We start from the raw sequence: 140054 nt of genomic DNA on the forward strand, positions 1-140054 counted from the left end.
ACATAAAATGTGATTAGTCAGTCTGAGACTCGCTAAATGCTGTACCCTTAATAAGCATTGTTCAGCTCATTTGTGCCTCACCTGGGAGAGAGTGCAGGGCTTGGTGGGGCAAAGCCAGACATGGAAAACAGCAAACGCCCTCGACACTGGGGAAAAGGTGATGGGAGGGAGCAATTGAGAAATGTCATGTGTAAGAATTGTTCTGGTCACAGAAAGTTGTAAAGGACTTGCAAGTTTTATTATTAAGTGGGACTTGCACCCAGTTAAGGTTTCAGGTGGAATATGTGTAACAATGCAATCAAAATTGTCATGGGCAGCCTGCTAAGAAAGGCTGCAGGGCTTACCACTCCTCCTGTCCTCAAGCCCCAGGCTGCTTACCTCCTCCCACTGAGCAAAGTCTGGAGGAATTGCACTGTCTGTGAATGGCCATAACATTTCCAGAAGCACTGACAATGCTGGATTGTGTTCTCTGGCTCATTTCCTCCTGCTAACCAATCCCTCTGGGTGAACAGAATGGAGAAAAATTGTCATTTTTCTTGTAATTTCTCTTGTAATTTACTTTATTTTTCTACCAGGTTAAACACCTGATGTTTTAAAAGCACTGACTGCTGTGATTTCTGCCTAGAAATAACTTGTGATGCCCTGTGAGCCCTCTCTTCCCTAGGGAAGCTGCAGCCAGGAATGCTGCAGGAGAGCTGAGGTTGCCAGGCGCTTCCAGCAGTACAAACCAGAGTGATGCCAAGAGAGCTGGAAAGCAGGGAGTGTGCCAACCACAAAATTAATCTCTGAGTTAATAAAAGCCTGCATGGTTTGAGGTTTGTGAAGCAATAAACGAGTTCAAATTTGCCAGTGACTGAAAAAGAAAAGCAATTAGGTGTTAAGGGAAACCTTCTAATGGGGATAAAGATATTACATTAGAATATACAATGGGTTGAAAAACGCGATGAGAAATTAATCTGTAATTGAAAATTACTGAAGGAATTTTGATGAAGAACATAGAAATGCATATATCAAAGCAAACCTTTTAACTCCTTTTACTAATAGTCAATGATAGAGTCAGAGCTTCTGTTTAATAGCACTAATAATTTCATAATATTTTTCCTCTGAGTCATATGATAGGCTCTTCTTACTAGTCAGTACTTCATTAAAAAAAAAAAATCTCCTTGGCTTCTCCTCATCATAGTAGTTTCTAGGTCTGTATGACCTAGAAAGCTATTTGTACTAATGTGTTTTACCTCTGTTTTTCCAACACTCAGGCAGAAGGGTACCCCTTCCAATCTCCCCACATTCCTATGACTCTGCTGGAGACACTGCTAGCAAGTTTGCAAGGCTAAAAGAGGTTATGAGAAAAAGTGAGCCTGAGGAAATACCTCAGTGTGATCCAAATGGAGCCTGGGGGAGTCCTTCATCAACGTGTTGTTAGGTGACTGCAATGTGCACAAATTCAGTGGCATCAAAGGAGGCTTTTCTGGTTTTAAAACAAAACATCTTGCTCAAAAGGGAAGAATAGGCAACAATAAAGACATACATAGATGGGAATTTTGCAAGCTGATAGCAATGGGTAGTTTAGCAGTTTGCAAAAGGGGTAACTAGCTAGGGAAATTCACTGAAAATATATTGGCCAGTACCATTGATCACTGTGCATTTCCTTGAGGCACAAATAAAATCTTAGCAGTGATTTAGGTTGGATGTTGGACAACAAAAATTGCGATTCAATGAAAAAATCCCAAAGTTACTCAGTAATGTTTCTGTTCGTTGTTTAAAAAATTGACAGATTAGTGTCACCATATTGGAGGTATTTCACATGGTCTTTCACATGTAAAGAGTAACAGGAGTGAATGAAAACCGCTGGTTTATACCCATCTTTAAAACTTTCATGAAAAAGTGTTTTAAGAATTGCCTGAGGAGATCTCCAAACTCTTAGTATTGATTTCTCAGTGAATACTCTACCACTGAATTTCCAGAGAACCAGGGGAAGTAGCTGCTGAGTCATTACACAAAACCCAGTACCTGGTGTGTCCCGGGTGAGCAGGGACAGAAGCGTGGCCAGGCTGACACCAGCCTTGGCAGGAGCGGTGAGGTGTGCAGTCAACAGAGAATCAAACTGTGACAGTACAGTCAGCACATGAACAGAAAATAGATGTTTTCAGGGTTCTTTCGAGTAGAGGAAGGCGTCCATCTGATTTGAGTCAGAGCAGCTCAGCGGTATGTGTGGGTGGCTGCCAGAAGGGGCAGTTTTCTCATTTTGTTTTCCTCTCATTCCCTTAAACAGTGGTCATGAGTGAATCAACTCACCGGGCCAACGAAAAACTGTCTTTTCTTTCTATCGCTGTCAGAATTTCCTGCTGGATTCCCGTGCTGGGCTGACTCACCCCAGAGCTGTGGGGTCACTGGAGCTGTCACAGGAAGCCCAGAGTGGTGCTGGGGTGATGTGATGCTCTGCCAGATGGATGTAACCCCTGTTCAGTCACTGCTGGGGTTGCATGCAATGAGATTAACAGTCAATGTCTCCCTTCATCTGCAATGGAGAAGAACTATTGGGAAAAAATAGGGTGTGAAAATAAATATAGATCCTATTGTGGCTTACAAATCATCTAAATAGTTTGCAGTGCTCTTCAAAATTGAGCAGTTGACAGAAGCAGGGATGGGTTATTAAAAGCAGGTGTAGATAGGATAATAGGAAAGATCCCTGATCACTTCTGTCAGGCTGAGAGGAAGAGCTGAGTGAGTGACCCACTGTGGGGCTGGGCTTGTGACCAGCACCTGAGCTGGGGTCTGCACTCACACCTTACAGGGATTTCCCTGAGCTGATCCCCACCTCTGTCACCTCTGCCTAACATACCCTGTGGTCACACTGGGTGGGATGTGCAGAGCTGCTCATCTGGTGCCTGTCAGTGTTCACCACTGCTGGATGGAGCCAAATCCCCAACAGCAGCTGTAGAGCTCTTGGCCTGGCGTTGTTCCCCATCCCGCTACAACGGAGAACTGGAGGTAACGCCGGAGGGTAACTGGCAGAGCTGGACCCGACTCCCTGGAGACGTTTGCTGTGTAGGTTTTAGGGGCAGCACCCAGCCCCCAGTGCCTGCAGGACACCCCACGGCCAGCACACGTGGCCTGGGGGACCCCAGCTCCCACCCTGAGGTGGGATCCTGCAGCCCAACACCCACTGCCATCCTTGTCCTGCCCCGCAGAGCCCTGCACAGCCATGTCCCTCACATCCATGTCCCCATATCCACATCCCCCTATATCGATGTCCCCCCATATCCATGTCCCCATATCCATGTCCCCCATCTATGTCCCCCACCCGTCTCCCCACGTGCTCCCCGGCCCTTGCCCCGCCCCTGCCCCGCCCCGCCCCACCCTCTGAAGCCCCGCCCCTCCGGCCCCGCCCCCGGGCGACACCCGCTCTTCCGGCGCCGAGCGGCGCTGGCGCGTGCCGCGCCGCCGTCACTTCCGCGCCCTCCCTGCCCCGCCCCGCTCAGCGCGGCCGGCGCGTGCAGCCGGTTGGCGGCCGATCCGCTCGCGCCTCGCGAGGCAGCCGCGCGCGGCGGGCGGGGTGGGGGGGGGAGCGCCGGTCCCGCGCCGGTCCCGCGCCCGCCCCGCCGGCGATGGGGCTGCGCTGAGGCCGCCGGTGAGTGGGGCCGCGGGGCCGCGGGCACGGCACGGCCCGGCCCGGCCCGGCAGGTGAGGGAGGGTCCGCGGGCCTCCGGTGGCGCCCGCAATCTCCGGCGCGCCGGGCGCGGCACGGCCGCCCGCAGCGCCCTTCAGCCGCGCCGGCCGCTCCTCCGCCCGCGGCAGCCCCCGCGGGGCGGCCCGGCGCGGGCGCGGGGGTTGTGGCGGGGCCGGTACCGTGGAGCGGGTCCCGGGGCTAGGGCGCGCGTGGCCGGGAGCGCGGGCGCCCGGCGTGTCGCGGCCGCCGGTGTCCGGACACGTGCGGCGCCGGCCCAGAGGCCAGGCCGCCCCCCCGCCTTGCCCGGGGGCCAGCCCGGGCTGTCGGGCCCCCCTCGGCAGCTCGGGCAGCACTCCCGTGCCGCTTCCTCCGTCCTCTCAGCCCGGGCCGCAGTTGTGCCGGCGGTCCCGGTTACCGAGGAGCGCGCGTTCCGCCGCCTGGGCACACGTCAGCGTGTTCTGCAGTGGCGGGGTCGGTGGGGAGTGCTGGTGATCGTGTACCAAAGAGAAACTTTCGCAGCCCGAGATGAGGACTCTTTTTCAGCACATGAGTCAGTGCATTCTGCTGCTGCTGCTGCTGACAAAGGTTACAGAGCCTTCTCCATCAGCCGAGCTATGGAGCCGGGGATCTCGCACTGCGAGCACCTCTGACAGCCACTGCGTCATCCCTAAGAGGAGGCCTGTTTATGCCTGTTCAGGGATAAACAGCTGCTAGGTGAATTAAACGCTGAGAATCTTAACAGAATTGACATTGAAGGTGAAGTTAAACTTGAGTATCTACAGTACTGGCTCTGAAAGCTTGCTGCTACCATCAGTGCTCTGGCTTGCCTGCTGGGATCAGTGTATCCCTGCAGGTGCTGTGGGTGGAAGAGACTTTTGGAGCCCTTCAGAAAGCTGAGATAGCATAGCCTCCAGCAGTGGGAGATGGTTAACTCAAGTGCTCTAACATGAGTGCTGATGTTGTCTGGCCACGCTGGCTGTTTCCTCCTCTGAGGTTGCTGAGTTAGAATTCGTTAATGTGTTTTCTTTGTGGTATGCACTCACTGCAATTGTATGGTGTTTTCTTAGCAGGGGCAATCAAGATTATGTTTCATTTAATCTATTCATTGCTCTGACTGGGTTTTTTTGTTTTTTGTTGTAGGTGACTCAGCTGTTGTATGTATGAGATTTGTCCACCCACTGGCTCTTCAGACAGGTTAGCAATATTTTTCAGCCATCAGTTCCATCATGTTTGAAAGAATTCCTACTTTTACCTTTTCTTAACGTTTTGTACCCTGTTACATCCTGTAGAATATTGATTTTCTTGTGAGAAACAGTTTTTTTGGCATTATTTAAATTTACTCTTTGGTGTAAGTGTGGTCCTCATAAACTTAATGTCCTTGTATCAGTGTTATGAATGACAGCAGTGTATCTTTATTACACGTATACTGAGGAAATGTTTGTCTTGGTATTTGGCATGACACTGATGGCCACATACTGCTGCTTTTGTTAGCTGCTTTTTCTTGTTCGCTAATTACAAGTACAGTTTCACAAGGTTTAAAGAAAATATGCTGTGTAAACTTTGAACTGTACAATTGACTTGGAAATTGGTTGGTACTGATCTAACCCTCCTGACTTCTATGAAGCATATCATTGACATGATTTAGTGAAACAAAAATGTCATCTCTTGTTGGTGTAGTCACCTGTGGGAAAGAACACTGGCTTCTGACTACATCAAGTGTTCGGTGTGAGCACCTAGGTCAGCTGTGAAAAACTGGTGTGCTCCAAGGTTATCAGTTTTTAAAGTGCTTCAGAAAATGAGCGAGAGAGATCTTTTTGTTTACTGGTTTTGGCCAAGGCTGACTGACTGTGACACAAGGAGGTGTAAGTAGTGAAAGTGGTCTGAGCAGTTCTGCAGACTCCAGCAGAGCTGCTGGACAGCAGCTGCTGCTTTCCCAAAAACCTCCCAGGAGCAGTGGGGCTGTTCCAAACTCTGCTTGGTGTCTTCCTGTAGTGCTCCTAGACTTTGAGCTTGTTTTGCTCTCACCACTTAATTTTTTTGTTAGTTATCTTGTAGTATCAGGCATCTGTTCCTGTATTTGTTTTTCGTTTCTTGCTAGTCTGTGGAGGACCCCATGGCATTGGTAGGCACTAATTCATCCCTAACCTGAAGAGAGGGGGGTGAAAGGTCCCAGCTGCCTGGTCAGGAAGCTTGCAGTGCCTCCAAGGGAGCGTGGGGGCTGCCTAGCAGGAAGAGAAATTGCATCATGATGTCTGAGTGATTGAGAAACTTTGTGATTCAGTTCTCTTCTGCTGCTTTGCCATGTGACAGGCATGGTGCATCAGACAAGCTATTTTGCTGTGTTCCTAATAAATTATTTAAAAAGAAGGAAATAAATTTCTGTGTTGACATAGAACCCTAAGATTATATTTTCTCATTTGCCTTGAGGAGGTACTATCCTACTGTTTTCTGTGGGGAGTATAAAACAACCAACAGGACATGGATTTTTGGTGGGATGAAGACAAATTCCATTTATTCTGTAGAAGTAAAATGCCTTTATGTTGTTAAAGCCAGGTTCAAGTGGAGTGTCCAGGTCATAGAGGAAATCAGTAGTAGAACTGAGAGCTGACATGGAAAGGTCAGGTTTTTATCAAGTATTTTGACCATTGCACCCTTGTTCCTTTTTCTGGAAACATTCAGAAAGCATTTGCTTTATTTCTGTGAACAACAGAAATCTGCAGCAGGGGATTACTTTGATTTAGCTTGTCCCAGGTCTGTTGCAGAAATTATTATTTCTGTTGTGATAAATGTCTCTATTGAGTGCTGTGCTGAGGCATCTTCAACTGCAGACCAGGGAGCATGGTTGTAACACCTTCCTTATTTACTGTCTGTGTGGTAGACAGACGATGGATGCCAACATCATAAAGTCACCCCAGGACAGAACCTGATGGCAGCTGGCATGGAGAGAGGGTGTGTCATTCCTTTATTGCCTTGTGAAACAAAGTCCTTTAGTTAAATCTTCTAAAACTCTTGAGTTTGGAAATTAGAAAAAAAGGGTTTCCTTAAATTTAATTTACTCAGTGCCCAAACCTTATCAATGTAATGTGAACATAAGTGTTCTGCCATTTGTGTACAGGCTCATCTCATGAATGTCTGCAAGAATTGCCTTGGAGAACAGAGTTTGTATTTTAGTGCAGGTTTTTTTGGACAGGGATTACTGATCTCCACAGCATGGCATCTACTATGGTCAGACCTGCTTTGGGTCTGGAGTCATGTTGTTGTGCAGATAAGTAGTTTTTGTGAGCTTTCAGTGGCGAAAAACCTCCCAACATTCTGATTGGTGCTTGGATATGGCTTTGATTAGCATGAGAAAGTTCATACAAGACAAATCCTAGTTCAAAAATCCTTATTTTACAAGAAAACATTGAAAAAAGTGTTTTAAATTACAGTAATGCTAAAATGTTTCCCTTTCACTGTTACACAATGAGCTAAAAATAGTTTTCATTCATAAAAAAGCTGCTTCCTTTGTTAAATAATCTGCATAGCAGAGAACAAAAGTTCATTTTATAGTAGACTGTAGCTGTATTGTAGCTCCAAGTCTGACACCTTTATTCCTGATTGAAATAAGATGGTAAACTTTAATTTTTGGTAGCTGAAAAGCGGGCTTAAATATAAAAGGATGGGTGATTCACAATTTCTGTTCAGGAGCTATGGATGTGGTCTGCACAAAGAGCTGAAGTTGTGTGTCTTGCAGCTCCTTTTCTAAAATGTATAATTTCTGCACCATCTTCATGGGGCGCTGTGCAGGGGTGGGGGTTGGGAAGGGGTCTCCCTGGCTGTGGAATCTTGCTGCTTGCTCTGAAGTGGTGCAGTGTCAATCACATTTATAATCCTGTCAAACTTAGCAGAATTAGCTGCATTTGCATTCTTTCTGTATTTTCATTTTTTCATTGTGTGTTTTTCATTTGAAAGAACTTAGCCCTTTTTTTAATGGTTCTGCTTTATTAGAATTGTGACCTTACATTGTCATCTTAAAGCAGCTCTTTGGATGTTGTAGTAGAACTGGTAGCAAGTCCATTACTTTTTAGTTGGATTGAGATTTTTTTATGTGGTATTTAAGTCTAAAAGATCATCCTTCAAAATCAAAATACACAACTCTTTTTTTGACCTTTAGCAAAGTTATATGGCAGTGCATGCAGTAACAAAAATGGCAGCTCCTTCAGATTTTATTCTAGCTAGAAGATGTCAGAATGAAGGGTGATAAATGGCAATGGCTGTGAAATTACAGCTGATTCTTTTAAAGGATAGGAGAACAGTGTAATGAGAAGGCTTTTGAGAAACAGTAAGAGCAGCTTAACTGGCTTGGGATGCAAGAAGAAAATACATGTAAAGTGTGCAATTGACAGATATCACAAAGGCTACAGTGCAAATGTAAGAGAGCAAGAGACATAAAAGTCTGAAGCTACCTGTAAAAGTATCTTGGTACTAGTAGGAAGATTGGGAAATGCTCACTTTATTTGGTGGGGAGAGCACATGTCTGCAGGAGGTGCAGAACATCTGAAGGGCTTAGTGCCTATTTTGCTTGTCTTTCACATAGTGTCATGCAGGTGCTTAATCTTATGGATATTTTTGACAAGGTAATACTTTACACTACAGCATACTTCGACTAGGTGTTTCTGTGTCAACTGGCCCTGATGAGTTGCACTGTACAATTCTTAGAACTGCTCAAAAATATTATCTAGAACTACTCAGAAGTACTAGCAGGCTGGCAAAGGATGAGTCTTCAAAGGAGAAGAGCCGAGGAAGATGAGTTACAATCTGACAGTTCAGTTTGTCCCAGTTTTTTCCATCAGCTGAGATTAATAAGCAAACATTCTATTTTCAAGTACTTGGAAGATACAGCAGCATGAACTGATTTGTGGGAAAAGTAATTGTGTCTGAAGTCTTGATACCTTTTTACTGCAGAGCAGGAGGTTCAGTCGCTATAGCAGAAGCAGTGGAGGTTTAGTCTCCTGAATTGATTGATTTAAAAAGGTTTTCCTCTTTTTAATGGCCTCATAAGTAAATGGAGGCATGATCTGGGGGTAGATGATCCTATCTGGAGAACTGTAATTAACAATTCTGTGTTAAAATGAGAAGTTATGTTGAAGGATTCTGTCCTGGGTCCTGGCCTTTAATGAAAATATTAGTCAGCTGGCTGATTAAATGTGCTTATTAAATTCTCAGGGACTGTGTTGGAGGACATGATGAGAGTTCAAAATAACCTGAAAAAATCACACAACATTCAATAGGAACAAATGCAGGTACTGCACTTAGGCAGGAATTGCCAGCTGTTGAAATGCAGGGTGAAGAATAACTGGTTAGCTACTAGAAAAAGGACCTGGGGGTGTGCTGGATCACAAGTTGAACATGAGTCAGTGTCATGCTGTTTTGCAGAAAAGGCAAATATCTTACTGGGATGTTTAAACAGGAGTATTGTCTGAGAGACGTAAAGTTTGAATCCATTTGCTTTATTTGCTATTGATGTACAGTCTGTGCAGACAGCATCTGTTTTGGGTGCCAAGATTCAAGAAGAATTTGGACCACTTGGAAGGAGTTCAGAGTAGAGAAATGAGAGTAATCAGAGTTCGAGGAAACAACTTCATAAATGTGGAAGAAAATCCAAGTTATTTTGGCAAGAGATGAGGAGTTTAGGGGGAATGTAAGAGATTTCAAGTATTTAAAAGATTTGTAGGAAGGAAATGCTATTTTCAGTGGCCATGATGGGCAGGTTGAAGTGGGATTAACTTTCATTACAGAAAACACCAATTACGTTTTCAGCATTTCTCACAGTTAACGTATCTTTACTTGTGGTCATGAGGAGCAAGTTTGTGTGTTTAGAAGGAATGGTATATGGTTTAGGTTGGAGAATAGACTAAACTCACAATAATGTCCCTTTCATTTAATTTCGTAAGATTCTAGTTTTAATTGATGTTAAGTTTGAGCCAGTGAGGGAGAAATAGACAGGATTCTTTTTTGTCAATCTCTTGGTCATATCATGTGGGTGTAGATCTTGTACAGGTTCAAATGGTTAGAGTTGTGGTGCTTGTATTGGTTTGGAAACATGGGGTGTTTGGGATTGCTTTCTTCCCTTGGATGCTGCCTCCTGCAAATGGAGTGGGTTTTCTTGTGCTGTCAGGATGTTCTAAACCTCCATGGTGGAGGTACTGCATGTTAGCAAAGTCTGTGTGAGTTAAACCTAGCAGAGCACTGATGAATTTCCATTCGTTTTAGTAGTTTTGGTAGCTTTCAGATTACTGCTTTTTCTTCAGGTGATAATCTTATAATGTTTTTCATCCATAGTTACAAAGGTTCACCTTTGGTTTTGAGGATCTCTTTGCATTTTCCATACTGTGGTAAATTCACCACTGCAGGGATCCTCACTAAGTGAGGATGGACCCATTGCAAAGTGGAAGGTCCAACTGTGAGTATAGCCATGCTGTTTTATATATCATTGTTTTTATGCACTGTTATCATTGCTTTTGATTGTCTGCAGTAGACTGCGTGGCAAAACAAAGGATCCAGCTAATCCTTCTATTTCAGCAATTGATTTGTAATGTAACTTCAATGTATGAAAACACTTCAATTAATCCTGTGCATTTTGCTGCCATATCATGTCTCCAAATCATTGAAGAAAAGTACAGTTACCCTTGTGAACTCTGTAGTTAAGGTCTGCTATGGTGTTTCACAACAATGAAAAGAGCTTACTTTCTGGAGGCTGCATTTAGTGCAGCAGCAGATAGCAGTAGCTGAAAGGTCAATGACAGGGATAATGGTTTGCCTCTGGTGGGGAGATTGTACAGTTGAGTAGCATTACCTGCCTGACTTTACCTTTACCCTGTAATAATATTTATTGGACTGTTTAACTTCTGGGTACAGGTTAATTTCCTGAAAAGTCCTATTACAGTTGGCTAGAGATTTTTTTTTCTCTGAGCAGAGGGATAATTTTTCTTACCTCTGTTTCTCAAACAGGGGATCTATTTTTATCATACAGGAAGGTTCTTAACATATCTGCTGTTGTCACTAAATTGTGAAAGCTGGATCCAACGTCCAGCAAATTCAAAGAGTTGTTCCACTGGCTTGAGTGGTCTTTGGCTGAGGATGCTGCTGTCTGAAAGTGGTGCCTCTGTCACTAGAGCAGTACTCCAGATCTGACAAGCCAGCAAAAAGTTCTTTTCAGACCAACTGGTAATTCAAACGGAAACATAAAAGGGCTGTCAAATGTGCAGTCTTGCAGAGTGCATTCTTTAGATTAACCCTATCTTCAGTTCATCCATTTAGTGAGGACCACAAAACCTTATGTAGTGCTTTGAGAGAGGCTCTTGACGTTATTTTCCTGCATCATACCCATGCTTTATTGCTAGAGGCAGCCTACTGAGCCTTAATACTGGCAATATTGAAGACTTGTGTTGGGGGTAATGGTTTTGAGTCCAATTCAGACAGCCAGACTTTAAATGCCAGCAGTGTATGGATGAAACACAGCTTCTACTGTGTTGCAGTTTTACTGTTGTGATGGCCTTCAACTGCTTGGGTGAGATCAACCTGTAGTGAAGGGCATGTGTCTGGAGCAGAGGCAGATGTAATGTGTCTGAGTGAACTGGAGCACTTGGAAAACCATTGTTGTGCAGTCTAAGTTGGTTGAAAGTCTACTTGTGCTCCTAGCTTCTTAATTTTCCTTAGTTTATTTACAAATTTTAATTTTTGTTAGCAATATAATTGGCATTTTTTTATGAACTTGTCTTCTCCAGCAGAAATAATTTTAGTAATGAACAGGCAAAAATAAGAACACGCAAATTTCACCGCACAAATTGCGTGCCTTTTGTAGGGTGAGAGCACATTGGAAAGTAACTTATGGTCTTGTCAGCCTGACAGAGTCCATACTCAGTAGTGTGCAGATGGAGTTGTCCTCATAGCACTCTTCATTCTGCCAGCAAAATCCCTTCCCCAGAATGATACAGGTTTTTTAAGTAGGGAGACTGTTGGCATGATTGCATTCTGAGTGTGTATTATGGAAGACTTTTATGCCTTAAGCTGGTACTGGTATGCTGGTAGCATTTGTAACCCCAGTTCTTATCCTGTGCTCATTTCAGTAGTGACTGTCTGGTGTGTAAGTAGTGGCTGTCTCTGCTTGAAGTGCTGTTCCACATAAGTCCATTGCTGGAACAGGTCATAGAAGTCCTTGGCTCTCTGGTTTCAGAGCAGAGTATTTTGAATTAGTGCAGTCTGCACCTTGCATTTGGAACAAAGGTATAGTCTCAGTTTCCTGCTTGCTGTCATCCTCTGCTGGCATAAATGTCCGTGAAGAAATAGTATCTCAAATGCCAGAATTGTGTGTGTAGCTGAAGTCGGATAACACTTGTATGTACCATTGATGGGTGTGGTGGCAGAACTCATGCAGCCTCATAGTCAAGTCAGTGTTGCTGGTTGATGAGGTACTCTCAATGGAAGAATGTATTGGGCTGAGAATATTTTGGTGTGTACTCTCAGAAAATACTTTTTGCTGGCCTAGCTTAATGGAAGTAGTTCACCTTTTGTAAAGCTCATTTATTTTGGAGGCTAATTTTTGGTAGTGCAGACATTGTGCTATATGCAGACAGTTTGCTAAGTTTGATGGGCAGTATTTTATGGTGAATCATCTGTGTGGTGTTTTGCTCTATCCTCCCATCTTACCTTTGCTGGATTCCTGAAGAGTGTGTTTTATATCTGTGTGTCCCTCTATCAGAGAACATCCTCATTATTTGGTTACTAATTTTGATTTTGGCTAGGTTAGCGTTTTTCCATTTTGAAAATGTGGTGCTATATACAGCTATGAAAAAGAGCTTGGTACCTATAACATCAGCCTAAAAGACAGTAAAAACATAGTAACTGGTGATTGATTCCTTTCCTGATGTCCCATAGAAAGGAGGTATGTTCAGAGCTTCAGTCTTTTTCAAAGATTTTTGGTTATTTTGCTTATATTCAGATAAAGTAGTTTGGCAGTTTACTTTTCTGAATGCTGTAGGCAAGGAGAAACCAGAGTGCATGTTCATAAAGCTAATAGATTGAGGGTCAAAATAAGGGCAAAATGAATCCTCTGTGAATTCAGGAATTCTTTGCAGGATGATGGCAAGCTTAAAATGTGCCACAAAATAATTTTTAAAACCCCAGGAAAAATCCACTTAGTAATAAATAAGATGATAGGGTATTTGGCTTATGAAACTCTTGAACTGCAAGTCCCTGGGACTCTCTCTGTGCTGTCTCCTTGACTGCAGGGGAAATGCACATTTGATCTGACCTTTCTGGCCCATTGTTTTGTTGCTCTATTAGCCTTTCTGTTCTTCCATGCCACTGATACAAAGAGTATGGAGTTAAAGTCACTTGGGCATTTAGTATAAGTGAAATTTTGGCAGTCCTCAGCAGTACTTTAGTAAGCTGACCCCAGTTTTTCCCTAACATTTATGAAAAAGCAAGGCTGAAGTGGGAAAGCTGGGTCGAGCATCTGGACTAGAGCTCTCTGGGAAGAGGCTACTTCTGAATATTTGGCTAGACAGTGGTGATATTTCAGTTAGTGAGGTCAATGCTTGAGGAAAAAGTACTCCTTGGTACACTTCACATACTCGAAACATTTCGGTCTTACTTTTAAGGAAACTTTCCTCCTCAGGGCAGAGAAGATGGATACAGTTACACTTCTTAATACTGTTATAAAATTTTTTATAGCTAGGAAAGAAAGAAAAGTTCTAAAAAAGGTGTTTCCATCAGAGATAAAAATGTTGCTCTAGACAAGATATGTTATGGCAGAATTTCTCCTTTAAGGTAAGTGTGCAGGATAAAAGTTAACTATAAATGGACTGATAAGCAAAAGCTATTACTTATGGGAGAAGCAAGATTCAAGACATTTACTGATGATCATTAGGACTGAGAAGATTGCAGCAGTTGAAGGGATATCCCTTGTCAGATTTTTGCAGTCTGTTTCCATTATACAGGAGATGTCTCCCACGGCTGATGCTGTGGAGGTCATTCCCAAGGGCACAGAAGCACTGAATAGTGTCATTTAAACAGAGCTATTTAAGGCAATGATGAAATGTATTGTAGTAGGATGTGGGGAGTTAATTTAATTTCATGGATTGTCGAAGCCCTTCTCTGAAATACAACTGTTTACTAAATCTCTGAAGCTCTTCTGGGTTTGTAGGACTGTTCTGAATGACTGGGACATAGTAGCTAGGTGGATGTGGGCCAGGGTTTACATTACAGGCATGGAGGCATGGAGTTAAATGTTACAGTCCTGTATGTCTGTTCTCTTCTTGTCTTTGTCAACCTTCTTTTCATGGAAACAGAGACTGCAACTTTTCCCCCTTGATTTCTTTGTCTTGCCTCATATGGTAGTTCTGAGCGTAAATTAATCAATTTCAGGAGTTAAACTGTCAGGTTCTATAAATTTATGTGCATAAAAAATTGTCCTGTACAGCAGTTCAATCTTGGAATGAAACTTGTTTGCAGATTTTTGTGTTAATTATTTCAGTTACTTTAATTTGAGATCAAAACAAATTGTCATATGTGATGTCTTAAATTGAATCTATACAGTCTTTTAACATTAATATTTAGTGTTGTTATATGATAGAGTTTTAACAGTTTCTGTCATGCACAGTATTTCTGTTGATGGACAAGTTTGCACACAAGAGCTTTTTCCTTGAAGTGTTTCTGATCTAAGTTTAGTGAATGTACCACATACTTCAAACTTTGTGTCAATTTATTATGACTATTTTAAAAAATTGTGCTTTCAGTAAACAGTAGAACCCCCTGGTTTAATGTATAGATTTTCTTACAGAATACATTTTTAAAAATTAGTACAATTTGGTGTATAATTAGTACAGTCTGTTATTCAGGAATATACTCTTGTTTTGTGTACTTCTAGTAGTTACATAGTTAAACTTTAGAATATCTGAGTTTTGCATTTTGACTTCAGGAAACTGAAGAAATACTGCTGCTTTGTCTGAGAATGCTTTGCTGAAAGCAGTGAAAGGTATTAAGTCATAATTAGGATGGGAAAGGAAGATGTGAAAGCCAATTGCTTGCTTACAATGAGTGTGACTGCTGTAGTCATAGCTGTATGCCACAATATGTGCTTCTGAGAAAAAAAAGGTAAATGTCTAAACTTCAGAGGAACGTTCATCTCTTGTGATTAGTCTAGTTGTGCTTGATGATCTCCTTGCAGACAAAGAGAAATTTGATTCAAATGTTCTTATGTTAACCTCAAAAATATTTTCCAAGAATTTAAAAGGAAGAGGAAAAAAAGTCATTGCCTCCTTTTATTGAGCATCCATACTACAAAAGCAAATATATCCCAGGAAGCAGATACTCTACATTGCACAATAAGGCGGCAGCCACACAGGAAAGGCTGGGCTCTTGGCACAGCCCCTAAGGGGAAATGCTTCCTTGAAAGGACCCATTGTTGCTGGGTCTGGGTCTTCAGACTCCCAGTTCTCCACTAGAATGGCTGGGGACTCTTGGTGCTGGGATGGGGCATCTTTGCCATCCCCATTAGCTACCCAAAATAGTCTTGGTTATTTAATCACATAGAAGGGCTGAGTAAAGTTCACACCTCATGTGAGAAAATGTTTCTTTGGAAGCAGCCTCAGTGCTCAGCTTGAGAGCTCATGCTGGGTGTAATGGCGCCATGCCTTACCCAAGATATTTGGAACAGTTTAACTTTCTCTTCCAAGAACAAACAAAACAGTCTGTGAATTCTAACCCAAATGTCTGATATACTCTTCCAAGAGACAGAAGAGCTAATAAGCATCCAAAATAAATGGATGCTTTGTTGGATTCCCTGACTGTGGGACAGGTCTTCTTTCTCTCATGTCAGTTAGATAAGAGATCCAGAAATCTGAAAAGAAATGGGTAAAGACTGTTTGTGTGAGCCTGAGAGCGGGAACAAGCTTTGGGTGATTGTGAATTTTGGTGCTTGGTTTCCAGTTGAAAATTTTCATTAATGTGAATAGCTGCTGCTTGAAGTAAGATAAATGAGATGGTGGGAAGGTTAGGTGGTAAAATGCTTGACTAATTGTCCTTGAGATGACCAACAGCTTTCCTAAATTCTCTTCCAACATATCTTCAACTTCTTCATTGCTGCCATATTAATAACAAATTTCTAAGTGGTCTGAAAATAATGATCTGAAGACTGGTTAGAAAGTAAGTTTTGAGTGTAGTATTGGCTATAGTACTTCGTTATCATGATGAATTGACATACTGAGTTTATTGTTAGATGTAGAATTATCTTTCCTTAATGTAGCCTGTACTCTACTATAAACATTGCAATTGCTCTTACAGCCTGCAAAAAGTATACTTTACAAAGAATACACTCTACAAATGTAAATACAATTTTGGTTTGGGGATTGTTGGATACAATGGTCTTCCTTAAGCCTAAACACAGAAACAAAAGCTTGTATTATAACAGAAAGCCTAAGATGGGAAGTGATAAAATAGGTATTGAGTGGAGGGCTTTGTTAAAATTTAGCTCGTGTACTTGTAAAATTTCCATGTATTCATTAAACTATTATGTCATTCTTATTGTTAGAGCTTGGTTAGTTGACTAAAGTGTTAAGCTTTGTTTGTAATACAAATTATAACCTTAACTCCTTTCAAAATGCAGTTGAAGGATTTTTGATCTTCCACAGTTATTTTAGTTTGTATGTCTTACCCGAGCATCTGTTGTACATTATGTGGATAAGTTAGTATTTAAGGGTTCAGCTGCAAAGTTCTGGAGAACTGTAAATGCATCAGCTCCCATTTCTGTAAGGTGCATTTCTTCTGTGAGGCTGCCTCTCAAGTAGAGCATCTCTTGTGTTTGTAAACCTCATGCTTGTAAAAATAGAGATATGTTCAAATAATACTGAAAGCTTTACACAAGTGCGTTACATGTGTAAGCTCATGGTAATGCATATTGAACCAAAAGTCATAACCTTTTGGTTTTTAAAGTCACAAAAATGTGATAGCCCCAGGCCTTTGAGTGACACGGGTTTTATGTTTTAGGGACAGGCAAAGAGGCTCTCTCATGTGGGGTCAGGCTTACCAGGTGGTGTGAGACGTCTCTGGCATTGTGCTGCTGCTCAGACATGGATCTTTCCAAGTCCAGGGTGTAGTAAAATCCATCTGACACACACCATGGCTCTGGTCCTGGCGACCTGCGACAGTGAGGCAGAATCAGAGAAGCAAAAATGTAGAGTGCAGGCATACCTGTGTACAGAAGCTCCTTGGAGACTGAGAATCCAAAAAGAACAACTCAGAAACTCTTTCCTTAAAGGGCATACAGACACTACTGATGAATCCTGATTACAGACTGTTTGGTGATAAGAGGTCATCAGGTGCATTTTAGCAGGACTTTCTTATAGCTGTTTGAATAGATTTCAAGATTTTTAATTGCAAATGTATTAAAGTGGTCCTTCTTTCATTCTCAGTGGCTGCAGATTCTGCCTGTCTTGTTTCAAAAGCTGCCAGTAGAGAAATTTTAGGAAAGAATACATTATTTTTATAGATACTAAAGTAGGATATCTTATGTAAAAGAGAAGGACTGGAAAGTAAATACAAGGACGTATGTCCAAGACACTGTGGGCAGAAATGTTGATTCCATCCCTTGCAAGCTGGAAATGTGTCCAAATCTGCTTTTTTGGGGATTGATTTTTAGCATGTGCAGCATATTATGAAATTTGTTTTGAGAAGAACGTGCTTGCAAGCATTTTATAATATTTTTTCTTAGCCTTGTGTCAAGGAAAATATTGCCTTGTGTCAAGGAAAATGAACTGCCATCCCTTTCTCATAATAATCAACTGTCGCCCAGGCTGAGTTTTCATCTTTCCTAAGAAGTTGGATGTATTTTCAGGTGGAATATTTTTGTAGAGGATGTATTCATTCCTCTTCCTGGCCCGTTACAGCTCTTCCAGTTTAAGTCTTTCTTCAGTTTTAATTTCATTGCTGCCAGTAGGGTAGAGATTGAGCATTAGCTGATGTTTTGTGTCTGTGTAGCAATACTTCTACCTCCATTTTGGGCCCATTGCATGAATCCCAAAAACTTTCACTATAATGTTTGGAAAAAATGGACAGTTTGGTAAATCATCTCAGTGTGTGTGAATCTCATGTTGCCGTAAAAGAGTAAGCCCTCATGGTAAACATTGCCTTTGTAAGGTCTATTCCCTTGTAGGGTTGATTTCTTCTTGGGGTAAATTGTTGAAAGTATGGCTCTAAAGTGTAGAAATTCTGAATTTCTGAGTGACTAAATAATGTTTGGCTTTCAAGTTGCAAAAAAACCCCTTTTTTTTTCCGTGTGTTTTGGCAGCTAGTTGGGATACAGCTGAAGATGATGACTCTCAAGGTGTTTTTTATTCAGAAATATGAAAGGCTTTTCATGACATTGAGCTATTTAGAAACTTAATTTTTAATAACAGAGGTGTAAGGTGGCTCTTAGTGGAGGATGTACTTGTTGTAAATAAGTTCTGTAAGAGGAGTTTTAGTCCTTTAGTGGCCTGTTTGGACCCAGGAGAGCCCAGTGAGTCACTAGGACAGTAGCTCAGATGTCAGGAATAGGAATTGTGTTCAATTGTTTTCTAGACAGGTCAGTCAGGTTTTTTTTGTTATTAATTTTCTTCCTGTATTAGTTTACTTTGTTTGATTTATTTATTGAGAGTAATTACTTAGGGTGTTGAGGAAGATTTACTTGTATTAATCTTTGCTCAGAGGTGAATTTGAAGTTTGGCCTGTCTTATATCTCTCTTGCTTTTTCTTTCTGCCTTGCTACGTCTCTTGGTTTGCCTTTTGTGTTCTTACCAAAGCAGAGCTGGTTGAGCCTTGCCTTGTACAGAAAGGTACTTTGTGTCTGTGATGTTCAGGTAATGACAAAGTTCACTTTCTTAGCTTTACAGCACTCAGTCTCTAAAGGTCGTCTGATCTGGTGTGTGTGATTGCTTCATTATGCTGTGTGATAAACTGCAAAATGCTGAGAGTGAGAAATGCGTGCATTTCTGACCTGCTGCCTTTAGCTCCTCCAAATGAATGTTGTTGTCTTCACTCACAAGCGCTGTAAATACAAGGAAGGGTTTGGTCAGAAGCATAGATGCTTTTAGCTGGGCAGATAGTATCAGGGCTTGTGCACAGCCCTGCGAGTGTCTGCAGGCTCCTGGGGAGGCATTTGTTGTTTGAATAGAAGGAGCTGGACCGGGCGGCTGATGCCTGGAAGCGCAGCCTCCGCGCCAGCCCGGCCACAGTCTTGCAATTGTTCGGCCACTCTGGAGGGAAGAGGAAAAAAAAAAGCATTCCAAGCAGTGCCAAATTTTCTTTGATATGTTAATCTTTTGATAACAGTTTGAAAAGCCCTTGGAGACTTTTTTTAGATTTTAGACAAAATAGTTCATTTGTCAGGACTTCCCTTGTAGATAGGGTCTCCGTTATTAAGAACTGCCTCGCTAACTCATGGTAACAAAAGCAAGTGCAGAGGACAGCTGCTGGACTGCTCGTTGGTAAGAGAAACTATTAGTTATCACAGGACTTTTTACAAAAATCTGAAAAGAATAAAGTAGGGAGTGTTTAAGATACAAATGTGTAAATTTACTTGCATATTTTAACTGGACAGATGATGAGAGCACAAGCAAAATTAATAACTCAGAAATTTATATGTGTGTCCATACATGGATTTTATTAAAGACTTCAGCTTTAAAAATATTTTTTAATCTGAGAAATCTGGGGTTTAAATTGTCCCGTGGTTGCAGGAGATATCAAAAGTTTCTTCTTTTGGAGCTGTAATTTGTCCAGACTTTAAAAATTTTCTCTTGAAGCTATGAAACTGCCACTTAGATTGAAAAACTGGAAGAATAAACAGATGGCAACAACGTGTGTATTATCTAGTTTTTAAGGGTTGAGGAATTGGGACAAATGTTGAAGGCAACAGGGGGAAGATTGTCTTTGCTTCCTACCCCAAAAATCAAACTCTAAGGGTAAAATTTGCACTGAAGTAGTTTACTAATTATGCTGTTAGAAAACTGACTTGAGATAAGCGCATAGTCCTTTGAAAGTGTGGCTTGCACAAATCTTCAGGTGTATTGATGGAGGCTTGCTCTGGTACTTTTAGAACAATTTCCTTAATAAATACTCCATAACTTCACTTGCACCTCTTACACTGTTGCTACAAATGTTTGTTACTTTCAAATATATTGGTGCAATTGCTTGGTATCCTGGTTTAGTCAGGATAGATGAACAAATATGGAGTGGTGTAGTAATTGAGAAAAAGTGCAGCATTTTCTTCATTGTGAGGGATGCATATAGTTTTAAGCTCTGTCCATTACTGTAATTTCTTTAATGATCCAATTTGTGATTTGTTTTAGCTCCAAAATAAGTATCTTATTTGGACTTAAGTATCAGCTTAGGTCTGAGGCTGCAGGTGCTGCTGTCCTGCTCACAGCTGCACACTCTTCAGGACAGTAACAAATTGGAAATGCTGTTCAACTTAATTTTTATATACTGTGTTTTGCAGAGTTGCAGATTTACTGTTTAAGCTTGTGACTCAAATGTATGCTCTTAGAAGTACTTAGCGTTCAGACACTGTTCAGCTGATCTCTAGGCCATTTGTTAAATTTATACCTACATTGTTACAAAATGTTGCAAGAGATTTCATTCTCTTAATCTCAGTGGCAAGCCGCCTTTTCTTTTACAGACATTTTTGATATTTCCTATTACTCTGACTCTAGAATATGCTTAGCTATATGATAGCAATGCAATAAGTAAAAATTATGAGTGGAGTGATAGTAACTTTCAGCATTTCCATTGGTTATAAGTCTTCTTTCTTGAAAAGGTTGCTATTTTTAATTTGTTAAAAGGGGCAGAGGATTTCTCTGGCTATTCACTCCTAGGCCAGAGAGAGGCTGAGTGGCAGCCTGTAATGTGCATCAGAGGCACATTATATTTGGATATTCCCATGTTCATATTGCTTATTGCAAGTGGATTTCCACTTCACTTTGAGTACTAGTAAAATGTCATACTCTCTTGGTCTGGAAAGACCAAGGTTTATATTTAAATCTTTAATTAAAGGTGTAAAGTAGTGACATGTTTAATTCCCTGTCATATTATAGAAGGAAGGAATAAAACTCAAATCAGATGGCTAAAGTCTCTTCTGAATTGGTAAGGTTTTTCAGTCTGACCCAGCAGCCTGAAGTCACCCAAAGAGGCAGCACCATGTGGTGGTGTTCAGTCCCAGCTTTCAGCAGGGCAGTGGGACACAAACCAAAGAACTTACCCTTTTGAACTCGTGGTGACATGCTTGGGCTGATGGTGTGCCGGAGGAGATATGATGGGAGGGAGAGTGCACTTCTTTCTTGTGGAATAGGAATAATTTTCATGGCCCATCAATGAAGAAAATAGTTCTATAATGCTTTTTAAGTTTAGAGATTTGAATTGGACTTTAATATGGAAAATTACCAGCAGTATGTGCCGTGTTGAGAACATGTATTAGTTGAAGGTTGTTCAGTAAATGAGTCTGTATAAAGTAATGCAGAAGGAGCTAATGATGTGAATCAGAAGTAGCCTCCTAATTCTCCTCATGTATTCCCTGTCTGGTTCTACCCAGCTGTTCAAAGAGCTTACTGAATCACAGGAATTATTGCTAGTGCTGAGATTTCCTTTCATACTTCTTCAGACCCACAGCTTGATGTTCCTTCCCATTGCCTAAATGAAGGCAATTGCACTTCTCTCTCACACTCCCCTGGTGTCCCATAAGGTCCCATATTGGCCATATGGAAATCTCAGTTGAGATCTGGAAGCTATGTGCATTTAATTTTCTGCCTAGTGCTTTCCTGTATCAAGCTCCTTCTTGATATGTCCATCAAGGTTGGAGATTTGCCTACAGGACCCTTTTTGACATTACTGTTCATCATAGTGGGGAAGTGTGTGTTTGTTTAAGAACAGACTAGCTCAAGTATGATTAACCTAATAATTCTTTCCTGGACCTGTAAACTTTATTAGGAGTATAACTGTAAATACACAGAATGTTTTTTGGCTGCATGACTTCTTGGTTGAAAATGTGATTTGTATGGTGCACATAAAGTTGTTTGATGTAATTAATTCAAAGATTATCCTCAGGAGCTTCTTAGCAGTCCTGTGTAGATTTAGGACAGATTTTAACTGGTTCTGTGTTATCTACATCTTTCCCAGGATAGAAAGCTCCTTAGTTAAGAAAAGTGGCAATTTAAATGAAAGTGTGGTTTAGAACTTTAATGACTTGTGTGGCTTAATTTCCAAATAAATCTGCAGTAAAATTATAGTATAGCAATAGAAAATTTTCAACTTAACAAGTCAAGGGAAGTGTGAGCTGATGTTCCAATCAAAGGAGGCAGTTGTTGGCAAGTTCCCTCCATTCAGAACAGAATGCCAACTCAATTGGCATTTATCAATTTATGATATATGGTATCAATTTATGAAGTACTGAGCTTCTTCTCACCTGAGACTCAGCTTTGTGCTGTGATGCAGTTCTCTCCTTTGAGTGTGTGTTTCTTCTACTAGGACCCTATTCAGCAGTGGAAATAGATTTCTGAGGAGATCCAGTTTTGGGTAGCAAAAGAAACCTTTCCTGTTGAGTTCCTGCTTCATTTATTGGGTTAAGTGGGAAGGAGATGGTAGGTGGCAGAAAACACGTGTGGACGTGATGCTGTAGATAAGCTGCAGGAGATGGGAGGAGGGACCCTTTGAAGCTGGCATTGCTGGTGAATGTAAGTGCATGGATCCAGGGGCTGGCTTTGAGAGGATCTGACTTGTAGTCTGGTGATTTGGTTTGTGAAAATGTTGGGGAGTTAATGGCAGAGAAGTTGGTAGTGATTGTACTTATTAACATTACTTATTAATTATATGTACTTAATAATAACAGCCTGGAAAAGGACAATTAGTGTAGCTGCTTGTGCTGTGACTTAATACTTGAGAACTGGTTGTAAGCTGTGGTAGTAAGTGCTGTCTTCTGAGAGATTTATGTATGTGCAGTTAATAAAATTGAAAGCTGTACCATGTCAGTGCAGAGAATTATAGTTAGTCTATGTCTTGGCAGGTGAGCGCTGGCTATTTAGTGATTTTAATTGTGGTAGTTTTTTGTTCCTGTGCATTAATTATAAATTGTATACAATTAACATGTACAGGGGTGCCCAAATGAAGGGTAGATGCAGTTTTAATTTCAAAAATTTGGCGGTTTGACATGGTATTTTTGATTTTTCGTGTTTATGCAATAAGGAAAATTCCGATAAGCTTCCCTGTATTTAGCCTTAGTTTGTAGCTCTCCCCTTTTGGAGTAGGGATCTGTGTGCACTACATTCATCTTGTAGACAGTGCCATATTTTTTCCATGCCTTCTCTTATTAATGAAAATTGTGATCATAATCTATCCTCAAAGCACCTCTCAAGATTAGCAACTGTGAGAGATTTTGATGCAAATTGAATAGTAGGGGAATTGGAAAGAAGGGGAAAGACTGACCAAAAAGCATGTCTTGATTTAGAAATGAAGAACTGGGGACTAAATGTTTTTGAGCAAGTATTTATTCTGCTCAGATGAGAAGTGTAGATCTCCAGGGTACTGTGTATTTTCTCTTGAAGGATAGCCTGACTTGTGAAAGCATCTGATTGGAGCTATTACATATAGAGTGATACAAATGCATAATATTTATCTACTTCTTTTAAGCTTTTTTTTTTTTCAGGATTAATTTACATTTTCATCATGAAGCTTGTAGAACATACCAAAAACTGCTTGCTGCATGTAAAATGTAGCCAAGTTAAATTGGTACAAGCTTCTTCCTCCTCTGTTAAAGCCTGCTGTTTATGCGGGATTTCACTTGTATTCATCTGATGTTCAGTCATAAAGCTTTTATAGACCTCCTTGGATAGTTACTTGTAGAAACTAGTCACAGTGCAAATTGAAGATAAATATTAATATTTGTTCAGTGTTGTGTTTTATATGTGTACTGGCTGAAAGTCACTTGAAACAACATAAAACTTACATATAAAATCAGTAATGTTGCTTCCATTTTTAATTCTTGTCTTGTCGAAGGTCTTCCATATCTCAAGTTGAGAAGTTCCATATCATACTAAACATGGAGAAAGAAGAAAAGAAATATGTCAATAAAGCAGAGGAAGATGAGATGGTATGAATTCTGTTAATCTTTTTTTTTTTATACAATGGAAGAAACACATTTTCAGGGTTTTCTGCTTAAAGGGGGCATATTACATTGGGAAGTGGATTGTCTCAGTTTAAATCAATTTAGCAATTTTATAAGATTATCCTTGGCAATATTATTTGGTATTAAGAAATTAGTCTTGGGATAGAAAAGGTTTTTGTCAAGGTCAGTAGTCCAATAGACAACACATTCTGGTGCTTAACATTTCTACTTTCACACATGAAAATGGAAACAAAGTGCGTTGTGTTTTGGTTTTTCTACTATTATTATTATTATTATTATTATTATTATTATTATTATTATTATTATTATTTTATTGTTCTTTGGTTGTTCTTTGGTTTGGTTTGAAGAAACTTTGGAGTTTCTTCTCTCCAAATCTTGGAGATCTTTTGTTGTATTTTAAAACAGGTTTTAAAACATTTTTCATAATGTGATTCAAAGCAGTAAGCTTTGACAGGAGAGTACTAGCAGCTAATCTTTCAATTTCTTGCCCACTTGGGGTTCATAGGGGCTTTTCTAGTCCATTTGGTATATATAGGGATTTTGGTTTCCAAAAATGATAGGTTTCTGTGAGCTGAAGTTCTTGTTCTGTCCTTGTTCACCCTGCTCGGAAAAGTTCTTCACTAGACAGCTCTAATATAGAAAATAAGCAAATGCATCTTAGAACAGAAGGTGCTTATGGCCTGATCACTGAAGTTAATATTGTTTTGAGGAAATAATTTTATTTTCTGCTAAAAAGATGCATTAACTTCTCTCACTATCTTTCACTCTCCTATTTTTATTGCTGAAGAGTGTTTTTGAGGTAAGAGAGAATGGGCTTTATTTCTGCTTTTTGTCATCAGCGAAGGTGGCAAACCAAACTTTCAAAAAGCCTTTTCTTAGGAAAGGAGTTTAAACAATTTCTAACGCTGTTTAATGAAAAGTTAAAAAAAAAATCCAAGAAGTTCATGTCAGTATGAACAATGGGTGGGACTCAATGGGAAACTTCATTACCCTTTTACAGCAGGAAATATAATCTAATGATGTAATGTGAAACTCAGGAATGTAACACAGTGTCCAGTAAATCACTAAATTATTTTCTGTTCCTGGCTGTCATTAAGTTAACTTGGTGCTTGCACACTTAATACTTGGGGTTTTTTCATGGGAGAAGGATTTTTCTAACTGGTGCAAGTTACAGAACCTTAAAGTGTGGCTTGGAGTTTGTAAAGTAGCATTTCTTGTTAAATGGCAGGCAAACTAAGCAAAATTTTCTACTAGAAAGGGGTGTTTGATATATTTAGGGGCTTTTTTAGAATGTATAAAATTCAGCCTGCAGTAGTAATTTAAAACTGTGAATGCTAGCTAATTAAATGCTATGTGATAAAATCAGCATTTGACAAAACCACACACTTTTGCTCTTAAATGTTCAGCTGACTTGTGTTGTGTCATGGTCAAAAATGTTGCTCACTGAGAGTTAAGGCAGGTTGTGTTGCACCCTCAGTCCTTAGGGGAGTAGTGCAGAGAGGAGACTGTCTTGCAGCAAAATGTTTTACACAGTGTGGATGATCTGCCTCTGTCAGGCTTTTATTGATGTTTATATTTCTGACTAAGTGAAACAGTTCCTTTTTGCTACCACTCCACCATGTATTAAGTGTTCCAAATCTTTCCTTCCCCCACAAAAGAAAAAAGAGGAAATGGCTTTGAAATTTGATTTGCTTTTAAATACTGCACATTATGAAAAATTAATGTTGGCATCCCAGGCACAGTAATTAAGAGAGTCATCAATGCTTGTTTTACTGCCGTGCAGGAGATCTATGGCTATGATCTGTGTCGCTGGAAGTTGGTGCTAGTTACTGTGGGAGTGATCTGTTCTGGTGGCTTTCTTCTCCTCCTCCTCTACTGGATGCCCCAGTGGCGTGTGAAAGCAACGTGCAGAAGGACTGCTCTGAAGGACTGTCAGGTGGTTCTGCTGAGAACGACTGTAAGTGTGCAGGGGATGTGCTTCTCCCTGTTTGCAGTTCCTTCTGTGCACTGGAGTACGCCAGTCCCTGCCTTGCAGTGTAGACATGACTGTGCTTTACAGTGCAGAACGGTGCTCTGGGGACTGACTGTGTGTAGCTGTGTGCCTCTGTGGGAAGGCTGACAGCTGTTTGCAGTGGGCATAGGGAGTAGTCTGTCTTTCAGTTAAGGAATCAAATACAGGAATGCTGTTGTCGTCAACAGTTACAAACAAATACCTTTTCCTGTAAGCTGAAACATGGTTTCCCCTCCCTTGTTCAGCAAAGATAGATTTGTTGGAGTAAGATGTAACTGCTGACCCAAGTGCAGAAATGTGCTTTTAGAATTGTGGAGAGAAAATTATTCTTAAGGTAGCTGATATTAACATGGATTTATGTTGTGTAATTCTCTATTGGCTCTGCTAATCTATGAGCTGTGATTTTGCTACTGCTGTTGTAGTAAAATGCTGTTCAAATGCTCTTTCAGCTAACTCCTTTTCCCCCCTCTTTCTAAGGATGAATTCAAGATATGGTTTTGTGCAAAGGTTCGCATTATGCCTTCCTTGGGAGCCAATCCTTTACAGAATCCTAACCCTATCGTGCACAAGGTTTCAAATGGCCATGCTGTTCATTTCTCTGAATCTGCTGCAGAAGAGAATAAAAACGATTCGAGGAAACATTTGCCTGTAAGTAAACTTGCAATACCATGTACTATTGAGAATAAACACACACAGTACAGTACGTGTGAGCTGTTACTTTTGTTTGAAAGGCTAACTCATTTTTGAGTGGAACAGAAATGTCCTCAATAACCTGTTACTGAAAATTGTGGAAAGCTTGAAAGATTATGTTGAAAGAAAAGCATTAATTTTTCAGTGAAGCTTTTCTAAATTCAGTTTCTGTCACCTCTCAGAATAAAGTCAGTCAAAAGAGAGGTGTTAAGTGGTACCAGTTTGACATCTCTGTTTTATTGCCCTTACAGATTCGTTACTTCACGCATCACAGTGTGAAGTATTTTTGGAATGATTCAGTTCAAAGTTTTGATGTTGTACGGTAAGAATACTTTTTTCTTGTGTTGTGCTTCAAACTGTATTTAAAAAAAAAAATAGCATGCCTAAGAACATGCTGAAAATTGGTGTTATTTTCTGACCAGCTGTTTTAGCTCATAGTCTTTGTTTGAACCATAGTGAGGACAGGGAGATTTTAACTCAGTGTGAATTTGGAAGGAAGGTGTTTGTTTAATCTGCCTTTATCAAGTGTGATTTGTGTAGGGTGACAGGCTGCATGCTTCTGCAGGCTTTTTTGCCTGTTCTTGGAATGTTACTTCAGAATCAAAGCACCTGTTCATAGACAGTAGTACTTCTATAAACACTGAAAGGCTTTGCTTATGATGAAATAACTTATGTTTTTTGTCTTGCTGAGCTAGACGCAGAAAGAAGTATCTAGAAAGAAGAGGAATTCACCAAATACCTTTTTTGCTCATGTTTGTGTGTGTCTGTTTCTACTTTTTAGTGCAGTTGAGCTGGATCTGATCCATCTTTTGTTACTCTTTAGTAACAAAAACAGGTCTATTGCACTGATAAAAAATGTCTTTTAGTGGGCAGTACTAGCTTGTGATGCACTGTATTTTCTTTCATCCAGCAACACTGTTGCATGATGTTAGAGTTGAAGAAGAAAGTTTTTCTTTCTGTGGTAAGGCCATCCCATAGTGCCACAAGTTAAATGAGCACAGGCTTCTCCATTTTTAGCAACTGCCCATTAAAACAATAAATTCAGATCACAAATAAAATCTATTGTAAGCTTGAATTAGTAGTGTTCACTGCATTGAACCATCATGTGGAGATGGGTTTTTTCCCAAAAAGGTGTGTGCAAATAATACAGAAAGTTATCGGCAGTGAAAACAATTTTAAGAAATTGCTGTGACTCAAGCAATTACAAAATTGAGCAGTCCTCATCTGGGAGGGTGGAAATGTCTCAGTTCTCAGGAGTAAGAAATTAAAAGTTTTGTATGCATTTTTTGTGTTAAGTCTCCCATGAAATATAGTCGTGCAGGTAGTGACACTCACCATTTTACATTGCAGGCTCCTGTTTTCATGGCTATAATGCTCCTAATTTAAACTGTTCAAAGGGAATAGTTCCCACAGATGAGATTGAGAAACTGTACTTGTATGTTAAGAACAGGTATTGGGAAAAAATCACACAATTCCATGTGTTTAGAAAAAAATGTTGTTCCTTAGCATTAAAGCAGTGATTTGAAACTTGGCATTTGGGGCTATTTGACTGTGCCTTTTGATGTTCTTGTGATAACTCAGCCAATTTATAAGCCCTGGAAAAATCTCAGATATGCCTGTGAAGTTATGGGAGCATTTATTCAATCACATTCTTGCTGATAAGCCAAACTTTCCTTTGTTTGATGTATTGGCCATGACTGAGCCTGGCCACTTGTTTAGTCAGGTACAGTAGCAGAGCTGGACATTAGTATTTAGCTATTGAATAATAAAGAGGAGAAGTGGATCTGAGACATACTGGATACTGTTAGTGCACTAAGTCACTTTTCCACAAGGTCAGATAAAAATGCCATTTTGTTACAACTTTTCTCTAAAGTGTATGGTTGTGTATTGAAGTAGCTAGATACCATGTGCAAAATAATATCTGAGCTTGTGAATGATAAATATTCTGAAAAGAAGTCTTGAAAATTTTGTCCTTCTCTAAGATACGTCTTCTTACTCTGCTCTTCAGTTTATATGTATAAACCAAACATTGATATTACCTAATAACATGGTAGAGAATCAAGTTCATATTTATAGAGACAGTCTGTGGGACAGAGGTCTTTATAGTAAAACCCTTAAAGCAGGCAGCACGTTTGTAGCTGTGATCTAAGCACAACCCTGCATCATGAAGAGCATTCACTTTGGGCTGCCAGTTATGCCAGCACTCAGAGACAGAGTGCTGTTTGATCACATCATGAAAGGCTTAGCACAACACAGAAGGGGGGGCAAATTAAGATTTCTTGGGCAACTAATTCACTTATGAGAGCTTGAGTTTCATATCATTGTTCTTTTTATATTGCCATAATATTAAGATCACTGTTTTAAACACAGGAAATGCAAGTGTAATTGTTCTTGGACTAAGTCAGACTTGGTCACATAGCCAAAGAGGATGCAACTCTGACCTTGGATGTCTGTTTTGTTTTAGCTACTGTCAACTGAATTTCTGAGTGGGTTGATGAGTGCTTTATATAATAAACTCTGCACACAGGGATTTGAATGCCCTGGGAATTCAGTCTGTAGCAGTAGTGTAAAAAGCAGAGAACATTGTGCTAGAAGCTCTGTCCTTGCATGGAATAGCACACATAGGTATGCATATTTGCATATAGAGCACTTATGTTTAAGGACCCTCCTTAAATCCACTACAGGAAAAGTTTTCCTACAGGAAAAGAAAAGTTGTTCATGGTAGAGTGGGAGGAAAAACACAGCTATTAACAGAGTTTTGTGTATTTTTAAAATCCTTGAACTTAAAAAGGTTTAGAGAAACGTGGTAAACTTAGGGCCAGGTTAACACATAATTTTCATCTTCTGTTCATGTACAAGCTATTGGAAATGTGATCCTAGGCTTTGCAGTAGTGAGGATATTTAAAGCTTTCCCTGTGTTCTAGAGAATGGAAGTAATTGTTATGAAATATGCACAATAAAGAGTTGGATTTTTTCTTTTTTTCTACTGGGACAACTCTGAATCCTTTTTGACAGGTAATAGATATCCAGTATAAAAAACATTTGTGTGGAATAATGCTGGCTTTGTCATGATGTCTGTGAAAGCCTTTTGGAAGGTGATGATATTTTCCTGTGTATCCAAAGTATGTCCACGACAAAATGCCTGGATATTGGGCAGCATACATCTGATTTACTACATTTGATAGTCAACAGAATCCCATGGCTGTAAACATAAGGATGTTTTAGATGTTTCTGCATCTCTAGATTTCCTAAAGCACAGCATTGGCTTTCACAACATGTGGAGAAGTCCTGTGAAAATGAATCTCCTGGTGATAAGAAAGAACTGGAAATGTAGGAGGCATTTTTCCTAGTCATGGGTAACACTGTGATAGTAAGATGCTGTAAAATAGCTGTGGTACAGATTTATTTAATAAATTGATTAATTATTTCTAAAAAATCTTCCATTACTACTTAGAGTCAAACAAAGATAATTTGAAGAAATGTTAATTCACATTGATTTCATATAACATTTTATAAAATTGCTCACTTTTTAGAAGCCTTGGAATACTAGGTATGCTATTATTCTACTTCATTTTTAAGTGTCTTTTGATTGGAATAGGTATTACTATCCTACAGAGTAAGATATATCAACAAGATTGCTTTTAATGTGTCACTGGTATCTGCAGTTGGGACAAAACCAGCTAAGGACACATTTGTCCCTAGATTTTGTTGTTTTATAAAATGGTGTATACCTCTTGGCAAAGACCTAGCTCTTTTGAGTCACTGAAGACTTAATTTTAAAGATCAGATTTCTTAAATAGCTCATTGACTTTTCCTTTATTTAGAGGTCTAGATGAATCTACCTTCTGCTCTGCAATTCATAACGAACACAGCGCAGGACTGACAAAGGGAATGCATGATTACAGGTAATATTGCAGTAGTATTTGAGGGAGGAGTTGTTGATGTTTCATTACCTGTGCTCAGAGTGTTAAAAAGCCCAGAAGACAATTGAGTGTTCTATGTCTGATTCTTCATTAAATGAGACCTTCATACAGGTTGACATATGGGAGCATTGGCTTGCTTATCAATTCATCTTCTGGCAATCTGTGTCTAAAATAAAAGCATTTCCCCCCAGATAATTTTAAGGGCTTTTTCATGTCACTGTCATTTAATCAGCTCTGATCCCATCAGAGCTTGGCTTCTTGCTCCCTCTTTCATGATTTGCCTTATTTTCATGCTGAGAATAAAACCAAGATGCAGGACCTTGAAAACATTGTTTTACTGCAGGGTAAGAGTTAACACTGGTTTAAGCTTAAGCTAATGAGAATCACATACTGGATTTCAGAATGACATATTTAATAACATTGAACTCATATACAGTTTACAGAGAAATCTTGTTATGAAAGAATCTAAAAAATAAGGTACAGTTTAAATTGAAGTATAAAATAATTATCTTTGTATTGTAACATCTCACTAGGTAACTGTTTTCTGAAAAGCACTTTTTGAAACTATGATAAATAAGAAGAGAGCCACAGATTTGGGGACATGTTATACTTCATCAGATTAGTGGAATTACTTTGACATCAATAAGACTCCTAAAAAAATCTTAACTTTTTTTTTGGTATTTTTCTTTTTTAATGCAGAAAAGCATTCTATGGAGTAAATGAAATTGCTGTGAAAGTGCCTTCCATTTTTAAGCTTCTGGTTAAGGAGGTAAAATATTTTCTTTAACAAATTAAAGAAAAAGGGTATATAATTGAAAGTTGTTTCAGGTGCAGTGACTATTGACTGTTGGAAACCTTCCCCTAGAGCCCAGCATTCTAAAACAAAATCATATGGACAAGTTTTTTGAGCTCTCCAGCTCTCCTTAGAGCTAAAGATCAAAGATGCCTCAGCTATAAGCTCTCCAGGGTTCATAACCTGATGCCTTAGTAAGGATATTAGAAAACATATTAAAATTCTTTGAAAGGGTCAGCATCTTACTTATTTTTTGTAGTTAATTTAAAGCATAAAATTGCTTATGTTCTCCATGAAGAGGCCAGGGATAATGTATTACAACATATTTATTTTACGAACAAATGAAATGTAGTATTGTTTGATTTGTTCCATTTTCCTTGAATCATGTGGATTTGAATAACTGGCTTGTTATCTTGTGTTACAATAATGCACAGTAGAACTTCTGAACAAAGAAACTCTCCAACCTGATCTAACAGAGTAAGAACTTGAGGTATCAGGGCATTTATTAAGAATAAATAGGAAATAACATCCAAATTTGTTTAAGAATTACAGCTTAAGGTGCATCAGATATTGCCATTACCTTGTTTTGAGGTGTAGGAGAAAATGCATGCAGTCTTTGAAGTCTGTATTTGTGTATTATTTGAGTGAGAACTGTGCTTTTGAGGGGCTGAGGAGGTAGTGAAAAAAAGGATCATTTTGGCAAATCAGTTCTTTATACATATTTTCTGAAATTGTCTTCTCCCTGGAGGAGAATAATTTCATCTTTGTTCTGATGGAGAACCCATGTGGCCTTTTGGTGTAACTTGAATGTTCTGTCATTCTTCTAGGTTCTCAACCCTTTTTACATTTTCCAGTTATTCAGTGTGATATTGTGGATCACTGATGAGTATCACTACTATGCATTAGCAATTGTGATTATGTCTGTAATATCCATTGTTAGCTCACTCTACACCATTAGAAAGGTAAGTTCAAAGAAAATTGATGTATCTTTTTGGCTTTTTACTCATTGCCTTATTTTGTTATGAAATTGCCTACAAATCTTTAAGAATTTTTCAGAGTTATACAGATAGAATATTGTTCTGCATTTTCCCTCTTTGAGCTGAAAGAATTTGGATTTATAGTTTTCTTTGAGACCTTTGCAGCCTTTCCATGCTGATGAATCAATAGGTTGTCCTCAGGCAGCAGAAACACTCCCTTGCTTAAATAAAACCCAGACACAAGTTTATGTACCAAGTTTTATTGACAGTAGTGATTCCATCTTGCATTGTTTCCTTGTTTGCAAAGGCCCTGCAGAACTGAGCACCAGTCAAGCATGTGGTTTGTTAAACTGGTGATTCAGTTTGCTCTGTAGACTTAGCTGATGGGAATCAAAGTAGTAATAATTATCCTTAAATTGCAATCTCTGAATTCAGACCAGAGACAAAAAAACCCAAACAACTTCTACCGTAATTCAAGTTCATACAACTACTGCAGCTGTTACTTTTGTAAATGACCAAATGATTTTTTAAGATTTTTGTAGGACAGTGTATGCTTGCTTCCAGAATGTTAAAATAGAAGCCTGTACAGGTTGATGCACTCAAACTTTATTTTCCCATAAGTTTTCTAAACGATGTTCAAGAGAATGTTTTGAGTAGCGTTTTGTTGTTAAAGAATGTTAGTAGAGAATCTGATCACTTCTACTGTAGAATGTGCATTTAGAAAAAGAAAAGCTGTGCTTTTGAATAATGAATTTTTCTCCCCTTTGCAGCAATATGTTATGTTACATGACATGGTAGCAGCTCACAGCATTGTAAGGGTTTCTGTCTGCAGAGGAAACCAAGGTAAATTTCACAGGTGGCTTGGAAGGTTGAATTTAAATTGCTCATGAAGTGTGAGTGTAAAGTGGGTCTGCATCTGTTCTTTCTTTAATCAGCTTGAAATGCTTGCATTCCTTAGCAAAATTGCATGGGAAAAGAAGTTCAAAGTGGAATTTAGTGTAATGTGTTCAGGGTTAACCTTCCAGATGGAATTTTCAGTGAGTATCAGGTTTGTTCTAGATTAGGTGCTTGTTCTATTGCTGTTTCTCATTTTCTACCATTCCACTTATGTAATTGTCATTCTGGTTTCTTTCCTGACTTAAAGATGTGCATGTCTTGGGTCTCCATTACAATTTATTACACAACAAGGGCTGCAAGATGATTTCTGAACTTCCCCTCATTTGGATATCACAGCAGTTAAAGGTGTGGTATCCAAAAGGTGTGATGCATGATATTGTTTTTAAGACATACATCGGTGTTGGATTCATGTCTTTGTACTGAAGTTACACTGCAGCTAATCATGAATATCTTTTGTATAAGCTCAATTCCTTTCATTTGTCATGATGCACTCTATCCATGTGCTCTGGAGTTTAATCTGTAGTGGAATTGGGGTTTATCAATGGCCTTTTCTTTATATTTTTTAAATCTCTTCATGCCATTAAATAAATGAAGTTGTACTTCATTTTATTAATAGTTGTCACCGCCTGGATCTTGAGTGTGAGGATCTTTATCAGGTTTTATGGTGGTGGCTATTTTCAAGTAAACTTGTTTGTATTCTAATATTCAGAAATAGAAGAAATCCTTTCCACCGACCTCGTGCCTGGAGATACCATGTTGATTCCATCCAACGGGACGATTATGCCGTGTGATGCGGTACTGCTCAGTGGTACTTGCATTGTAAATGAAAGTATGCTAACAGGTAAAGTAAATTTGATACACAGTGCTGCAGGGCTAAAAGTATTAGCTTATACCTGTGTGCATGCTTACTTGCAGTATGTTTTAGCAGAAGTGGATATGTTTATTTTGTTTGAAATGTGTATGTTCTTACAATTAGACATGTTGTGAAGTACTTAGGTACTTGTGTCCTGCTTATCTGCAAGAGCTACCTAATACTGCTTGGAAACTCCAAAAATGAGAGATTGTTTCTTGTTAAAAAAATTTCTTCTTGATAGTTTGTCTTCCTGCCTCTTAACTTGATGTTCTCAGTGCAGTGGAGTTCAGAAGCCTGTTTGTTCAGAAAATTTTTGCCCAAACTTTTTAGCTTCTTCCAAAAATGAAGATAGTGAGTAGAATGTTCTAATGTATTTAAAACCACAAATTATTATCTCAAGTTGTGCCTGCATATGCAGAAATCAGGTGTCTGATGTGTTTAAAGGACAGCTTCAGTGACTAGGATGGACTTTTTGTTATTTCTAGGATAACCTGTCTAAATTGACAGCCTTCAGAAAATTTTAGTTCAGAATTTGTGTTTTCTATCGTGTTCAGTTTTTCTGAATATACTTGATCCTCTTGCTGCTGCTAGCAACAGATAAAAATTGATTGTTCCCCTAGCTTGAGTGCACTTGGTCACCAAAAGAGCTGAGAATAATTTTCTTCAGCTTCTAGTTTTTCTGAGTAAAGATGGGGGGTGATGCTTTTCAGCAAGAGAAGGAAGCTTGTCCTGTTTTTTATTTTAATGAACTGTGTTTTATATCACAAACTGTGATTTGAAGTAAGGGGCACAGAAGCTCTATAAGGAAGTTAAAGGAGTATAAGGAGTTAAATAGCATTTGGGTAAGGTGGGAGACTACCTAATATGCTAAAAGGAAGATGACTTCCATAAGTCTGCGTGTGCTGATGAAGTGAGATTATATTATTCTACTTGTTATGAGTGAAAAAAATGTCTGTTCTTTTCTGATCTTGCTTAGAGGTTTTCTTTCCTTTAAGGTGAAAGTGTTCCTGTCACAAAGATTAATCTGCCAAATCCTTCAGAATATCCAAAAGCAGTGGGAGATGAGATCTACAGTCCCGAGGTGCACAAGCGGCACACGCTGTTCTGTGGAACCAACGTCATCCAGACCCGCTTCTACACTGGGGAGTTGGTCAAAGCTCTGGTAGTGAGGACAGGTATTGATTGTTAACTTTATCCCTTGTTAATGTACTACTCCTTTTTGTAGGTGTGTGTCAACTGGCTGATACTGCTAAACTTGGTAAAGGAATGTATCCCAAACAGCTTGATAAAAGTCTTAAAACAATGATAAAACTAGATGATGGTCTGACGATTAACAGTTGGCAAGGAAAAAAGTGAATCCGTCTTCAGCATCAATTTAAAACTTATTTGAATGTGTTTTCATGTCCTTTAGAGGTTTTTTGTCATGTGTTGGTTGAAGAGCATATGCCTCTTGGAAAAGGTTTGGGTTGATAGGGGGGAACAGCTGATTTTAGCAGAGTCATTCACAAGGGAACTTAAGTAGACCTGCCATTTAAGTATTTGATGTTGGACTCTGAATATCTTAATTTTCTTTTCTGCAAGGACTGGCTTAATTAGACAATAAGTATAGCCACTAGCTCTGCACTGTGAGGGACAAAATGCAGTACAACAAACTCTGCCAGGCCAAACCATGTGAGGATTTGCTGCTGCTGCAGAGGAGGGGTTTGTTTGCATCAGCTGCATGTCCTTGCCATAGGAGAGAAGCCCTTAGTATGATGTGCACATATAAGCACCTTAATTACAGTATTGCAAAACATCTGCTGTGGATATTGAGAAACAGTTGTAATGAAATTAGTAGCTTAAGGGTTTTATTGAGGTTTTGAATGTATTTTAATAGCTTTGCTTTTGTTGGTATTTTTAATAACTTACTCCTTTTTTATTTCTAGGCTTTAGTACTGCTAAAGGACAGCTTGTTCGTTCCATACTGTATCCAAAGCCAACTGATTTTAAGCTCTACAGAGATGCCTATTTGTTTCTCCTGTCTCTGGTGGTGGTAGCAGGCTTTGGATTTCTTTACACAATTGTCAATAGCATCTTAAATGAGGTATGTTTTCATTTCTGGTCCAGAACTGCCTTACTTTAGAAAAGGGGTGGCCATAACTTCCATCACACTTCAGATGATGTGAAACTATTTGATTTAAAGTGAAAATTTTTTGCCCTTTTTTATATCAATGAAATGAGACAAGGTTACTGAGACTAAAATTCAGCACAGAAGCAGAATTTGAATATCTTACAGAGAAATTTGAGTTTACCTTGGTTTCTTTTGACCCAATTACTATCTTTTTATCTTTGTTATATGTAAGATTAACATCTGACTTATAGTTGGAAGAAATAGGATGCAGCCCATCTAAACATGCTGCAGGCAAAGAAATCCTTATCAAGGAATAACCTGATAACTGTTAAGTGTTTTGGTTTGGTTTTTTTTTCTCTCAAAAAATTTTGCATTATTCAGCTAATGTTTTAAAGTAATACATTGTCAGGGAGAAAAGTGCAAATTTGAAGTTATGGGTTGTGGATAATTTAGGACTGGATTATTGTGGTTGCTGATGGTGAGTGAAGATTGTGCTAAATTTCTGGGCAATCCAGAACACACTGTACTGGGGAAAACAATGTGTGGGTTTTGCTCTTGGTAGCACATCAGTGGGATAGTGAATCTGTAAGCAGTGAATTCTGGCTCATTACTCTGCCCTCTCTTGCAGGTTCCAGCTCGTACCATCATCATCGAGTCTCTTGACATTATCACTATCACGGTGCCTCCAGCACTCCCTGCTGCTATGACTGCTGGCATCGTTTATGCACAAAGAAGGTTGAAAAAAATTGGCATCTTCTGCATCAGCCCACAAAGGATAAATATTTGTGGCCAGCTGAATCTTGTGTGTTTTGATAAGGTTAGGTGAAATTTGAAACCTTGCTACCTGAAGGGACATTGTCTTAGAAAAGGGAGTTTGTATAGATAAAAAGGGAAAACTCATTATTTTTCATGTAAGTTAGATGATTTGTGATCTGTTAACTTCCAGGTGTTCAGTGTTTACCATCTGTCAATTCTCCTAATTTAGTCTGCTCAAAAAAGTTGTTGTAATTGAGCTGCTTTCTTATCTCAAAACTCCCAACTTACTACTGGCACCTCAGAAATGTGAGAGTTAAGTTACTAAAAACTTTTATTAGCACACAAGCTTCTAAAAAACTTCAACTAAAGGTGTGAAGTCAGACTTTTTCTCATTTTCATTAATTTCAATGACAAGCTGAGCGAGTGTGTTTTGTTATTATTTGTTAACCAAACATGAATGAAAGACAGTAATGCTGCTAGCCAGAATTCTTTGCTTTTGGCCATAAAATATATTTTCCTCCTTAGATTTTATCTCAAATAATAAGTATAATACTAACTGTGCTATTTCAACTGTAAGTACATTTCAGTTACTGTTTTAACTATGTAAGATAGTACTAACAGTTTAGTACCCATTTTCTATTGTCCCCAGTCCCTGAATATTGAGATGGTGTGCTATCATCTTTGGATTTTAAGGGTATGTTTCATTTGTCCTGTCTCCAGTGAGGAGCATGACTGCTTTAAATATTTTTGAAAGTTTATTTATATATAGGTATATTTATATATAATTGTATTTTATATATAATTATATTTAACAGGTTTGGAACTTAATTACTAGCAAAAAGCAAGGGAGATACTGTATTTTCTGTCCTGAAGTCTTGATTTGTATGTGAAAACAAAAGAAAATTTGCTTAAGTAGCTGTTAATTTTTGCTTTGCTGGAAGGTAATTTCTTTCTGGAGGCTTTTTCTTCATGCCATGCCCTTGGTCTCTTTTGCAGACTGGCACACTCACTGAGGATGGCTTGGATCTTTGGGGAATTCAGCGGGTGGAAAATGCTCGGTAAGGATGAGCTCAGGGCTGATAGCAAATATGATACTCATGTTGTACTGTAACAGCTTCAGCAGAAGAGAATAGAAAATTCAGTGTGAGCTCATATATGTTTACATTTCTGTAATGCACTGTAGAAATGCCACTTAAACTGTGGTTTAGGTGTAGTGGAAGTTACAACTCCAAAGCGAAGCTGAGGCAGAATTTTATTTGTTAGAATCTGAGACCTCATCACGGTCATACTGCAGAACTGTTGCAGGTACTGTTGCATATTTCTTTAATCCTGTCCTCCTAAGCGATGACTTTTCAGGCTGCTGAAAGGAATTAGCTTAGCTAATTAAGTTAAGTACTAAGTGATAAGAGGGCTTTGTATGAGAGATCAAACTAGGCAAGGAAGGAATGAACACTGAGTGTTTGAAGGAGGAAGAAGTTGTGATAGTTTCTGAAGATTCCAGCCCAGACTCTTAATTTGTTTTCTGCGATGTGTGAAAACACAAGTGAAGGGACTTGTGCAGTTAATTTTCTTCTGTTAATCTAAACAAACTTTTTGAAGTGGCTCATAATAAATAATTATAGTGCTAAGTATATTATTACTTCATTGTTTCAGTTTCCTTTTGCCGGAAGAGAGGGCTTGCAGTGAGAGCTTGCTGAAGTCAGAGTTTGTTGCTTGCATGGCAACTTGTCATTCCCTTACAAAAATTGAAGGGGTGCTTTCTGGGGATCCACTTGATTTGAAGATGTTTGAAGCAATAGGATGGGTAAGTGCCTTTTTTCCCCTGAATATTGCATTATGAGCAAGTCAAAGTTAATGAATATATGAATTAGTTGATTTTTTTTAATATAGATTTTAGAAGAAGCAACTGAAGAAGAAACAGCCCTTCATAATCGAATCATGCCAACAGTGGTTCGACCTTCAAAACAACTTTCCCCAGAATCCAAGCAAGCAACAGATCAAGAAATGGTATAAAAACTCAAAACAATTAATAAGAGTTAAAGAAATACATTTTACTGTATTATAAAATCAAAATTGGATCAGAACTGTGAGGGCTTTGATGGCAAAAATACAACTGATGTGTTTAAACCATTGTTGAAGGTAGTGATTCAGTGTATGCCCTTTGCAAGGTGAGCGAAGTGAGTGTCAGCATTATTGCCTTTACTGATTGGTCAAGAAGTACAGTAATGCTTTTTGAGCTTATGCCTTTTAATATGTGTATGTTACCAGATTCTTATGTTTTAATGAAATGCTTAGGTGTGCTCACCTTGCAGTTTCAGTTAAAACAATAATTTGTTAATGTCACTGTGTGGCATGGACTTCTTGCCACTCTGGTACCTTAGAGATAATATTAAGTGCTGAATATGAAAACAAAAAGTACTTAGCATATGTAAAAGTTTCTTCTAGCTGTATTTTGAAGTGTTTTTAAATATTTCACAAAGGGAAGTTTAAAGTATGTGAGTGTATATCCAGATTATCACAGAGTAGGGTAGTGGGAGGGTATAACAAGTCAGTACATTTGTATGAGTTGTGTCTTGTAGTAGATAGAACTGTCTTTCTTTTGTTCAGAGCTCAGTGTATGTGCACAGTAATTTCTGTGCAATAGTTGACATCTGAACATTCTTGCAACATAGTACATTATTTTTTGGAGGGATATACTTAATAATCGTGGCCTCATTCTGAAACACCATAGTACTTTAGTCATTTCCAAAGGCTAAACAGACAGTTTGGATGTGAAAGGTCTTGGAAATTCTAATCAAGAAATCAAGCTCTACAGTTCTTCTGTGTCTCACTTAAAGGATACTGAACAGATGCAGTATATTTATATTCAGCTTTTATGAAATCCATTAAAAGTACAATATGAGTTGATACAAAGAATACAGTGCAGTTTCATTTACTGATTTGTGTTGAATCAGTTTGTAGCTGAAGATATACTCAAACTTGATATTTAGAGTGACTGTATATTTTTTGTTTTTCAGGAGTTGTTTGAGCTGTCGGTAAGTATACTTTTTCATTTGGCACATTCCTATTTTTCTGAAGATTCATGTGGATGTAACTCTTTGGTTCCTTCCTTCCTGTCTGACACAGACTGGGTATGAAATTGGAATCGTGCGCCAGTTTCCATTTTCCTCAGTGCTGCAGCGCATGTGTGTGATAGCCAGGGTTCTAGGGGAAAAGAGAATGGATGCTTACATGAAAGGTGCCCCAGAAGTGATTGCCAGCTTGTGTAAGCAGGAAACAGGTAAAGGAGCAAATTGTTTTTATTTCTTCTATAGCTCAGCTGAAATAGGAATACTTTAATAATTCAAAACTTGATCTTTTAAAGTTCCTGTTGACTTTGAGCGTGTCCTGGAAGAATACACTAAGCAGGGCTTCCGAGTTATTGCTCTCGCTCACAGAAAACTGGAGTCTAAGCTTACATGGCACAAAGTCCAGACTATTAGCAGGTAAGACTGACTTTACTTTTTTAATAAGTAAGAGACTTTAAAAGCTGCATGCTTTGAATTAATATGTAATTTGTATTTTTGTTTAAATCGATTACTACTCTTTAGCTTTTATCTGTCTTGGCATACATAGTTCTGTACATCCTTTAGTTGTGCCCTGGATACACAAGATAAGGAAGTTTTTTTCTGCTATTAAGTGAATTCAGAGGATAAGCTTTAAGCTGGAAATGAATTGGAATATTATTTTCATGATGTCTAATTTACATTATTGTGGCAGAAAACCTAGTCTGATTTCTTTACTTACACATACTTATATCATCTATGTTTATTAAAGATAATGGCAAGTAGTAGAAATCCTCCTATGCATGTTTGATGCAGTTTCTCTGTCTCCTAAAGGCAGCATGTCCATTTTCTCATTGCAGAGGTTTGAAAGGTAGAAAGGTTTCTTCCTGCAAAGAGTAGTACCTCCTGTGAATTATTTTCCAGCTGAGCCTAGTTTTGTGGATAATGTCATCTTTCCCACAGTGCTTGAATGTGTAGCACAGCTATGAAAATGCCAGCTTTGACTTTGTTCTTTTGTATCAGCCCTGTGTGCAAGGTGAACATTTGGCAAAGCAGAGAAATGAATTTTCCAGTTTCAGGTGTGAAAGTTTACAATAGCAGTAGAATACCTAAGACCTGTAAATACCCTGACTTTTTAATATAAACCAAAGGGAATTAGTTTGCCTAATTAGCTAGTGCCTATTAATATTACATGCCTTTGTTACAGTGTGGTAGCTTTTATGTTAAAGTTCAGCTAAATTGGAAAATAGAGATCTGCACTCTAAACATATCTTAATATTTGGCCTGTGAATGCATTTAGTTTCAGAGAGGTTTTCTAGCTATAACCTATTTGAGAATGTAATTTCCTTTAGAAAGCATTCTTATGGAAGAAACTGAAAATTGTGCTTCAGAGGAAACAACATTTTCTCACACTGATTTTCAAATAAAACAAGGGAAATAAGTATAAATTATTGTGATGATATCTTTCACATCACTTTTTATAAAGCAAATTACTTCATTGTTAAAAATACACATTCTTCTTTACTTTGGGAAGCAGACAATCAGGCTTTTAAAGCTGCATCTAATAATTGTAAATCTTAAAATCTTCTCTTCCTTGTCTCTTTTTCATCAGAGATGCTATTGAAAGCAACATGGATTTTATGGGGTTAATTATAATGCAAAACAAGTTAAAGCAAGAAACCCCTGCTGTACTTGAAGATTTGCATAAAGCCAACATTCGCACTGTCATGGTTACAGGTTAGCATGTAAACATTGCTACTCAAAAATCCTTTTCTTTCTGGTCTTGTTTTAATTATGTGTATGAAGTCAAATATTAGTGTCAGTGGGTTTACACTGTGTTTATAGCAACAGGGAAGTTTAGAAACTTGTGAAAATATTCAGTCTCCAGTTTTTTTCTTTTTGGGTGCAAGTTGCTTTGGTAGGTTAGAGAAACCAGTAGAGGCTTTAATTCCACCTTATAGTTTCTTCTCCCTAGCTCCAAGTATAAGCTACTTGATACTGAATTGGAGGATGAAAACCCTTAAAAGTCTTCCAAATCAGGCTAAGTGGAAGTCCTAGTCTAACCTTTATCACTGAATTTGCTTTGAGCAGGAGGTTGGACTGGATGTCCTGATGTTCCCTACCATTTTGATTTATACTATGAAAAGTCACTTTGTATTGGATTTTTTCTGGGAGAATGACTTAGGTCCTTGTAAGCATTCAAGATGTCTGTGTTCAGTGTTTTTTATACAATATGTGTTTGCTTTTTAAATCACAGGTGTTGTGGTTTTGGAGTGTTTTGCTAGGCTAACAATACAGCTCTGTGTTTGCATGTACTGTGACTGTAAAAAGCAGTATTTTAAATGGCTGCCTGTTTTCTGCCTGATTTTCCGTAGACACTAAGATTTGGTCAATAAGAGATCTTTATAGCTCCAAGCAGCAGACAAAATTTGTAGAGGAGGGGGTTTACCTGGGGGTTTGAATGTTGTCTGTAGGCAACATTGGCATTGGTATGTGGGGCAGTCCTCATAGTTCTCTGCAGGCTTTGTTAGCTTTTCTCTTACAGGGATTATCACTGTATGATCTTGATGCTTTTCTGACTGAAACCCTTTTAAATGCAATTGTTTAACAGGGGATAACATGTTAACTGCTATCTCTGTGGCCAGAGACTGTGGAATGATTCTACCTCAGGATAAGGTCATTATTGCTGAAGCACTACCTCCAAAGGATGGGCAGGCTGCCAGGATCAACTGGCATTATGCAGATACCCTCGCAAAATGCACTAGTTCATCACCAGCCATAAACTCAGAGGTAATATGACCATGTTATGCATATATATTAGAATGTAAGCTGTTAGTTTTACTGTTCTTTTTATATTATTCCATTAAATAGTAAATCTGCTGTTAAGTGTCAGTTCAGCATTGATATACTGGTTAACTTTCAGATCTTCAAATACCAAAGACTAGTAAAGCAGCTGGAGGAGGTAGTTTTTCAACTGTGATATGACATTTGACATTTCACTTGACAGGGTTTTTTTCCCAACATTTCAATCTGTCAAAACTTCTCTAGCTGCTTGTAGTTGAAACATTAAACTGCATTTTCTTAGTAATATGTAAGTGTTTTTATTGTATGAGGGTTTTATTTCAACTGACCTTCTTATAAACCTAGTAATCTCTAGGAATACCCCTCTGAGTATTAACTTGAAATGGCAAGGTATCTGTGTAAATCCATTACAACTAAAGTATTAAACTACTTTTGATAGGATATTCCAGTTAAATTGGTCCATGAAAGCCTTGAGGATCTCCAGATGACAAAATACCATTTTGCAATGAATGGGAAGTCATTTGCAGTGATTTTGGAGCATTTTCAGGACCTGGTACCCAAGGTGAGCATTTTACTTGAGTATGGGCACTTTCAGTGGTGAAGAGCCTTTGCCCTGTGAGTATTAGTAACTCTCCTGTCTTGCAGCTCGTGCTACACGGCACTGTGTTTGCTCGCATGGCACCTGATCAGAAAACTCAGCTGGTGGAAGCTTTACAAAACGTAGAGTAAGTATTTGCTTAAGCATAGAAAGCAAGAGTGTTCAATGTGTTTGGTGTGATAGGAGACAAAAATTATGCATGCTGCTAGCTGTTTTGCCTAAAGAAAAATGCTGGCCTGAGAGAACTCCTTGTGTTGATCAGCCTATTAGCTGATCTGATAGAATGAGAGTAGTACCATCTGCTGGCTAGTTGGGAAAGTTTCAGACTTTTCATGAAGTTTTAAATGAGGGATATGTGCATAAACTGACTAACATATTTTATGAATGCAGTTGCTTGGTTTATGAAACAAACCCATCAAATGTCTTTCGTATTACAGAAGTATTATCAGGATGACTTCTGTTTACATTGGTCAATATGTGACTGTTGGTGTCAGGCCTTGCAGCTTTACAAAATACTGCAAAAGTGTCATTGCCTAGAGCAAAGATTCTTTAGACCACATTGGGATGATATGTATAACAGCAACAGTAATTGATTTCAGCATTAATGATCACCCATTGTTATGCAAACCCTGAATAACTCAAAGTAATATAGAAGTAACTAATGAAATAATCTAAATGGACCATGGTTGGAGAATGGTCCAGGATGCTGATATCTCTTTACTTTTTATAGTTACTATGTGGGCATGTGTGGAGATGGAGCAAATGACTGTGGGGTAAGTATGTTTTTATTTTCCATACAAAACCATTCAGTTAAATTGTACAGCTGAAGGCAAGTTCTAAAATGGTCTCTATTTCAATGTTACCTGGCAGGCACTGAAGAGGGCACACGGTGGTATATCTCTGTCTGAGCTTGAGGCTTCTGTTGCATCACCATTCACTTCCAGGACACCCAGTATTTCCTGTGTGCCAAAGCTGATCAGGTAATGCCACTGACTGTGGACTTAAATGTGTCTGTGTAACTCATTTTCATTGGTCTATTTTAGTATATATTTGATGCTGCAGGCAACCAGTGTGCATTACAGAACTATACATACATTTCAGTGGTTCTGTTTCTTAACTGAAGGTACTCAGAGCAAAACCCTGCCATAGCATGATTTACTATTTTGTTGTAAAATCCTATGTCCATGTATAGTTAGTTTTTCAAAGCATGACCAAGCTTCTATACATTAGTCTTTAATTTTGTCTTAGTCCCTTTGCTAGTTTCCATACAGGCTGTGTGTAATTGCAAGCAGTAAAAATCCTCAGATAATTGCTCAGCACCATACAAAGTAGAAGACAAATTTTCTAAATAGAGTTTGACCAATTTTTTGATTCTAGAATTGGAAATTAGGTAATGATTTTGGATTAAGGTCAGCCAAAGAAGAATCTAGGGGTCTGTGGAACTAATGAAGTAATGCATTATCAGAAACATTTCTGAAGTCAGCAGCTCTGTGGCTGACTGTGTTTATTCAGTCCATGCAGTAAACTAATGCTTCGTAGATGCTTGTGTAAAAAGACATTCATTTAAAAACCTCTGTTGAAAAACCACATGCAGTCCAAAAAGAGAGGACTGAAGTTAGGTGGTGGCTGAGTTCAGAAGACATACCCACAATTTGGTATTGGGGAAAGTGTACCATTCTGACTCCTGTTTTTCTCATGTCTGTAGCCTAATGTCCCTCAAAGGGTTTGCTGATGTGTTTAATTGCAGCTAACATATTGGTAGGCAGAATTTAACTGCTTGCACAGAAAGCTTTGTAATTACATGATTGCATCTGTTTTGACAGGGAAGGCCGTGCTGCTTTAGTAACTTCCTTCTGTGTGTTCAAATTCATGGCATTATACAGCATCATCCAGTACATCACTGTTACTTTGCTGTATTCTGTAAGTATTCTGTCAATACCTATGCAGCGTCAGCATAATTCAGAGATTTGAAAGTTGATAGATATCTAATGCAAATTATTGCCAGTCTCTTTGAGTACAACATATGCATTCAAAAATACATTTAGACTGAAAGTGTTGTTAATATTTTGGGTTTTTTTTTTGTATTAACTGTACAAAATATATGGTAGTATCTGTTTAGAAAAGGCAATAACCAATGGCTGAGAAAAGAAAGTCTCTACAGTAGGAAGACCAAATAAGCATAGATACAAAGCAAAAATACAGGCTTCAATTATTTAAAAACTTTCAGCATTTTGAAGTAGCCTAATTTATTTTAAAGGGCAATGCATTCATTTTATGCTAGAATTAAAAAAAACCTATTAAGTACTGATTTGGGTGTGTGGGGGGGGAAGCAAAATAGAATATTTCCTGTTAATATGATTGCTTTCACAATAGTGGCATGTGATAGAAATCCTGTATTTTAATTTGTATTCTGAGCAAGTTAAAGGTGCGGAGTATTAAAGGACTTTTGAGGTGGAAATTTTCATAGCTGTATGAGTACACAGTAAGGCTATGGTGTTTAAAGAGCTGTAGGCCTAAGCTGTTATTGCATTGGTATGTAAGATTCAATAATATAATTTTGATTACCAACAAATTTCAATTACAAATAGCTTGTCTATCTTGAAAAGAAAATTGTTGCATACTGTGATGCTTCAGGAATTGTTTTGTGAATTATAGAGTATTCAGGACTCCTGCAGGTAAAGGAGGCCAGTTTGACACTGGAGGCCAGGACACTGTCTTATTCATAGAGGGAAATTCAAAGAATTAATGCCATGAAAGTGTCAGTATAAATTTTCTGTGGTGTGAAGAAATTACCAATCTTTCATTTTTTGTTTCTCTCCAGATCCTGAGCAATTTGGGAGATTTCCAGTTTCTCTTCATTGATTTGGCAATCATTTTGGTGGTTGTCTTCACTAGTAAGTGCTGTACTGAAATACCATTGTGGCTTCTTTGAACCACTTTTTGCTTGGTCAGATTTTCCTTAATATCTAATTACATGTGGTTTTGAGAAAACACTGTGACATACAGTGAAGATGTTATGACTATTACATCTATGCATTATAAAACCCAAACCACACTGAATAAGATTCATCTGAACTTTGTGAAATGTCCTAAAACAAGAAGCAGGTTGTGGGCATGATCTTGGGGAACTAAGTCTTCGCAGTACAGGAAGCCAGTTTTGGAATCAAAACAGGAGTTATTGCAATATCATCTTGCTCAAATGTTTTGATTCCTTGCATTCTTACTTTGAACTTCTGTCCACAAAATGTTACACTCAAAGTATTCCCTGGTGAACCGTTCGGTTTCGCATACACGCCTAGCATTCAATTCCCTGGCTAACAGAATTCCATTTTCAAATTGAATAAAAACGTTTTAATTGAAGCAGTGGCAGTCCAAAAGTCAGGAGGCAAGCTGTAAGTCCTTGTGCCAGACAAAGGGAATTTGGCCAGACACTACTAATTCCTTTAGTCTGATGGCTGCTAGTGTCCCCTGCTATGCTGTGCTGCTGGGGAACCAGCCTGTAGAAGGCACTGTGGTGTTGTTCTTGGGTTCTCTGTTTTTTTCAAAGTGGTTTCATATTTGCAGTTCTGGACTAAATTTTAAAGTGATGTCATGAGCAAGCGATTCTAATCCCACAGAATGTGAACAGGATAACTCTTGAAAACCATAATGATGCAATGTGTCATTTTTTTGTTCTCTCTGCAGTGAGTCTGAACCCTGCTTGGACAGAGCTTGTTGCACGAAGGCCTCCATCAGGTCTTATCTCAGGTCCACTTCTGTGTTCCGTGTTGTCTCAGATCATCATCTGCCTTGCTTTCCAAACCTTGGGGTTCTTTTGGGTCAAGCAGCAGTCCTGGTACGAGCCTTGGACACCAGACTCTGAGTAAGTGTTTCAGTGGCTCTGTGCAGGATACAGTAGTGATTGGAAAGCTATAGGCAATAATGCTCTCTTCTTTCTTGACCCCCACTGTGGGGACTTTGAAAATAAAGCTTCTGTATTGCAGCATGTTAGTCTGCTGATTTTTTGTGAAAAAATATATGGGAGCTACCCACTGACTAAAACCAAAATTGAGTCAGAGTCAGATGGCTTGGTCTAATGAATCTTCAACTTTGGGACAGTTGAGGTAGAAATTTGAAATTTATGGTTCAGATCCATTCTGTCTCTTTCATATTATAAAGCTTTGCTTTCCTGTTAGAGTTACAGTAAATCAAATTCATAGTTTTGAAAATAAAGAGATGTTTTGATTTTATTCTTTTAGATCGCACTATTTCCTTACCTGTCTTTGAAGTCTGTCTACAATGATGGTTTTTCAACAGTTTATGTAGTAAATTTACAAACTGTCAGCATGAAAGAACTTGAAGCTCTGAATTCACAAAAATTGCCTCCTCCCTGCCACAGTTTTGAGTTATTTCTTACTACCTGTAATATGTTCTCAAGTTTAAGCATTTTTATTACTGTAGCAATTTGTTCTGTCATTATTTATTTTTGTAAATAAGTGGGCCCTGTTTGCCTCTTCTCCATAACTCAGTGTTCAATGTTTTTGTGTTGTAGTGCATGTAATGTGTTGGACGCCCAGAACACCAGCTCTGCACACCATGGGAACGAGACCATTCATGATGAACATTACATAAAAAATTATGAAAACACAACTTTGTTTTTTATATCCAGCTTTCAGTACCTCATAGTGGCAATTGTCTTTTCTAAAGGAAAGCCCTTTAGACAACCATGCTACAAAAATTGTAAGTCCTTTCTTAGTATATACAGTTCCAAATAAAATTCCCAAGTGACTGTTGCTAGCAGATCATAGTGGAGTTATCCTCTCATACTCACAGTTAGAAATAAGGAAATACTAAACTGTATGGAGAAATTTTTGTTAATAGTTGCTTAATTTGTAGACATGTATGTGTTTGTATATTTCAACTCCACAAGTGAGCCTGTAAGGAGGAGTCATGCCTTCTCTCTCTTTATGGCTATCAGCACAACTAGTATTGCCCCAGTTTGCCTGGAAGAAGTTTTGGGGGAGAAGAGAGGTTTTTTTCCAGGCAGTAATGAACTCATGATACATATTAAAACTGTCTAAAACTCTTGACTGTGAGATGGTCCAATTAAAATATTTTTTTCTTCTTTTACAGTTCTGTTTGTTTTATCTGTTGTAGTTCTTTATGTCTTCATATTTTTCATCATGTTGCATCCTGTTGAACCTATTGACGCATTTCTTGAGGTGAGAGTCAGCAGATCTCGGGTGTGGCAGCTTCCTCAGGCAACTGATGGGCTGCCTTTGGGGCAAGCATGAGCCCTGCAGAGCTTTAGCTTCATATCACTGGGTGGGGAAGGGAGAATTTATAATGCTGAGTCTGTTTTGAATGTGTGTTTACTTCACATATGTGTTTCTAACCTCTTGCAACTTGTTTCCACAGCTTGTGTGTGTGCCACCGGAGTGGCGCCTAAGAATTGTCATCATCGTTATTCTAAATGCACTTGTATCCGTGCTGACAGAGGTAAGAAATCCACATGGGAAAAGGCTTCTCTTTTAAGTGCTTCTTTTTGCAGGATGCATGTTCGTCCTTTATTTAGATCATTCTTCACAGCATGCCAATATGAGTGGCTGCTGTTTTCTTGTTAAGTGTGTATTTCTACAAATGTCCTTGTAAGCTAGATTTAAGGTGTCAGGACTTTGTGTATAAAGTGCAACTTTAAGATTTTTTTTATTAAAAAATTGGGACAGGGAGAAAGTTAAAAGACTTAATAATTCAACTATTTCGTTTTAAAATACTCCATTTTTATTTTCTGTGTTACTTCAGAATCACAACATAGAAGAGGAGTATCTAAAATCCTTAGGGAAGCCCCCTTCCTTCATTTGGATCATACACATAGTTTATTGTTCAGAATTATGCAGGTCTGTGTAATGCAGGTCTGTCTGATATAATCAAAGTCCAGAAGTAGAGATGTTCATGCAGACCTGCTTTTGCCATCACTGAGCTTGTTTGAAGTCAATCACTCTGATGTTGACCTCTTCTGCTATAATTCCAGAGTTAATGTATGCAGAAACATGCCCTACCTTTCATCCAAGTGCCTTGTTTTTGTTTCCAAGAATCAAAGTTGGACAGATAAATCTTCCAGAAGAAGTCTGGATTCACAGTCAGTTATTTATTCCTGTGGTTAGTTTTTCTCCCTGTTAACTGACGTGTGATTTCCAACCTGAATATGTCTGGGTTTTGGTTGCAGCCATGAGTCACTTTTTTTCCTGCAAGATGAAAAGGCCTTCCAGCATTATCTAGTGCACACTACAATTATCTGTTTTTACTGTGTAACATTTTCTACAGCTTCTAATCAGTGTTTCCATTACAATGTGAAGGATTGCTACCAATATAACCAGCATAATAATTCCTTGAATCATATAATTTTGATCTTCAAAGAGTACTACAGCATTAATATTTTGTCCAATTGGCATGGTTTTTCCCTTTATTAGTGACCTAGTAAAAATTAACTCAAACAAAGGGTTTTTTAGATACTTGAATTAAAATTACCAAGGTTTTGTGTTTAAAATGTTGTTCCAAATAGAATTTGCAAAATATGCTCTTATGTTGCTGCCTATTGGAACGTGGTTATGTGTTTTCACATGGCAGGCAACAACTTTTCCAAAACGTGTCAGTAGATACTAATTTTCTTGGCCTCTTGTCTTGTTGTTAACAAGTTTATCCACTATTAAAGCTCCTGTGCCTTTCTTACATTGTCCTGTATGTACTCTAGCTCTTCCTCTGATGATTTTTCTTTATGGCCTTGTATTCTTTCCTTTTTTTTTATATTAGTGAATGCTTAGTAGTTTGGGTTTTTTTGGCTTTTTTTTTATTTGTGAAAAGTCAAATTTTTTGTATTTTGCTGCCTTTACCACTGAAACAAAACAGTTATTCTGAAGCTTTAGAATCATGGCTTTTTTTTGTCTTCTGATAAAATTAACCCAAACCTCCTAGACAGAAATATGTTTTCCAATTCAATTTTCAGTCCAGTGATAAAGATTACTGAGGGAAATACATTTGCCATCTGCTTGAAAATTCCTTTGTTCTGCAGGTGATCTTGTAACTTTCAGAGAATCTGGTGTTGTTTCTGTTCTGCATATGTAAGGGCTCCAGTAGGAAGTCTGTACAGTGTCCCAACCCATGAATCAGCACGTGGCTCTTGAGGACAAATGGTTCTCCTCTGGTTTAAATACACGTTCATCAAGTTCTACTTCTGGGCCTTGTTGGTTGTCACATCAGCCTGAAAACTTGTGAATTTCTACTAAACATCACCTAAGCACAATAATTACCTGCAGACTGTGTTCTTTCACCCAGTATTTCAAACCTCACCCCACTCTTTTTCCTGTGGAGGTTTGAGTTAATATCTTTGTACACTTCAGTCATTTAACTTTCATTACCAAACTGCAGGGGTGATTTGACACATTTCTTCTAAACAGCCTTCCCTATTTATCTTGTTGCCTGTACTTTGGTGTAATAAAACAGAAGTACCTACTTCTTGGCAGTAATTGTGTGGACTGTTAGGCTCTGTCTTAAACCAAGTTTGTCCCACTTTGTAAGTGTAAGTTGAATGCTTTGTTATGGCAGATGAGTTGTTTTACTGTTCAGCAGGTGTCCCAACAGAACTGTTGTGTAGCAATCCTCATATGCCAAACCTTGTTTTACAATACACACTTCACCTTCCATAGCTGGTGCCCACCTCTTGAACTGCATTTGCCCAATTCCAGCAGTGTTACTCTGCACTCTCTAAAGCTTTGTCATGTGGTGCCAGCTCCTTGGGTCCAGTGTGTTGTATAGAAATCCCAGGCTATTTCTTTCCTTCACTTCAAGTATAGCTCATTGTCTTTCTCTCCTTGTGTGCCTGGCTGGATTTTCTGCTCCCTCCACTTTTCACTACAGACCTGTGCCACGAGTCACATTCTGGGTATCTGGGAGGGGCCACTGGTGGCAGCTCCTTCCATCTTTTAACAAGGTACCCTGTATTTCACCTAGAGTTTGTTCTGCTGAGAGCTATCCCTCAGTAATGCATCTTTAATTGTCTCACAATTATGATATGTGAGGAATGGGGTCTTCCTTAGTCACACATGCAGTGTGACACTTTTGTGTCACGCTGTGATCGTATGTAGTTTTGTCATTGCTTCTACATCAGGAATAGTTTCTGACTGTGGTTGTTTTCTCTTCGTTTTCTGAAAAGCTTTTTGCTCCTTCCATGTGGGTGCCAGACTAGGATCACAAAGCATGCAGATTCTTTCTACCATATGATAGAAAATATTGCACAACAAAGGCAGATCCTAGCAGCTGTTCCTTCTCACCCCTGATGCCTGGTATAGACATGCTTAAACCAGACTGGCTTCAAAAATGAACATCTAACAAGCTGAAGATTTGTTGGCTGATGCTTTATAAAAGGACTGTCAAATTGTGGTATATTATAAATTCATAAGCATTATAAAAATCTGTTACAAAAGTCTGACTAATCAGCTCCCCATTTTCAATGGCAGTAGTTAGTGAGATGTTAGAAATGGAATCTGTCCAAGGATCAGAGTTGTAGGCTCGAGGCCATGGAAGGTACAGGTTCACACCTGTGTTGTCAGATTTGCTCAAAGCTCCTGAGTCCGCCCATGCAGCTGTATGAGGATAACCACATGTGCTCAACATACTATTCAAATTCTGCCCTCTTTTAAAAACATGGAATTACACATACCAAATTCCTTTATTCCTGCTGGTGGCGCAGCTTTGCTACCCCACTGCTACTTTTCTGAGAATGTCATTGGTTTAAAACAGATTATGTAAAAAGGATAGCTCCTAGATGGTTTATGGGGAAACTGCTCTAAGCACTCATGTCTCCATGTGGTGCTTCCCAGGTTTTTAGAGTGTTGAAACACATGTGTATTTTCTGGTTTTTACCTGTAGAGATGGATGCACATTTGGTCATTGTTGCTGTTGATTTTAAAGTACCTGTTCATTTTCTTAAATTTTATGTGAGCACTTTAGGAATGGAAATGTTTATCACAAAAGTACCAACAAAAATAGCATAAACTCTCCATTTTGCTTACCACTGAATTAGTTATGGCTAACCCACTGTTTCAGGTTTTATTTGTAATGTGCACACTAACAACAATTGATCATTAGTTTCTTTAACTCTTCCCACTCACTGTAATGTCTCACAGAATGTCCTCCTTGATATGATCCTTTGGAAGGTTGTGTTCAATCGAGACAAACAAGGAGAATCTCGCCTCACCATACCCCAGCCGCCTCAGGTTGGAGACGAGTGTTTTGCTGTCATCATTTGAGTGCATGTGGATTAATCTGGTTTTGTCTCTTATCTATAAGTGTCTGTTGCCTTATCTTTAGCTTAAGTCCGCTTAAATTAGATTTCTGTAATTGGATTATTAAAAGCAAAGGCTTTTGGGTTTATATTTTTTTCTGTATTGGCACTTAAAGAGTTTAGTGTGTGCAAGAACTGTGAAACAAACATAGAGTATTGTTTTAAGACTTTTATCACTTCATTTTTAGTTTCTAAATTAGCAAATTTTTTTGGTGTCACAAGTTAGTATGCTAGGACTGGGAACATCTTGATTTTCTTAGAAGTAATTAAAATAAATTAATTTGGTTTAGAGTTCTGGGTCTTTGTCTGAGAGCAGTAATTTTCAGCATCTGCAAATGAAACAAAACAAGATGGCAAATGAAAATACACTATTACTGCTTCAGATGGTTTAGAACACTGAAAGGTTTTTCAGGCGACCATGAATTTTGGTCTGGTCTGCCCCTCTGCTCTTAATACATGAAGGAAATCTATGTGAATCCCATAAAAAACAGCTTTACTTTAAGCCTGTTGCCTTATTACTTTTGGCTGATTATACATTTATGCTTGCTAGAATTAGAGTGGTTTATTTCTCAGCACTAAATTTTATTAAATATATTCACTTCAGATTTACATTTGTCCTTTTGAGGCTGTTGTAGAACAAATTGTTTTGTGGTCACTGAAGAATGGAAACTGTGCTCAAGGCTCACATTTGCTTCTGTTGACCAACTGATAGACATTTAGAGTATGATGAAAACTATAGAATATATTATCATTAAAATGTCAGCCCTGCAGACTGTGCTCTCTGAGACATGAGAGGGATTCAGTCTCAAGAATGAGGAATGTTGTTTCTCCTCCCCAGCTAATTTAATTACATACATTTAAGACTGGGAGAGAAAACATAGGAAAGAAGTCTTAAGTTTAATAATTTGTGTCCTTTTTAATAGCTATTGATACCTGCAGTATTTTGATTTCACATGCCAGCAAGTTAAATTCTGCTACTTTTGTCTGACTGGCTGCCTTCAATTGAACAATTCACGGCTTAAAAAGCGTTTTGGGATTTTAGGAATTTGCTTTTTCTAGACAAGGCTTTTATTCTCCAACAGTAAAATAATTTATTGTTCCCTGTTCTATCTGTGATTATTGAAATGATTATAGAATAGGCATAAAAACTGTTGGTGGTCTTAGATGTTACAACAATGTGAAATACTTGGTTTTTTCTTAATGTTTTTTGAATATCATTAGTACCATAGTATAGAAGAGATGACGCAACAGAAGAGTTTCTGTACCACAGGTCCAATCCAATGTGATAATGAAATAGTAAATTAAAGACTGAAATAAGTTTTTCTTCTAGTTATTTACTGTATTGTTACTGTTATGGTAATCCAATTTTCAAATTTGTTCACTTCTGCAGGAGGCTGGGGACCGCTGTGGAGTCTGTTTCCTTTCTTCCCTGTTTGGTTGTAGAGAGAAGACACCAAAAGCCAAGTATATGCACCTAGCTCAGGAACTGCTGGTTGATCCAGAATGGCCACCAAAACCCAGGACAACAACAGAAGCAAAAGTACCATCCCAAGAAAATGGTTCATATCAAATCATCACTGTAACGTAGCAGTGGATCTTGGTGGCATGTATCTTTAGTAGTATTCAGAAGAATGTAATTTTAAGGCTTTATTTGAAACTGCAGTGTGCTAAATGTCAAATTCTAATGCAGATATTTCCAACTGTTTTGTCTCTCTGAATACAAAATTCAGAGCCAGGCGTCCTATGGCTATACATTTTAAAAATGTAAGTTACCTTAGGCAGAACAAAAATGGTTGTGTATCCTTCCACCTTCTTTCAGATTTCATTGTTCCTAAATGAGATGCATTTGAAGGTTTAAACTGCAGGGCAGTTAAAACAGGTTCACATTATTTGCCTGGAGTATCTTAATAGTTGTTCTAACCTGCTTATCTGGGCATGTGTTCATGTAAACCCTATGATGTGATGGTTTCATGGCTGTACTAGAGGTGCATAATAACCTTGTCATGGTTTGGGGTTTTTTTGTGTCTGTCTTTTTGGTTGGTTGGGGTTATTTTGTTTGTTTAGTTGGTTTTTATTTGACTTGTGAAAAGTTTTGTGCCTCAGAACGGTTCTAAAGTTTGTGTGTGTACCTCTTAAGTTTGTCCCTATTAGTAAGGAGTGTTTCCAGGTGTAATGTTTGGGTTCTAAGTTCAATTCTTTACTCTGCCACAGCAGGAATTGGGAATGCTGTAGAAGCAATATGCTCTGTCCTTAAGAAATAAGCACATTGCTTTCATGTGGATTCTTGACTTCTCTTCTAGCTAACCACAGGGAAGGCTTAGGTGGCCTCCATGGGAGGAGCCATTTGGCTACATTCTTAAATTTTTGGAGAAAGAAGGATGGAGAATCTAAACACTTTCTTCTGTGTCATGTTTTATTACATTTAGCTATGCATTTCTCCATAGACCTTGCTTTTTCCAGCAGAAGGGTTGGATTATCCCTTTGTGGACCATGTTTTATTTGTAAATCTAAAGATAATTTTCCTATATACCCTGAAGTAGTAAGGCCAGAGTTACTGCTGCAAGGGATATGAGAGTGGGAGGGAGGTATTGTCACATGCCCACGCGTGGGGTTTGTGCACGTGAAGAGCACAGGCATTTCAGAGTCTGCCCGTGTCTTAAGCGCTACATGTAGCTGCACAAAACAAAATTAAGAGAAAATTGAGCTAAAGTCTGTCTTGCTGCAGAACTATAAGGCTTATGCAGATTTTATTTATTAAAAAAAAAAAAAAAAGAAAAAAATAAAAGCTTGTATCACCACTAATGCTGCTTAAGCACTAGGGGTGGCCGTGCATCATTTTGCCATGAGGCAGTATCAGAACACAAGACCACTAGAAAAATAGGTCTACAAAGAAGTAGAGGCAGACAGCACTTTGACTTGCAAGGCTTAAAAGTTTTTGTTGGGTTTTTTTTAAATTACAAATTACTTATCTTGACACCATTGTCAACTTTGTAAATGTTTGGAAAAGTCTTCCTTGGTGTCTTTGGGAAGATGATAAATATTGAGTCTTGATCAGTCTATTTTGACCAGGGGCAACTAACTGGTCCAGACACCTCCAAGCATTGGGAGGAGATCTGGGGTCTGAAGAAGTCATGATTCTGTAGAGATCCTTTAGAGAAGGAAGTGGGGTCCTTCAGAGTAGTTGTGGAATGAGGGCCCCAGATGCACTGGCTGGCTGGGATTGCTTTGAAGTGTGTATATTCTGATGATGGAATTTGAGGTATTTGAGGTTTTGATGTTAGGATTTTTTCTTTTTTTTTCTCCTTTTTGTTCTCTTTTTTTTTTTTTTCTGGGTTGTCTTGTTTTGGTTTTTTTCATTTAAATTCCTGTGGAGACAATTCCATTCCAGCCTTGTTTTAATAAGCAGAATTTTTCAGATCAGGCCTAATTCCCTTGTGCTGTTCTGTAAGACAGTATGGACAGTGTGCCCTGCTGCTCATAGAATCATTAAGGTTGGAAAAGACCTTCAAAATCATCAACCATTAACCATGTTAATGTCAATCATGTTGTGGTTTCTGCAGTGTTGAATATACTGTGCCAACAGGGAATTTAAAAGTGGTGCTAAATGGTTTGGAAGACCTTTTCCTAGAACTTGGTTGTTGAAGTTATTGCTCCTCCTAAATAGTATGCATATGGGTGTACTATCTTCCAGTCCAGCTGTCAACTCTTTTCCTGATTTCTGTTGTTGTTGTTGTTGTTTGTTTTTGAGGAGTGGAGCAGGGGGAAAGGGGGAAATGGTTTTCTTAGCATTCATTCAACAGAGCAATGTTCTTATTATCCTGGCTTCATAAGGTCATAAACATTGAACAACATTGGTGGCTTTTAAAGGGTCTGCAAACATTGGATACATTAATTAGTCATGAACCTGAGTCAGTTGGCTAATATCTGCCAATGTTGATTTTACAAAATCTTTGTAGCATGGAATAACTGATGAGGAATAATTCTTAGCTGCGTAAGTAGTATTCAAATCTAAACAAAAATAATATTTTAGTTGAAAAATATTGTGAAGCTATGCATCTTGGACCTGGGAGCTGTGACTTATCCTTAAACGCATAAGCTTCTGCTTTCCATTTCATTGACCATTTTAGATTTGCTGTTTCATGAGAACTGAAAGGAAATATTTGTATCTTTCCCTTTTATATGCTTTTGCCTAATACTTTCCTAGACTGATAATTTCTCTCGGCTTGTTTGGTTTCTGAAGCTAGTTTTTCAGTCTTATTCTAGTTTATTAGACTTACCTAGAAAGTGAGGAGGAAAACAGCTCATTAAGGTGGGCTTGTCTTCGGAGAACATTTTAGGGAACTCTCACTAAAACAGAAATTGCCAAGTGTCTCCACTTAACTGAGTGACTAATGGCTCAGGAGCATAGTAAACTTGAATGTTTTGCAAATGGGAGCTTGTTTCCTCCAGGTCTGCGTTCAGGGTTGGTAAATGTTCTGAGGTTGCATGCTTGAGCTCTGACGCTTAGACAAGAATAATAAATCAGCTTTTCTGAGAATCCGTCTTGTTATTGCAAGTTCAGCCACAAAATAAGCTTTTGCATTTTCTGCAATTATTGGGATTTATGCCTTCCTGCCCAAGAGCTGAATTTGACCACCTATAATTTTTCTCATTTTGAGCAGTTTAGTTTTTCTGGTTTTCAGAAATGCAGCAAACTAGATCTGCACTAGTGTATTCAGTTTCTGTTTTGAAGTAAGATGAAATTAATTTTGTAGTGAAAAAAACCTCTTTCAATGTTCATCTTGGAAATCTAAATTCAGGTGAACAGACCAAGTTAGTGAGCTCCACTAGATACTGGGTAGACATTTTCTTCCTGCTGTATATTTTGGCCTTATGTTGAGGAGTTTGATTTATTATTAAATTATTTGTGTACGCAGACTTCAATCTATATGTATTTTATTTTGATGTATTAGGATTTGTAAATATTACTGATTTTTAAATATTATTTATGCACATACTTAAAGGACTGGTCTATCCAGAAAAGCAGTTGCTAAATAATAAATGTTACTTTTTAGAAATAAATTACAAGATCATGAAATTGTATATCCCTCAGGGTTATTTTTAAAGTTTTTTTTCCTTCCTTTCCCTTCAGATTCAATTAGCAGTAACTCTTGTTTCATGTACTATAGAACTTAATCTACTGTAAAAAGAAAATGCTGCAAATAATGCTTGAATAGAAGCGGCTGAAAAAACCCACAGAACTGACTGTCCATATTCATCTTAACTTTAAATTGGAAACTCTTCCTGTTGCACTTTTTAAAAAGTTGTTGGTTTTTTAATTCTATTTATTTTTTTCTTTCTTCATGAAGGTTGTGCTGAACAGTCATCCCAAATTGGGTAAATAATCCTGTACTGTATATGTGTATATGCAGTATAATACTAAGCAGATGTGGAGTCCTTTTTATGCTGCAAATTTTTAATGCTTATGTTGGTCATCACAAAATGAGAGAGCTCAAGTCCTGTAGGATTTCTCCCATGAAATTCTGAATTGTAAACTTAGGGGTTTGTATGTCTAAGGGAAAGCTGTGGGTTTTTGACAATTTTTAGAGTCTTGAATATGTTAATTTTATATACAGTAAAGCTTCAGGTTTTTAAAACTATTTTCAACAAACTGCAGCTTGTTTAATAATTATGTGAACCAGAAACTACTTAGTTTGTCATTAATTCCTCGAGCCTAACACAGATTAAAACGTTCATCATTACAGCACTCTCTAGAAGCTCAGCTTCCTTTTATTTTTAAATCTGAAATGATACTACATCTTTGTATTTAAAATATGTATTGCTGCTCTAGAATGGTACCCTGTTGTCAAGAGGCATACATAAATAACTGTACAATAGAATTGTAAATAGACCTGTAAATCATTTTTTTGTGACTGAAGCTCTTTGAAAATAAAATTAAAATGAACGGATATTTTAACTCTTCTCATTAGTTTCATGAAATTGTTTTAATTATTCTTTATAGAATTAGATGCAAAGCTCCGTGAATGTTGTTCAGTGCCCCTGCATTTCTGCAGATGAGGGTGGGAGGGGTGCCTGCTGTGCTAGTTTTCTGCAGGGGAATCACACTGACTGCAGCTTTTCCTGGGGGCTTAGGAGAGCCATTCTAAGCCTTGTACATGTGATAGTAGCTTGTTTCCACCTTTGGTTATTCAGATGTTCCTTCTGTTTGGACATGTGGGAGGCATGATCTGAGCTGTCACCATTGTCACAGTCATCTTCAGCAAAATCATGTGGAAGTGAAGACATCTTTTCTGTCCTGTGGCTCACCTTCCATTGAAACAGTCATTGGCAGAGCACATTATTTTAAACTTGAAGACATGATACTTAAAATACCTTTTTTACCTAATAACAAAAACTTAAGCTTTCAATTTCAAGGTTCTATTTTTACAACTTAGCTTTTCTCTTTCAGAATCTTACAGGTTTTAGGTTTTGTTGGCCTACCACTCCAGAAGACTTTGAGGAAAAATAGAAACTAAATGTGTCAACCTTGGAATGCTTAGCCAAAGCATTATGTAAAAAGTCCCTTCATTCCTTACTGAAATTGCTTTGACTCCAATCCTGCAAGAAATTAAAAGTCAGAGCAGCTTTGTGAAGGTAGGAGCACTTGGTTTAAAGTGGATGTGTTCACTCCTTCAAAACCTATTTAGCAGACCGGTGGCAAATCTGAAATTTCTGATCACATCTCACATTGAAATGTAGATTTCTGACTTCACTAAGGTTTGCTTTGGGTTGGCTGAAGCAGGTACTCCAATATCACTGCCAAAGAAGCTACAAGTGGGTTTTCTGCTGTTGGGTGTGTGACTTAAAACTTTCTCCTGTTATGTGAGTGGCTTCAAGCCCTACTTTTGGAGTTACGTACAGCCCGTGGAAGTTGGTTGCTTGAACAATTGTAAGCAAAAATCTGCTCTGAAGCTTCAAATATTGTTTTGCCTTTGGCTTGTCTCAGTAACTGGGCAAATGCGGGGGAAAGTGTTATCTAGAGGATGCCTTTTGCTGTTTTACTTCCCATTTAAAGTGCAGTGTCATGGTGAAGCCTGATTGCCTGCTCTGCTCCTAGTGAGTTCCTTTAAAAAGCAGATAAGTTTCTAAGGTACAGCCCAAAATTTCTTTGTCATGCTTGTATGAGTTTAGGAACTTGCAAGACAGTAAAAGAGGTAAGCACCACTGTAAGCAATACATGTGTTCAGTGTTCTGTGAGTTCAAAACTGACTTGAGACTTCTGATATAGTAACAGTATTAATGTATTGCCTCTGGCATCCTTTTGTAGTCTTGAGAAATATTGGGGGGGGAAGGGGGGCTGAAAGGGAAAGAGGCTGTAGGCCAGACTTTGGTAAATGACAGCCAGGCTGGTGCCTTTTCTGGAATACCAGGTGTCTCATGTGAGGTCTGAGAAAATTTTAAGGCAAGGGAATGTATAATTATCTTTATTGTGGGTATTACTGTATTCTGTACTGTTAAAATATTTAGATTTTTTTTTTTTTAATACAGTTAGCAGCTCTAGATGTTTGAGATCCATAAGCTTTTCCAGTTCTTGTGGCAGCACTTACAGCCTTCATATCTTGCAAAGAATTTATACCATTTTGCTGTTTTTCAAAACCAGTGTTTTCTAGCATTTCTGAGCATCTGCTTGTCTTCGTGTATACTCTCTTATCTTTTGCTGTAAGACCAGGAAAACAGTCATCATGAACCTACAGTCCAGTGTTAGTCTGTTTCTGGTTTTACAGAGTGTCCTGTAGTCATACCTTCTGAGGGACCTGCAGTTGCAGTTTCTAGCATAACAAATTGGGGGTTCTTCCATCCATTTGGTTCAAGTCAGGGCTTGAAACAGAAATTTCTTAGTGTGTTTCTGGATGGAGGGTTCTGCTCGTGGGGATACGTAGGATCAGGGACAGGCTGAGTTACAAATTCTTTGAGGTAAAAGCATCACTGGCTTATGACAGTTTTGGGGTAGGGAGGATTACTAGGAGGGTGAGATTCTCTGAAAATTCTTTTTTGACATGTGAAAGACCTTTAGAAGACTGGAATCTCGTGCTATTTTTTGGTGATGCCTATGTCTCATTCAGTGAGTTGTGAAAAGCCCACTGAGACCTTTTGTGGCACCGTGTTGCTGGTTGTTGATAGCCCTAAACGCCACGTCCTTCCCTTCCTGGGGGAGAGTTAGACATTTTGCCAGACTTCAGTACTCTGAAGCTGAATAAAATTTAAGGTTTTTTTAAAGCACTCCCTTCTGCTTTTCTGCTTTTTTTTTTAATGCAGTAGCTGGTTTGGACATGCAGCTGTTTTGGGTCCATTGTGGTATGTTCTTGTCAGCAGTTCAGGTGCCTGAGAAGCTTTGCTGTCCTTCCTGATTTCTCTTTCAGTGAAGGGGGTTGAACCCAGCAGTCTGTCTGTGGGTATGGGAAAGCTTCATGCTTGTCCCTGAAAAGAGTAAGTGGGGATAGAGCCTTCCTCTCCCTCCATGTTCCTGGTGCAGAGGACTGACATTGTGTAAGCTATCCCAATTACATCTGTGGAGATTTTGTAGCTATTCCAGTGGTCCCAGCTGCTGCTTATTTTGCTGCTCAGCCAGTGCTTGACATCCAGGTTTCTGATGCACTTGGACTTGTTGATTTCATTGAGGAAGTATTTCTAGCCTGTGGGTTTCTGTTTGACTTGCTCGTTTAAATATTACCATTTATACCTACAATGATTGCTTTCCTGTTTGTTTGGAAATGTATGCAACTTTCCAACTTTGTGGTGTGTTTCATGCAGATGTACCTTCATTGCTACAACTTCCCATCTAATTTCATGCACTTCTTTCCTCTCATTTTACTGTACTTCTAATACCACTGCTGATAGTTTGGTATTGTGTTAAGCTGTTGAAATGAGGCTTGGTGGTTATCAGAGGCTCACTACTGTCCTGTGCCATATGGGGTCTTCTGTGTTATTTCAGGCTGTGTCAAAAATAGCCTGTTCCTTCTTGTGTGTTCCTGGGCTGTTCCAAGAAGCCATCACTTGAAAATGCTGAGACAGGATTTAACTGGACAGTGCTGTTTTGCTTTGCACCACTTAAAGTACAGGACAACCTTTTTACCTCCATTGTCTATTTTTGCAGGCTAAACTTTATTTTTAAACCTCAGATAACTTACAATGAAAAACACAGTGAGTGCAGGACCTTTTGATAATTTTTGAAAATACTTTTGGCATGTAATTTAGTATAATATACTAACCCTTGTCTAGTGGAAGATGTCCCTGTCAGATGGAAAGAGATGATCCTTAAAGTCCCTTTCAACCTAAACGCTTCTGTGATTCTGTAATGCATTTCTATTCAAATAAATATGTCTTTTGACTACTTAAGTGTTCCATCATGATTTTGTATACTTTTATTATAGTTAATTGGTAAAAATACAAACAAGGAATACCTGATTTATAAAAGTTAATTTTTCTGTACTTCTCAGTGTAAGCTGAGCACTTCAGAAATATTGGCAGTCAACAATAAAAGAGATTTTGAAGTTTGCTTTCAAGGCAAGGGAAATTTTGCACACATTTGCTGGTTTATGACATAATCACACATCTTTGTGAGCTGCTAAGTTACCTATTATCAAATCCTGATTCTCTCTTATCTCTTGTAACAGCTAATGTTTCTGGCACTTGAACAAGGATGTTGGTGTTTCGTTTGTCAGTGATGATCAAGCTTTTCTTCCAGTTGGATGCATCTATTTGTCCTGAGAAGTGTGACTGCTCTTCAAAAAATGCAATTTATTGCTCTGGCCCCCACATGAAAGACCTGGAATTGTTAAATCTGCCTTGCAACATGACAGAAATTCACATAACAAACGCTAACATATCGTACTTGCAGGATGTTTTTGCTAGGATGGAGGAACTGCAGCATCTCATCCTGTCTTCAAACAACATCGCTCTGGTTTCACCAACGGCTTTTAAAGGCTTGGGAAGGCTAAAAGTCCTCAAACTACTGGATAATAAGCTGGTTGAACTTCCTCCAGAAGTATTTGATGACATGGTACAGCTTCAGCAATTGATCATTGAAAGTAACAGGTTGAAATCTATTGAGGAAAATCTGTTTGACAAACTGGCTAGTTTGCAGGAGCTTTACTTGAACAAAAACCAACTAACAGCACTTCCCAGTGGCATGATTAAGAAACTCGCCAAACTCAGAGTACTGAACTTGTCAAGAAATTACTTAGCAGCACTGCCTAGAAATATATTTAGTGCATTAGCCAGGCTTGAGAGGCTGATGCTGTATATTAATAGGCTGTCTTCAATAGAGTCTGGTGTGTTTGATAGCCTGAAGGAGCTGCAGGAGCTTTTCCTGCATTCCAATAATATCTATTCCATTGCCCCTGATGCATTTCATTGTCTTCGTAAACTAAGAACACTGACACTCTCCAGAAACAGGCTTCAGGTTTTGCCTTCTGGGCTTTTTTTGCACTTGCATGACCTGTCTAAACTGACCTTGTACGGGAACCCACTGAAGTCTCTTCCAGAAGTACTGTTTGGTGAGATGAGGCATCTTGGTAGCCTATGGCTGTATCACACAAAGCTCTCAACCATACCAGATTTTGTGTTCAGTAACTTGACAAATTTAGAGCTTCTTGTGCTGAGCTTTAACCCAGAGCTTACGGTTCTTCCTAGGAATGTATTCAGTGGCCTGAATGAACTGCAGGGCCTTTCTCTCCATACAAGTAATATTTCCAGTTTGCCAGAGGGAATCTTTCTGAGCCTTCAGAAACTGCAGAACATTTCCCTCTTTGATACAAGGCTTGAGGTTCTTCCTAGAAACCTCTTTCATAATCTCAAGCACCTCCAGAAAGTTTACCTGAATAGTACTAACCTGCAGTCTCTTCCTGCAGACTTCTTTACTGCTTTACCTGAGCTGGAAGAAGTTGTCCTTGACAACAACCCTTGGAAATGTGATTGCCAAATTCTTGGTTTTCGAGAATGGCTCCAAAAGAGCACAGCAATAGTTAAAAATGTGCAATCTCTGATGTGCCACAGCCCAGTGGCACTGCAGAATATTTCTCTTGTGTCTCTAAGCATCGATGACCCAGAGTGCCTGCCAACCACAGCTATGACCTATCAGACGTTCAGCTCAACTTATTCGCAGACTTTGACATCTCCTGTGACAGAGCACTTCACTTCATCTTGGGAGACTGCTGTAACAGTGCTGTCTGACATGGAAATCACCAGCACACCCACGTCAATTCCTCCTGCAACTCCAGGTTTTACCTACTCCCACGTTGAAGATGTTGGACAACCTGGGCTACATTTCTCAGATGTTCCAGTCCAAATTTCTCCCAGCATCATAGCACAAACCAGCAGTGTTAGAGGGACAAATTTAACTACTCTTGTCTGGTGGGATGAGTTTGCAGCCCACAGCAGTGCTAAACCCTATTTTAATTTTACTTATTGCCAGCTATTCTTGTGTGTTCACAGTTTGATTTTAACACTCCAGACTGTAGTCATTGTGCTCAGTCTGTATGTGATGGGTAACACCAGGCAACTCTTGCTCTCCAGAAATATTCCTGCTCAGCCTGTAGTTCTGAGAAGAATATTAAGAAGATAGAGAAATCTAGCCCAAGAAAGAACTGGAAATGGTGCTTTGGATGCTTTTTGAACTGTTAGAGCTGTTAATACTCAATTGAGATGTGGATTACAGATATTCATAGCAAAGACCATAAGGTCCTTGTCTTTATAACAAAATGGAAATGAGTTTTATGCACCTCGCATCATCTGCCAAGAGTGGCTGTTATCACTGTAAATTGCTACAGCACTTAGTGCATGAACCCAGAGGGAAAGATGGAAGTGCTGTGGTCACCTCTGCACATGTGCTGTGGGTTTCCTGCCTTGGAGTGCTGCCCTGTCCTCTGCCAGAGTCTGCTGCCTGCTGAGTGTTCACTGCTCAGATGGTGTGCCATCAATGGAGGACCTCTTACATAGGAACATGGCTTCAGCTGTGCTTTAGAGATCGCCCAAAGAACTCCAATAATATTGTTTCCTCTACTGCCTGCAATCTTTTGTCTCCTTACTGAGAAAAAAAATTGTGGTTTTGGGAGGAGATGCTGGGAAGGACCTTTAAACAATGGGGATGTGGTGCAAGTGTCTTAACTTCTGCTTTCCATCCTCAGCCCCTTTCCAGGACGTGGCACGAGGAAGGGATACCAATTAAAGCTAACAGCAGAGGAGAATGCTGAGCGAGGAAGTATCATCTTGATGTGTTCTATTGTATGATTGGAGGTTTTCTGGAAACTTTGTAAAGCTCCTACAACTCTGAATTTTAAGTAAACACTTTCATCCTTAAACTTTGGCCAGTGGTCTGAAAAAACAAGATATTTGTGGCTGCATGATGCAGGGAATCTTGAAACCAGAGTACCAGGTGGATGCCCAGGACTGAGGAGGGGCTCCACAGGGATGAATAGGTTAGAGAGCTGATTTTGACTGAGCTGGGAGAGAAAAGAATGGTCTCTCCTGGACTTGGCTAGCAAAACAGCAGCTGAGGGGCAGGGAGCCTGCCTGAACTGAGGGCTGCAAAGTGTCACCTTCATTTTGAAGTTGGCTGGGGAACGTACCCAACTTCATCAGCTTGGAGTGTTCAGTCACATTTTCAGTCTCACTATTTTTTACCTTATTACATCCTGCTATTCCCTGACTTCCAGTCCTTTCAAGTGTTGATGTGCAAAGGCAACTACTAGGCAATAGTGTGGGTTTTGGTCTTTATACTAACATTTTATGAATACTTTGAATTGTATGAATATTTTAGTTCATAGGTAGAATGGTGGCTGTCAGACTGCCTGTGCTCTAGTAGCTCTTGGATTTAACTATAAGCTTTTGTCTACATTATGGGACTTAGTTTGCTCTTAAAAGCTCTGATGTGCTTAAAAATCTCTGGGTGTGAATCCCTGGCTTCTTGGGCCAGAGAGCCTCTACTCTAGGAGTCATTCTGTAACCTTAGTGACTTTCTCACTATTAGGGACTTTCCTGGGTGGCCTTTAAATGCATAACAGACTTGAGGTGAAGAAAACTTGCATTTCCTGCAGGTTGGTTATGGTTGGTTCCCTGCTGTGTGTTACTCTAGGCAGTGAGAATAAACTGCATACTTCTTTGTTTCAGGGTGCTCTGCTGCTGTGCCTAAATTCCTCTTCCAGGCTTTGAAAGAGAGAATGTGCTTCTGTAGTGCTAAATGATCATCGTCTTGCTGGTGAGGTTTAACAAAATTTAGCAAACCTGGCTAAATGCTATCTCTAAAGAAGCAGAAGTGCAAGTCACTGCAAGTGGTGCAAAGCAAGCTGTCCCTGGAATCATAAACAGAGGCTCCAGAATATTTACTGCAATATAATTGAGAGAAGCACAAAACCAACAGTGAGCTTTCTCAGTGGTGGTTCTGGGTGGTTGCATGTAGTATTTAAGAAGAGAGACTTGTTGCAAATTTAGGTTCTTGGTTGGACAGCTGTAATAACCACTCAGTGCTGTGCCAGCCCCAGCGCTGTCGCACGGTGCCACGCAGGCAGCTGCTCGCAGCAGGCAGGTCAGGACAATCAGGACTAGTGAGGAAACTCCGTCTTTGACTTCCACGAACCATGCTGGGGATCGTTGCCTCAGTGAAGGAAGTGTGCTCCAGGCACTTGGATGCACGGTGTCTGATTTCTGAGCAAAAGCACCTGTTTGCCCACGGTATGGGTATGACACCTTGCTGTCCAACCTGAGGGCAGCGGGGCAGCACCAGCTGCCGCCTTTCTGAGCCCTCCTCTGGCTCCCCTGGCCCTGCAGTGCAGCCAGCTGGGCCCCCACGCTGCTCCTTGGCTCCCGCTGCAGTCCCTGAGCTCCAGCTCTGGCACAGAGCTGTGTACAGTCAAGTGCTAGGAGAGAATGATTCCTCTTCCCAGGATGATTCCTCTTCACATGCTGTCATCGGGCTTTCCCCACGACTCAGCCAGACGGGGGAAGTGAAGTCATCAGACAACAAAAGGCCGGAGCAATGAGTGAGTGCCTGGGGCTGTTTACTAACTTTCCTCTGAGGTGTACTGTTTTGAGCTGTCTCTGATTCATTGTTTCTTGCCCAGTAGAGCTCAGCCCTTCCTGAAAAACTCCCTGGCCTAAGAAATCCAAGGATATCCTTGTGCATACCACATTTCTGTTTTTCCTGGAGAAGGGATAGTTGTCCAGGTCAGCACGATGCAGCTGTGGCAGGAAGAAGGCAGCAGGCTGGTCCCCAGACCCTCTCTGGGCAGCCCTGCCTCACTGCAGGCTCAAAGCACTGTTCCCTTGTGTGCAAGGATTTTCTCAGTCCCTGCAGCCCACGCTTGCATCATCTACTGCCCAGCCTTTGCCACCAGGCTGGAAGGGAACACAGTAGGTTGGAGGTAAGAAACTGGAGGAACCTATCCCTGATCCAGCGGGTCCCTGATATTGGGGAAGAGGTGAATGCAAAGCACATCTGCATACAGTGGCTGAAGGGGTTGGTTCTGCTCTCTTGGCTCCTGATGGGGATGCAGAGTCATGGTTAACAGCCCTGCATGATATCCAGACCTCCAGGTCAAGGACCTGCTTCCAAGACCACATCCTGTCTGGGAGTGCTCTGGTACCTCACCAGCAGGCCAGCTGTGCCAGCCCAGTCATAGCTCACTCCATCCCTTCAAATGCTTGCTGCTGTAGCAGTTGCTCCTGTTTTCTCTGTTGAGGAAATCCTGGAGCAGTGGGAGCTCCAACCTACCCTGTGCCAAGCCATAGGACTATTCATTGTGTTTCCAGCTTGATGTCACCACAAATGTCATTCTCCTTTGCTTGTTGGGATTTGAATCTAGAGAGTCCCCAAAGCACAAGTTGCTGAGGGCAGAATTGAACAAACTGCTGCCACAGACACTGGCAGCTCTGCCTGTTTCACAGCAAGCATTTCCAAGCCACCAGCACACACATCCTTTCCTGGTATCCCTGGTGTCCTGGTCCTTTCCATCCCACCACCTCTGCCTCCTGAGACAAGGAACTGCAGGAGGGCCCTTGTCAATGCTGGCCGAGGGCAGTGAGCTTGGGCAGCTGCCTGAATGCAGTTCAGTCCTCCAATGCACAGCAGCAAGATCAGAGCCTGCACCTCAGATCTTCCCTGTCCTGATGTCAAAGAGAAGTAGGGCGTTGGCAGATGTGCTTGGAGCAGGCCCCCAGCAGTGCTCTGTGCTTCAGGAGTGCATGCAGCTGCTGGCTGCGAGGCGGGAGCCAGGGAGCCTCTGCCTGACATTGTGGAGCATTGGCTGTGTCTCCTCAGGCCTCCAACCAGCAGGGCTTGCCTAGGGCTGCTGATTTGGCAGCCCTGATATCGCAGCATTTCCTAGGGATGTCAGAAGAGCTGGGAGGAGATGCAGCCCAAGGCACGTTCCCAATGGACAAGGCCATGAGAGTTTATAGACTCACAGTAGGCCTGAAGCTCCTGCTTTGTACCAGCTAGGGAGTGGCAAACTAGGGAGGTGTTATGCCTCCATTTTTATGGCCAAAATCTGGGTTTATACTCACCTCTGGGTGTTAGTGGGTGGATATGCCCTGGTATAGTCTCTTACATGGGCCAAGGGGGGTGAGTCCCAGTTCACTACAGGCTGGGAGCTTCTGTTCCGGCACCATCCACCACTGGGCTCAGCAATTGCTGCTCTAGGGCTGGCATGCCAGACTTCCAGCTGTGCCTTTGTGTCTCTGTGTATGGAAAAAGCTCAGGGCAGAGAGCCAGTGCTGGCTGGCAGCAGCTCTGCAGTCTGCTGTTCACTCCTCTGCTGGCTTCTCCTGGGAAGAAATGAGGCCCCCTTCCCCCTTCTTGTGTTGGGGAGAGGTCCCTGGAGCACTTCGTGGTGCCAGAGGTCGCTTTACAGGGATGGAGCTGATCCAGGGAACATTTCTCAGTGCATGAGCCCCATGCCATCGCCTCCCGCTCCAGCTGGTCCTTCCCCCCTCTCACTGCAGTCGGACAAGCTCCTTCCGCTTCGGATTATCCCCGCGGGCGGACCTGGCCGCGGCCCCGCATTCCTTCCAGCCTAGCGCTGCCCGGGGCCGGGGCCAAGCCCTGCTGCTGCTGCTGCTATCGCTCGGGCCGGGGCTGAGCCTGGAGGAGACGGTTCTGCTGCTGGGGCCAACCCCACTGGAGCCTGGGATCCTAAATGCCTTTTTCCTTGAGCTCCAGGAGGGTTGTGGTGGGCCTGGGGCTGGTGCTTGGATGGAGCTCAGCCTGATGGCCATCCCTGCTCACCAAAGCTGCTGCTGCTCCGTCCCAGAGTTTCCCCTTCCCAGGGAAGGCAGGGCATGTCCCCTTCTCTCGGGGCAGATGATGGCATGGGCAGTGAGGCAGCCCTGGCCCTGCATTCCGCAAGCAGGGTGGGAAAACGTCACTAGGGCTGGATCACTGGTACTGTGGAGGAGCTCTCTCATTTGGGCTCCTCAAAGGACTAGGGTGCGCCCATGGTGAGGCAGGGGCTGCTGGTGCTTCTCTAAGGGTGGAGGTGGCCCCAGCACCCAGTCCCTGAGGGACTCATGTCCCTTCCTTCACCCCTCAGCTGTGGTGTGAGCCTGTGGGTGCTGCTGCAGGGCTCAGGCCCAGAGGTGTTCCCCTGTGCTGGAACAGGGAGGGCTCCCTCTGTGGCCCCAGCCCAGCCCTCCGTCCTCCTCCTCCGCTTCAGCGGTGTTTGGCCGGGTGCCTGGGACCAGCTGGGCTCTGTGTGCACCGCGGCCATCGGCCTGGGGGGTCCACAGCAGGGCGGGCACTTTGCAGCAGCACAGGGTAACTGGGGGGGTCCCAGCACTGCCCTGCACACCATGGGGAGGGCTCACCCTGCCCAGGGTGCCAGTTCAGGCGGGAGTGGAGGTGTGCAGGGGCGAGGGGGGAGCTGCGTCTGCATGGCGTGGGTGAGCGTGCTCAGCTGCTTGGCAGATGAACAATGTGCTCTCCCGGCCAAGCGCACAAGCTGCTAATTTTAGCAATTACATGAGTTTTTCCATGCAGTCTCAAGTCCCTTGGTGATTCAGAACCACTCAGCTTTGCTGCATCTGCCACCCTGGCCATGGGGATGTGCTGGACCTGTGCCAACATGGACAGACAGACAAGGGACTGTCCTGTTGTCCTGTAGCAAGGCAGGCAGCTCCAGCAATAAGTGACACTGCTCTTCTGGGGCTCCATCGTCTCCTTGAAGGTACAGGGATACAGCAGTGATTCCACACTGTCCAGGGATTGGTCAGGGGGGCTGGTGCAGCTGGAGGTGGGAAAGGTCTTCCAGGCAATGCTGAACCTGGGGCTTTCCTGCAGCATGGGACCCACTCCATCCAGCACCGTGTGAGTTCCTGGCTATGTGGAACAGCCTCTCCCTGCAAAATGCTCATCTCACCCTCAGTCACATCCGTTTGCTATCTCAGGAGCTGCCTCTCCCCTCCAAATGTGTGGGGTGGGTCCGTGCTGCTGTCCCAAACTCTCACACCCTCTGTTCCTCTCCCTTGTAAGTAGCCTGGGGCAGCCCTCCATGTGCTCACCTCTGGGAGTGGCTGCAGAAGAGGCTCAAGGGCGTGTGCCGTTTGTTACTCAGCCCCGCTTTATTTTTAGCGATGTCTTGAAAACAATCATCTTTTCCGGCTGGAAGCCAGAGGCAGTTTCCTGAGGCCTGGGTAGAGGCAGGGAGGTTTTTGTCAGGGCTGTTACCTGGGCTGCTCTGAAACTTTCCATTGTGGTAGGGACCATAATCTGATGCCTCCCCAAGTTGGGGCAGGGTGTTTGAGGTACCCATCACTGCATCCCTGTCCGCCCTGGGGCAGCACTGCTCGGAAGGAGGTGTCTCTGACATTCCTGGGTTGAGCTGGGCTTGGGGCAGTGGTTTATCGGAAGCGCTGAGGTTTGCTTTCTGTGTTGCCTGGCTGAAAAGCTGTGAGCTTCTGGATGAGTCAGAGTGGGCAGAAGCCCAGCAGCACTGGCAGCGGGCAGACAGAGCCACGATAAGGCTGTGATAAGACTGTGAGAGCCCAGCTCTTGTGTCAGGGCTGCAGGGAGCAGGCAGCTCCCAAGCCCAGTGCCTGACCTCCAGCTGCACTGCTGTCACAGAAGTGGAGAGATTGTTTTGGGAAGTGTGGTTCTGGGAAACTGCTGTGTCACTAGAGTGTGAGCACTTGGTGGGAGGTGTTTTCAAAATGCCCATTCTTTGTGCCCAAATGCCTGGGTATTGCCCCAGAGCAGGCAGGAAGCATGGCCAGGGTTAGTTTCACCCACTTTCCAGCCAGAGGGGTCTGTGGCCATCTGGCATGTCCTATGGCAGATGGCCTCTCATGCAATGTGACATCATGGTGGCCGTGTCCTCCAGCTGAGGTCCCACTCCCTACCACGTTCCCACGATCCCTGTCTGCTTCCTTTGAGACTGTCTGGGAGCTCTTCTCTCTATCCCTGCAGTTTGCTGTTTGTCCTGGTCTGGTCCCCTCTCTGAACAGGGCAGCTGTTCCTTCCACTGCCCCGCAGGCTCCCAGCTCTCACAGCATGACACATTTCCTCCCTTCCCCAGCAGCAGCCCCACGCTGTTCCCATCCTGAGCAGCTCCTCGGTGCCGCCGGAACCTGAGCAGAGGTTGCTGCAACGGAAGAGGCACAGGTGGGGGGGCAATTAGAGGCAGACAGGGAAGTTCCAGCTGCCCCGTGCTGACCAAGGGACTGCAGTGTCTCTCCAGGAAGCCCAAAGGGGCCACATGCACTGACTCTCCTCACCTCCTTCCTCCCAAATATCCGTTCTCGGCAGCTGCTGGACCGGGACTGCCTGGAGGAGGTGGGCGAGGTGGGGAGACCTGGGCTGGGTGATGGGACCCAAGGGCACCCCAGTGCACCCCTGTGCACTGGAGGGGCAGGGGAGGGCTGGCAGCAGGTGCCCCTGAACAAGTTGATGGATACTTTCCAAACACCCGTGGCTACCAGGCTCTATCACCTCTGTGTCAGGACTGCTGAGGGGGCAGAGCAGGGGCAGCAATTGGGAGACAACTTGTGCTGCTCTGGGGTTCCAGGGATGCCTGCAGTGGGGGTTCCTTGGCACCAAGGTGTTCCTCGTGGCTTGTGGACAGTGCTCTGGCTTACTGAGGGCTCTCTGAAGCAGCCTGGCCCGTGGCTGGCACCCACGCAGCTGCTGACCCCAGCACAGTTCTTGCTTCCTGGCAGTGCTGGTTGTGGTGCCCACAGGACAGAGCCCGGAGTGTGTGCTCATGGGTTTGTGGCCCCTTGGCATCTGTGGCTGTGAAGGGAATGAGAGCTGTGACCTGGGCAGGGTCAGTGTGCCAGGGGTCTGCCTGCACTCACTGTTGGCCCTAGGCTGGGGCACAGCCCGAGGTCCTGACACTTACAGGAGCCATAGATGGGGAAACAAGAGCTGTGCCTGTGCCAAGAAAGTGCCATGGAGCAGCCCTGGTATGGACTCATGCCAGGGAAGGACAGGGTTTTGTGCCCAGGGGTCCGGCTTTGCTTGTCTGCCCCCATGGGTCAGTGGCTGTGTCCCACTGGGAACCAGGGGACTCCGAGGGCCAAGCCACTGCCTGGGCACTGGCTGACATGAGCAGCATGTTCACAGGGCCCTCTGCTTGTCTTCTTACAAGAGCACTGGGGTTCAGGAGGGGGAAACCCAAAACTGATCCTTGAAATGCTTGCTCTGCTGAGGAAATAGGAGTTGGAAGCTCTGCTCCAGCGCTTTCCCTAACCCCGCCACTGCCCCTGTGCTGATTCATTGATTTGGACGGGTTATATACTGGGAGGGGAAGAAAGAACCACACTCTGCTCTCCTGCCAGCACGGAGCTGTGCTCACTCGGTGCTCGTGGCTGCAGGACACTCGGGTAAGTCTCCTTCTCCTGCTGCCCTTCTGAGTGGACTCGGATTCCAGGGACTGCCAGGGCAGCTCTGAGGGGTGGTGGTGGAGTGGTGGGATCTGCACGTTTAGCACTTTTTCATTTGATGGCGATGTTTATTTTACAAGGGTTCTCAGAAAAAGTGAGACCATTTAGATGCTGAGGGAGCTGAAAGAGTTACATAGGCAATGTATCCCAGACAATGATCAACAGAAAAAATTAAAGGGGGCAAAGTAATATTTTGGGGGGGCTGGTGTTAGGAGCAATGGGATGCTGAGGGGCTGAGCAGCAGAGAATGTTCAGCCTCTTGGTCTGTAAGTTTTTTATCCCTAGAAGAAAAAGAGATATCAATTGTTTCCAGCTGCCTTTCCTGAAGGTTACTCCAGTGTGTGTGCTCTCAGTGCTGCCTTACCAGGGAGTGACATGAGCAGGGCTTTTGATGTGCTGAGCTTTTGGGGAAGTTTATAAATGTCTTGCTATAAACATAGCTGTTCTTGGATGCAGATTGTTTCCATATGGGAAACATAAACCATGCTGGCTTGTGGAGGGCTCCTCCCTCCCTGCCTGAGAGCAAGAGTGTTCCCTGTGGGGAGGGCAGGGAGGAGGGCAGGGGCTGTGCCCCAGTACCCTGGGTGCCAGCTGGGGCACTTGGCCAGACCCTTGTGCTGCCTGAGTCGCCTGTCTGGCTGAGCAGTGCTCAGAGCATGAGCTGCAGGTTTTCTCCCTCCCTTGTGCCACATGAAGTGTTAATGGGGGGCTGCTCCATGCCAGCCTAGCACAAGGCTGCTGCTTTTAACTAGGGAGAGAGGAAGCTCACAGGTCAGAGAAGAGAGAAGAGGGTGTCCATGGTGTCTGTGCTCAGGGGTAATGGAGAGCTTTGCTGGGCACCACCCCTGGGACCAGCCTGCATGCATGTGCCCGCATCAGACGCTCCACTCATGGCAGAAACAGGCCAGGCTGAGACCTCCTGCTAGGGATGGGGGAACAGGGCCAGCCTGGATCCAGCATGTGCTGGGGAACTGGCAAGGTCCTGTTGACCCAGACTCCTGCAGAACTGGGGCTAAAGCATCCCTAGGCACTGCTCTTGGATTTGCAACAGGACCTCAGAGCTCAGAAGGTGCTGGGGGCACTGGGGCAATGCTGGGACCCACTGCAGGTGCCACGAGCCAGCTCTGGTGAAGATCTGGGATCTTTGGTGGTGCTGGGAGGCCAATGCTGCTGGCAGCAGCTCGCCACACTCTGTAAAACAGGAAACCACACTCCTGGCTGCCAGAAGAGCCCAGAGAGCTGGGACGCCAGGGATGCCACCAATAGCTGTGGTATGGCAGCCAGGCACTGTGGCCTCCAGCTCTGTCTTGTTCTGAGCTCCTGCCTGGGCTGAGTCAAGCCTTGCCTGCCCCAAGCCTTCTTTGTCTGCCCTTTTCTGCCTTGTTGCCATGCTGGGAGCAGTATGGCCACAGCCTCAGTGGCTTTTCCAGGGGGAAAGCAGCACCCATCCCTTGCAGTGGCTCTGGGAGCTGGGAACCCCCAGGGTTGAACCCCCCTTCTTTGTTTTTTCTGCAGGTCCAATGGAGCAGGGAGGCTGGCAGCAGTGGCTGCTGCTGCTGGTGGGCATCCAGCTGGCCAGCAGCCAGTGCCCAGAGCAGTGCCAGTGTGTCCGCAGTGCCCAGGTGGAGTGCTTTGGTGCCGACATCAGCACGGTCCCCAGCCCCATCCCTGCCAACGCCATGACCCTGCAGATCATCAACACGCGCATCGCCGAGCTGGGCGACGCCGCCTTCGGCAACGCCTCCCTGCTGATTGGGCTGCGCGTCGAGAAGAACCTCCTGTCACGCATCAGCCCCGGGGCCTTCCAGAACCTGCCCGACCTGCGCTACCTCAGCCTGGCCAGCAACAAGCTGCAGGAGCTCCCTGTGCAGGTCTTTGAGCCTCTGGACAAGCTGGAGTCTCTGCTTCTCTCCAGCAACCAGATCCTCCAGGTCGAGCCTTCCCACTTTGCCCATCTGAGCAACCTCAAGGAGCTGCAGCTGCACGGGAACAACCTGAAGGAGCTGCAGGAGGGGGTGTTTGACCAGCTGACCAGCCTCACCAAGCTCAACCTGGCCAGGAACAACATCGACCGCCTGCCGCCCCGGGCCTTCGAGCGGCTGGCGCGGCTGCAGGTGCTGCGGCTCTACGAGAACCGGCTCCGGCACATCCCAGTGGGCACCTTTGATGGGCTGCCAGAGCTGCAGGAGCTGGGGCTGCACCAGAACCAACTGGAGACGCTGTCCCCAGAGCTCTTTGTGCACAACACCAACCTGCAGAAGCTCTACCTGTCCAACAACTTCCTCACCACTCTGCCGAGCGGCATCTTCTTGCCCCTGCACGCTCTTGCCAAGATCACCCTGCACGTCAACCGCCTGCGGGACATCTCCCCCAGTGCCTTTGGGCCCACGCCCAACCTGCAGGAGCTCTGGCTTTACGAGAATGAGCTTTCCACCCTCCCCACTGCCGTCTTCAGCAACCTGACCCAGCTGCAGCTCCTGGTTCTCAGCAAGAACCGGCTGCGGTCGGTGCCACCAGGGGCTTTCCAGGGCTTGGGGGAGCTGCTGGAGCTGTCGCTGCACTCCAATGCCCTGCGCCGCCTGGATGCCCGGGCACTGGAGGGGATGCCCAAACTGCAGAACATCTCTCTGCACCACAACCAGCTGCAGGCACTGCCACGGGGCTTCTTCAGGGCCACCCCTGGGCTGCGGCACCTGCAGCTGCACTCCAATGCCCTGGAGTACCTGCCTGCCGGCATCTTCTCCCCGCTGACTGCCCTGCGAGAGGTGAGGCTGCACAACAACTCCTGGCGCTGTGACAAGGGCATCCTGCCTCTGCAGGGCTGGCTGGAGGAGAACCCTCACAAGGTGGGTGAGATACCCCCGCTGTGTGCCCAGCCTCCCAGCCTGCAGGGCATCCCCATCGCCGGGCTGCCACAGGACCAGTTCATCGACCCCCAGCCCCCCACTGCTGCTCCTCATCCCAGCACCCTGCTCCCTGCTGACACCTCTGAGGCAGCCTCAGATGATGCCTCAGCAGCAGAAGATGCCTCAATGGAGCCCGCCACGGGGCTGCCAGCCTCCCCACAGGAGGATGAGGAGGAGAAGAAGGAGGAGGAGGAAGAGAGGGGGCAGTGGGGGCTGACACGCCTGCAGAGTGGGGTGGTGGTAGCAGTCATCGTGCTGGTGTGTGTGGCCCTGCTGGCTGCTCTGGTGGCACTGGTGGTCTATGGCTGTAGGAAGAAGAGCCATGTTGTTCTCATGAGAATGAAGGCTCCAAATGAAGCCTGAGTATCTGGCAGACCCTGAGGGCAGAGGTGCCTGTGGGGTCAAAGGACATGACAGTGGCTCTGCATCAGCTGCCCCTGCTGACTGGGATGGGACAACATCACCGTGTGTGCCGTGTGTACCACTGTCCTGCTCTGCTTTGCCCTGGCCCTGCTCTGCAGAAGGGCCTCCCCACAGAGTGACCTCCCATGGCTGCCCACTGTCCCCAGCCCCTCCTGCCTCCAGTGCAGCCTCTGTGCTCATTCCCTGCCCGGGTCCAGCAGCTGAGGTGTGGGATGCAGAGAGGGGCCCCTTGAGCCAGGAGCCACAGCCTGGCCATGATGGTGCTTTACCCCAGATAACAGGACTTCCCCATCCTTTGCCCTGCCTCATTCCCTGCTGTGCTGCTACCCTCATGCTGCCTGCTGCCCTCAACCCTTCCCAGCCCCTCTTCCCCACCTTCTGCCTCCACCCCATGCCTCCCCCCTTGCCCCTGCCTGGGCAGGCAGTGTGAGCCATCATGCTGGGCCAGGAGCCCCTTTGCTCCAGGGGAACTGCGTGTCCTCTGCTGCTCTGTCACTCACCGGTGTCTGGGCAGGGCTCCCCGCAGGGCTCCAGGCTGGCACACCCTGAGTGTCTCAGCTGCGTCCCAGTTGCCCTCCCTGCCTGCAGGCAGGGCAGGCCAGAGCACAGCCAGCATCCTCTCCTGCTCCTGGCATCTGCCTCCTTCCCTCGTGCTCCTCCAGCCGGGAGAGCCACGGTGTGCTGGCATCGGGGATGGGCAGGAGCAGCCCCCAGCCCTCCCTGCATGCTGGTGCTGACCCTGCTGTGGCTGTGCCCCTGCCTGCAGCACCCTGCCTTGGCCCCACAGGGTGCCAGGGGGTTGCACTGTGAGGGTAGAGGAGTGGGACAATGAGTGTGAAGTGTCTGCAGGGGCTGGGAGAAGCTCCTGTGCTTGTGTTCTTGGACTGCTGGAACGTGTTGGGGCTGCTTCTACTCCACCCCATTCCTGGTCCTCGTTTCCTTAACACCCTCCACCAGCTAGTGAGCAACCTGGTCCTGCTCTGCTTGACAAAGCTTCTTCATCCTCTTCTTACTCCCTTGAGTGCCCTCCAGTGGCCCTCCGGTGGCAGCCCTCGGCCAGGGGGGATGCTGGCAGCACAGAGTGCTGGCTGCTCGGCAGTTTGCAAATGGGTGCCATGCCATCCCCCCTGCATCCAGCTGCCTTCTCCAGCTGTTGCACGACCTTGGGGGGATTGAGCTCACCTCCATGTGTGCTGCAGTGGCACCGGGCTGCCTGAGGACTGCTGCTGTGGGACAAGGTGGTGTTTGGTGTCCACCCTGCAGCGCTGGCTGCTCACAGCACCTCAGCAGCCAGTGCTGGTACAAGCAGCTCCACACTGGTGCATGTGAGGGGTCCCCCCTCTGGGCCAGGTCCTGCATGGTAACAGGAGACTCATGACTGTGTCACGGGGCTGTTGGGTGCTGATGTGTGACCTCCTCATTAAAGTGCCACTGTTCACTCCAAGTGCCAAGAGCTGTTTATTCACTCCTTCAGGGTGAGCAGCAGGGGAATGGCCCAGCAGGGACAGGGGCTGCACTTGATTTCCACTCCTCAGATTTTTACAGTGTTGAGGAAAAGCCTGTACAAGTTGGTGAGGCTGGGAGAGGGTTGTGGGCTGTGTTTGCTGAGCCCTTGCTGGTCCCTGGACTCCAGCCTGGGATGATGGACCAAGGAGGGCTAAGCCATACAACAGCAATGGGTGGGCTTTTGGAGAGTAAGCTGAGACCTCAGCAAGCATGGAGACACTGACTGTTTCCTGCAGAGTCCACTGCTGGGGTGGTGGGGAGCTTGCTTGGCTCCCTTCAGAGTTGGCTTCCACTGAATTGTGTCAGCTGTGTTTTTCCATGTGTCACCATCTGCTCCATGAGACTGACTGAGTGCAGTGAAGTTTCCCTCCTCCTGCCCCTGGGGGTGTCTCCATGGCTGCTGCCAGCCCAGCCTGTGCCAACACAGGCCCTTGCAATGCAGCTTTTAAGGTGGTTTGGGCTGCTCCTCTGAGCAGGTTGAAACTCTTAGGGAGTTAGCTAATCCATGGCTCCCTCTCCACCCCCTGCTGGCTGGGATGCAAAACCCTGGTGACCACCACGGTGGTCCCACAGTGGTCCCCTTCCCAAAGAATCATAAGGTTGGAAAAGGCCTCTAACCTCATGTACAGCCTTCATCTGCCTTGCTAAGCTGTCCCTGGTCGCTTCTCTCATGGCAGAGATATTTTGAGCACCATTTCCCAGTGAGATTTAATAAAGTTCTGGGACTCTCTTAGGGGGCTTCTGGAAGCAAGTATGCTGACCTTGGTATGGGACTGGAGCCACCTGTGACAGCAGCACCCTGCCACCATCCCTGCCCCAGTGGATGTCCGGGGCCAGAGCCCCACTTCCTTGCCAGGATGCTCACAGGCAGCTGCCTCTGGCCTCACCTCCAGTGCCCCGGAGGCCGGGTTATTTTTCAGAGTGCTCCAAGGACACGGGTTGTTGTTGCTGATAAGCAGCGAGGGGCAGCTCCGCCCCAGCAGGAACAGCGTGTCCCTGGCTTGCCTGGCTTCCCATCCGCCCCAGAAAACACTGTCCCATCCCAGCAAGCAGCATCCCTCCCACAGGTTTGGCGACCGTCCCCGTGATGCCACACTTGGTAAGTGGTGCCCACACTGCTTGGGTAGTCTGGGGGCCTGGGATGGGTGGGAACCTCTGTTGGCTCTGTGGGCACAAGCAAGAGGGAGGAAAGGAAATGCCAAGCCCAGTGTAAGTCCAGGGGACCTCCACTGATGCGGGGTGTCTGTGGGTGGGCCTTGCTCTGGGGTGAGCAATATCTCCTATCACGAGGCAGCACTGGCATGTATCCTAGCTAGGGAGGGACTGGCAGAGGTCTGGGGGCCACTGCCTCAAAAAGAGCTTCTGTGGGCTGGGAATAGGCTTTTGGTCAGGCTGAATATCCCTCCAGCAGGTTGATGCTGCTCTGATTCCCTGTGGAAAAAGAAGTATCTGAAAGGCAATTAGAAATACAAGTGGTGGAGCTCACAGCTATCGCCACCGAGCTCAGAGCAGCCCTGCAGGGCTGTCCCCATCACCCCGTGTGCGCAGCACAGCCCTGTGTTTCACAGATTCTCCTGCCCTAAAACCTGGCTTTGTGCCTGTGGAGACATCTGATGAGGGTACAGGTTTCCCCCAAGATTTCCATGGACCCACACAGGTCCCACCTCAGCAGCTGCTCTGCAGGTTTTGACTGCTCACCACCTTTGGTGAGGGTGGCATCACAGGGTGGGCTGGGGCACAGAGTAAAAACCCTGGGCAGACAGCTGGGAGGGAAGTGCTCCCCATTTCTACAAGGGGAGTGCTGGGGAGGTGCTGGCAGCAGGGACTGGAGGGCAGCTGCCTGTGCTGGGGGTGTCTCAGAGGTTGATCCTGCTGCATTTCTGCCTGCAGAAGCCCTTTCCCCAGCAGTGCCTGCCTGGCAGTGCCTGCCATGGGTGCATAGGGTAAGGCTTGGCTCCTTTTCCAGTGCAGGCTGCTGATCTATGTGCTGCTGGGGCTGGGGTCCCTGCTGGTGGGGGCACTGTCCCCATCCTGCCCCCCAGCCTGCCAGTGCTATGACAGCTCCAAAGTCTTCTGCTCAAACGAAAGGATCAAGGAGATCCCGGAGGGCCTGCCAGGAAGTGCCACCCACCTCTTCTTCGTGGAGACAGCCCTGAGCAGCATCCGCAGCGGGGACTTGGGCTCCAGCACCACGCTCACCAAGCTGGTCTTCATCAAGAACAACATCCAGGAGCTGGAGCCTGGTGCCTTTCAGGGGCTGCCCAGCCTCACTGAGCTGGAGGTGTCAGGCAACCCCTTGCCAGCTGTCAGCCCTGGGATGCTGGCAGGGCTGACCAGCCTCAGCAAGCTCTCCCTCAGTGCCAGCTCCATCCACACCCTGCCGCCGGGGCTCTTCACTGCCTCTTGCCGCCTGCAGGACCTGAGCTTGTCAGGGAACCGGATCGAGGCACTGCCCCCTGGCATCTTCCGCCCACTCCGGCGGCTCCGGGCCCTGGACCTGTCACAGAATGCTCTGCCTGAGCTGCCGGATGGGCTGCTGGCCCCACTTGTCGCCCTTCGTGTCCTCAAGCTCAGCGACAACCTGCTGGCACGGGTGCCTCCTGGTGCTTTCAGGGCACTTGGCCAGCTGACCGAGCTCCACCTGGACGGTAACCGGCTGGAGGAGCTGCCCGCGGGCATTTTCTCCAGGCTGGGGGCGCTGCGGCGGCTGCAGCTGCAGCACAACGCCCTGGGCAGCCTGGCCCCTGACATCTTCACGGGCCTGCTCAACCTCACTGTCCTCAGCCTGGAGGGCAACAACCTGGCCACCGTGCCTGCCATCCTGTTCTCTGGCACCCCTGGCCTCCTCCACCTCTCGCTGGCTCGCAACCAGCTGGAGACACTGCCCCAGGAGCTCTTTGCTAACCTGTCAGCGCTGGAAACCCTGGAGCTCTCACACAACGCCATAGATCACCTGCCCACTGGGGCTTTCCAGGGTCTGGAAGGGCTGCGAGAGCTCCGGCTGAGCCACAACAACCTCTCCAGGCTGCCCGCGGGGCTGCTGGCCGGGCTGCCCCTCCTCACCGCCCTGCTGCTGGACCACAACCGCCTGGCCCGCCTGCCCCCGGGACTCTTCGATGCCAACGATGAACTGGTGCGTGTGGGGCTGGCTGACAACCCCTGGCTCTGTGACTGTCACCTCTCCTACCTCCTGCACTGGCTCCAGAGCTTTGCTGAGCCTCTCATCCACGGCCAAGCCGTCTGTGCCGAGCCAGCCGCTCTCCAGGGCCGGTCCCTGCTGGAGGTCTCCCGCGGGCAGCTGCAGTGCCCGGGAGCACACGGTGTCGCACCGAAGGAGGGCTGGGACACAGAAGCTCCGGGGCAGTGCACCTACAGCGACCCCGAGGGCACGGTAAGCGTGGCCTGCAATGCCACACGGTGTCAGCAGCTCAGTCTGCGCCTCCCTCCTCCCGGGCAAGAGCCGGGCGTGGGGCCAGCCTACCGGCGGGCCTGGGTGCTGCGCTCCCGCTGCGGCACGCTGCAGGTCAGTGTCCTTGTCACAGCGCAGAGAGGGAACGAGGTCACACCACCAGGTCTCCCCGAGGTGCCCTAGAGCTTGGGCAGGCGTTTGCTTCTGCTCCGGCAACCTCTGAACCAGCCTGGGAAACAAACAGCTCTCCGTCTCGCTCTGCTACCGCTGCCATGGTCCCCAGCTGTCCCCGAGCTCTCCACAACAGCTGGCCTGGAGCTATTTATCCTCTCAGCTATGTGTTTCCTGTGTATTTCAAATATAATTAAAGTTTACCTATTATTTCTGTGCTACTAGTTCCCATGGCAGAGAGAGGAATCATTCTGTTCCCCCCACCACTGTCTGTGTGTCTGGGAGAGACAGCCAAGGTCAATGTGGTACATTGGGATCTTGCCAGGAGCTCTGCATGGTGGGGCATAGTGCAGGTGCCTGGTGGTGAGTAGGTGCCACTCTGGCATTCTCATGGTGTGCTCGTGTCTGCCCGCTGCAGCCGCCTCCCCTTGGCACTGCAGAGGGGAGAGAGGCCCAGCTGCAGCCTGGCAAAACCTGAGGACACGGATTTGTGTTGTCCAAGGGAGGTGTGGGTGAGTGCTGCTGATTGCCCGGCAAGGGGCATGAGCTGCCTGGCTGCAGGGTGAGCTCCAGCCCAGGGGAGCACAGGCAGGTCCCACCCCTACCCTGTCAGGGCTTGGTCTGCAGCCCTGCAGCCTGAAAATGGAAAGTGGCAAGTTTCACATAAACAAAAGGAAGAACTTTGCTGTGAGGGTGAGTGAGGTTGCCCAATGAGGTTGTAGACTCTCCTTCTCTGAATATACTAAAAAGCCATCTGAACAGAGCCATGGGTACCCAGGGAACCCTAGTTCAGAAGGGAGGCTGGAAGAGAACTTCCACTGCTCCCTTCCAACCTCACCCATCCTGGGATTCTGACTCTGACCTGTGGAGACCTGGCACAAAGTCCCAGCAGCGCTGCTCACCCGGGTGGTGACAGGTAAGGCGAGTGCTGCCCTGGGAGGGCGGGCGTGGGTGTAGTAAGGGCACAAGTGTCTGTGTGTGTCCGTGTGAGAGTGTCCCTGTGTCTGTGCGTGTCAGGGCAGGCCTGTCCGTGTGTGTCTGCCTGTGCCCCTGAGTGTCTGCGAGTGTCCCTGAGTGTCTGTGAGTGTCCCCGTGTCTGTCTGTCCGTGTCCCCGTGTCTGTGAGTGTCCCCGTGTCTGTCTGTCCGTGCCTGGCGGTGCGACGGTGCTGCGGCACCATCTCGTGGCCGTCGGGACCGGGCTCCGCGGGCAGAGCCGGCGGTGGGGAGCCCCGGCGGGGACACGGATGGATACGACGCTGACGTTGGAAAGGGGTAAGGCTGTTGAAAATGTGCAGTAGTTTGTTTTTAAATTTGCCAAGAAAAGTGCAATGAAACCCAGCAAGCAGAAGCTTTTATAGACGCAGGTGAAAATGGAAGAAATTTAAGCGCAGCCATTGCAAGTACCCATTGGGAAGCAATGGATATCCTGGCAGTTTGCCTCAAAACGAGCATCCCCAGGATGCCCTGCACTAGCAGGAGCTCTGGGTGTCACCATGGGAGGGTCTTTGGCTTGCCCTGGGGTGCAGCACACAACTCCAGGGTCAGCGAGGTGTGGAGCTGCGGGGCTGAGCACAGAGCCCAGGTGTTGTTGTATCTGTCGAGCCACAAATGTTTCACTGTTTATAAGCGTTAACAAAATGGCTTCAGAACTGCACTTTTAGCTACATAAGGCAAATGCTGAGGAATGAAACAGCTGTCTGTTGTGTCGATGGGGGTGGTGTTTGTGAAACTGGTGAGTTGCCCTGCTGGAGATAGGGGACCACAGAGACCATGGCTGCAAACAGACTGGCCTGGAGATCTTCAGCTTTCCCTAGATGTGACGAGTCAAGTGGTGACAGCAGATAACGCCTGCGAGTACGTGACTGCGGCCCCTCCAAGGGGTTTCTGCCGTGGCCGCCTGCCCTGGGGGCACAGCTCCCCTGCCGGCTCCCGGCCGTTCCTTATCTCCCCACACAGACTTGTGTCCTGACCTCACGTGAAAATGAACCCCGTGCCTGCGACGAGGATAAAGAGCTGGCCAGGTGATGAGACCCCCGTCCGGTGTCCTCACTCCTCCCTGGTATGGCTCGCCCCGGTGGCTGAACTCGTTTGCAAGTGCTCAGCCAAGTAAGTGACGCAAAATGCTTCTTTTGTGCTCTTTAAAATATGCTGGGAGGAGCAGCGGGAGGGGTGTGGGTGTTTCCTTGCAGCAAGGAGCAGGGGAGGCTTCAGTGCCATCAGAAGGGACCATCTCTTCATGACTCTGCCTGGCTGGAGTGGGGGACAAACATGGGACCACAGAAAATGTTTTAAAAGGGTTTTGTGGTTCAAAACTGTCTGTTTTCATCCCCACACCCTCAGATGTTTCCACATTTCACCCACTGCACTGCTCCTGCAGCAGAAGTGAAGCAGGCACTTCTACAGCCCCAGCCCCAGCTCTTGCACCTGAGTCCCTGGGGAGAGGATGGGCAGGGACCAGCAGTGGCTTCTGCCCTGGGAGCCCTGGGGGGCAGCTGCACAACCAGTGTCACCTCCCATCCATTTCTCTTCAAACCTAGTGGCTTTCAGTCTCCTGTATTTGCCGTTGTCTCAACATTCTTTAAAAAAATAACTTTGCATAGCAGATTTACCCTCCCAGAATAAGCTTTTTTTTTGCATGGCCAGCTTTGATGGGCACCCAAGAAGAAACTCGTACCTCCTTTCCCTGCTCCCACCCAGGACTGTGAATTAAAAGTTGGAAATACGGTCCCAGTGATGGCAGTTAAACCCAGTTAATGTGCTAGCTGAGTGTTTCTAAATGTTTCCATGGAAGAAGTGGGCTCTACTAGTAGGCGTGCATCAGTGATTTCACTTCCTACCTGCAAGGTCAGAGCCTCAAATGTTAGGTGTTAAATAGTTCATCTGTGGACATTCCAAGATTTTAATGAGCCTTGTTGCAAACCTTGGTTGCTGTTCTCAGGTTAACTATTTCTGTCTGTCAGAGCTGCATGACCAAGGCCAAAATATGGTGCAATTAGCAAGAATCCTGAAAAAGAGGTGCTTAGAAACCATGTTTTAAATCAGCCCCCTGAACTGGGAGAAGCAGCAATGAAATAGCAAGTCTACCCAGCACAGTGTGGAAATTCAAAGCACACAAGGTCCTGTGGTCTTGGCTGGCTCCTGGGAGCCCTGCTGATCCCTCATTAGCAACTGCAGGGCTGACTGCTTCTGTTGCTGCATGAATGGGCTGTTGCCCTGCTGACTAACTGGACCCGCTGGGGCAGCACTAATGGCAGCAGCACTTTGCCTTCTTCACCCAGGCAGACTGAGCCTGCAGTTCAAACATGTGAGAAGGGCCAGAGAACAGACTGTCCAGCCCTTGTCCCTCCTGGAGCATCTCCCAGTGCAAGCCATGAGCTGGCTTGCTTTCCCTCTCCATCCCTTGGTACCAGCAGCAGTGAACTCGTGTAAATGCAGTGTATGTTTGCTTGTCCAGTCTCTCTTTCTAATGAAATGAGTCATGGTATGTGAATAGGAGAGTCCTGAGAGCTGAACAACAGTGTGATACTGCAGTTCATGAGCTGTGGACAGAGATTTATTGTTCTTCATAATGATTTTTGAAACTTTTTTTCCCAGGACAATGTACAAGCATTTCCTTTTCCTTTTCCTCCTGTCCTTCAATCCCCATAAGTGCCAAGAGCAAATCCTGGGTGAAGATCCATATGAAATGCCCAAAGACTATCAGGAGGTCTACAGAGGGACAAAAAATGATGTCAAAGAGATCCCAAAGATTGCAAAGCCCTTTGTTTCTGAGATGATCTTTGTGCAAACCAGCATCACTTCTATAAGTAAAGGTGCCTTCAGGTACCTGCCCAACCTTATCAAGATTTTGTTCATTGGCAATAAGATCAAGACTGTTGAACCTGGAGCCTTTGATAATCTGGACAAGTTGAGGGACTTGGACATCTCCGGTGCCTCATTAGAAAAACTATCTGTGGGCACTTTCCAAAACCTCCCAAGTTTACAGAGGCTGGAGCTGAGAGACAGCCAGCTCAGATCCATCCCCAGAGGCCTGTTTGATGGGCTGGAAAGTTTGGGAGAGCTCTCCCTGCACATCAATGAAATCCCTTCTCTTCCAGAAGGCATTTTTGATTCTCTGGTCAATCTAACTTTTTTGGACCTGTCTAGAAACAGGATCACAGCTCTTCCTGTGAATGCCTTTAGCAAACTCACCCAGCTGCAAGTCCTCCGGCTGTATGAGAATGAGTTGCAGGACCTCCCAGAGGGACTGCTAGACAGTCAGCTGGAGCTGCTGGAGCTCAGCCTCCAGAGGAACAGGCTCAGGGAACTGCCACCCATGCTTCTGAGGAGCCTGCCTCACCTGGAGAAACTCCTCTTGGACAACAACCTCCTCCGGGTTCTCCCACCTCAGGGCTTTTTTGGTTTAAACAATCTGAAGTTGCTGACTCTGGGCTCAAACCATATTATGGAGCTCCCCTGCTGCCTTTTTGACACCATGCCACACTTGTGGGAGCTGGATCTGGGTGGGAACAGTTTGGCCACACTTCCAGAGGGCATCTTTGTCAACCTCACATCCCTTGGCAAACTCATCCTGTCCCACAACCAGCTATCAACCCTGCCAAGAGGGGTCTTCACTGGGCTCAGCAAGCTCTTGGACCTTCAGCTGGACACAAATCAGCTCTCTGCTCTGGATGAAGAGGTCTTTGCTTCTCTCCCAAATCTGAAAACTCTCAACCTTCGAAAGAACCAGCTGGAGAGCGTTCCCCAAGGGCTCCTAGACCCTCTGAAGAAGCTGAGCTCAGTGTATCTGAGTGGTAACCCGTGGAGATGTGACTGCAACCTCCGCTACCTGCACCGCTGGATCCTGGGCAACAGGGAGAAGGTCAAATTGTCCACCCAAGTCTCCTGCAAGAGCCCACCCCACCTGGCAGGGCAAGAAGTAACATTGCTGAGGGACGAACACCTGATTTGCCCAGGTACTCTGCCACTTAACTCCACACGATCACAAAGGATATCAGCATTCCTGTCACATGGAGCCATGTCCACAGCAGCGCCAACCATGCCGTCATTGGCATCCTTTCCCATCAGGACACTGCCAACCACTCTTTCAGCTGTGGTCACCTCTGCTGTGTTGCCAACTGTGCCCATGGAGGCTGCCTTCACCACTCTGTCACCAACCAAGCCATCTGAGGTCTTTGTCACCATCCCACCACCAGCTGTGCTACAGAAGACCTTCAGCACCAGCCCAACAACAACCAAGAACCCCAAGACCTCCACCACCACACCATCAACAGCCGGTGTGGCGAAGTCCTTCATCACCTCCCCATCACCAGCTGTGCTGCCAGACACCTCCGTCACCACCCCATCACCAGCCACTGTGCCCAGGTCCTTCATCACCACACCATCACCAAAAGCCTTCATCACCACCCCATCACCAGCTGTGCTGCCAGACACCTCCATTACCACCTCATCGCCAGTTGTGCTGCCAAAGGCCTCCCCTGCCACACCACCATCATCAGCTGAGATGCCCAAGGCTTCCATCACCACCCCATCACCAGCAGTTTCAACTTCAGCCATCGTAATAAGGCTACAGACTCCTGGGGCCACCCACCCAGAACCTGTGTCACCCACTCCAGCTTCTGCCACCACACGGGTGCCAACAAGCTCCCTGGCAGGCACCACCAGACAGGAGCCTCCTGCTCTCTCAGTGCCCAGGGAGGGGGCAGCCACCATCCCACAGGGAGCACCCATAGCCCCCCTTGTCTCAGCTTCCTCCATGGCTCTCTGGCCGTTCCCCAGGACTGCTGCTCTGGGCACAGCCCCACTGGCCTCACGTTCACCCTCACACCATGCTCCTGCACCAGGCAGGGAACAGGGCCATTCCACCACCTGTGGCTTGTCCACAGCTGATGCCCAGCCCAATCCCACTGCTCCCCTAGAGACTCCTGCCCCAGCAGGCACCATCCTGCTCCCAACACCTCCCATCCCCACACTATCAGACAGCATCAGCCCCTCTCCAGCCTCCCCACCCCTGACCCCCAGCAGTCATCGTGCCTGGGGCTCGTCCCTGTGGACCAGACCATGGCAGTGCCAGGTGTCCCTGGCCTTGGGGCTGGCCGTGCTGGCACTGCAGGCTGCCTGCACACTGCTGGGGGGGGTGGTCGCCTTCCTTCTTCACCAGGACACCCGCCAGCAGCCCGGACCACCGGTGAGGCTGCTGAGCCTTCAGGCTCTGGCTGCTCCGGGGACCCCCGCGCCAGCCCTGGCACCACCTTGAGCTTTGCTGCCCCTGCATGACCTGGGTAGTGCCAGCTGTCCTCCTTTAGGGTTTGCAGCCGTGCTGGCCGCAGCGTGCGCTGTCCCCGGGGTGGGGGCTGATCCCAGTGCAGGGGGTCCCAGCAGCCAGGCTGTTTTGGGATGACTCCTGGCGATGCTGGGAGCCTGCAAGCCCATGCGCGGTGTCCCTGCCTGACGGCCCTTCTGCCAAGGGACACTAGATGGCATCCCGACACAGGCAGTGGCTGCCACCGCCTGACCGCGGCCACCGGAACGCCGGAGCCTCCGCACCCGCCGGCCGGGACCCCGCGGTCAGGAGCCGTGGAGGGTCAGGAGCCCCCACCCGGATTCCTGCCATCCCTGGAAGGTGCTTGCAGTCCTTGGAGGAAGATATCACAAGGCTTTCCGCCCCGCACCGTGTCTTGTTCTCTGTGCCGCGTTACAGGACGTGTCAGTGTCTGTACCACCGTCACACAGTCCTCTTCCCCTCTCCCTTTCCTCCTCCCTGGTATTAAAGCTTCCTCTGTATGTCTGACGGGCTGGTGACAAGACTCTTTTCGTCCTGGGGCTTTTCTTGCCCTGACCTGCTGTGGGATATTCCTGTTTCTTGCTGGAGTGTGGGGCTCCTAGTCAGTGCTGGGGTAGGAGCAGAGCCGACCCTCCACGGGCAGTGGCACTGCGAGACAATAGATAAGCTTTTCTTCCCACTCTTAAATCTCATGTTCTCCAAAACCCCTTTGTGGTGCTGCCTGCTCAGCCCCTCTGGAAGACTGATATTTCAGTATGGCTGGCCATGTGCTTCTTTACCATAACCTCCCCTGGTGCTGAGCCCTGGCTGCAGGATGGAGCAGTTCTCTTGGGAAACTTGGCAGGAAGGGTTGATGAGAGCCTTCACCTCCGCAGTCGTGGGCTCCTGCCAGGACTAGGGAAGTGCCAAACTGAAACAAAAGTGGCTGTTCCTCTGTGGTTTCTGCCATCACAGAAAGTGTTGAAACCTTTCCTGGGAAGCTTTATTCCAGGAGAATTTGAGCTGATGAACACAGGGGTTTTTCCCTTGATTTGGGTCTCTAGGTACCTATTTTTTTGCTCTGGGTTCAGTGTTGATTTTGCCCTGTGCAAGGTAAGCTGCTCCCAAATATGATCACAGTTTCTGCAGGGTTGCAGGTGTCTGTCTCCAACTCCTTGCCATTGCTGCTGGCCCCTACTCCATCCTGTCCTGCCTTTGGGTGGCCTTCCCCAGTTGTGTGGCATGGGGGCTACCTGGCTCAGAGGTGTCCCAGGGAAAGCGTCCCTAAAAAGCAATAGTCTGGACACGTGTTTCACAAGGAAAAGTGGGAAAGCAACTCAGAAACCTCCTGGCCAGTGAGCCCTGAGCACCCCAGTCCCCCTGCAAGAGCAGGGGAGGGGGCTTTGTGCTGGAGCGCACGCCTGCAGCTATGCATTAGGGACCTGGATATACATCCTTGCTAAGAACCTGTGCAGTGTTACAGGCCCTTCAGCTACTCCTTGAAGTGCTGCTGACGGCTGTGAAATACGGGAGGCGAGCGGGGCAGCACATCTGGGCGGGATGGAGCGAGCGGCCCCGGGGCCGGGGCTGGCACAGCAGGTAATGAGATACAGATGAGGGGGAGGGAGTGTTTTTTCTGGCAATCCAGATGGACTCAGCTTAATACTTGATTTAGAGGGTTTGAAAGCGGGGCCTGGCTGCTGGGGAACGGACCCCGAGCACTTCCCGAGGTGATGAGGGGGGGTCTCTGCTGGCTTTTCAGATATTTAATGGCCCAGCGCAGTCTAAACAGGGAAGTACTTCGGGGTGAGATTAGCACAACATAATCACATCTTAAAAGGTCTTCAGAGACACAAGGCACGTCCGCTCTCATATTAATTACTAGTTATTAATAAAGCTGGGGTCAGGCACGAGGTGTTGGCTCCGGAGCGTGCTGGTTCCCTCTTTGCAGGGCGGTGCTCTATCCAAAGCCCTGCAGCCTCCACCTGTGCCCATTCGGCTCTGGAAGCCAAATGGCCAACATTCCTTCAGCTGCTTTTAAAACTAATTTGCCTCATAATACCCCGAAAGGGCCATATCTTTCTAAGTGCCCAGAACACCTCTAAGTGCTTCAGAGTGCTGTAAAATAGTAACAACCAAGGGTGTTCTCAGGACGGGAATTTGCTGCTGTGATCGATTTGTAATTTGCAATGAAAATACAGCGTGCGTGTTCCCGGGGCCAGGCTGGTGCAGCTGGCTCTCAGGCAAGACTCGGCTCCCTCCACCACTTTAGGGGCAGTCCTTGGAGGGTTATGGCTGGGCTGGGAGGAATTAGCAGCTGTTCCCATTTGCCCCTGTTGGGGCCCACAGTGTACTCCAGGAGGGAAGGAGCTTAGAGGGATGCAGGGTGTCCTGGGGCGATGTGCCTGAGCAGCCTGTGGGGCAGCACCCTGGGGTTTGCTGCTTGCTGAGCAAGAGCAGCCAGAGAGCACATGGAGATGGGGCAGAGCAGGGGGATCTGCGCCAGGGAGATCAGTGTTTGCTGCTTCAGAGCCACAGCTCGCTGCAATGAAGGTGCGTGGCTGGGGCAGGGCTGCGCAGTGCAGGGTCCCCAGCACACCCTGTCCACTCTGCACAGTGCAGGGTCCCCAGCACACCCTGTCCTCTCTGTGCAGTGCAGGGTCCCCAGCACACCCTGTCCACTCTGCACAGTGCAGGGTCCCCAGCACACCCTGTCCTCTCTGTGCAGTGCAGGGTCCCCAGCACACCCTGTCCACTCTGTGCAGTGCAGGGTCCCCAGCACACTCTGTCCACTCTGCACAGTGCAGGGTCCCCAGCACACCCTGTCCTCTCTGCACAGTGCAGGGTCCCCAGCACACCCTGTCCACTCTGCACAGTGCAGGGTCCCCAGCACACCCTGTCCTCTCTGTGCAGTGCAGGGTCCCCAGCACACCCTGTCCTCTCTGCACAGTGCAGGGTCCCCAGCACACCCTGTCCACTCTGTGCAGTGCAGGGTCCCCAGCACACCCTGTCCACTCTGCGCAGTGCAGGGTCCCCAGCACACCCTGTCCTCTCTGTGCAGTGCAGGGTCCCCAGCACACCCTCTCCACTCTGCTGTGGGCAGCCCAGGAACCCTTTGCAGCACGCCACTGCACTGGGTAGTGGTTGATAGTTTTTGATCTCAGCATTTCTCTGGTTTCCCTGAACTCAGGTAATATTTTAGCATTCACAGCACCATGTGCTGAGGACTGCCCAGGATTACCCATGCACTGAACGAGACATCACCTCACTTTGCTCTTCCTCTGCTTAGTGCTTCTTGCTCAGGATGCCCCTGGTTCTCGCTTCGGAAAAAAAAAGTTGAGCATCCCTGTGTGGCTTCTCCATGCTGCTTGTGACACTCTACACCTCTTCCCAGTTGCAGTGACTGCCTGAGTCCCTCACAGCCTCAGGTGACCAACTGTTAGAAGCAGAGACAGGACACCATGCATGTGTGTCCTTGAGTGGCACTGGGACCAGGGGTCTCCAGCATGGCCTGGGAGTCCTGCAGCCACTGCTGGCTCTCCTCCTGCCCTGTGCAGGTGAGAAGTGCTTCCTACAGCACTGTCACTCATGCTGCAGCACTGCCTGTAGCCCTCTGCATGTCACCCCTGCTGGGAGCCACCCATGCTGCGGGTGTGGTGGCCTGTCCCTGCCTCCTGCCTCAGTTCCCTTTCCTGTCCCTGGGGCACCCCATGGGCAGGAAGGGGACTCACAAGCAAAACTCTTCATTGTGGCTCACGGGAAGGGGAGGCAATGAGCACCTGCATGAGGGGATTTGCACAATAACCCGCACAAGGAGCAAGCCTGGCCTCCGGTGGGCGAGTCTCACTGCTGGCTTATGATGAGAACCTGTCCCAGCTCGTGGCCACGCTGCCACAGCTTCCTCGCTGCATGCCTGCCTCGTGTGCTGGTGCCAGACATGCGCCAAACTGTGCTGGAGCAGTGTCTCAAAAGCTGCTGGTGTGGTTTGAGAGGCATGGGGAGCTGGGGGCTGACTTCTCTGTGTGCTGTGGGCAGAGCAGGAAGGAGCTGGTTTGTCATTTGTTCCTGGAGGAGCAGAGAGATGCTGGCAATGCCACTCGAGAGGTGAGATGGGCAGCATAGGTCCTGCAGGTTGAGATCACGAGCTGGGGCAGCTCCCTGGCACAGGAGGCAGCTGCTGGGATCAGCCTCAGGTCCGGCTGCACAGGGGCCTGGCTTCCCCAGGGGCAGATGGGGCAGCAAGAGGACACACAGATTAGGGACGAGGCTCAAGCAGATGGGGGGCTGACACCCCCGGCATTCTCTTCCTGTCTGCCTCCTGCCTTGGGGTGTCCAGGCTTTTATCCAGAGTTTGGGCAGGGCATGAGAGCAAGGGCAAGAAAAACAAGCTGGTGCATCCTCCCTTGGGCAGTGAGAGAGCCCAGAGGGGAGGAAGTTCCTGTTTGTTTAAGGTGCAAACAAGTGCTGTTAATCTGCTGCCTGTTTGTATTTCTTTAGAGCCCCTGAGTGTGGGGGGAGCGGAGATGGGGTCTCCCCTTTGTGCGGGGGCAGGGTCAGGCTATTGGAAGTGGAGGTGAGAAAACACAGAGGGGCAGCTGGAACCTGCTTTGGGAGGGAAAGATTTTTTTCGGCTATTTATGATAATTAGTGGGAAACGTTTCTCAAGCGTTTCAGATGATTCTGTAATGAAGTTGGGTCGAATGTTTCCGCTTTGTTCCCCTGGAACCATTAAAAATCCCCCTTCTTTGGCTGCCTTAATGCAATGCTGAAAAGGCACAATGGCATAAAAGTGGCTCTGGGCAGGGCGGCACGCCTCCCACCCCGCCAGATAGAGCCCTTCAGAGCCCAGATTTTCTGGGTTATAAACCCCAGCACTTGTAATGTTCATGCAGGAGCTGCTGTGGATCCTGTGCCCAGGGCTCCTTCGTATCTCTAATGCTGGTCAGGGTGAGAGAGCACCACTGAGCTTGGTGTGCTCAAGGGGAGCAATGGCCAGCACAAACACAGCAGAATGACAAAGGGCAGGAAGAGCCAGAGATGCCATCACTCCACTGTTAGAGAAAAGCTACTTTCTGCCCGTGGTTGTGCTGGGAATTTGCTGAGGTGAAATGTTGCACTGGGAGAGGACCAGCCTTCATTCAGGGCAAAATGGGGGGTCCAGCCCAAAGGAAAATCCCTCTGATTCTAGGCCAGATCCTGCCCTGCCTGCTGGGCCAGGCAGTACCCAGGCACCAGAGCAGAGCAAGGGGCCTGAAATCCAGCCAGGACCCTCCAGGTGAATCATTAGCAGTCTGCAAGAGCTGGCTCAGTCTCCTCTTGCTTTTAGCAGTGGAAGGCTTTTCCAGCATATGTGATGAAAAGAAAATCCACCTGCCTGATCTCACACATCTATCAGCACTATTTCCCCAGGGATGATGTGTAAAGCTAATGGGAGCTCTCCTGCTAAAGCTGTGATAAAAAGAGAAAATGGCAAGAGCTTTTAGCATACTAGTGGGGGCTGAATGTGATGGATTTTGGCCTCCCCATCAATATTCTCGTGTGGACTCCAGTCGAGCTCGGTGTCCTAGGCTGAGCGCGGGGCTGCAGCAGGCAGGGGGGAGCTGCTCTCCTCCTGCTCCCCTTTTGGCTGGGCAAGGGCAGCTGGGGAGTGCTTGGGCACCCAGTGTGGGCACCCAGCATTGGCACAGTCCTGCAGCTCTGCGGGGCAGGAAGGAGCCCTGCCTGCTGGCCAGGCACCTTCCCTCCAAAATCACAGGCAGTGATTGCTAACTGGGACTACATCTCCCTTAATGCCCACCCCCTGCCCTGTGGCTGGAGCCAACTAAGCCAACAACCCACTAAGGTACTAAATGATCCAGTTGTGGAGCAGAGGTTAAGGACCAGGAACACACCTCCCCAGCAACTGCCTCATCCTTCTGCCTTGCCTGCCCCTGCCATAATCAAGCAGTCATATCAGTCCCTTCACTCCTTTCAATGGGGGAAAATTTGCAAACAAATTCCTGCCAGCAGGACTTTTGAGCTCTCCTGCATGGTGGGATAAAGATACCTGTCACCTCTGCCCTGTCCCCAACACCAGCTCCTGCTGGGAGCACAGCTGGGGAGCTTCATGCTCTCCACAGGGCTGGTGACTCCAGGCAGTGTGGGAACGGGCTGGGAGGGCTCTCAGGAAGAGCAGAAGGGCTTTAGTTTTCCTTGAGATAATGCACGGCCCGCAGTGATGGGGTGACACAATGAGCCCTGCTGTGAATTAGCTGGATCCTTACCTCGGGTTTCTGTTACGGCAGGTCCTGAAGCACCACTTGAATCATGATGCTTTGCCAGTTCCCATGTCTGTACCACCAGCCTTTTTTGTGGAAAAATCTCAAGATGCACAGTAAAGTTTCTGTGGGAGCTGAGGTAGAGGTACTGGCACTGAGATGAGTATTTGGATGGTGTATGTCTGCAGGCAAGGGTAACGGGTCCTGGGCTAAGTGCAGTGTGTTGGGTCTCGGAGATGAGGATTTCAGTGCAGGTTGCTGCCTGCACCGTGCTTTAAGCCTCCACACACAAATGGCTCTCTTGGCACAGTTTGCAGTGGGAAACCAGTTCTCTTGGTGTATAGGAGTGATGATATGAAGCCTTACGGAATGTGGCAAGCCCGTGGCTTCCTGAGCACACCGCAGCTGCGGCCAAGACTCTGGCAGGCTTGTTTGACGGAGCAGGTACCTCTGGTACCACCCTGCCAGCACATCTCCACCCCTTCCCTCCGTCCCCCGCCAGGCCTGGCGATTGCTTTCCAATGAATTATTTACGTAAGTTCTCAGCAGCGGCTGCACACAAAGCCTCAGGTACGGAGCAGCAGCGTGCTCCTGACCTTTCCCACCGCCGGACAAACGGAGGCAGCAGCACGAGGCGGGCGCACAAAGGCGCTGCGCCGGCCGGAGCGCTGACCCCGCTGTGCCACAGCTACCTGCTGCTCTGCCACAATGGCCCCGCGGCCCCAGCCGGCCTGCCGGGCTGATGAAAAAGGGCCCGAGATAATAATGAGCCTGACTACCACTGCTCTCTTCAGAGAACTGAGTCAACTCCTTGGGAAGAAAGGGGAAAAAAAAAAAAAAAAAGAAGCGGAAAAAAAAAAAAAAGAAAAACCCCTCTTGGATAATAAAGAAGTAACAAATGAAGACTGAAAGCCTATAGAAGGCGTCTTAACCCAGTGAAGAAAAAAAATGTCAACATCTGTGGAGCTGTCTGCAAAAACAGACCAAACCCCTAATGAATACCCTCTAGAAAAGACATTCACTCGAGGAAAGGCAAAAGGCTACATTTTTCTATGGAGGTATAAAGATTTTGATGAATCTGCCCTTTCCCTTTCCAGTGCAGTTGAACCAAACACTAATGTTCATCTTCAGCTGTATTAAAGAGTGTGGAGGGGGGCAGAGGGGGGAAGAGTCTTGATCTGAAAGCTTATGGGGAGGGTGGATTTAGGGAGCCTGGATAGACGTCTGAGCACTAAAGCAAGGAAGAAAAGCAACAGGCATTAGAGAAAATACTGTTTAACAAGAGTTTCCTTAGTCAACCCATTTGAGCAGAGATTGGTGCGCCATAAACGTAATCCTCTTAGCGCTGACTTAAACGTGTTTGTACAAAACAGGGAAATATAATATGAATGTAATAGTCTCGTTTGCTAAAATGCTTAATAAAAAGACAAAAGTCCTTTATTTTGATCTTCAGATCCGGTGTGGGCTTGGGGCACAGCAGATGTTTTCTCAGAAATCTGTTTGAAAAAAAGAGAAAGAAATAGAGAATATGGTTGTGTCCCGGCTGGCTGTGTCGCACGGCACCTCAGCACTTCCTGGGTTGGTCTCTGGAGAAGGCAGCCCTTGCCTGAGGAGCCCCCAGGCCCTCCAGAGTGCAAGGGGAACCACTGGGGGTTGAACCTAAAAATACGTGGTGGGGAGTGCTTGGTAAGGCAGTTTCAGGTGAGGTGGCACAGGCAATTTTCTTTGCTGTGCCCAGATGTTTTGTTGGGGGAAACAGAGCCAAGGAATAGTCCCCAACTGGAAATGTTGCAGAAAAAGTCAGACTCAGACCCAGCCAGAGCTGTTGGGACCATAACAGTTGTCCTCAGGTGCATCCCACCTTGTGCTACGGATGCAGCTGGAAAACCAATGGGTAGGGTTGTTGTAATCACCATCCTAACATCTACATTAATTACAGACGAATTTGAAAGACATGAACAAATGTTGCATACTTTTTCTCTTTTTTTTTTTTATTTGCTCTACAGACTAATCACAGAAAATACTAAACTGAAATGGCAATGTTTGGGTTTGACTTTACTTGATAAACATCTATTTAACATTAGCCAGCACAACTGTACAGCATCAACACTAACTGAAAGCCAGAAAGCAGTAACATATTGTGTTTTCCTCAGTGTTTCCCACACAGATAGCATCTTGCCCCAGGAAATTATGGTTCCCTCTTGGGCCAGCCTGGGTGGGTGCTGGTGGTTGGTCCTTGGTGGCTTACAGAATGTGGGTCACATCTTGAACCAATGCCAGGGTTTGTGCCACAGGTTTTGGTCATGCCACGATGCCCTATGATGCCTGAAGATGAAGGGGTGAGACGGGGACAGGGCTGCTTGCTTTCTGCTGCAGCAAATGTCAGCACAAACTAGGTAAAACTTGTTTCCTGAGGAAAATTTCCACTCTAACAAGAAAAGAAATGCCCTGTCTATTTTGGAAGCACATCAGATGTTTTCTGGTACGGTCCACAATATGTACAGCGAATGCAAGGCATTTTCTGTGGAGAGCAGATATTTTCCACAATAACAGCATATTTTTGTTTTTTAAAAAAATCATCCGTTCTCCCAATTAAGAAGAAAGAAAAAAAGCTTTGAAAGCAGATAGTTTCTGACTGCCAGGGTTCTGTGCTTGGGCATTGCAGCAGTGAGCAGGGATGGAGCACAGCCATGGAGGAGCCTGGGAGTGGGAGGGTCAGGTGGGTTGGTACCTGGGCCTGGCTCCTGTTAGTGGGTATGTGCAGAGGCTTGATGCCATGGGGTTCAGGTCCCTGGCACCAACCATGACCCCCTCTGTCACTCGTCACCAGGTGGGGAGTATGACAGGTTCTGTGTTTCCCACCAGGCACCTGCTTGGGAAGTTCTGCCAGGGCCACCAAGATAGCTGGCAGCTCCAGGGAGAAATCAGGCTAGTGGGACCATGCCTATAATGCAGTTCATCCAGGTTTGTGCAGCTAGATGTGATGGCTGGTAAGCTCTGGTCCTGGTCTTGAAAAATCAGTCCCGGTTTGTTGTGAACTGGTGAAAAAAGACTTAAACCAGCCAACCTGCTGCCTGCAGAGCATGGATACATTTTTGATAATGGGAAAATAGGAAGTGTATTAATTGTTATGGTCCGCTATCACTTTTTTTTTGAGGTTTCTTCCATGACTAAGGGAAAATTAAACATGGGTGGCTTTTCCACAGGCCAAGGAAGCTCTTGGTGTTCAGGGCTGCTCCTTCGGGCAACAGTGCCCTTGCTCTGCTCCAGGCAGCAAACCCCATGTGTCACATCTTCCCTGGTGCCACAGGAGGCAGAGGAAGTGCTGGAGCAAGGCAGAGCAAAGTCCATCAAAACAGAGCCAAGGAGCCAGCAGTCACTTGCTGTTTCCCCGTCACCCCTTGCACCCGGGTCTGGAGTTGCCAGGCGGAGGGCAGGGTGTGCAGCCCCATGTCCGGGAGCAGGGGGCCGAGCCCGGCCAGTCGGGGCCTGGGCAGATAAATGCAAAGGGCTGAAAAGCCCAGCAGCCCTGGGCGCAGGGGTGGCATATCCTTGGTGCCGCCCCCTGCTTCCTCCCACGTCTGCTTTGTTTCTCTCTCTATTATCCCACTGGTGACAGCAGAGCCTCCAAACCCCGCTCTGTTTCCTTCCGGCACACCTGGCTCCCGAGCCTCATGTGCTACAGGCACATCTCTTCACCAGCAACGTCGTTACTGTAACGGGAACAACGCAGTTTACAGCCCAATAAACCCCCGGTCCTTCTGTGCAGGCTCCCCTTTCGCGATGCTAATGCTTACAAGATGTGCAGCGCTGCGGGACGGCCCCGGGAACCAACGCCCAGCGAACGGCCTGTTTTACATGTTTTACATGGCTCCGCAGCCGCAGCCTTTGCTAATTAATCCCAGGGACGAGCCTGCTGCTCTCGGCAGCCCCGCGGCCGCCGGGCGCCAGCGCCCATCGCGGCTGCGGCCCCGGAGCGCCCGGCTCTGTCCCGCCCGGAGCGGTGTCCCCGGCCGAGCCCACCCTCGGTCCCCGCTGCCGCCCGCAGCTCGGGGGTGCTGGGGATGCTGATCGCAGCTCGGGGGTGCTGGGGATGCTGATCGCAGCTCGGGGGTGCTGCGGATGCTGATCGCCCCGCGCCCGCGGGATGCCCGGGCACCGGGGGAAGCGCGGCATTGTCTCGCAGCGGCGTTGTGATCACACACTGCGTCTAACGTGATTTACATCCCATATTCGACCTCTGGCGACTTCAAAGCCTGGGCGAGAGGGGGATTAAGTGGAGGAGCTGGGGCCAGGGGAGCCGGGGAGTGGGGGCCTGGCTCACCTTTGAGCTCCCGTCTTCCCCTCCCCGGTGGACCCGGGATAATCATCTCCCTTTGTGCTGCCGAGGAAAGCCGGGGTGCAAACACAGGAACCTTGTCAATATTGGTTTTTGAGAAGACTTTTTTTCTGTTCTCCCATGTCTGGAGTTTTTGTACCCAAATCCCTCCGGGGCTTCCCAGTCTTCCCCTGGGAAATCGTGATCCCAGGGGTCCCTGCTAACACCAGCCATTGATTGAAATTTCACACCCACCTGTTTGCACACAAGATTTAATTTGGTTGATTCTTCATGCCCTTTTCCTGCTTAATCGTCAACCTATTGACCTTAATATTAAAAGGGGCTAAGGCCGAGGGAGAGAGGGACTACGTTTCTGTAAAAGAACAAAAGCTGCCAGAGAATAAAGCAGGCACAGCCAGCCCTGAGCTAATGAGTCCCCACCACACGCAGGAGCAGGAAGCCCTGAGTGCTGCCCTTGGCTGGTGCCGTGCTCCTGTGTGACAGGACACGTCTCACTGACCGTCCCTTCCTCACTGCTCTTTACAGGACCCACAAGTTTAATGTCATGAGGGATGGGAGACCACGCTGGCTGAGCCTGGGCACCTACCAGCCTGCTGGGGCTGCTTTAGCCCCTGCACTTGTGTAGGGTTGCACATGTGCATTCTGCACGTTGCAGAATGTGTCTTGCTGAAGTGTTTCCTGTGCAGTGGAAGATGCCACAGGATGGAGGAAACTTGGCTCCAGCAATGCAGCCAAAGGAGCAGCAGTGGACACAGTTCAGGAGTATCCTGCACACCTGCACAGAGTGTGCTGGTCCGTGCCTTATCTGGGTGCTCTGGTGTGACTCTAAAACACACATCAAAGCAGCCTAGTGCCACAGCCTGCCCCCAGGGATAATGCTGCCCCCAGGGTAATGGTGCACCCAAGCCCTGCTCCAGACCCGGCCCTGCGAGCTGGGGCTGGATCAGCAGCCCAGCGGTGCATCCTGTGCCTGGCCCCAGGCAGGCTGTGGGGCAGGGCTGCCCTGCACGGCTGGCTCAGCCCCCGGGCTGGCGGTCACCGAGCAGCCCTGCAGCACGTGTCTGTCACAGTGCAGTGGCCAGGCAGCCTCCCTGCTCTCTGGGGGTCAGGCTGCTCCCACGCTTGCTCTTCCTTAGAGCACAGGCAGGGGAAGGGCAGGATAAAAGACTGTGGGAGCCCATAGAAGTTGGAGTGAGGGAAACAGCCTTTCACAGCTCGGTGGAAGCAGGGGTGGGACTGTCCTTCCCCGCTGGCTGGACTGACAGGATGCACAGAGACCCGTGGGATGCTGGGCTGTGCTGGGAATCTGGGGGCAGCAGGAGGGACTGGGTGCACCAGTAAAGGCAGGACACAGCCTGCACAGCCCCACATGTGGTGTGTGCACACCCATGGGGACTGGCATGCAGCTGCTCCTTGCCAGAGGCATGTGTCCAGGCCTGAGGTGGGACCCCAAGCAACAGCTTTGGATGGGGAATATCAGCCAGCCCAGACCCTGGAGGGCTCTGACCACCTTCCACACATCCCCCTCTTTCATGGGGTAGAGTTTTTGACGGTTTCTGCACTTGCAGATAATCTGCCTGCTGGAAAACCAAAAAGGAAAAGGAGGACTATTTTTTACCCGGCTCTGCCTTGGCTGACATGAAACCGGAGCTGTGTGGGAGCGGGCGAGCGTGTGGCTGTGCTCACACGTGTGTGTGGTGAGCTGCCTGCCCCAGCCCTGGCTGGGGCCGTGCTGGGGGAGCGTGTGGGTGCGGATGCATGTGCGCCTTCCCCTGGGGACTGCCTTGGGCTGCAGAGTGCGGTCGTGTTTATTTAATATCTGACGTCCCTTCTGTCTTCAGCGCTGACATCCATTAATGAGTGTCTGAGCACTCATTGCACAGACAATGAGCAATGGAGCCCAGATGTTCCCTGGCGGTGGCCTCCCTTCCTTCACCAGTGTTATGTGGGTGATAAAAAAATCCAAGGGGGATTTTTCAACCAGTGTTGTTCCAGGGCCATTCTAGGAGCACGTGGGGGTCTTGCAGGTCAGCTAACCCAGTGGGGATGCCCACACACAGGCAGTTTCCGCCCCAGCCCCTCTGAACCGGGAGCTGGGCACAAGCAGCATGGGTGTCAGGGAGCAGGGGCTGTGCAAAGTGCAGGAGGTGAAAGCAACTGGCAGATGGGCCGATCTCCAGACCCTCCCTGAGCACCTCCCTGCCCCAACTGCAGCAAAGGGCTTTTGCCAGCTGTGCCCGGCTGCCACGCTGCTGCCATACTCCCCTGCCAACCAGAGATTAACCCTGCAGCCTGTTGTTTCAGAAATACCCTCACCCGTGAAACAAGAGACAGACGTGGCCTTATCAGAGAGCCACAGTGCTGCTGGGGCCCACACACACCCAGCTGAGCACCGTGCTGTGGCTCTGAGGCTGCACAGGCACTCTGGGTGCCCCAGGATTTGTCCTGTAGAGGCGGAGCAGGGTCAGTGGAATACTCCTGACTGGTTTGTGAGGGCTGAAATGGCTGGGCTGGGCACAGGAAGGCAGCATTCCCTCTGTGTTTTCTGCCATCAGTAGGACATGCCACCAACGAAGATGCTCAGGCAGCATGTGGAGGGTAGCCCGACTTCTTGCTCTGGCAGGGGCTTAGTATGCACCCAGCGCTAGTGATCAGACATTATTCTTTAGTTGGGAATGAATAATTAGAACAAATGGTACTAATGTGTGGGACGTTGTTATTTTTAGAAATTGTGTCTGTCGTGGTGGCATCACTTCCTAAAGGGACGCGCGTGACAGGGAGCATAACCAGCAGATCGGCCTGACCAGCAAATAACCCCTTGCACGGTTTCCATATTGCCTTTTTAAACAGGAAGGGAACATGATACAAATGCTATGCGAATTATGATCTGAAAAGTTTTCCTGGCAGGTTGTCACATGAGTTGTTAGTGTCATTCTTTGACATGCACACTCAAAGCCTTTCTGCACCAGTGCCTTAACCCTCTCATCCCTCGAGAGGGCTGCCAGGTTGGAGCTTTTCTTCCCCGCCTTTTGGATCTTGCCCTTTTCTTAGGTACTCTGAGATGTGATTTCACACCAATTCCTGAGCAAGAGCTCCCCATCTGCTTAATCTTGAGTGCAGCTTGAGGGGCTGGTGAGCCAGGGCAGGCAGGGAGACATCATGCTCACCCTGGGACTGCCAGGCTGGGAAGTGGCCAAATAATTCCTCCTGTGCATCACCACTGCCCTACCCCAGAGCATCGTCAGCCCCTGAAACCTTGCCCAGCCCAGGCCAGGAGCATGTGGGGGCCCACTTGAGCCAGCAGGGCTGCGTGTGTGGGCGGAGGTCCCTGCCTGCGCGTGTCCTCATCTCCTTCTGGGCCGCCTTGGCCGCAGCTCTGCGCAGAGCCCAGCTGCACTCTGGCCAGGGAACATCCGCTGTGGAAACCTGGGAGGAGCTGACAATCCCCAAAGATTGGCTGCACACCCAGCCAAGCAAGAGCTGCTGGCTTCCAGCCTAATTCATTGCAAATGTGCTTCCATGTGGTTCCAATCTGGAGCCCCTGCTCCCCCCGTGCTGCCCCCCAGGGTTCGGCAGGGGCCGGGAGCAGCCGCGCAGGGCAGAGCCGGGAGCAGCCCAGTGCTGGCCTGAGCACACAGCAGCCTCCTTGGCTCCCTGGCCCCAGGAGGTGTCCCCCAGCCAGTTCCCTCCTGGGAGTCACAGGGAACCTCCACCAGGGTGTGAGAGAATTTCACAGAAAATTCCTGCTGGGGACACAATGTCCGGAATGGTCCTCGCTAGCCTGCGCCCTGGGACTAACATCACTCCTTTGCTCTTAGCCCAGCCCCAGGCATCATCTTCCCACCGGGATTGGATTTTCATCTGCCAAAGGGCTTTTGGCAGGCAGCACTGGGCTGGCAGCCAGCAGTGCCCAGCATCCTAATTTAGCCTTCTCTTCACCCCGCCCAGCTGTCCTTCTGTCGTTCATTGCTGTGGCTGCCCCCTCGCTGTCCTTGGGCACAGGTGGGCTCTGCGGGCACACACCCCTGTCCTGCCAGGGCTTGGGGCAGTACAGAGATAAGCTGGGCCCTGCTGGCTGCTGCCAGGGCTGACCCCTGATCCTGCTCTATCCTGGCTCTGCTGTGCTGTGCCCATCAGCCCTTGGCAGTGCTGGGGACACGGCGTCACCCTGTACTGCAGCCTCTCACGATGGCTGCAGCAGAGATGTCCCAGGGCAGCGATGGCTCCTGAGCCCCCATGCTCCTGCAGTTCCTTGCTGTACTTTGTTTTCCCCAGAAATGTTTCCCACAGGAGCAGGGCAGCTCTCTCAGCCCCTCAGCACAGGTGTTGTGGGGACTCAGGACCAGGGAGATTCCAGCAGACACCCTCGTGCACAGTCCCAGCACCAGCATTGCCAGGCAGGTCTTCTCCTTGTCCCATGCATGCACCTGGTTTAACATCTCAAACTAGTACAAACAACATATATTCACTTCAGATCTTCTCCCTGAGGGTCCTTCCTTATCTTCTGGAGTCCTTGCCTATGTCCTGCAATGCCCCTTCAGTGCTGCCAAGCAACTTTAAGCTCAATTTAAAATGACTCAAACACCCTCTCCCCACAAGCTTGTGCATTTGAAAGGAGATTGCATCAAAGCTTCAAAAGAGTCAGTAAAAAAATTGCTCATTAATCAAAGCTGTGGGCCCTCTCCTCTTTTGTGTTTATCACAGAACTAAAAATGCCTGGCACAAGGCTAACCCTCAGAGTATTGAAATAAAATGGCATTAAATGAGTTCAGCTCTCCTCAGGTTTCAGGAGAAGCGGGGTGAAGCATGTGGGGGAGTGAGCAGGGTGGGGGCCAGCACCTGGAATAACATTTTTGGTGTTGGTGCAGGAGCGGAAAAGGAAATGAGCAGTCAAAGAGCTGGGAGCAGCACAGTGGTGGCCGGGCAGGCTGGGCTCTGATGGTCATTGCATCACCCCTCACCAAATTCAGAGCCCCTGCAGGCAGTGCTGTGCTGCCTCAGGGTGGCTGCACTGCTGCCAGGGCTGCATGGCCCTCTGGGCAGCCTGGAATGCTCAGAGCACTGCCAGGAGTCACCTGGACATGTCGCTGTGGTGGGGGACATGAGGAGAGGGGATCATTCTGCCTCCAGCCATCGGGGTGGGTCCAGGTGTAAATGGAGGGGAAATCTCCCTGCCAGTGCTTTTGGGCCCTGGGAAATGAGCATCTCAGCTGAAATACAGCAGCAGCAGGGAGGACTGGGGAGGCTGTAGGACAGGAGTGATCAGTGCCAAGGCTTTTGCCACCTGCTGTCACAGTAAGGCGATGCTGGCATGGGCTTGGGTGGACCTTGCAGAGCACAGGGTACATGGGAAGCTTCAAATCTACAAGGCTGGATGCCCTCCCTCCACAAAAAGCCAAGCTAATCTTTTCGGACTCAGGGCTGCCATCAGCCTTGCAGGGGCAGTGTTGGGGTCTGCACTGGGGCAATGGGCGAGAGCAGATGCCTGATGGTGTTCAGCCCTTGCTGCTCTGGAGTGCTGCTGTGCTGGAGTGCTGCTGCCCTGGTGCAGCCAGGCGTTGTGCTTGTCTTTTTAAGATCAGAAAGGTTTTTGGGCTGACACTAGCTCTGGTACGCAGAGGAAAGTGTACAGCAGGGTAATTAAAGTGTAAGAGCGAGGCTGGGTTTGCCTTTAATGGCTTGCAGCTGCAAATATTTTTGTCTTCCCAAGTCCACTTGTAAGCTGTCTAGCTGTATTTCTCATCCTGGCCAATTAGATTCCCATGTGTGCTGCAGAAGTGGAAATATAGAAAGTGAATAATCCTCCAATTCTGCTCTTTGCTGCAGAGGCCTTTGAACCTCTGGCTGCCGGGGCTCCCTTCCACCCCAGCCCCATCACCACTCTGGCCACCCCTCTCCACACCAGTCCTGGCTCCCCTCTTTGCAATCAAACTTCAGCAAATCTGCTTTGGGCATCACCATGATTCATCTTCAAGCTTTTCTGATCAAAGCTGCAGGCTGTTTCTCCTCCCACCCCACCCCCTTTTTGCCGAGCTTTACAGCAATTTTCCCTTTTGGATGCTGGTTTTCTGCCAAAAGTTCCACTCTAAAATCAAAAGGGGCAGTCCATTAATACCGGGCAGCTGTAACAAGTACACTATTGTGTTGTCTCTTCCAAGGTACCCAGGATCCTTAATAAACTGTGGGGTGTGGAGAGCTGGTTGCCTGCAAGAAAGGGGAGGCAAAGGAGGAGGAAGAGGGAGCTGGCAGAAACCGCGGTACCATAAAATGCAGCCCAGAGGTGCGGAGCCCATGGCATGCTTGGTGCCGTGCGGTGGTGGGAACAGGGAAGGAGGCACTCAGCAGTCTCCCGGCTCTCTTCCAGCACCAGGATCAGGTATCGGTCGGGAAACGCTGCTCACTTTGATCTCTGTGGGCTGACCAGGCTCTGTGCCAGCACCCACGCTGTGGAAACAGGCTGCCTGCCCTGGCTGCCCTGTGCTGGGAGCCACGGCTGCTGGGGCAGCTCACTCCAGGGCACCCATGCACCAGCTGAGAGGCTGGTAGGGAGATTTGGTAAGTGCAGTGGGGTGTAAACCTGAAACAGACCCTCGCTCAGTCAGGTTTGCGTCTCTGGGAAACATCCATGTTATTCTCAGCCCAGCTGGGGAAGGTCTCCAAGATCTTCCCTGTCTGATTCCCCACGGGGGACATCAGCCAGCACCCAGTGGGGCCACATGCAAACTGCCTTGTCCAGTGAGGAGGTGTGAATGATGCTCCTCAAGCTCCCAGCGGCCATAGCCAAGCTCCTGGAGACAGGTGGGTAGAGCAAACCCCAGACAGGGCTGCCACAGCAGCACCCCTTTCTGCAGATCCCTGGAGATCCTGCCCTCTGCTCCTGTGGGGTGTGGGGAGTGCCCTAAGGCAGGGGGCTGAGGGCAGGGAGGCAGGTTTCTGCACCAGAGTTTGGGAGCAGCAGGGCAGAGGGGCCGACCCTGTGGGCTCACCACTGCAAGTCAAGGTGAGGCCGGGCTGGGAGCAGATGGGACCTGCTCAGCTGGTGAAAGAGCGTTTCTGCTATTTATGCTAAGCGGTGGGAATGCTTCTCAAGCATTTCGGATGGCTCTGTAATGAGGCCGGCCTAAATATGCCAGCATTGTTTGTGCTGGACAATTAAAAGCTCCCCCTTGCCACATGAACGGTGTCTCTGGTGGCGGAAGGGCCCGGGAAGGCGCGGGCGAGGGCAGCCACAAAGCCCGCCTTTTGTTCCGTGCTCCTTTGAACCCGCTCAAAGCCCCCGTTTCAAGGGGTGGCTTTTGTTTCCTTTTCAGCGGGCCTGAACCCAGAGCCGCCTGTTGTTTAGCAACACAGAAATGTGACCTTAATTGACTCTGCTCTCGGGTGCACTGTGTAAATCACTTCTGGCACCCAGGGGAGTGCGTGATGTGCCCCTCTCCCTCCCCAGTCCCAGTACACCCGGGCAGCATCCTCCCTGCGGCCGCTCCTGGTCCCGGGCAGAGTGGACCCCAGCTCTGTGCATCATCCCCACGTCGCAAGCTGGCAGAGGAGTGGGATGGGAAATGGGGCTGGGAATACTCCTGTCTCCATGGCAAAGGGTTTCCCATTTTCACAGGAGAGCTGATAAAACTGTTTCCCTCTGTTCTTCAAACTCTCTTTGCAATCCAGTGCCTCCTGCTTGTGTTTACCGTCCAGCTGGGCTGGCAAGCCTCTTCACCTACCTTCCCTGGGACTCACCGGGTTAAAGCTTATTGCAAGATAAATTAAAAGATGATGATGATGAAAATGATTATGCGATGAAAAGGTAACAACTCCTCCTGTGAACCTCTGACACACACTTAGCCAGACGACTTATTTGTAGGATACCAGGGGGCTGATACATTAACAGATATAATTTGCGGTCTCCCGAGGAGAGGTTAAGGACTGGGAGCACGGCTCCCTGGGAGCTGCCCCGTCTCTCCACCTCGCCTGCCCTGGCCTTAATCAAGCGATCATCTCAGCCCGTGCCTCGCTGGCCCCCTCTCTTCTTTCAATGGGGGAAAATTTGCAGACAAATTCCTGCCAGCGGGACGTGTGAGCTCTCCTGCGTGGTGGGATAAAGATACCTGTCACCTCCACCCGGCCCTGCCGCCGGCTCACGCTGGGAGCGTCGTTCAAGGAGCACCATGCTGATACCCTTATTTGATTACGCCTCTTCATGCCTTCCTCTGAGCGGGAAGAGCTATTCAACAGCGGCACCGCTGCGCTCCCAGCATGGGCTGGCCCTGCTGCTGGCCTTTTGTTAGCCCCACTGGCAGCACGCCGGGCATCAGGGCTGCACACAGAGTCCCACGCCACCACCAGGGCCAGGGCTCTTCCCAGTGCTTTGCAACAAGGCCTTGGCCAGGCTGCTGGTTTTTAACTAGAAAAATTGCAAAAATGAGGGGATAATAGGACTTAAAAAGAAATATGAATGGGTCCTTTAGATAAGGGCTCTGCTCCTCCGGCTTCACCGTGCTTTTGGCATGATGGAGATGGGGCTGCTCAGTACCTGTTCTCTGTGTCCACTGGGAGATTCCAGGGGCACATTATCAGGATCTGCTCTGGGTGCTGCTTGTTGCTGGGTGATCCAGCTCCTCTGTGGCCTCAGGAGCTTTTGGTCAGGTTTGTGAGCTCGCAGAGAGGAGATTAATTGTCCCTCTGCTCAGGAGTTGGATGATCAGCACCTGGAGATCCCCTGGGCACCAAGAGCTACAATCTCAATAGAAACACCATTTTGCAGATTCCCTGGCCAGAACCACACACCCCATGTCACCCTACTCCCTCCTCCTGAGCAGTGCCACACGTTCTCTGCTGTGTCCCAAGGACCAGCAGTGACCACCTCACCAGATGAGATGATGTGCCCTCTGTTGCCCAAGCAGAGGGGACCCAATGCTGTCCCAGCTCTGAGCCTTTCTGCCATCCCTGAAATTTTCTTGTAGCTTATATTAAGGTAAAATATGTCGCTCCAGGTGACACTGAGGTGTGAGTTCCCAGCCAGCCCCACAGCAGCTTGGGGAGGGCAGACTATGTTCCTGCCTCTCCTTCTGGAGTTAATCACTTGGACTGCTGGAAATGTGGAGCAATTGGCCCTTGTTTTGCCTTTCCCTGCTAGATTAAAGAGCTCTTAAGTACCTGGTTCGTTATTTCTGCCAGGGTACTTTCGAACCAAGGTCCTTGTGACTGTAATCAAGCCACCTCTTGATCTTCTTCCTGATAAACTAAGTAGGCTGAGTGTCCTGTCTGCCTCCATCGGAAACGTCCTCAGTCCTTGTCTCGCTCTCCTGGGGTTTCTCTGCAGGCTCTCCAGCTTGGGCACAGCCTGCTTTGGCAATATCTTCAAGTGTGTCAGGATTGGACCTGTTGGTGCAAAGTCACTCTCCTGTGTCAGCTCCTCCAAAACAACCCTTAAGTCTTGCAAAGCCAGCGGTGGAAGGAACAAACAAAGAAAAGGCTGCAAAAACCTCCCTGCCTGCACAGCTGCAAATGCCCCCACAAAGCCTGATGACTTTGGGCATCTGCCCCTTTTGCCCTTCCCCACACCAAAGTTCACTCAGCAGAATCCCCCCTAGAATCTCCCTTCAGTGAGTTCTGCTCTGCTGGGCAGGAGGAAGGCTCTGCTGTGATGAGCATGGCTGGGGCTCAGCAACTCAGGAAGTGAGGGGCCTCTCCCAGCTGTCAGGGAGGGAACCAGTGAAGGCCAGCCCTTACTCAGGTATCACACCCACCCCCATCATCCTCAACACCAGCTCCAGGCTCTCAGAGAGCCCCAGTGGCTCTGTGCCAACTGCTGCCTGTTTCTTCACCTTAGAAGCTGATGGGCCCACACCTGGCTGGCTGGAGAGTGGTGACCCGGGTGGCCAGTGCAGCAAGGATGACATCTGGGACCTTGGATACAAGGTGTCACCTGCAGGAGCCCAGTCCCTTGAGCCACACTGCAAGCAGCACCAGTGGTCTTTGGCAACTTCACAGTCACTGTGCAGAGAAGTGACAAATGGGCCAAATCACCATTGTGTTTGTACAGATAAAATGACAGTCTGGTACTTAATTAAAGTAATCTTCGGTATCTTACATTTGACTGAAGTACTCTGCAGAACATATTGCAGGTATTATGCAGACTGGAGCAATTCCTGCCCTGCAGGGAGCATCTCCCAGTCCCTGGTGCTGCCACCCTGTGCACACTTACTGCCCCGGCCGAAAAGTGGCATTTGCAAGACTCAGGTCACTGCCCCCCAGCAAAGGAGCTTTCCAGTGAGCCCCAGCAGCATGTCCTGCCACCGGCACCTCCTGAAAGGGACCTTCCGCTGCAGCCCCAGCCCTTTGTCCACAGGGATAATTGGAGGGAGAAGTGAAATGGGGCTGTAATGAATTCTGCAGCTATTCAACAGGGCCGGGAGGCAGAAAGCTCCCTGCTCCTGACAAAGTGCTGAGGCTGCTACTTCCATTCTGTGTCCAGAGGGGAGGTCTCTGGAGGGCAACTCACTATTGAGCAGGCTCCGGGGTTGAAACAACAGCCGGTATCTGAAGTTTTACTCTTTCTGTGCAAACGTGCTCTGACGTGGCTGTGCACAGGTTCCTTCCCTGCTTGGGGTTTGGTAGGGCTGCAGCTGTTGGTACTTCCCAACACATACAGTGAAGTGTCAGGGTGTCCTCATCACTGTGTTCTGTTGACACCAACCTCAGCTCTGCTGCCCTTCTCCCCAGGCTTCCCTTATGGGCCCTGCCTGGCCAAGAATTCCTTCACTCATCTCTGGGGTCCCATGCAAAACTTCCTCAGCCATAGTGACCCCAGAGACCAATACCTTTGCCACTCCAGCACCCAGCAGCACACATACAGCTCCCCCAGACCCCTGCCAGGGGATAGACTGTCCCCTTCCCATATTTTTGGGTGGGATGGAGCAGTTCTGGAGGGAGTACCCAGTTTGGGGGTGGATGGAAAATCCGTGCTCCTCTTTCCAGGCATCCTGAGGATGTGCAGGGCTGAGGGCGAAGCGTCTGTGTGGTCCCTCCCGTGCAGGCAGAGCCCTGCCGAGGGCAGCTCCTCTCCCACACGCTCCCGCCGGTAGCTGGCTGTCTGCAGACATCTTGCATCGCTTTGCTCAGCCCTGCCGCAGCTGCGGCCGAGCTCCTGCTGGGCTCTCACACTCAGGGTGGGGTTCCCCCTTTTCCAAAGGCTCCTGGCAATATCCGGCTGGAGACAGGGACACGGTCAGGAGCAGTCCCCTGCGATGCTGGGCTGGCTCTGGCGCAGAACCTGGGTCTGTGGTGCCTGAGCCCTTGGGGAAAGCTTTCTGTCAGTTTGCCCGGGCTGCAGAGGGATTGGTGGCAGAAGGTCTGGAAGCCTGTGCAGGGGTTGGCCTCCTGCACATGAAGCCTGGAGGGGATGAGGGAGTGCCTAGCTGCCTCCCTGGTGCAGACAGACAGCGAGCCTGTGTCACAGGGCAGTCCCCACGGATTCTGGCATGCCCCTGCCCTGAGGTGCATTGTCCTAGTTTACATCCAAATGCTCTTGAAGCAAATGCATAAGTAACCCTCTTCTCCTTCTTGCCCATTGGGTTGACACAGTTTCAGACCTTGGAAAGGGTTTTAGCTCTTTTGTCTCTGGCCCAGTAAACCAGGTGAGCGCGCAATCAGCAAACTGCTGGCATTTACAGCCATCAAAAATTTCTGCATCAGTGCCATAAACCAGTGGGAGGGGAAACCCAGAGTACAGAACCCTGAAGAGCAAGAGAAGACAATCGGGACTATGGTCCAAGGTTTAGATGAGGCTGCAGGCATCCCTAGGACCTAGTGCTGTTCTTCCCAGCACATGGTGCTCTCACAACACTTTTGCTCAGTGGAACTTACCAGGCTGTCTCAAGCTCCAAGGAAAGCCCTCCTGACCTTCCTGGGAAATGACTCCAGCAAGCAATAAACTGGCTCATGCTTACTTTGAGTGGGGTGTCTCGTTGGGCTTTAACACAAGAGGGACAGCTCTGAGCTGTGAAATGTGGCTGACACCAGAGCCATGGCTGGAGCAACTCGCAACCACCAGCACATGCATGGGACCAGCTGGGCCCGAGCCTCCCCTGTGAAAGATGGGAGGCCATGGACAGTCCATCCTGTCAGACCTTTTCCTGTCCTTTTCACATGGGTGATGGTTAACCAGCTGCAACGACAGCGTGCTTCTCCAGACTGGCAAACACTGAGTGAGCAAAAAGAGAGCCCCTCACCACATGAAAGATCTGCAGTGGGGGCGAGGATGAGGGAAGAGGGAGTGGTGACTGTGCCGTGGGCTGACCCAGCCTGGGAGGAGCTTCCCAAGAGGTTCTCTGTGACCCTCGTGCTCACCGTGACACTGGCTGAGCAAGCACAATGCAGCTCTAGCCATGCCCCTCTCCCCTTTGCCTGGTTTTGAGCTCTCATCCCGCATCCCTCATCCATTACTTCAGCCGTGGGTGGCCATGGTGGTCCAGCTCCTCATCCCTTTGAGGAGACACGACCCCACTCAGCCTGTGCCTAGCACCAGACCCACTCTCAAACCCGAACAGGCAGCACTGCAGGCAGGGGCTGCCCGCCCACAGGCTCTGCCTGCAGCCTGCCCGCACGCAGCTGAGCCCGGCGGGGAAGGCAGGGAGCGCCAGCCCCGGCTGTGAGCACAAACATCTGCTTGGAGCCTGCTCAGAAACACCAGCCCAGGCTGTCCAGCTGCCAGCCTCTGTTTTGAAGCACAATAGAAGCTGAAGGGTGGCTGAAAGGAAATGCCCTGTGGGAAGTGCAGAGCTCTGTACTGTGGGACACAGCAGCACTGATCCCACAGTGAGGAGGGAGGCTTGGCTGCAGGGAGCAAGGAAGTATCCATCAGGCCTGTCGGAGTCTGCTGTGAGACCCTTGTGCAGCTGATGACCAATCAGAGCCCTCCCAGATGCAGAGCTAGGGATAAGTGCTCTGATTTCCCTGTCCATTCACTGTGCAGGGGACTGGTTTGGTTGGAAACACTGCTTACTGGAAGGATTTGTCCTGATGCATCATTATCCCAAAGCTCCCCCTTCCCTTCCAGGCTCATCATCTCCTCCAGCACCCACTGTGATGCAGCCCTGAGGGATGTCCTGGCTCCTCTTCCTCAGCCATGTAGGTCTGCAGTATTGCCTTGCATTTACATGTTGCTGTCGAAGGCCTGAGTGCAATGGACCGTTTGCTCTCCCCTGCCATAAACAGGATTCATGTCACTGCTGGAACAAAGGCAGGTTGTCTCCCAGGTCCAGACATGAGCCTGTTGCTGATGGAGGCAGAAATGAGGCTCAGGCTGATACTGGAGATCCAAAAAAGCCAAATGTTTCCCAAGCCTGGAAGGATCAGCCTGTGTTGGTCTTGCTTTATACCTGTCACCTTTATACCATCAGTGAGGATGCTGCTGGGACCCAGTACCACTTTCCCTGTTTGGCAGATGCCCCATGTGTGTCAGCACTGCCAAATGAGATGGGGGTTTATCTGTGCCTGGGGTGCAGCAGAGTTGTGAGGGCCAGAGCCAGGCAAGATACATAACTGAGGTTCAGCATGTGTCTGTATCCCTCTCTTGCTACAAACACTATCCAGATTTCCAGCGTCAGAGGGAGAAACACCAGCCAGATTGTTTTACGGTTTCAAGAACCATAATGTTTTCCAGAGAACAGAGGTACAGCCCGTCTTCTGCAGTGGGACAAGCTGTGGGAGCCTCCAGTCACTGCTGACAGCCCTCTTTTAAAGGGATATTTCTGTCAGAGCATTGAGGAGCCACTATGGAGGTCACATTCACACTACCCTGCACTTTCACTGCTGGGACCAAAGCCCCTTTGCAGTGGGTGGCTCCAGTGAGCCAATGGGTGCCCCTTTTGACTCCCTGCACATCCCACACTCAGACAAGTTTCATTCCCTGACTCAATGCCATGTCTACCATAACAGAGTCCAGACCTCTGGTTCCTCATTTAATCATGGTGCAGTGACATGACAACAGGTCAAGCTGTGTGTTCCCAGGGAGAGACCTGAACACAGCAATCCCTGGGGTTTTATAGCCTCACAGTCTGTGCTGTACAGACCTTTTGGTCCAATGGTGTGATTTAGTCTGGGGTCTTCTTGCTCTTGATTGGGTCCTGCAGAGTCTCTGGGTGACCAGTCACCTCCCTGCTGGGCTGTGCCACAGGTCACCATGTCCTTTGTTAGGCAAATGATTGGTGCCAGTTCCCAGCCTGTTCTGCAGCTCCAGCCATTTCCCCCCCGTCCAGGGAGCAACCTGCAGCTTGCACACCAAGGTACCTGCATTAAGGATATTCCTCAACACTTCTCACCTCCTCAGCAGCAAGAAAAAGCTGACAAAACAACAGAAAAAAAAAAGGTCACCATTGAAAAGGCTCTTGTGAGGCACCCTAGTGCACCCATATCCAGAGCAGTGTGTGCCATCCCAGCCCCGAGCAGGGAGCAGCCTCCTCCTGGCACAGCCTGGGACATGTGCTCCTTGCAGGGCAGGCAGAATTGCTGTTGGTCCTGGCACCAGTGCAGCTGGGTGGTGTGAGGGGAGCCAACAGCCTAGGGATGGCGTGTGACCCCACCTGGGGAGGAGAACCCAGCAGAGGCCCCACTCCAGAAGCAATTTTAGGGATGAGTTTTGTCGAGGTGCTATGCAACAGCAGGCTGGGTCAGACAGGCTGTGTCTCCTTAGCAGGGCTGGGAGGACACAGAGAGAGACATGGCTCTGCAGGCAGTCACAGGGTGACCCAGCCCTGGCTCCCAGCCCCGGCTCCCAGCCCATGAGCCACCTCATGTCTCAGTCCTGCAGTGAGGCTGAATCCCAGCCTCTGTTCTAGCAGCACTGCCTGAGCCACGCTGTTGTGCTGGCAGGCTCATTACAGCAGGTCTGCTTTTAATTAAGCAGGATGCTGCTTTTGTACAGCTGAACCCCTCGGGAGTTTGGGTACAGAGCCTTCACCCCTGCGGCTCCTGCTGCTCACCCCCGTGTGCAGGGCAGCAGGCGGGGGAGCCGGGCCAGGGGCTTTGGGAGCACGTGCTGGGGCGGTGCGTCCCACCCACACAGGATGTTGGCTGTGTCCCCAGGGTGACAGGGCATGGTGCAGTCTGTACCATGCCCTGTGGCGGGTGTTTGCTCTCTTGGGGCCAGAAGGCAAAGCCCAGGGCTCTTATCGCGCCAGGCAGATAAGGGTTAATGCCCCAGCAGTTGTGCTGAGCTGGCTTTATTGGCAATAAACCCCTTCTGGGAGCAGCTTCCTAATCATTACAGATTGCAGGTAGCCCTACCTCCAAGGCTGTCCTTCAGCAACAGCACCTCTGCCCTGCCCTGCTGCCCCTGCCCTCCCCTTGGCAAACACACCAGGAGCAGGTCCCCTCCAACCCGCACCCCTTCAGTGCCACACAGCCCCCTCACAACCCTCACTATGGTGCTGGCACAAGGGACATGTGCCCCCAGCCTGCTGCCAGTGCTCAGCGTGGATGTTTGTGCAGGGCTGAGCAGGGAAACAGTCCAGAGGCTATGGCCTGTATGGATCATATCGCTGTCCTTGGATACCTGAAAGACACTGGAATGGGAAGCTGGTACCCCTGGGGCACAGCTCTTCTTCGGCAGAGATGTCAGAAATCACTCCTGCTGCAGAGCTTGGGAAGGGGATAAGATTGTCCCAGCAGTTCCCAGCACCAGCTGATCCCATGGCCACAAATGTTTAATAAATGGGAGTGGAGTCATTTGTGTGGGCTGATCCCCCCAGGAAGTCTGTGCTCTGCAAAACAAACCGGGCTTTTGTTTGACTTGTTTTAAGTTAAACACGTCACCCCTGTAAATCACAGGTCCCCTTCCCTGCCCCAGGGGCAGCGGCAGAGCGAAGGGGGCTGCTGGCCTCGAGGTGCTGGTGCAAGCCAGAGCCATGCGCTGGCACGTCTGGTCCCACCACCAGGCTGTGTGTCCCACGCGGAAGCCACGGGGCTGGAGCATCCCAGCCCCCACAGCACACGGCCACCCCAAGCTGCTCACACGCCCTGTTGCACGCAGCCCCCAGGCAGTTTGCAGCGCTGCTCTCGGGGGACTCTTGTCCCGGCTCCCCCCAAATCCCAGCCCGGCTGCCAGGCTGCTTTTTCACCACCCCACGCTCCCTGCGGGCCGGACGCCTGGATGCCAGCCCAAGGTCAGCCGTCGGCTGCGGGCCCTTGGCAGGAGCGCGGCCGATGGTCGGGGACAGCCGGCCGGGGGCTGTGCCGCCGCAGGGCCGGGGCCCGGCCGCGGCGTGCGGGCGGCGTGCGGCCGCGGCTGCCGGCCCCACCGCCTGCCAGCGGGGGCCGGGCGCGCTCGTGTGCGGCGGCAGCGGCGCGCTCCCTCCCGCGCTCCCCACACCGCTGGCAGCCCGCCACCGCGCCGGGGGTTCGCTCCTTTCTCACGACCTCTCAGGTTCCTGAGCTCATCTGGGAGCTATTCATTTCCTGCCAGAAAACAGCCTTGCCTGCTAAAAAAACCACCTTGGCCGCAGAGCGGCCCAGGGCTTGGTACGAGGGCTCTCCCGGCTTAAATCATAAAGCTCCGGCTGTCTGGCTGGAATCAAAGGCAGGGCGGGCGTGGGGGGGCGCGGGGGCCTGTGCCATATGGTAGCACTTAAGAGCCAAGGAGGAAGCAAGGAGGGGCTTTTGCACCGCTCACGAGGAGTGTGGGAAAAGTTAATTGACTTTAATGACAGGTTTCCCGGGACGGCAGCAGCAGCAGATGGAAGGGAGCTGCGGGGATGCGAGGGGCAGCCGAGACTGTAAGCTCCGTGGTGGGTGGGGGGCAAGGCAGGGTGCTGGGAAGGCAGGAAAAGTCCCCTGTACGTGGACCCCCGTGCAGGTGCACTGCAGGCAGGGATTGGAGCACTGCTCCTTCCAGCTCAGCACCCTTGGGTCTGCAAATGCACCCAAACGATTGTGGCAAAGGGCTGACCAACCCAAGAATAGTCATGAAAGACCTGCCTCCAGCCCTTCCCAGGATCCTCTCCACTGGCAGACAGGGCTCAGCAAGGTGCCCAGGGAAGCCAACAGGAGCTGCATCCCATCTGGCAGCACTAAGTCCCTTTTCCTACCTGTCCTGTACAGTCCCTGTGCAGGGTCATAGCTCAGCCCTGTACCTTCCCTGGCACTCCTCACTTACCCTTTCCTGCTCATCCCACAGCATCAGTTTAAAGGCATTTGCTGCACCTGAAGGAGAATTCCCACACACAATGATCCACAGACCCACAGCCTGCATTTGTCATCCTAATTTGTCACGGGCTCAGTGAACTGGCACCAAGAGCACGGCTCTTGGGAATTGCTCTGATCCCCTTAAAGCTCACAAACTCAAGCAGATCTCTCATGTCAACAGGCTGTGAGATAGAGTAAACAGAGAAAGCTTTGGAGAAACCAGCCCAAGCATGCTGTATCTGCTTTATACTAGGCTATTTAAACTCCATTAGCAAATAGGTTCATCTTGTCTTTCACTCCGGGATCTGCTGTATGTTCTCCATTAGCCTACAGCAGAGTCTCTTTTTTCTAATGTGCTTTCCAAACCAACGGCTTCAGCAGAAAAGGAAGACTCTGCTCACATGGAACAGCATTCACTCTTATAGGTGATGCATGACTGGTCTACATCAGCTCCACACAAGCCATCCAGCAACTGGAGTTGGTCTGATGCAATTCTGAGACAGGTCCTGTGAGCGCTTTTCTGAACACAAGGTGGGCTGACTCCTTACCCTCACTACCTCCAGTACAGAAAGGTGACACTCTGGCTGGTGGAAGGGAAAGAAAGTTCAGCCACTGACTATCCCAGGCACATACCAACACTCTTCCTAGGATGCATTTTCAGATCAAGTGGATATGTTTCTTTACCAGGAGCAAAGCTGGGGAGTCAAACCCCAGCAGGTTTAATCCATCTGGTCTCATTCTCCCCAGCTTTCATTTCCCCAGCACCTGGATACAGTCAAGCACCTGGCTGATCCAGACAAAATCCAACAAGCTTTTGCAGCAGGATTTGGACAGAAACCCCAGTGGATCCTGGCACATCTTAAAGCTGTCCGCTCTGAGTTAGGACTTGTTAAGAAGGGCAATGCAAGCTGTAACCTGAGACTGCTGCTCGCCACTATCTATGGCTTGCATCTTGCCTGGAAACGGGGCATCCTCAAGTCACAGGGGTCAGCTGCAGCTCATGATTACAGAGTCCTTGCAGCCCCACATCACTCCCTCGACCACGTGTTTTCCATAAAACAGCAGAGGAAATGCCCAACTCTATCAAAACCACATGCAAAGCATTAATCATCAAGCAGAGCTTGGCTGCTGCTCAGGGTTGGGAACAGCTCTATGCTTTTAAGTCCAGGTGGAGGTGGTGCCCAGCGCCTGCTGCAGCCCGTCAGCCAGGAGACAGGAGCACTCGTGTCAGGCTTGTCCTGCGGAGAGCCACTGCTTTTGTAACTCGAGAAGCTGGCAGGCACTGCTCTCTCAATCAACTGACTGGAGTCACTTGCAATTTACACTACAGCCTGGGAAGCAGGCTCCTCCGGGTTCAGGGCAGGAGGCTCACCCGGGCAGCTCCATGTTTTGCTTTACCACACCAACTCCATCAGCCCGAGGTGCCAGAACAGAGCAGAGGTGAGTCCCACAGCACATTCACCAGCTCTGGGAATACAAGCTCCTTTTAACAAGTCTGATTAATTGAGCTGCTCCCAAAGAAGCAGTAATTACATCTGCCCCAGGGCAGGGAGAGGGGCCAGGTGATTTCACAAGACAGAGGGGACAGAGGGTCTGAGTGACAGCTCCAGCCTGGCAAACAGGACAAGGCAGCCCTGGAGCAGCAAGATCCACAGGCAGCCAGGAACTGATGTCCCTCCTATGCACACATGCCAGAGCTCAAAATTTCTCCAAAGACCTTCCAAAATGGAAGGGAAACTTTTATTTTAAGAGCATTCAAAAAAAAAACCACCCCAAAAACAAAAACCCAACCAAAAAACAAACCCCCAATCTTTGGTGTCACATAAGGAAAGGGAGGAAAGGAAGAAAATAAGATCTCGTGTAAAACACGAAACACTGTCAAGGGAGTGCTATGGTACAAAGGCACAATCCAATATGAACATATAATCTATGTACAGCCGTGCCAGCAGCACGGGGTGCATTGCCAAGTCCGGTCCAGTGCCCACCACCCTCACCAGGGTCTCCAGACTGAGTCGGCCGTGCCAGGTGGCGGGCCTGGTGGCGAGGCAGCAGTGGCAGCTGTGGGTGGGCCGCCATACAGAGGCAGCACAGCTCCACCAGGAGCAAAGGCAGTGCTGGGGATGAGGAAGGCAAACTGCCCATCAGAGGCTGGCAGAAGCTGGAAGCCACCGTACACCTTGGCTGCATCGGCACCCGGCTTGCAGGGCATGCCCGGGAGCGGCCCCACGCCCCCGCCTGGAGGAACCAGGGGTGGCCCAAAGGCTGCGGCTGGTGGCAACGGGGGCGGCGGGGGGGGCGCAGGGTAGTTCATGGTGTTGATCTGGGTCATGCAGCTGGCCAGGTGGCCCAGGAGCCGGGTGCGCACCTCGGTGTTGACGCCCTCGCAGGTGGAGAGGAACCGTGTCACCTCATTCATGCACTCGCTGAAGCCAGCTCGGTACTTGCCCAGGACTGTGGGATCTGTGCTTAGGGCAGCTGTGGGAGGAGAGAGGCACACAGCAGTCAGCAGGCTCCACAGGGAAGAGAGGTGCACAGCCCACCAGCATTGCATCCTACAGCCCCTCTGAGCTAGGAATCCAGATGCGGAAAGCAGCCCCTCTGGCAGTATGTCTTGTGCTCCTACATACCAAGATATGAGACAGGGAGCACAGCCCCTCTGCTACCAAGTCCACCAGCAGCAGGGACCCAGGTGGGGAACAGGTAAGTCCCAAGAATCTCCTTACTCCTCCATATACCAGAGACCCAAGTTGGAAACACAGTACTTCCACTGGCTCTTGTGCCTCTCATACCCCCAAAACAGACCCATGTGCAGAGCACAGCTCTGCTAGCAGAGGGAACTCAAGCTGGGACTGCAGCCTTCCATGTGCCCTCCAGCACCAGAAATGCACAAACACAGTGACCTTCTCAGCATCTCCTTATTGGGGATACTAGCACAAACCATTATGCCTCACTCACCACCCCCCAACAGCAGGGATAGAGCACTGTGTCCCCCATGAAAACAGGACTCAGATGCGGAGCCGCTGGCACCAGGAATACAGGTACAGAACACACTACCCCCCTCCATCACTCCCGGGGGATACAGGTGCAGAGCCTGGTGTTCCTGCTATTCTCTTTACCGAGCAGGCAGGCAGAGCGTGTGATGGCCCCAGCCCCCGGGTTGCAGGCAGCGCCACCCCAGCTCCCCCTCGGGACTCACCAGTCATCTGGGCTCGCTGGAGGCTCCGCAGGTGCTTGACGGTCATCTCCAGAATGTCGGCTTTCTCCAGCTTGGAATGCCGGGAGCTCTGCGGGAACAGGCGGGGCTCAGACCGGCCCGGCAGCGCCGTTTGCCCCCGCACCCCCCGCCCCGATCCCCCTGCGCTTACATCCTTCTTCAGCGCGTCCAGGATGAGCGTCTTCAGCTGCCCTAGGCTCTCGTTGATGCGCGCCCGCCGCCGCTTCTCCATGATGGGCTTGGAGGACTACGAGAGAGGCGACAGTCAGCGTCCGGCACGGCTCCGCACGGCGCTGCCCATTCCATCCCATCCCGTCCCGGCCGTCCTTACCTTGCGATGCTCCGCCGCCGTCTTCGGCTTGTCGGGCGTCGCATTGACGCTGGCGGGGGTGGCGGCCACCGGCGAGGCGCTGCTCTTCTCCATCAGGTCGGCCGGCATGGTGCGCCGCCGGGAAGAGGCGCACCGCGGCGGCGGCAGTGGGGGCCGGGCCGGGCCGTGAGGGAGCGCTCGGGGCGGCGGCAGCGCGGCCGGCGGGGCGCGGGTGCCGCGCGCCCTTGGCCGCCCCTACTTATATAGCGCGCGCCGCACGCGCGCGGCTCGTGTGAAACGTCCCCCGCCGCCGTTCCCACACTCGCGCCCAGCCAATGGGCGCCGCCCGCACGCGGCCCCGCTCGTGGACGGCGCCCGCCCATTGGCTGCGCGCCGCGCGGCGGCCGCCGGCCAATGGCGCGGGGCGGGCGGCCGCGGTTTAACCCCTTGGGCACCGCCCGCGGCGGGGGGGGGCGCGGGGAGCGCCGCGCTAATTACCGGGTTAATTGGCGCCCGTGGCAGGCGCGGCCCCGCCCGCTCCCCTCGGGGACCGTCGGCCCGGAGGCGGGCTGCGCTGTGGGGGGCCGCGGCCCTCCGGGGTGATGGCCGGGACGCGGCGGGCGGGGCCCAGCTGTGGTGGCCGGAGCGCAGCTACTGTGTGCGGGGGCTGCGGCGAACCGAGGGGCGCGCTGCGGCGGCTGCGTCCTCCTACGGTGCCCGCAGCATTGTCGCGGTCGCTCAGAGCTCCCCAGGGCAACCTAAGTCTCCCCACAGCAGGCCGGGTCTCCCCCCGGTCACCCAGGTGTCCCCACGCCCGCCCGGGCAATGGCACGCGGCGCTGCCCCTGCCCCCGCAGGTGTGCCCGGGGCTGGGCAGGGCCGGTGCCCGGAGCAGCGCGGGGCACGGGGCAGGTGCGCGGTGGCACACTCGGGCCCGAGGGCGGTGGCCGCCGCGGCTTCTGCTGCCCGGCTCGGACGCGGTGGTGCGTGCGCTGACATCGGGGACACGGGCGAAACCGCGGGGAGGGAGGTGCCTGTCCCCCGGGCCTGGCCCAGCCGCCCTGCTGCCACCTCCGGCTGCTTTGGACAGTTTGTGGGTTACTTTAAAAAAAGGAAAAAAAAAAAAAAAGAAAAAAAAAGTATTTTGCCTGGGGACTTGAATCCTTTTTTTCTCCCCTCCGCTTGACTGACTTTCTCACACTCCTATTCCCATAGTCTGCCAGCTAGGCCTGAGTCATCCTGCCAAGAACTAGACCTGGCCTATTCAAAAATGTGCTCACTCGCTCTTTCTCTCTGTCTCTCTCTCTCTCTTTTTTTTTTTTTTTTCAGTATACACAGTAATGTTTTTCCACCTCCTCTTGTACCTGATCTGCACCTGTACAGGGCCAATCCCACACGTATCACCCGATCTTGCCTTTTCAGAGACCGTGAGAAAAATAAAGTTCAAGAAAGAAGAGACATGTTTGCAGATCTCACCGGTGCAAAGCCCTCGTCCCTGCAGAGGCTTGCCTGCTGAGACTTCAGAGTTTAAAAAAAGAAAAATAAATAAAAGGCAGAGTGTCATGTTTAAAACTGCGGAAAAGAACAAATCCAGGCTTTCTTTTAGCTCCTTGATGGAGCGACAAGCCCTTTACATAAAAAAAAAAAAAAAAAGAAAAGGAAAAAAAAAAAAGCAGCCTTCAGCATGCAAGCTTTAACTTCAGATGAGCAATATTTGACGTAAGTTTCAATTGTCTAGGCAGCTGGACAAACTCGAGTGAGGAAAAGACCGAGACTGCCCTGGGAAGTCAGTGCCGAAAAGCACTTTCACACTTATCTTCGTGGGGAAATCGGAGACAACACATTAGCGTGAAAACTGCAGTCTGGTTTTGGAGAGCTGAGAAACTCTCCGCTGGATCAATATTTCTTCTAGTGCTGATATTTGCATATATTGGTTGGGAAGAAAGTTATGACAATTACTGAGCCGGTGTTCCCTCTGCCTCCTGCGGGGATTTGCAAAGGGCTGAGGAAACGCGGCGCTGGGCAGCCCGGTCCCTCCCGGCCGGAGTGAGAACAGGCTGCAATTATGTCTGTGTTTGTGGTAGCCCAGGAGCTGCAAACCGCCTGTAATTGCCGGCAACAGGTCGGTGTCTCTGTGGGACGAGAGCGGGGCAGGCAGCAAGAACAGGCTGTCATTAGGGGTTGCCAGCCCTCGCCCACACCTGGGAATTGCCTGGCAGCAGCTCCCCTTGCTGAGCTCGCTCCCTGCCCGCTGCAGAGCCTGCCGGGTGCCTGTCCCTTCTGGGCTGTGCGAGAGCCGGCTGTGGGGACTGCGCCTCTAAAAGAGTCTGCTTCGGCAGAGCCTTCTCAGATCCACCAGCGAGTGCTGCAGTGGGAGCAGCGACACTCGTGTGTCCCTGCTGCACATCTCCCCCTCCGCCTGCTGCTGCGAAATGCCTTCATGTGCAAGGGTTGTGATCTCCGAGCGGAAGCACGTATACTTGTGAATTCCCCAGGGATCAGGAGAGGAAGGGGAGGATTTGCATGGAAGGATGTCTCTGGAAGTGAAATGGCTGAGGCCAAGTTTAGGCTGGAAGGCGGTGGTGAGGAAGTTTTTAACCGCTGAGGGGATCTGGAACAGATCCTCTGGGCATCTCTAGCCCCGCCTTCTCTTGTGAAAGAAGTGTCAAGGGGGAGGTGAAACCCTGAGATGAGGGACTGTCCCAGGGACTGGGATGTCCCTTGTCCCACCGTCCTCCCAAAATGTTTTTGCTTTGCTTGGGCAGTCATCTTGGATTACAATTTGGGAATTGTCCAAAACAGATTTGGGAAGAACCTTTAGACAATGCATTAGGGCTTTACTGACTGGCAGAACATCTTGGAGGAAAAATGTGTTGGCAAGAAAATTTAGACTAGTCCTGGGCACGGGCCCAGGGGTGGGAAGGAATAAAATAGGATGCTGCTGCTGTTGCAGCACACAGAAGGTGAGGAGGTGGCAGGGTTGGCTGTGCCTGCTCTCTGGTCCTTTAGGAAGCAGCCAAGATGAGCAAAATGTGCTTCTAGAGATCCAAGTATTTTAATATCCAAAGCTTGAAGGATCCTAGGAAATACAGAAAATAGAAACCAAATTGCTTGTAAGAACTGGGTTGCAAGCTGGATCCCAGGGATTGCATAGCAAGCCTTTCCTCTTTGGGTCACAGGCTGAAAACCTAGCCTGGCCACAGCTCAAAGCTGTCACCACCCTGAAGGCTGGAAAACAAGTGCTGAGTCTCAGGGACATGTCCCTGGCACAGGTGTCTCCTCTGGACAGCCCTGCACACATGCCTCTGCTCGTAGTTCCCATCCCAGAAGCTGTTGTGCAATCCATATCCAACCAGCTCCCCAGGGAGGAGTGATCTCAGAAGCTTTGGGTGCAGGTTTCAGGATTTATTTCCCCTCTATAAACGTTTGCCAGGTCTTTGGAACAAGGTCACTTTCAAACTGACTTCCTGACAAAGCTCCCTAGATGAATCAAAGCTTTCATGGACGTTGCTCCCCTACACACCAGGTCTTTGTGGTAAAGAGGGAAGCTTCTGTGCAGCAGCGTCACTGCCTGGCCCCCTCCATGGCAGGAGCAGCTCATTTTGAGGCAGCAGCCTGGTTTTATGGCAGGTCCTGCCCTGTCATTCCACTGGGAACCCATTTCCCAAAGACCTGCTGGCAGCCAGGGTCCCAGCTCTGTCAGAGAAGCCTCGGGGTGGGTGCTTGTGTGGCAGCTGCTCCCCAGAAGCTGGCTTCTTTCAGCTGTTCCCAGGCTGCTGCTGCAGAAGGGAGGCTGAAGTGTTTATTCATTTTACTCCTCACTGTGTGAGTCAGAGTGGGTGTGTTTGGGGCAGCTCTGGCCATTCTGCAGTGACACCCCCTTGTGTGGAGGGAGCATCCTGGCCTCCAGAAACTGGTGCCCTTCATTCTGTTGCCCACACAACCAGGAGAATGGTGCACACATCCCTGGGAATGGCGCGGGAAACTGTGGGATGAAGAGGCCAAAGCTTTGCTTGAGTAGCAAAGTGCCAGTCTGAGAAACTCCAGAGTCACTAAGGACAGACAATGAAGAACCATTTTCATCTCCACAGCCCATCCCAGCCCAGGCTGGGGCACGGCTCTGTGCTGAGAAAGGCTCTGGGACAAGAGCCAGGATACCTGGATCTCTTGCTAAGCTGATTCCTCTTGGCAGGCTCCTATCCTGCTGAACCAAAGAAATGCTGCTGGGGAGCTGGCGGGGAGGGCACTTTGGCAGCTGTGAAATGCCACCCATGTGGATGGGAATTCCCTTCCTGATACCCATGGCGTTACTTCAGAGGTTGCTGGTTTGTCTAGAGCAGCCCCAATGTGCTAATGGGCATGAGATGGTGCAGCCCCAGGTTTCCCCTGTGTGCCTTTCCAGAGCCCCAGCTCCAGCCTGGTGTCCCCTGCTGGCAACCAAGGCTGGGTGTTGGCAGGCACTGCAGCTGGGAACAAGCTCTGGGAACATCCCTAAATTTCCTGTGGGGCTTGGACTGGTATCTGGCACTGCTGCTACCAGCCAGAGGCTGTGAGCTGCCTTATACCCTTCTCAGAGATGCTCTTTTCATGCCTGGAGTTCACCAGACCACTGGTTTGCAGTCTGCTGACCATGACAGGGGAGTCCCACTCCAGTACAACAGCCAGCATCCTTGGCAAGAGACAGGAGCTCCAGGCAGAGGGACAGACAGCTGAGCCTGCATCCCTCTGAGAACCAGAAATAAATGCACAGTCACTGCCACGCTCCAGAGGGGAGCAGGAGCATCTCGGCTCTCCTTCGCTCCCTCTGTGGTGGGAGGTGTTGGCAGTGAGAGCCAAGTTATTTATTAAGATCCCACTTGCGTTGCTGCCTGAGGCTGCTGGTCTCTGTGCTGGAGCTGTGATGCTTGCGTGCTTGCAGGAAATGGAAAGACTGCAAGCTATGAAGCAGGAGTACGTACATGGAAACACTGTGAGCTTGGCTGTGGTGGGGCTGGAGGGGGCATGAGGGCTCACTGGCACGGATGATGTTCCTCCCAAACACTGAGCAGAAGAAACCCTCTTGAGAGCCAGATGGAGGTGGGTGTGCATCAGCTGCACACCCTGAGTCTAGTCTCCAGCCGTGTTGCTGCAGCACAGTGTGCTGAGCCGTCTGTGATCCCTGACATGCTGGGGCTGCAGGAAACCCCGCAGGCTGTTCCAGAGCACGGCTTTTAAGTCAGATCAGCCCAGCAGTGACGTTTGCAGCCCAGCTGTGCACAGCTGGGTCGGTGCAGCCAGGGGATGGGAAGACGTGGGCGGGAGCGTGGTGAGGTGGGAGTCTGGCCAGCCGTCCTCAGTGCAGGGAGCCTGTGGCTGGGTGTGTCAGCCTGCCCTTCAATTCCCAGCACACAAGCCCTTTTCTGTGCCCCCTCTGCCCTCTTCCCCTGGCCCTGCTGGTGCCTGCAGCCAAGGGCAGGTGAGAGCCTTGGCATGTGGCTCCCTGGGGGCTCAACCTTCACCGACTGCAGACTCATGAATCCCACAGGGCCAGCCCTTGGCCACAGTGTCTGTGCTCCTCTGCAGAGTGATCAGTCATATTTTCCAACACAGTTCCTTCTCCTTGGTATTAATCAGTCCAAGAAAGCAGCCTGGACTGATTGCTGCCGTTGAGCTTTCTACTAAATTTACCAGCTGATCACCATCTCTTCTCTTCATGCCATGAATTGGCAGCAGGGAGTGTGTTGTGTAAACTTCACGTTATCCTCAAAACCCTGGCAACCGCAATGATGCAGCAAGAAAATATTTGGAACCTTTGGGAGGTGCTGCAACAGGCAGCCCTGCCTGGCACTGGGAAGCCCTGCTGAGGGCAGGCAGGCCAGCAGCTGCGTGCCCCACCAGGGGTGGGGACAGATTCTCAGCCTCCCTGGTCTGACCAGGTCCTGAAGCTCTTGGGACACCAGGCATTTCCCCTTGACAAATAGGATTGGTCACAACTTGTCAGCCCTCCCATTTCCACTAATCCTGTGTCCATTTCTTCAGGAAAACACAGGATACTTCATGGTGCAGGGCTTTCCTACTGCAGAATGGAGCCTTTGCAGAGCCCGTGTCTTTCTTGATGTGTAAGTAGATGGACTCTTATAAATCCAGAGTACAATGAATCATTTGCACTTGGTGCCTGATCTCCCTGGTGTTTTTAGTTTTTAGTTTGGCAGTGCTATGGAGAGAATTAGCCTATCTTGCTAATATTGAAATGTATACATAATCTGAATCCTGTAAAATCAATATTCATTATTCAAGGTGACAACAGAGCTCAAATTAGTACTTTAGCTATATCAAGACTATCAGGATGATCACATGTTATTTGGATTAGCGACCTCATGCAGACACATGGCTTGACACACGTGGGCAGGGCGGCAGGGCACGGTGCTAAGGTGCGCGGCCAGGAGGATCCGGGGAGCGGATCCCGCCCTGCCTCCTGCCTGCGGCAGCCCTGGGGAGCCGCCTCAATTGCGCCAGAGTTCAGCCGTGGCGGCAGGTGAGGTGATCGGGGCGGCGTGCCAGGGGGACACAGGGACGGTGGATTTTTGTTTGTTTTTCTGCCCAGGGCAGGCAGTGGGAGGAGGGGATTTGAAATCCTCAGTTAGCACACTTTGACAGCAGCGCAGGGTGTGTGCTAGAATGGAGTGGTTTCTCCCTTATTTTTCTTTTCCTGCTTGCTGATGTGTAGCTGTCATGGGTTGACCCTGGCACAGTGCCAGCGCCCCCATGAAAGGTGGATATCCAAGATGGTTACCGTGAGATGTGACCCAGGAACAGAACAAAACAGGCTCCAACTTGGGAATGGAGGGAAAAAAAAAACCAACATTTTATTAATCTACATAGACACAAAAGGGGAAAAGGGAAAAACTACACACAACAATCCACAATGGAAACATCTTCAAAAACACTTCTCCTCCCCCCACCTCTCCAACAAACAAATCCCCTCTAACACATCAATTCTCAGTCCAATACCCTCCTTCACACACACTCTCCCCAGTTCATCAGGAGAGAGGAGTCTTCCTCTCACACCATGGGCCTCCCCAGGAAAACACTGTAAAGTCCCCAGTGCTTCCACGTCACACACTGCAGCCGCCCGAAGAAAATCTGTAGCGGTGACCATTCTTCCTTCCATGTCCAGCGCTCTCACCACTGTCCATGGATCCAAACTGCTCCTTAGGTCCTTTTAAGAATGCTTTGCCCAGTTCCAAGAAGTGGCCGCCTCTCACCATTTGGGACACCTGTCCCCCCCATATTATCTCCCCTGGGGCCTGGGGTTCACAGGAACAGAGATCCTTCCCTGGAGGCAGAGGGCTCCACCACACCCTCCCCCTCAGTCTCTGTTCTCTCCGCTTCTCCTCGCGGCCTTGTCACTCCTGGCTTCTAGCCAACCGCCTCCCCCAAGGAGCAGTCTCTGTATTATCAGAAGAACTTGGTTTCGCCCGTGGCTGTGTAAGAGAAAAGTCCAGCCAAAGCCACTCCACTCATCTCCTCCACCTAGGGCACTCTCATCTGCAAGCATTCCTTCACTTAATCAAACTTCTTCTTCTTTCCCATCCTCTTTCCCCTCTCGCTCCTCAGCTGGGGAGGATCAGTGTTTTTACAGCTTCCAAAAATTCACAAAAAAGGTTAAAAAGCTCGGCCCGGTCTGCTAGCAGCTGGGCACCTGCCGCCCCCCCCACTTTCTCCTCCTGGCTGTGCTCCCAGCACAAGATAACAAATTCAGCCTGCACAGCCTCTATCATTCTCTCTCCCAGGGGGGCTGCCCAAACCATCCCAGGACTCCTCCACCCCTGCACCTTGCCGGGGCTCCGGCCTCCCTTCCCAGGCCGCATGGCCTCCCCTCCCCCGCCCAGACACAGCTGGGCAGGGGAGAGGTCAGAGCAACTCACCGGCCGGACTCCAAAGAGGAAGGTCTTCTCTAAATCCTCTGCTTTTTAACCCACTGAGTGTGTTCTCGGAGGCGTACCCAAATCCTCAGTGGCCACACCAAATGCCAATTTCACATCTGGCCACTGATTGGTTTGACCATAACTTTCCAAAAAAAAAACTCTCTTCCGGGTCAAACCATGACAGTAGCCAAAGCTCTCCATTAGTGCTTTGGCCGTTGACAGGTGTTAGCAAGGGGTGGGATTTTTGGAAAACTCCTGTGCATTTTCCATTTGCTTTGTCTGGTGCACGGCTGCACATGTGCTCGTCCAGAGCTGTGTGCGTGCCCTGGTGCCAGAGATCATGTTGGAGAATCATCCTCATATGGGCTAATATGAGATCTCTTGCGAGCTAGTCAAGAATTGATGTGTTACTAATTGCTGTAATAGAAAATATTATCCTTTAGAGGATGTCGTTGTTTTATAAACAAGGGAGTAATTTACAGTTCAATTGCTTAAATCATACGTTAATTGCTATGTGTAATGAATAAATACATTTGCAAGTACATTTAATTTGCACAGATTCCAGAAGTCTAGACATTAAGAGGCAGATCATTATTTGATAAGTAATCTGGAATGTCGTATGAAATGACATTTATTTTCACATGATGAAATATCCTGAAATGAGATTTTGAGATCCTTGTCCTTCCTTCCCTGCAGTGAAGGGCAGTGTTGTCATCGGCTGCCTCAGAAATGTGTCCAGGCTGCCTGGGAACGCAGGGGAAGGCAGGAATCCTCCAGGAGCGACCCAGAGTAGAATAGCAAACTTAGCTTTATGCAGATACAAGTTTTAATATTACAGAATGTAAGAGAGAATATAGAGCTAAAAATGGGGGATGTCTGCAGTAGCCTGGGAGGCTTCACATCAGTGTTAACTGATGGCAGGACGGCTGTGGGGCTCTGAAGAGCATAGGGAGTACCTGAGGAGGTCAGCTGGAGTGTTGGTGATGAAAGGGAGGCATTCGTGCTGCTGCCTGGGCACTGGTGAGAGCTCAGCCCAGTGTAAGGGTGCAAGCAGAAGCAGCTGCAAATACACCCATCAAAGGAGGGTTTTGCAGCCCTGCTTTTGCAGCCCCACGTGCGATCCCTGCTGCTGGTCACACGTGCCTGGTGGCTGTTGCTTGCACCACGGGAAGCCACAGGAATCTGTGCAGGAATCTGTGTCCTCTTCTCCAGGGAGAGAGGAGCCCTCCTGCTGCTGCCTGTTGTTGGAGCTGGGGCTAGCTGCTGCTACCCAGAGTAAGAAGCCCTGCAAACAGAAGGCACCTGTGCTTCAGTTGCTGATACTGAACAATCTTGGGCTACTGGTGCCCTTTCGCAGGCCCATATCTTTATTGGAGGCTGTTAAAGCCAAACCTCCCAACAGCAATAACATGACTACAAAGCATTCTAAGAATAAAGTACGTGGGAATAAGGGAGATACTGAGATCCCAGCCAATTTCAGTACAATACAAGTCTGAAGTACCTTATAAAGTTAACAAGTCAAATTTAAATATATCCAAGGCTCAGGAGCATACAGGAGACAGGATTGGCCAAACCTTCAAAGGCCCATCATTGTCTTTCAAAAAGTCCACTGAAGGCTCATGCCATAAAAAACGGTGTATTCACATGGCTGATACAGTGCTAAACCTGGTGGAGAAATGCCAGCAGCCAGAGTGGGCAGGGATGCTCCCTGCAGGGATGCTATGGTGGCCCAGCCCCTTGTTATAGAGTGCTTTGCCCTGCTCTCTCTGTTTCTGCACCACAATAAAAGAGGTTCTTCTGGTGTAAATCTGGGGAGTGTTTGACAGGTGACTGGCTCCATGGCAAGAAGTAACCCTTGTCCCTGGCTTTATGACAGGTCATCCAGCCTCTGCAATCTTGCTGCTGGAGAGGTAAAAAATTAGCTCTCCTGCCTTGCCCAGCACCATTTTCATCACAGTCCTGAGCAGCACAGGCTGCAGCCAGGAGTGCAGCACATTGTGGTGGCTTCCCTGTCCCCTGTGATATGAACACCCTGGATGCCACAGACAGGAGAGGGCAAGGAAAGAGCTAGGAGAGACTGCTTGTGCTGCATGCCAAGGAGCTTGTCCATGCTTTCTCAGAGCTGAAGGCACCTGTGGATTAGAAGAGCCTTCTGTAGGCACCTGGAGAACAGTTTGTTAGGTGTTACAACGTGAAAACTATGCCCAAAGGTCCCAAGCCTGCTCCTATTTAGCTTCCTTGAGTACTGGATTAAGAGCCAAATGTGGTTATGAAATGCCAGAGACCCAGAGCTCTTTCAGCCTGCCTGAGTAGTGTCAGTGTGGCAAGCTTACATGCCTGATTTTTCCTTTTCCTGTGTGTTATTTGTGTTTAGCAGGCTGTATTCTGCCTTCATCATGTGCCATTGTGCGTTTATACATTTTACACATCCATTTGGAAGCAAGAACCGGTGCCACAGGACTTACCAAGCAGCCACGCTCTCTAGCAGAGCACCCAAGCAAGCTGCGTTGCAAACCATCCCAAGACTGCAATAGAATGGCAGAAAAGTCTCAGGAAAATACCCTGCTACAAAGGCATTGGAAAATCAAGGTTGTTTCATGGCATGTTTGTGAGCAGGAAGCAAAACCACCCTGATTTGGTGCCTCTGAAGAGGCCAGCAGAACTGGGATGCGTGTTGCAGGACTTGGCGTGCAGGAATTCATGAACATAAGGCCTTGTCAAAACTAATTTTTAAATAAAATGCAGTGTCCTAGCAAAACACATGCCTGAGACTTAAACCAAAACCAAAGTACAAAATGTGGTGTTTAAAGGCTGGGCTCCATCTCAAGCGAATAGAAGCCACATGCATTCATCTGAGATGAGATTTTGGCATGATCTGAAGTTGTGCTCATGGAGACTGCAGTGAGAGCAGAGAGAGGAGGTCTTCATGTCCTCCTACAATCCTGTACACAAGATCAGCCTTTCTGCACTTTCAAAGTGAAAAGGTTTCTGACACCAACGCTGGGCTCCCCAGGTGTGGGACGGAGCATCCCAGGGCTGCTCAGCTTCTTGCTCCACACTATGTGCAGGCAGCAGTGAGGCCACTTCCACCAGCTTGAAAACCTGGTGCAGACCTGCATCTCTCTCCCCTTGCTGCCCACAGTGGGTTTGGGACTGTAAGCTCCCAGTGACACCACTCTGTAGCAAGTGTCCTGCAAAAGAGCCAGTACTGAGGCTAAACCTTTATTAATTGCGGAGAGGAAGAAATAATGCTGGCAAAATATTGTCAAATACTTCAAATTAATGATTAATTCTAGATGAAGTGATACTGTTTGATGTGGTCTTTGCTGGTTTAAACAGGAGAAGGGTGATTCACTCTAAAGGAATTTATAAAAACACAAGTATTTGCTCATGGACAATAAATACTGGGGCAGATAAAAAGGGGGATGAAGTGTTCAGTGTTGTGATAGCAACTCTGCTTGAGAAAACTTTTGACCTTCTCACATCTTAAATCAATGGCCCCCCCCCCCCTTGCTTTCCTCCAGGCCTGCTCTGGAGGCTGAGGGAACAGGGTACATGGGAGCACACCAGGCTTGCCCTGGGCTGTGTTGCTGGCAGGTCCCCCCTGTTTCCCTCTTGTTCCCACGGGGAGGACAGGACACCCGCCAGCGCCCGCCGAGGGGCACAGGGCAGCACCCGACAGCAGTTTACACAATCTGTGTACACAGCCTAATCTGTCAATTTGCCTGTTGTAAAAGTAAGCGCATAAACCTGGTGCTGAAGCTGCTGTGGTTTACAGAGCTGCTCCACCTGGGAAGCTGAGATTTATGCTGTCCACTCTTGAGCGAGGCATCCCATCCCGTCCCATCCTATCCCATCCCGTCCCGTCCTGTCCCATCCGATCCCATCCCATCCCGTGCTGTCTCACCCTGTCCCCTCCCAGTGCAGGCAGGCCAGGAGGGCTGGCTGCAGGCAGCAGAGAGCCCATGAGCAGCCCAGTGGGAGCGGCAGCAGAGGTGCCGGCAGTGCTGTGCCTGCCCCACGGCGCCTGAGAGCCATCGGGTGGGTACCTGAGGGAGGGAGCTTGCTATCTACCTTTCCCGTGGGAATACGATGCAGCTGAGATAACCTCCAGACCTTGCTGGGACTCTGCCAGTGTCATTAAAGTGTTGACATCTGCTGATTACCCTGACATGATGCTGGTTTTATTGAGACAAGATTAGCCACTCGTACTTTGAAGGGAGGCTGGGCACACACGGTAACTGACTGTTCCCTGTCAGGAAGGGCTTCAGAGCCTTTTCCATTCCAGAATGGTCTTTTTTCTTTATGAAAATCTAACTATTTATGCCCTAAAAATAACAGCATGGGAGTGAGGGCACAAAGCAGGCAGAGCAAAGTCCCTGAGCTGGTGTTCAGCCTTGCCATGTCTGTTCAGGGTGGCCCTGGTCACATCACCTGTCGGTGTGGGACTGATGGAGCAGAGCTGATACCCACAGAGGGGCTGAGCCCCTGCCTGCAGCCATTCCTGCAGCATCGCCTCACAGGCTGTCAACGAGCCTTTCATCACAGCCCCTTCTGACATCAGCCTTTCCAAAACACCTGAGCTCCTTGTGGTCCCTGTGCTCATAACACTTGGAAGTGACAGCAGCTTCTGGTTCCAATTAACCCAGGGGCAGTTTGGGGACTATCTGATTGCACTGCAGTGGAGGGGAGAGGAGAAAGAGCCTTTCTGGGAAGCAGCGATTGAGTGTGTGGGTGAAGAACTTCTGAAAAAAGCAGATGGTTTCTTTCTTTCTTTCCTCCTTCTTTTCCTTGTCTTTTTTTTTTTCCCCCTGAATTCCACTAAACAGACAACCCAATAGCACATTTTTCACCATCAAAGCTTCGCTGAAGGGAATTCTCCACTGCTATTTCATTTTTTTCTTATGTTCACAGATTGTAAAGCAAACGGCCTCTGGAGAGCAGGGAGGTCAGATCTGTCCCAGGGTGACAGCAGAGGACTGGCTGACATCCTTGGGGCATGACAGGCTCTCCCTGGCAGCTGGCAGCCAGGGGAAGTGAACACACATCTGCCTTGGAATGCTGGGTGACAAGCATGGCACTGCAGCTGGCAGCTGCTGGCACTGGAATCTGGGACACAGGGATTTGCCAAGGTCCATAACCTCTGCCTTGGACACCTGCACAAGGCCAACAACTGTGAGGAGAAGCTGCAAGCAGTAGGGGAAAGCAAGCACCAGTTCCTGGGCTGGCCCCACCAACCGATGCTCTCCTGGGAGGAGATGGACTCACAGGTCAGCAGAGGCAGGTGCCACCTGGAGCCTTCCTCCCCCAGCCTTCCCACGGTCACACCACAGCCAGAGATCCCAAATATTATGTCTCTGGGAGAAACAGGGAGGGAGGAAGCTGTAATCCCGTGAAATCCCAGCCCACACTGTGCCAGTCCTTTAAATTACACTCACATGCAACATGTTCAATGCCTGTTGAAAGAAAGGTGGTTAAAGGAGGAAATGTAAATGGAAAATAAGCTTGAAGGGCAGATGGGGTTGGAGGGTTCTGTCTTGTTAATCTGAGATCTGTTTTTTAAGACACCCTTTTTAGACTTGGCAATGCAGCTGATTGCTCCCTGCTGTGATGCATGGCAGCACTGCTGTGCTGTGGGAAGGTGCTCTTTGGAAAGGAGGACAGAGGATTCAGCAAGGAGCTGCAGTACAGGGCGGGACATGGCAGCCAGTTGTGCTTGGAGGGCTGGAGGATACTCTGTTAGCTCTGTTCTCCTTCCACCGGTGATTTGGACACAAAAAGGAAGCATTTTCTTGCAAAATGTGCTTCTCCAGCCAGGAAAGTGAGATGTGGAGGCTGATGTGGGGCCGGGAGCTCCTGCCCAGTCCCCTGGCACTGGAAGGTGGCTGGACAACATGCTTGCTATACATGTATGGCTGAGTCAGAGGAAGAAAACATTAGAGGAGAATGGCAAAACTGCTGGCAAGACAAATGGGACTGAAATGACCACTGGGACCAAGAGGAACCAGAGCAACTCCCAGCTGGAGCAGTCACAGTCAGAAAATAACCTCATTGCTCATTGAAACGTGGGCCACATGTGAGAGGGACAGGCCAGCACGGACTGGCAGGGACAGGCATCACTTGCACTGTGTCTCCATCACCTCAGTCATGACTGCTCACACAGGAGCACGAGCCTGCTCCTTGCCATAGGCTGGAGGAGGAGGAGGAGGCACTGGTGAGGAGCAGCCAGCCCCATGGGGTGTATCACCAGTATGTGTTGTGCTTGTCACTTCTGACATCAGCTCTATGCCTTGAAGATGTCCTTTGCCTAAGGAAAAGGTGCTTCCAGGCTCCAGACCCAGGACAGTGAATGGCAGCGGCTTTGTACTAGGATGTGGGTGCACTGAAGGGATGGTGCCACCCCATGCTGCTGGTAGTGCAGAGCCTGAGCCCTGAGCCCTGAGCTGGGCCTGTCCCCACGTCCTGGGGCTCCAGAGTTGCTGACCCAAAACTGGCAGATTTTGGGTGAAAGCAGGCTATTTTTGAAGGTGCTTCAACTCCACTCCCTACGTGTCATAGGGATGCCAGTGAAAACAGGGTTACTTCTCACTTTTTCCCTGCTGCACCCCGGGAACCATCCAGCCCCCACTGAACTGGGAGTGGGGTCCGTGGGAAGAGGACACCCGTGGGGCTCGCTGGCAGCCCGACAGAGCCCGGCGGGGCAGGAGCCAGCCCAGCCAGAGAGCTGCTGGGTTTCACACCCGTCCGGCTGCTGAGCCGCCCGCTCCCTGCGCGCCTCCGAGGGTCAATTACCGCGATTACTTCAAGGAGTCAAACCGGCTGCCGGCAGCGCCGGGGAAAATCTTTGTTTCCCGTTTGGCTTTGTCAAAGGGAAGGCAAGAAGTGCCTGGGCATGCGGCGGGGGGTGAAAGAGCCTCTGCTGCACGAAGGGCAAAAGTCAGAGGGCGGCTGGGTGTCTGCGGGGGAGGAGGCTGCCCCGGGGACAGCCGCCCTGCTCTGCCAGCGCCACCGAGCAGCGCTTGGGGCTTGGGCAGCCTCCAGCACACTTGGTCACTCAGAAAGGGCCTATAAACAGCCCAGTGACTGTAGAGAGAAGCTGACCAGTTAGTGGTGGAGACAGCCTTTAAAAGTGAACGTGAAACCTTGGCAAGTTAAAAGTAAAGTCACGCTAAAAGGAATTTAAAAGTCTGTGGAAGGACATGCGAAAGGTACTAAAACCTGAAAATAAATATATTTGCATAAATGCCAGGAGCAGGAAACCAGCCAACAAGCTGGTGCAGGTTGTGAATGATGAACAGAGAGCCCAGGGAAGGCAAAGTCTCAGCAGAAAAGCTGAGTGGTGGCTTAAGAATGCTCAGACAGTGCCTGTCACCCTTCCTGCAGGGCTGTGCCAGGGGCCTGTCCCATAGCATGGGCCTGCTGGAGATGTCTTCCAGCAAAATGAGGGGCTATAGGTGGCACACATGGGGGACAAGGCAATGCCAGCCCAGCTGGTGGTACCCAGCTTTTCCTGGCAGCCTAGGGCAGAGGGTGGGGAAGGAAACATGAGCTGCAGCCAGAGGTGCTTGGAGGATCTCACAGGCAATTTGGGAGACCTCATCTATAACACATCTGTGTCAATGCAGCACTTAGGGGACACTCAGCATCACCTTGCAGGAGGGAGCCATACCTCACAAATCAGCCAGGTCACCAAGCGTGGGGAGCAGAGCAATATGCTAGTTGTGGAGCAGAGACACTTCCAAAATGTTTTTTTTTTTTGCCTTGGCACCTCTCCAAAAGGCCTGATGCCCAATGGGCTGAAGAGACATTCTCCTTGCATGGAAAAACAACTGGTTAAAAGACTTACAGACAGCAAAATAAAGCTGGCTGCTGAGCAGGATTAAACTTCAGGTTGGCAAAATGGCACATGAAATTAAGTATTGATAAAGGCAAAGCAACAACCCACCGAGAAGCAGTCCCCAGCAGCCATGCAAAATGCTGATTCCCTCTTCAGTGATGCTGGGAAAGAGTCAGGACAGCAAGCATGATGTATGATTAGGGAAAGAAGAGAGAACAGCTAAATACTTTCTCTTTTGGAGTAGTATGTGCAGTGGTTTTTTGTCAAAAAGAATGTTATGGAAATAAAGAAATATGAAGAAAGGCCTTAAGGATGCTTGGGAATAGAGTTTGGAGGCATGGTGAGGAAAGATCATGGTCACACAAGCTTGGAAACGCTGAAGGAAGGTCTTAAAGATGCCAGGAGTCAGAGTAGGAGGTGGAGGGAGGCCTGGCATCAAACTGGAACAGTGAAATCATGTTGAGAATATGTCCAAAATAAGGAGGAGGGAGCCTTTGCCTTTATCAGCACTGCTCAGCTGTGGAACCCTGGGCCACAGGCTGAAGTGGCAGCCAAAAGCACAAAGTGGGGAGAGCTGCACCCACTGATGCTGAGTCTGTCTGACACAAGTGCAAGCAGCTGAGACAGAGCTCACCCACACCTGACTCCTCTGCTCCCCCCAGTACCTGCCCCTTCACATCAGGGCCTGGGGCTCCTGCTGCACTGCAAGTTGGCAATTCTTGGCCTGGGAAAAGGGTGAAAGGACCAGGATACCAGACCATAAAGCTGAGCCAAGCTCATAGAAGCACTTTCTGAGATGCAAAGGGTCAGGCAGGAAGCTGTGTCTTGGTGCTTTGTTTTCCATGTGCTGCACTAGCTTTGAGCTGCCAGCCAGAAATGCTGCCCTGCCCACGACTGCTACCTCCACTGTGCAGCACCTTCACCCCTCCCTGACTTTTATGAGCAAGGATTGACCAAGATTTCCTCTGCCACATTGACAAATACCTTGAGTCAGGAAGAAAAAGAAGTTGAACCTGTCTCTGCATTGCACACTGGTGTGATGTCATAGGCTCATGCAATCAGTGGTTTTGGTTGGAAGTAACCTTGAAGAGGTTCCAACTCCCCTGCCACCGGCAGGGATGCTGCCCACTAGATCAGGTTGCTCAAAGCCCTGTCCAGCTTGACCTTGGACATTTCCAGAGATAGGAAGTGTTGCGGATATCTGGACAGCAGCTGCTGAGTGCACAGTCTGGAGCTCCTACAAGGAGAGGGACGCACCAGGGCAGCAGGACTCGTCTGTCAGGGCAACACCTGGCCTTTGGCAAAGTGAGGTTTTTTTTGGTGCAAAGCCATTTGCTGCGTATCTGGCTGGCCAGCCTTGCTGTGAGCCTGGAGCAGTGGCAAGAGCTTAGCACCTTCCACAGCTCCACACCAAAATCCAGGCCCCTCAAGGTCCCTTGTGCCCGCAGCGAGCAGCCTGGCCAGCGCCCGTGCCCGGCACCCTGCCACCTGCCCAGTGCTGCCACCCCGCACGCGAGGCCGGGGGCAGGGGCTGGCCGCCGGCATCGTTCACCCTCCAGGGCGCGGGCCTGGGGTGGGATTTGTGGAGATTATGCCGGAGGAATTACAAAGGAACAGACTTTCCCACAGACGCTTCAATTGCTGCCCTGAGAAAGTGTGTGAGCTGAGGCAGGCCGCCTGCCTCACGGTGCTTTGGGGAGCGCACAGGAACAGCACACACGGTTTTTAATAATTAAGTAACTTTAATTGTCCTGGGAAAGCAGCGCTTGCCTTGGGGCACTCTGCGCAAACTCATAATTAATGTTACCAGGAGAGATTACGGGAAGGAGAACTGAGAAATGATTCACTTTTGCTTTTTAAGCCTCTCTGTGTTAAAGCTGTATTATCCCCTGGTTTAAAGCCTCATTTAGCTGTGAAGAAAGCCAGTGTGATCACGGTGGGGGGGAGGTGGGGAGAGGCAGGCAAAGCACCCTGACAAATTACAAACAGCCGCACCAGGCTCCACCACCAGCCTGGCGGGATGGGAGCCGGCAGCCAGCACAGCTGGAAGCATCCTGGGTGTGCAGAGCAGCAGCATGGTGGAGAGCCCAGAGGAGTGAAGGATGCTCATCACCAGCCCTGCCCGAGGCTGGCATGTGTGTGTAATTCCCACGTGCACCTTCTTGCTTGAGGGCTCCAAAGGCAGCTGCCAGCACAGGAGTTGCCAGACAGTACCGGGACAAAGACTGGTCTCTCCCAATATCCCCAGTGCACCAGAGGGCTAAATCCTGGGAAGCCTGAATTTGGCAAAGTGAGAGCTCCTCCTTGGAGTCAGAGGGTGACAAGCCTTTTGTAAATCTGATTTATTCCAAGTAAATAAAATGGGCATTTAGCACCCTAAACCTGGCTACACTTCTCTGCCATAACCTGCTCCCAACCCTCCAGGGACCACGGCTTTCCTGTAGCAGCACGTCACCATCTTAGCTGTGCAGCAAACAGGACATGTGCGGCAAGGGCAGACAAAGTCCCCGTGTTGGGACATGCCTCAAGCATGTCCTCAGATGTCTCTGAGCCCCCCAGAGCTCCCAGCCCTCCTCCCCAGGCAGCTGCCTGCCCCTCTGGGTCTGCTGAGCAGGGGGGGTTCATTCAGCTCAGCAGCAATGCTGATGCTGAGTCGAGCCCCACGGGGAGCCCCATGGACGGGCACTGCCGGTGCTGCACAAAGAGGTGGGCAGTGAGGGAGGGACGCAAATCCTTCCCGGGGTGTGCGGCGCCTGGGATCCGTGGTGCTTGCTGGCGCGTTTCACCCACTTTAAAATCAACAACCTATTGGACTGGAGCGCCTCTTTTCTTTCTTTTTTTCCTTTTCTGTTTTTTTTTCCCTTCCGCCCAAAGCAAATCATTGGACTCACGCAGGACACAAGGTATTTTACTCTATAGAAATCCTTTTTTCAGGCAACTATGTCAAGAATGTTTTCATACTTTGGGCTGGATGGGAAAAAAAAGGGCTTAATCCCCTGAGATGGTTATTTCTCTGAAAACAGACATGCAAATGCTGGACTTGTCAAACCTTAAAATGTTTTCTTTATTCAGGGAATTACTGCCTGCCTGCTGAGCCCGGGTAATGCTGACAGGCTAAGCCCGGGGCCTTGGCAGCAGAGCATGCAGAGTGTGGGAAAGGGCGGCTGAGGCACGCGCCAGATAAGATCATACAATAAATGATACAGCCCTCCGGAGCACACGGCCACTTTCATATGCAAACAGGCCTCCCTGTACACACACACACACACACACACACACACACACACACACACACACACACACTGCCCAGGCAGGAGGCAGCACCTTGCTGCACGCCTGGGCGGACGCACCTGCACACGCATGCATAGGGCTGCAGGGCTGGCAGGATGCAGGGAGATGCAGGGGGATGCAAGACAGGTTTTGCTCAGCCCAGTGAGCATCCCAGGTGCTGGAGGAGGGGAGATCTTCCCACTGACCCATGGTCTGGCTAAGCACGTTCCCTGACTGTCCTCAGTAGTTGCATTTTGGTAGTGCTGGTGACCAGGTTCTTGCTGCACCCGGGGCATGGTGGCTTGGAGGCCCTACTGGAGCGCTGTGAGGAAAGGAAAGTCATAATCTAATAACTTGGTTACTTCTTTCTTCCACCTGTGGGGTAAAACCTGGAAACAGAACTCAAATGGCTTAGAAGATGACAAAGATGATCCAAAATGCACAGGACTTCTAGTTGCATTCTTTTAGCTGTTGTGTTGTTTCAGACCTAAGTGAGGCTTTTTGGTACACATGCCTGGGGGTCTGCAAAGCAGCCACATATTCTGCCCTCTAGCAGGGCTTCATATCTAAAGAGAAGCAAAGAGCATGACCCCACTGATGGGAGCAGCAGGACTGATGGTGCCATGCTTCTGCTGCCCATGGAGGCAGTGCCCAGCTTTTCCCCAGGCATCCACAGAGCCCTCACTTGAGCCATTTTTGCTTTCTTTGCAGTGTGCAAACCTGATTCAGCTGGGAGACGGGCGGGCAGGAGGCTGGCGTGAGCCTCCCTCAAGCTCTAAGTGTGGCACCTGCACATTTATTTTAATGACGTGGTGCCTGGCAGAGCCGCCGTCATGGGTCACAGTGCCGGTGGGTCACACAGCCAGCCACAGCTAATGACCCATGTGCTGGGGTGGGAACAATGGCTCTGAGCTACTGAGAGTGCAGCCAAAGCCACCTGGTAGGGAGCCGCCACAGCAGCAGCATTTGGAGTCAAAATGGGCTCCCTCGGGGGGTCAAGTGTCACCCCAGAGCAGTGCTGGCATCAGCCCAGGCCCCCATGGGCTGTCGATGGCCACGGTCATCCTTTCCTGTCCCACCACGGCAGCATGTCCTGCTCTGACACCACCACCCACTGGTGGTAGGTTCTGCTGGGACACGTTTTGCAGGGTGCATCACTAAATTAATCTCAGCACAGTTCCTCCTAACCCGAGCTTAACTTTTGACATGGTTACAGTTGTATTTTTAGGGCATGCAGGAGCCTGAGTGCGGGGGCAGGAGGCTGCTGAGCACGCGAGGGGTGGCAAAATAGGTGGTCGGTGATGGATGGCTGCCCTGTGCTCCTCCAGAGCCCTGCACACTCACAAATCACAGCTCCTCACTCCGCACCACTCTCAAGGTAGCTGGGGAAGGGGGAGAGCCATGGTGGGGGGGTCCTGGCATCTTACTCCCGGCTTAATACGGTGCATTCACACAGATAATCTGTCAAGGAAAAAATGAGCCAACAAGCTATCTATTCTTGTCTGTGCTATTTTCCCATGTCAGAAACAGGCTGGGCTGAAAAATGTAGGTTTCCCCTTTCATCTTGCCTTTCAGAGCCCCTGAACAAGATGCCTTTCTTTGCCAGCACTCGCCGAGGAGATCTTGCCTCGAAGAGCAGAAAAAGGGGCTTTCTTTTTCTTTCTTTTTTTGTTTTTTTTTTTTAATATCTGTGCCCAGGCTGTGCCAGTAGCAGTAGCAGGGATGTAGAGTAGCTTTTCTTTTCCTAGGGAAGGGAGGGTGCTGTGCTGATCTCCTCCTTGAGCTCCCACTGTTGTTACTGTTTCCACTAAGCTGAACTAGGGGTGACAACAAATACTTCCCTTCCACATTTTATTTTTAACATGAAAAGAAGTGTCTAAGAAGGCAAAAATAACATTTCCCCTGGTGGGAGGCCCCGGTGAGTGAGAGACACGTGATAAAATGCCGCTGCATCCTCCCCTCAGCTGTGTGATGCCCACACATCAGTGCTGGACACTCAGTAACACCCATCCTTTCACGAGTGCCAGCATCCTGCAGTGCCTGTCCCCTCCCTACCCACTGGGTCCAGCAGGGATGCCTGGCCCTGCTCGCCAGGCATGCGGTGGTGCAGCCTCCTCTCCCCCCATCCATGGGGTGACAGGGAGCATGAGAGGCAGGCAGGCAGAGGTTCTGCACACCTCAAGTTTACAAGGTGGTAGCAATCTTTGCCCTCCTCTGGCTGGGCATCTTGGGCTCACATGCCCTTTTCATACAGTTGGTTTGGTGTAATAAAAGCAAGAAATGTGTTTTTATAGGTTTTGTGGTCTGTCTTTCATTAATCACATTTCTTTGCATTCTTGTTGGTTTGTTCTACTCCAGTGACTGGCAGTGGCCACCAGCTCTCCAGCTGCATAGGCTGTTCTGCTGGTGCTGGGGTGTGTTTGTTGATTTATGGAAGTGGTTTTCAAAAAATAATATTTGAAATGGCCAGGTAACAGCCAAGTGCAGGGAGAGGACATATCAGCAGCACTTGTATAACAGTGATCC

General features: G+C 47.8%; 6 protein-coding genes across 11 annotated transcripts; 5 read left to right on the forward strand and 1 right to left on the reverse strand.

The window, feature by feature from the left end:
• Positions 1 to 3516: 3516 nt before the first annotated feature.
• ATP13A3 (ATPase 13A3) lies at positions 3517 to 57548 on the forward strand. 4 transcript variants are annotated; one of them, XM_084212546.1, is made up of 34 exons: positions 3517 to 3631; positions 4811 to 4864; positions 23729 to 23822; positions 25642 to 25815; positions 26347 to 26517; positions 26811 to 26881; positions 30384 to 30464; positions 31182 to 31251; positions 32103 to 32237; positions 33023 to 33095; positions 33859 to 33990; positions 34998 to 35177; positions 35928 to 36085; positions 36741 to 36929; positions 37865 to 37926; positions 38522 to 38672; positions 38759 to 38875; positions 39886 to 39903; positions 39995 to 40148; positions 40233 to 40353; positions 41525 to 41649; positions 42524 to 42702; positions 43154 to 43276; positions 43360 to 43439; positions 44043 to 44085; positions 44183 to 44292; positions 45136 to 45232; positions 46134 to 46206; positions 46997 to 47174; positions 47844 to 48031; positions 48425 to 48513; positions 48710 to 48790; positions 52474 to 52563; positions 54022 to 57548. In XM_084212546.1, the coding sequence occupies exons 2-34, from the start codon at positions 4827 to 4829 to the stop codon at positions 54217 to 54219; spliced, it is 3843 nt and encodes a 1280-aa protein (XP_084068672.1). In that variant the 5' UTR covers positions 3517 to 3631; positions 4811 to 4826; the 3' UTR covers positions 54220 to 57548. The 4 variants fall into 4 exon arrangements, with proteins under 4 accessions (XP_084068672.1, XP_084068675.1, XP_084068674.1 ...); XM_084212549.1 differs by having other exon boundaries at positions 54075 to 57548; XM_084212547.1 differs by lacking the exon at positions 3517 to 3631 and adding an exon at positions 3656 to 3684.
• Positions 57549 to 62292: 4744 nt separating this feature from the next.
• On the forward strand, positions 62293 to 64233 carry LOC311157704 (uncharacterized protein; the record flags this gene model as incomplete). Its single annotated transcript, XM_084212543.1, has 1 exon — positions 62293 to 64233. Exon 1 carries the CDS (start codon positions 62311 to 62313, stop codon positions 64231 to 64233), a length of 1923 nt encoding a protein of 640 aa, XP_084068669.1. The 5' UTR covers positions 62293 to 62310.
• An 8199-nt stretch (positions 64234 to 72432) lies between these two features.
• Positions 72433 to 75808, forward strand: LOC311157444 (uncharacterized protein; the record flags this gene model as incomplete). The annotated part of the gene is made up of 2 exons (XM_084212149.1): positions 72433 to 72479; positions 74055 to 75808. Exon 2 carries the CDS (start codon positions 74060 to 74062, stop codon positions 75806 to 75808), a length of 1749 nt encoding a protein of 582 aa, XP_084068275.1. The 5' UTR covers positions 72433 to 72479; positions 74055 to 74059.
• Positions 75809 to 78399: 2591 nt separating this feature from the next.
• CPN2 (carboxypeptidase N subunit 2) lies at positions 78400 to 81166 on the forward strand. 2 transcript variants are annotated; one of them, XM_084212534.1, is made up of 3 exons: positions 78400 to 78473; positions 79341 to 80765; positions 80922 to 81166. In XM_084212534.1, exons 1-3 carry the CDS (start codon positions 78462 to 78464, stop codon positions 80964 to 80966), a joined length of 1482 nt encoding a protein of 493 aa, XP_084068660.1. In that variant the 5' UTR covers positions 78400 to 78461; the 3' UTR covers positions 80967 to 81166. The 2 variants fall into 2 exon arrangements, with proteins under 2 accessions (XP_084068660.1, XP_084068659.1); XM_084212533.1 differs by having other exon boundaries at positions 79341 to 81166.
• Positions 81167 to 81640: 474 nt separating this feature from the next.
• LOC311157615 (uncharacterized protein) lies at positions 81641 to 87745 on the forward strand. Of its 2 annotated transcripts, XM_084212411.1 has the most exons (3): positions 81641 to 81870; positions 82912 to 83061; positions 84550 to 87745. In XM_084212411.1, exons 2-3 carry the CDS (start codon positions 82937 to 82939, stop codon positions 87209 to 87211), a joined length of 2787 nt encoding a protein of 928 aa, XP_084068537.1. In that variant the 5' UTR covers positions 81641 to 81870; positions 82912 to 82936; the 3' UTR covers positions 87212 to 87745. The 2 variants fall into 2 exon arrangements, with proteins under 2 accessions (XP_084068537.1, XP_084068536.1); XM_084212410.1 differs by lacking the exon at positions 81641 to 81870 and having other exon boundaries at positions 82052 to 83061.
• Positions 87746 to 116764: 29019 nt separating this feature from the next.
• Positions 116765 to 118742, reverse strand: HES1 (hes family bHLH transcription factor 1). The gene is made up of 4 exons (XM_084212463.1): positions 118537 to 118742; positions 118357 to 118452; positions 118188 to 118275; positions 116765 to 117466 (listed from the first exon to the last, which is right to left on the reverse strand). The coding sequence occupies exons 1-4, from the start codon at positions 118642 to 118644 to the stop codon at positions 116982 to 116984; spliced, it is 777 nt and encodes a 258-aa protein (XP_084068589.1). The 5' UTR covers positions 118645 to 118742; the 3' UTR covers positions 116765 to 116981.
• Positions 118743 to 140054: the final 21312 nt, after the last annotated feature.

Source organism: Fringilla coelebs (genome assembly GCF_963513975.1).
Source record: "Fringilla coelebs genome assembly, chromosome: 10".
In the NCBI taxonomy this organism is placed as follows: Eukaryota; Metazoa; Chordata; class Aves; order Passeriformes; family Fringillidae; genus Fringilla; species Fringilla coelebs.

Excerpts from the sequence above, each read along its gene's own strand:
- ATP13A3 (XM_084212546.1), top strand. The coding sequence starts at position 4,827 with ATGTATGAGATTTGTCCACCCACTGGCTCTTCAGACAG. Across the intron at positions 4,865-23,728 it reads CCCACTGGCTCTTCAGACAG|GTCTTCCATATCTCAAGTTG; the intron begins GTTAGCAATATT and ends GTCTTGTCGAAG. Across the intron at positions 46,207-46,996 it reads TTTGGTGGTTGTCTTCACTA|TGAGTCTGAACCCTGCTTGG; the intron begins GTAAGTGCTGTA and ends TTCTCTCTGCAG.
- LOC311157615 (XM_084212411.1), top strand. The coding sequence starts at position 82,937 with ATGAACCCCGTGCCTGCGACGAGGATAAAGAGCTGGCCAGGTGATGAG. Across the intron at positions 83,062-84,549 it reads GTTTGCAAGTGCTCAGCCAA|GACAATGTACAAGCATTTCC; the intron begins GTAAGTGACGCA and ends TTTTTTTCCCAG.
- HES1 (XM_084212463.1), bottom strand. The coding sequence starts at position 118,644 with ATGCCGGCCGACCTGATGGAGAAGAGCAGCGCCTCGCCGGTGGCCGCC. Across the intron at positions 118,453-118,536 it reads CGGCGGCGGAGCATCGCAAG|TCCTCCAAGCCCATCATGGA; the intron begins GTAAGGACGGCC and ends CCTCTCTCGTAG. Across the intron at positions 118,276-118,356 it reads TGGACGCGCTGAAGAAGGAT|AGCTCCCGGCATTCCAAGCT; the intron begins GTAAGCGCAGGG and ends CTGTTCCCGCAG.